Source organism: Pyrgilauda ruficollis, unplaced genomic scaffold (genome assembly GCF_017590135.1).
Source record: "Pyrgilauda ruficollis isolate IOZ18807 unplaced genomic scaffold, ASM1759013v1 scaffold98, whole genome shotgun sequence".
Classification (NCBI taxonomy): Eukaryota; Metazoa; Chordata; class Aves; order Passeriformes; family Passeridae; genus Pyrgilauda; species Pyrgilauda ruficollis.
Window position 1 is genome coordinate 789,815 of NW_024531932.1, and position 140,493 is coordinate 930,307.

The window sequence follows — 140,493 nt, forward strand, 5'->3', positions numbered from 1 at the left end:
CAATGTGGGTGTTTCTTCCCTAAGCAGTAAACAGGCAAAGGAGGGGGGCTCTGCATAGATGGGCGAGTCCCAGGAGGCAGCAGAAAGTGCAGATCTCTAAAAAAAGCTCAAATAGAGAGCGAGATCTGCTCACCTTGCCTGTCAGCACTGGCACCGTGGTGCCCTTGCTCCCTTCTCCCGGTGTGTGGGACACCTGCAGCTCCTCTCCGTGGGACAGTTTGTTGACCGAGGATCAACTGCTTCTCCAAAATCCACCAGGCCCCGTGTGTTTTCTGATCTGCAGTGTCTGGTTTAGCACCAGGGCCATGCCGGCCTCTCCCTTCCCCGCAGGCCTGGGCGCCCACCTGAGTGGACAGCACCCCAGCAGCTCCGGGGAGAGACACATCGGGAAGGGCTCCTCATCACCCCGGCTCGGCTCGGGCAGACCCCGAGGGCTGAGCCCCGTCCAGGGGACAACCGCGCCGTGCCCCCGGCCGCCTTCAGCACCATGGCCAGAGCCCGCGGCGCCGGGGCGGGCCGGGGCTGCTGCGGGCACCGCTCCGCGCACCCACCGGCACCCACCGGCACCCTCCGGCACCCACCGGCACCCTCCGGCACCCTCCGGCACCCACCGGCACCCTGCCCTCCCCAGCGCTGGGGCTGCCCCCTCCAGCCCGCCCCACGGCCCCGGGAGCGGGGCCAGAGTGCAGGAAGGGGACGGGGGGGGAAAGGAAGGAGCTCCCTGTGGTTGCCCCCCCATCGGCGGGACGGGGGCTGGCGATGCGGCGGGACGAGGACCCGGGGCTGCCGTAGCCGGTCAGGTTCCGCCTTCGCCGCTTTCGTTGCGGTGCGGGAAGGGGAGGTTGTTGCGTGGTGGGGGGAGAGTTGTTTGTGCGTGCAGCTTTGTTTCCAGTACCCAAATTTCTTTTGTTCTACAAATTGCCTCAATAGCGTCTCTTTGCCGCGGGCAAACGGGCTCAGCTGAGAACAATTAGCATCACAATGGGCTTTTGGCCTCGCGGGCCGCTTTGTCTGGCGGCGGCCGCCCCGCCGGGGCAGCGCGGAGCGGGGAGGCGGCCTGGCCGTAAATCTACCAGCTACAAATTGAGTCCCGGCAGGAGAGGGCCGGGAAGGGCTGACGGAATTCGTGCGGGTTCTCTTCTCACCCTGGCAGCGGAGGTAGCGTCTTTCCCATCTCCTGCGCTGGTAGCTGGCCTGACGCTCCCCCCGCCTTCTGCCCCCGCTCAGGGCTTCACGTTCCGGCTGCTGCCCCCGGTCCTGCCCGTGCCCCGGCTAAACTCACCCCGGGGGAGGATGGGGTCGGCCTGAGGCGATGCTGCCCCGGGCACCAGCACCGCTCCAGGCGCTGGAGCGCTGTGTCCTTAAAACAGCCCCGCAGCCGGGCTCACCTCACCTGGAGACGGCGGGACGGGAGCGGCCGCAGCTCTGCGGGAAAAGGCACCTGCAGAGAGAGGCCGGTTTTAAATCCGAGCGTGGGCCTCGACGGGCACACGCCGGCGTGCTCACGGGCGCGGGACCCCGCTGCGCCGTTCTCCATCGCCGCTCCGGCCCCGCAAGGGAGCGACCCCGCGCCGGGCGCACCGAGGAAGCCCCCGCGGGGCCGGCGCTGCCCTCCCCGGCGCTGGTGCGCCCGATTTTGAAACTCCCGAAGAGCCCTCGGTGATAAAAACACGGCGTCGCACAGGTCTGGCCGCGACACGCTTTATTTTTCCCTCTTCTTTTTCTTCAGAAAACCCAAAATATAGCTGCGGGTACAGACAGCTGGACCACCGCTGCTGAAAATACTCTTATATACAAAATACATATTTGTTACGAAATATAATCAATAAATACCGATAGCGACAAATTAATATAATTTACCGTTAACGAGTACAAAACCGTGATTTGTTTTTGTCCGCCCGCTCCCGCTGCGCTTTCCAGCCGAGCGGGACGGGACGGGGCGGGGGGAGCGGGGGTCCCGCCGCCCCCCGGCGCGGGGAGCCCCCGCTCCGCCCCGCCGGCTCTCTGAAGGCCACCACGGGGGGACATCGGCCGGGCGGCGGGCTCAGAGGAAGGCGGGGAAGGCGGCGGGGCCGCGGCGCAGGGCGGCGGGCGGCGGGGCCGCAGGGCAGGGCGAGTCCCAGGGCCCGGGGGAGGCGGCGGCGGGGGGTGGCGGCGGCGCGGGGGGCTCGGGCAGGTTCTGCTCGGCCAGGCGGAGGCTCTGTGTGAGCGCCCAAATGTAGTTGTGGGCGAAGCGGAGCGTCTCGATCTTGGTGAGCTTGGCGTCGTCGGGGAAGGTGGGCAGGACGCTGCGGAGAGCGTCCAGGGCGGAGTTGAGGTGGTGCATGCGGTTTCTCTCCCGGTCGTTTGCCTTCATGCGCCGGCTCCTCTTCTGCTTGCTGAGCAAGCCCTCGTTCCGCGCCTTGCCGCGGCCCCGCCGCGTCTTCCCCTTCCTGCGGGCCGCCGTGTCCCGCGGGGCCAGGGCGGTGCGGGCCGGCGAGGCGCCCCGGCTGCCCGCGGAGGCCCCGCCGGCCGCCGAGGGCGGGTCCTCTGCGCCTCCGAAATACGGCTGCCCTTCGTCCGGAGAGCGGTCGCTCTGCGGGGCCATCCTGAGAAGCCAACCCCGCTCCGGCCGGCCCGGGAGAGCCCTGTCCCCCGCCGCTGTGTGTGCTGAGCCCGGGGCCAGAAGAGCGGCTCTGGCTGCGCGCTCCGCGGCGCTCCCCGCGGTCCCTCGGGTGCGGGCAGGAGAGGTTGTGCCGCCGGCACACGACTGCCGTTAAGCCCCTATATATAGGGCCGGCAGACAATGGGGATTTCCCGGCCGGGCGGCGTGTGCGCCCCCCCGCCCGCACCCACCCCTTGGCACGCTTTTATCTTATCAGCCCGACGGGAGCGTGCCGGCTCCGGCACCGCCCGCTGCCCCGGCCACGCCACGCGAGACCTCGCTGGCTTCCACGCTGCGCCGTGCCGGGACCCCCTGCCCCTGCCCACCAGCCCTCCCCGGGACGGGACCCCCGGGCCGAGCCCGTGCGGGGGGCTGCACCACGGCCGGGGCGGCCGCACTCTCCGGGGCTCCGCCGGGCTGCAGTGGGGGTCGGGGCGGGGTGCAGGGGCTCAGCGGTGACAGAGGGCTCCCCAGCACTCGGCTGCGTAACGCGGGGAAACCCCGGCCCCTTGGAGTGGCCGGGGACGCACTGCCGGGCCAGGCGGTGTCTCACCCGGTGCCAGACGTGAGGGTCCAACTGGCACCATTCCCCTCCGCTTCCCTCGGCACAACCACAACCCCTTCCAGCTCCTCCGGCTGGGCACTCCCGGAACATCCCCTCCGATGTTCCAGCCGCCTCCCGTCACCCTTTTCCTCGCCCCTGCAGCGCCGGGAGCATCCCCGCGCCCCCCGCGCACCGACCGGCGGAGCTGTGGGCCCTGCGCCGAGGGCGGCGAGCGTCAGCACCGGAGGGGACCGAACGCCCTTCTCCAGCCCCCACTCGTGTCGTGACTTTGCTCCCACAAGGGAAACAGAGGCTGGATCCCGCGGGGGAAGGGCCCTCCGAAGGCCCGAGGCCGCCCCCGCCTCCGTCGGCCCGGCGCTGGGCGCGGGGGCAGCGGCGCTGCCGCGGGAGCTCGGTGCGCAAAACGTGCCGGACACTTTTGCGCACCGGCTGCGGCGGGCGGCGGGGAGCGGCCCTGGCCGGGGGCATCTTTCCCCGGCGGAGGGCGAGGGACCGGGAGTAGTGGAGCCGGGCTCCCCCTGGACGGCAGGACGCCCCCGGGGGTGAGGGCAGGGCCGCCGGCAGGGCGCAGCCCCGGCGGGGCCGGAGTCCCCCCTCTCCTTCACCAAAGCGGCGCGGCGGATCCCGGTCGGGGATCCCCGTGCCGGGAGCGGCCGGAGCGGCCCCGTCGGGCCGCGGCGGGGCGGGGGGCAGCTCCCCCTGCCCGGCCTGGTCCCCGGCCCCACGGGGTGGCCTTGGGCGGCGCGACGCGCTGCGCTGTGGGGCTGTGCGCGCTGCCTGCCCAGGAGCGCGGCGCGGCGGGCGGACAGCCCCGCTGGGAGGGAGGGGGAGGATGCCGAGGGGGGCCGGCCACCGCGGCGGCTCGGGCGCCCCTTCTCGAGGGGCGGCTCGGAGGGCAGCGGAGGATGAATAGGAAGGGCCCGGCGGGGTTGGGGTTTTTTTTTTTGTGCCTGTGCAATTGGATGACAAAAAAATCTGGCGAGCGAGTTTCCAAGCCTCAGACTGCCCACTTCAAACGTCCTTCAAACAAAAGCTGAAGAGGAAAAGAAAGCCCCACCTGGTACCGCTGTTTGCTAAAATAATAATAAATAGATTTCGTTTAATAAATAATTACAAGAGATTGTAAAGTGGAGTACTTTGGGAAGCATTAATCATGGGGCTGGGGGCAGACATCACCTGCTGGCAAACAAGACAACTTTATTGTTAAATCACCTTCCCACTGCCACTTTCCGATAACTCCCTCCCGTTGCCACAAAGCCCGGCCGGGGATGTTTACTCATAGTTAGCATAACAAGCACCATATTACCACCAACGTGATAAAAACCTGCGGGGGCACCGCTGCGGGCTCCCGCTCACACCTGGCCGGGCCGCCCGGTGCGGAGCTGGCACCCAACGGCCCTTCCAGGAGGGGCCCTGCTGCCGTTTACATTGGCCTGGTTTATGCTGCTTTATAACACGTTTACTGCAATCCCTATCTCCCGGCCCTATTTGTCTTATTTTATTGAAAACATATGGTAACCAGAGCGGCCCCGGCGCATCCCTCGCCTGCCAGGCGTCGGGAACGTTTGGCGAGCCGGGGCTCGGCCGCAGCCTGCCCGCCCGCCCGCCGGGGGCTGTTTGCACGGGAGAGGGGAGGGCAGATAAGGCTGGGCCCCCTCTCGATCCTGGGGGTGACCCCAGGGTCCGTGGGCCACCGGCCGCTCCGCGCCCACCACCCACCCCGGAGCCGCCGGTGCGCGCCGGCGGGGCCGGTGCTGCGGCGGTGGCCGCGGCGGGCGCACGGCAGCGGCACCTGCCCCGGGGGCCTCCCCACCGTCCTTCCCCCGCTCCCTCCGGCCGGGCTGCTCAGGAGGTACCGTGATTTGCGCTGCCATATGTCGGGCGGGTCGGCGGAGCAGCTGCCGCCCCGGCCCTACCTACCCGGCGCATAATACCTGCGAGCCGCAGCCCCGCGTCCCCCTTTGAGAGGGCAGCGCGGCGGGGCCGGGCCCGCGCCGCTGTTTTGTGACTTTATTGTGGCGCCCAACAGATGCACGCCGGCCCCTCCTGCCCCTCGCCCCGGTGCGAGCGCGCTGCTCGGGACACAAGGAGCACAGATGCCAGGCGCAAGGTGCACCAGATGCCCCGCTTTGTGAATTCAAACAATATTTCTCCCTTCCTCCCTCCTTTTCCTACAAGAGTTGGAGATGAAGTGGCGCAAAAATAAATGTATATATATATTAAAAAGACAGTCTGGAGAGGAAAGGCGAGCCCCGGCGAGAGGCGGCCGGAGCGCGTCCCCCGGAGCCGCCTGACGGAGCGCACGGGCGGGCGCGGCCCCGGGGAGGGAGCCGGCCACGGGCAGGGGCCAGGAATGCCCGCCGGGACGGAAAAAGCCGCCTCGGGAACTCGTTCAGTACTTCCTGAGCGCTGACCTGGACACAACAGAGCACGGACTGTCCGTTCAATGGGCAGCTGAGGGGTGGAAGCTCCAGAGCGAGCCGGTGTGACCAGTCCTCAGCAGCTGTTGTCACACATCAAAATGTCCCTTGGGGCCACGAAAATGCTTCAAGGGCTGGGAGAACCTCTGCTATGAGACAGCCTGAGACGGCTGGCAGTGTCCAGCCTGGAGAAGAAAAGGCTCTGGGGAGACCTTAGAGCCCCTTCCAGTGCCTAAAGGGGCTCCAAGAGAACTGGAGAGGGACTTGGGACGACGGCACGGAGTGACAGGACAAGGGGGTACAACGGCTTCAGACTGAAAGAGGGCAGGGATAGATGGGATACTGAAAAGGAATTCTTCACCATGAGGGAGGTGAGAACCTGACACAGGTTGCCCAGAGCAGCTGTGGCTGCCCCATCCCTGGAAGTGTCCAAAGCCAAGCTGGACGGGGCTTGGAGCAACCTGGGCTAGTGGGAAGCATCCCTGCCCGTGGCAGCGGGGAGTGGAGCTAGATGATCTTTAATATTCCTTGCATCCAAATCATTCTATAACTCTCTGATTCTGTGCAAGGATAAATAAGCCCGGGGATAAGGGATGCTGTCACTTCACCAGAAGAGGAGAAGCCCTGCTAGAAAGCCCAAGAGTTTTCAGTGTGCAATCCCACTCCACAATAAACCTCTCTCCATGCTTATATTCCCTCAAAACAGCCAGACAGAAGCTGGCTTCATAAGGCTGCAGGGGTATACAGCTGTTCTGAGACATTCTGGATCAGAATGCAACAGTCTTTAGAAGAGAAAAAACCTGGATTATCTCTGGATAGGAGAGAGGAAAGGAAGAGAAATACCATGGAGAGGAAAGGCAGGAAACAAATGCCAAGTACACGAGGGTCAGTCTGTGATGCCTCCAGGTGGGTCCTGTGAAACCTGTTACCTTAAAGTATTTATTCAACCATCCAAGCATCTACCCAGGCAGAGAAGGATGGTCCTCACTTCTCTGGGAGCCACTCTCCTGTGTCGTTCCCAGCTCTGCCAGGCTTGCTCCCCTCCTCATTTGCCTGTTTCACCTGCCAGAAAAAAAGGGTTTCTCTTCCACCCTGTTGCCAGCCTGAGCAGGCAGGGTGGGTTACACATCTCCTTCACTTAGGTTTTCCAAGTTCTTTAAGCTTTACACCAAGTTCTGGTGAGTTCTGACAGAATCCAGCAGCACTCAGACTTCACCAGCTGGCAGTGGTCAATTTACCAGCCACCAGTTGGGCAACACAGACCTGAGGCTTCAGTACTCATCTGTATCAACCCTCCTTTGGCCACCAGTGAATAATTACAGACCATGGCTACGCTGAGCTCAGACTGCCACCTTTCTGACCAGCCCTTTGTTCCTATAAGGATAAAAAGATGACTTCTGGCATTTTGATGCATTATGGGGTTAGAAGCACAGCAAGCTGGTCATGTGGGCTCTCCCTGAAATTCCTCACTGCCCAGGTGCCCATCAAACAGACAGATGGTCCTTAATGGCCTCCAAAAATGATTAAAGATGTGCTTTCCTCTCTTGGTTTAGAGTCTCCACCGGTCAGACTTTGAACACACCAGAATCCACCACAGCTTTCTTTTAAGAAGAAAAAAGTCACTAAAAAACAGGAGTTTGAAAGGAAATACTGTCCAATATGAAAAAAAGGGCAGAGGTGCCGTGATGGACTCACACACCACCCATCCCTCTACAGAGCTTCATCAAAGCCCTGGTGACATGAGACAGAATGACCTGAAGACATGAGACAGAGCAAGATGGGGAAAGGGGAGGGGAGGGGGGGGGTGTTTAACCCTTTCTTTGCAACTGAATTTGGTGGCAGCTCGCTGCCACCACAGAGAGATGTGCCCAGTGTGGTGCAGGTGTCACTGCTCAAGCCAAACCCCCGCTGTCAGGGGGATGCGACTCAAACCTGTGCTGTGGATATTTCCCCGCCGGCCTCACGCCCTTGCTGGTAAGCGGCTCATGCTCCTCCCATCGCCATTCCCGCTGTGCCACCCACATCCCTGCAGTGCTGCCATGACTGCCCCACAGGGTTTAATGCTCTTGTAGCCCCACACCAACCCCAGCCACACCCACGCTCCCGTGCATGACCCCATCCCCTCGGTCCCTTGCCATCTTCTCCCTTCTTTCAGCCTCGGGAAGCATCATCCCTTGCTAGGTTTCCATCCCCTCGCTCCCTTCCCCACACCTTTACACCTCTCCTCTGGTACATCCTGCGCGGGTGTCCCTGGCAGGCAGGCATGGAACTGCAGCGTTCCCCAGCCATTCCTGCCCATCTGCACTCCCAACCCCTCATGCGGCACTGGGCTCCATCTGCCAAACTCCTAACCTTTGAATCGGAGCCTCCTCCTGTCCTGCACTACCGCAGGGCTGAGTAGGAGAGGATTTTACATCCAGATGGGACCATCTGCTTCCCCAAGCCCAGGTGTATAACGAACCTGGGGAGCCCACAAGCAGCACAGCCCCTCCTGCCAGCCTATGCCAGGATGTCTGTAAAGCTGAGCACACAGCCTGACTCCTGTAGCTCGATTAAAAAATCATGTATTTGCAACTTTTTTTTTTTAAATCCTTGTATTTCCACCCAAACTGCAGCTGTAATCCAGCAGTTTAGCTGCAGCATGACAAGTCACCAGCAGCCTGTGTGTGTGATTTCGGTGAGCCACAATTTAAACTCATTCCAGCAGGCTGCAGTGGGAGGAAGGCAATGATCTCAGGGCAGGTAGCAGCAGGGAAACCTCGGAGCAGTCGCCACCTGCGTGCGGTCAGAGCACTGTCACCATCTGCCCCAGCTGCAGGGAGGGGAGCAGTGCCAGCCCTGCCCGCGCAGCTGGGCTCCAGCTGGGCTGGGGGGGAGGGATGCTCCAGCCCATGGCCTGAAGGGTCTCAGCATTCCCGGGTTTCATCAGCACCCTCATCGTTTTCCTTCACTGGCAGGCAACCAGCCTCCGTCCCCCCCAGCAGGTCCCGGCGTTTTTTGGGGTCTCTGTCTCCAGCAAAGCCCCCGTGCTCAGGGTACATTATCTGACATCCTCCCATCATCTGACATCCCCTCAGTCCGGGGGCTACGCCTCCCTCCCCCAGCTCTTCACCGCAATCCCCACCATTTTCCACCATCATTTAAGTTTCTGAAGTAATTTCTTTTTTCTTTTTTTTTTTGTCCTTTAAAAAAAAAAAAAACAAAAAAAAAAAAAAAAAAAGCAAACCATCTACCATATGTTCTCCCCTGAAAGGGGCAATTGTTAACAGATCATTAAAACACCGTGGCGAGTGCTCTGAGATTCCTTCCCTCAGTCTTACGCTTTATCCCGTCTCTGTCACCCTTTCAATGCGGCTTTGAGGGCTCTGCTTTTCTAACTTCCTTCTCGGGGGGGGGGGGGGGGAAGAAGAGAGAAAGAGCCACTAAAATGACCCTCTTCACAGCTCTCCTCCTTGCTTTTCAATGTCCTTTGCGACACCCAACTATAATTGGGGTGGGGGGCTGGCGTGCCGCTGCTGCTGTCACCGGGCTGGGGGTGGCAGGGCCACATCCTGCCCCGTTCCCAGGGTGCCAGGGCTGGGATAGCAGGATGAGGGGTGACAGGGGTGCTGCAGGCAACCTCTCCTTCCACTGCTGGGCAAGGGGACTACTTGTCTTGGGAGGCTCAAACAGCACATCCCAGCCAGCCTGGTGCTGTCCCTGTTCCGGGGATGGGGCTGGGGAGTGACCCCATGGCACACAAGTGTGCGGACACAGAAAGCATCCCTAGAGATCTCATTCCTAGAGGCCTCATTCCCCAGAGACCTCATCCCTAGAGACCCCATCTGTAGAGACCTCATCCCCTAGAGACCTCATTCCCTAGAAATTTCATTCCCCAAAGACCTCATCCCTAGAGACCTCATCCCCAGAGACCTCAACCCCTAGAGACTTCATCCCCTAGAGACCTCATTCCTAGAGATTTCATTCCCCAGAGACGTCATCCGTAGAGACCCCATCCATAGAGACCTCATCCCCTAGAGATTCCCCAGAGACCTCATCCCCTGAGACCTCGTTCCCTTGGGTGCCTCAGGTGCTTTCAGCAGCACAGATAAATTTTGTATGGAAATAAGCTAGCAGCTGGCTGAGAAGTGAGCTAAGCCCAGAGATGGAGTGTGGATATTTCACCTGCCTTTCCTGGAGAACTAACACTCTTTTAGGAAATACCAAATGATGGGAAGCTGGAGACCACTTCTGCTTGAGCAGCAGCCTTGGGTTGAGGGACACTTCCTGCAGGCTCTGTACTCCTGTGATCAGGAGGGACAAGGCTTTCAGAACTCACCCAGAGGTTCCTTACCTCCATCTTCTCCCCTTCCACCATGGATTCAGCCATTTCTGCAGAGGACCATGTTTCCCAGCTCATCCAGCCAAGCTCCAGGCACAGTTTGCACCTCTGCTCCACCTTTCCCAGCAACCAGGCCCTGAGAATTTGCACTTCCCCATCCCAGCAAAGGATTGTGCTGCATGGGACCTGAGGGAGCACAACACCCCTTCTGGGAAAGAGAGGGAGAGGCAGCTGCCCCAGTCAGCAAAACCCAGTTATGTTTGTAAAAACCACAGAAACTTCCAAGCCCTGCACACAGACTTCTCCAAGAGCCAATATTCCCCAGCAGCTCAGCTTTGCCAGGGCCTGCAAGTAGCTCCAGGGACCTCAGAGGGCTCCATTGCCCCTGGTTCTTGCCCTCCAGCCAGCAGGTTTTCCCCAGCACCCTCCAAACCCTCAGGCTGCTGTGTTTATTTTAACCCAGGAAGGTGCAGCCTCAAGCTAGAGGAGGCAGCACTGCTCTGCTTTGCTCCAGCATCCTGGGAACAGAAGCCAGGAGCTCCTTGTGCTTCCCCAGGCAAAACTCCCCATCCCAGAACGCTGCTGCTGAATCTCCAAGCAGGGCTGAGCACTGTGGTGGGGTTGGGATCAGAAAAGCAGTCCCCAGTGCCCAGGAGGATGAGGTGGCTTTGTCCTGCTGTGCACATCCCAGGCAGGTCCGCTCCCCTCTTCTCCCTTCCAGCACAGCAGCTTTCAGCTCTTCATCGAGGGCAAAACTTCCTACTGAAAAAAAAAAAAAAAGGTACCTCCTGCAAAGGAGGAGGTTGGAATTGCTGGGGACTCCCACTTTCCTGGGGGCATTTTACAGCTGCCTTTGCCGAGGGCTCTGAGCGCTGCTGCAGGGCAGTTTTATCCCTTCGAGCTGCAGGGACACTTCAGGCCAGGAGCTGAACCCAAACCCAAGCAGCTCCTCCATCCCCAGCGCAAACCCAGCTGGAGCTGTGGCAGTTTCAAGCAGCCCCGCAGTTTTGACAAACAAACAGCAGCACTGCTCTCCCAGCACAGAGGAATATGCTGCCCTCTCCCCGTTCCCCAGCAGGCACAGGCATTAAAGGAGGATGCAAACCCAAAGCAGCTTCTGTGCCACTGGTGCTCCTGGTGGAGATGATTTCCCTGGCCCAGCACAGCTCACAGGGTCCCAGCAAGTGGCAGCACCTGCCCTCTGCAGTTCAACACTCACCACGTTATTTCAATTCCTGAACCACACAAGAACCTTTCAATCATCAGCTGGCGCAGAAAAGTCACCAACGCCGGGAAGCCCTCGAGAAGAAAAGAGCTTCAGGAGCACAAATCTACAAGCCAACTTTTAGCTAAATAGTTTTTACATCTTAAATACCAATATTTTTCCCCATCAGGGGGAAATCAGCTCATCCCACCGCCGAGGAATGAAGGTGAAGTTGTCAGCAGCAGCTGTATCCTGAACAGATGACAATCCCTGCAGAGGAAGGGATTCCTCTCGAAGGATTTCCTTGGAAGCTGTGCCTGCACAAAGGAGCTTCTCGAAGCAGAGCAGGGGAAAGGGCCACTGAACAAACCCTGTTGCCGTGTGGATGCAGGGATTTCATTCCCGGCGAGCAGGGATTCAATGCGTGCCCTGCGGTACCCGTGCCACCAGAGGGAGATCTGCTCGGCATTTCCCCTCCGGACCCTGCTAATTAAAGATTTCTATTGATTTATTTATTACTTTTAGATCCCCTGCACGGTGCTCCAGCCGGGCACCCAGCTCACCCAGGTGCTGTGCCACGTCTGTGCCTCTGTGACCTCACGGAACAGAGAGGTAAATCTCTTTTCCTGAACCCTGATGGAAAGCAGGACCACAAGGAGCATGAACTACTGGCAGCTCACAGCTGTCAGAGTGCTTTAAAATTTCACACACAGAATAATCCATAGTTCTGGGATTTTGGGGAGCTGTCTCAGGCTTTCAAGAAGCAGCCAAGGAGCATTTTCTTAAATCATGTTAAGGACGCATCTGTGAGCAGCAGCCACAGCTGGGCTGCTCCTGCCAGGAGGACAGGGATTAAATTAGATCAGCGTTCTTCACCCATCTGAAGACAATTTTCTCATCAGCTCTCTGGAGAAGGCAGCTGAGCAGAGAATTGCTGCATGTCTCTCCTCCAGCCACCTCCCAAAAGGCATCATCCCTCCCTCCAGTCACCATGGCCTGTGAAACCAAGAGTTAATTTCCTCAGATCCTAAGGAATGGGAAGGGTCAGTAGTTTCTGAATCAATAATTTATTAAACAAAATCACACAGGGTTTACTTTGTGACACCATTCAAACACTGTGAATCACACTGGGGATGGCTGAAAATTCAGTACAGCCTACAAATTTTCTTCATAAGGGATAATTGCTCTCTTGTATCCCAAAATACTCTCCCCATTTCATTTAAACCACCTGAAGTTTAACCACACTTGTGCCACCTCCTGGTTTCTGGGCTATCTCATATTTCACACCACCCCCACATTTACCAAAAACAAAATCAATTTATTAAAAAAAAATCAATTTACTTTTGTCATCAAAGGAGAACTACCTTTGTCATTCCCACCTTCCCAGCCCAGTCCCTGCTACAAACCAACTCCAGCCTCAATTTTCCCATCCTTCCCCTGCAGTCAGCTCCATCCTCCCTCTCCTTGCACACAAACCCACTCCTAAAACACACCTTGCTTCTTAACTTACCAGAACGCATTATTCAAGACAGAGACCAGGAGAATTGGGGTGAAAAGGAGCAATTAAACATTGAGCAGTGCAGGGCCCAACGCTAGAGCGTGCTGTGGACCTCCCACTGCCCCTGCTGGACTGGCATCTCTGTCCCTAGAAACCACCAGCAACACCCAAGAACTGGATGAGTCTTTTTTGGCTCCTGGAAACACACAAAGTTTGCTAAGAAATTCTTGGTGAAGGCAGAGAGTTAAGCAGCAGAAAATGTCCAGGACAAGAATTTTTTTTTTTTTTAAAAAACAACAACAAAAAGCAGCAAGGAGAGAATAATATCAGATGTTGTCCTGTTTTTCTTAGTGGAGTGTTTGGAAGAGATTTATATTCAGGATATAAACCTGCTTTATTCTCATCCTGACTTTGGTTTAATTGAGATATTAATGATAATTAGGTTTTTGCCTGCGTTTTGCCTGCAGGCCTGTCTGGGGCTGGAGAGACTGCACAGAAATGCTCAGGAACACCAACAAAAACCCCAGAGCTCGTGGTGGACTAAGAGAAGCAATGGATGTTCAGTGACTCTCCAAAACCACAGCCAGAATCACAGCTCCTGCTACTTCTACCTTTTCATTCAGCATTTGAGGGACAGGCTTAACTTACATAAGACAATAAAAATAATTTAAAACAAAACCCATGTATTTTTGGTTTTTTTTTTAAGAAAAAAACAACTCATTGGTTTTATTTCGACAATAAATTTTAGAAACACCTTGACATACAGAACTCCAAAAAAATATAAAGTCATAAATCACCTAGTTAATTTACGAAAGGGGAAAAATACAGTACATCCAAGACTCAAACATCCTGTAAGTTCATACAAAAGCCACACAGTAATAAACTGCGTTAAAAAATAGATCAAGCATTACCTGACTGATTTGACACTGGCATTTGCCCCGTTATTGAAAGGCACAGAAGACTGAGCATCACATCCATTATTGTCAGTAAATTCACCATGATTAGCATAAAACCCCACTGTTAAACACAGGTTTCATATTCACCGTGTGGATCAGTAAGAAATCTCGCTGGAAGGAGTAAGAAAATACAGCTGGAGAAGCACAAACACTTAAATACCACATCCAGAGACGCAAAGACACTTCCTAGGAATCCAGTTCAGATCTTCTCCAGTTTTTTGGTTGTGTTATCTCCCAGCAATCACCCAGGAGCAATTTATTGTCCCAAGCCCCGCACGGGGCCACTCCGGTGCGTCCTGGCTCGCACCCACCGCCGGCTGCTGGCTGCTCCAGCACCCCCAGAGTCTGCAGCAGCCCCGGAGCAGCCGGGATTGCCTGGCCTGGCAGGTTTTGGGCTCCCGGCTCAGCCCGGGTAGCACATGCAGCAGCCGGCCGCGGAGAAGTCGGGCTCAGCCCCGCGGCGCGCGTCCCCGAAGAGGCTCTGGCCCAGCTTGTGCTCCGAGATGATGTCCTCCACCCGGGTCACGTACAGCAGCGTCAGCAGCACGCCCAGGAACTGCCAAGGCAACAGGCAAGGGCATTCCCAGGCAGGCGGCACAGGCAGCCTGCCCCACCGGAGCTCCGGGAAGTCACAGAGGTCACGGATAGGGGAGGACTCAAAAATAAACCCCAAGCGAAAGGGAATTGCCCCAGCAAACCCTGCACCAGTGATGCTACTAAAGAATGCCACCCCGGCTTACCAGTTACATTAAACCCAAAAAGAAAACCATGATGATGGTCCAGTGGGATTTCACATACTGGCAAATGAGGTGTTTGATTCAAATGCCACCTCAGCATACCAGTTACATTAAATTTGGAAAGAAAACCATGATGATGGTCCAATGGGATTTCACATCCCACCAAACCAGATGTTCCCCCTCACAGTGAACACTCTCTTACCTGGGGCAGCAGTATGCCAAGCAGCACACCAGCCATGATGCTGTAGTTGTCCAAAAACCAAATGAGCACAGCATTGGTGCACCCTCGGACGTAGATAATGTGCTGAATGCTCAAGCGCTGCAAAATAGCACAGGAAGGGTTCAACAGGCAGCTCCACTGCTGTGAGACACACGTGGCAACTCAAAACTCAGGGAGGCAGATGTGGTTTGCCTTCCCACCTCTTTAAACCCACTGAGTTTAACATCAGTAGCTCTTCCGTCTCTTGTTGAGCTGCTCCACACCTCAACAAATTACTCCGTTTTTAAAAAGTTATTCTACACCCGAGTAAGTTATTTCATTGTCTTAAACCTGTTTGTTACAGCTATTTCTCAACATGAAATGCACTCCATTCTCATTTAAGACCACTTGGAAAGCAGAGAAGTCTCTCTTTAGCTTTCATCTCTTCTCCCAAGCTGAAAATACAGCAGTGGAAAAACATAAATTGTGGTCCAAGTGCTTTGCAAAAAGACCCTAGAAAGGACAGGAACAAGAGGATTTCAGATTCAGTCCTGCAAGCTGTGCTGCTCCCTGACCCCAACCCATAATATAAAAGCACTTGAGGCTGCAGAGGGTCCTGAGCAGATGAATGGGGTGAAGTTCAGCATAAGCTGAAGTGCTCGGTGTCAGAGCCTGGCTGCAGCGTTCAGGTGATTAAGCCACAAATCAATGAACCTGAATGGAGACAAGCTGTATTTAAAGATAACCGGTAATCCCAAAAACCAACAACCCAGGCTGGCATTGTGCTCCAAGTGCCTCAAATGAGCCGGGGAGAGGAGCTTTTCCAGACCAGCCCCCCGCCCTGCCTCCTCCCAGCACTCCAAAGCCAGGAGTGGAAAACTCAGGGCAGATCCAATTACCGATTCCCCTTCTTCATCACTCTGCAATTGCTGCCTTGAGCTGGCAGTCTCTCCTCTGGAGTCACTGGGGCTGTTCCCAAAAGGGAAGGCTGAAGGAGGAGGCCCCATCCCACTCCTGGAGGGAGGAGAAGGCAGCCAACACAACCAGGGAAGTCCCACTGCTCCTCCAGCTGTGCTACCACAGGCTTAAAAATAAAACACCCACTCCTGGGATATAAAATACTTAAAAACAGCTAAGGTGGCTTTCATCAATGCCAATTTTACTAAGTGAGAAACTTTGGCTTTTGCGTACTAAAAGCTTTCCCCAACTCAAGTCACTGCTTCAAATTTTGAAAGCAGCTTTTTGTGCGTTAGTTGTGCAATTAGCACGGGGGAGTTGTCAACAAACAAGGAATCGAAGGAAATGAAAAGAAGGGAAGATACAGAAATCAAACAAGATGAGTTTTTTCTCATATAAGGAAATTATTCCAGGAAAAAACAACCATTTTAATTGCCAATTTAACTGCCTGGCAGATTAAAGCACACAGAAAACACTTTTATAACAGAGACAAAAAAGAAGCAGCACCCTCTGCCATGCCAGGGTGGGCATTGGCTACGTTACCTCTTGGTCAATGGTTTTGTATCCACACATAGTGTTGATAATGTCTGTCTGAAAAGAAAACAACAAATTTGGAAACTAAAATCAGGAGATTTGGAAACTAAAATCACAGAAATATTATTTTCACTCTGTGCTCACCCAGCTCATATAAAAGCAATGACAGGGTTATTTCCCAGTCCAACACCAGTTTATCCCAGCAGCCCCAGTGTCAGATTTAGTTAGAGCTCCACATGATTTTAGAGCAATGAGTATTGCCAGTGTGTCACGAGACATTTGAGCCATTCCTATCCAGCAAAAGCAGGGTGGCAACAGCAACCAATGTGAGCTGTGACAGAGCTGTGGGACACAGCTGTTTCCACAGAATGAACAGCTGGATTTCCTTTTAAAGCCTTAATAACTTAACACACCTTATTACTAAAACCAGGGGTTAACATGGCCTTCGTGCCAAGATGATGACAAATTTAAGCTCAGAAATATCTTCAGTTTCAAACAACTTCCAATAATATAAATGCTGTTTACAACACTAAATTCATTACAATATTCATACAATACCATTATATACATGAATATAAAACTCATATATTCATAAGAGAGACTGAGTGCTTGCATTCACCACAGATTACTAACACATTTTCTGTAGCCGTGCAATGCCTTCTGTGGGTTCCAAGGTTCTACCTGGAAAGCCTGGAAAAGCCAACCTGAAAATGCTGACCTGAAAATCATGAAAATGAAAATCATCCAATGTAAAAACCCACTGGCATCAAAGGAGGCAGAAAACAAAGCCAAAGACATGAAGGAAAACGAGAAGTTTTTTTAAGCCCCCCCAAAAGCTGGGCTCTCACCTTGAGCACACAATTGCCTGACAAACAAGGCTCAGCACATTCCTAGAAGAAAAACCTTGGGCCATTCCACAGGGCTGTTGGGAAACTGTGTGGGGTACCCATCTGCCAACCACAGGTAATAAATCCACTTGGAAGTCAACACCAGTATGAGGCACCAGCGTGTTGTGTTGGCTGTGAGTGATTTCATGCTCCCAAAAAGGCTGAAGCCTGACTGCCTGACACGTGGTCACTCCCAAAATATGTGACCACAAGGAGGGCAGTCCCATCCTTTAACCTTAAGCACAGAATTTGCTAACAGGAGGTAGTGGCATAAGCAAATACACACAGGGGAGATAAATGCATTGGGAACAGAGGATTATAGGCATTTGGGGCTAATTTCTATCTGCTGCACTAGTGTAAGTCTTTAATAAATAACTGGACATGAACACAGTTCCTTCAGAGCCCCCCCAGTACGAGCTGGCTGGTGCTGGCTGAGGATCAGAATCCAGGCACCGACATTAGCTGGAGTTTTCCATGACTACAAAGCCAATGAGTAATCACAAACCATATCTGCAGCTTTCCAGGACAGAACCCAGCCTGTATTTGGAAGGATTTGTCAAACACAGTAAGATTGATGCATCTTCTGGCTGTTTTTTCCTGAGGCAGCCGTGCACAGCCCTGGGGCTGGCGCTCCTGTGCCGCACCACGCACGGCTCAGCTCCAGCATCTCCTGCTCAGAGCCACCAGCCCCCACCTCTGCAAGAGCCACACTCCCATCTGGGGCTTCTCCCTGCCCTTCTTTAACTTCCCTGAGCTTAACACTTCATGGGATACAAGCAGCCTAATCCTCCCTTCCCCAGCTGTCAGTGAATAATCTCGCTGTTTTTCCCTGGAGAAGTTTTTATTCCAGTGCTTTCCCTTTCCTGAAGGCAAAATCCTGAGTTGTTCTGCTCCATCCAGCTGCAGGTTCTTACTCTCAAACAGCTAAGCCTCAAAGCATGGCTGTTCAGCTTTGGTTTCTGAGAATAAATCAAAGCTCATCACAGGTTTAAACGGACCTATTCCCACAGGAAAAACGCGTGTGCACACGTAATAAACACCCTCCTGTGACACACATTTCTCAGCATCACCTAGCAGGATTACTGACACACCATTGCATCTATTTTCCTTTTTTTTTTTTTTTTTTTTAATTAAGCAGCCATGCTCAAGGCAGATGTGGGAAGGGCAGCCCCAACCAGGCAGCAGCAGGATATCCATCGTGAGCTCTGCTCTTACACACACCCAAAATCTTCATCTCATGGTCAGACTGGAGACCAAACCCCAGCAAGGCAGGGACTGCCTGTACTGGAGGAGTTGAGGAACAGTTCCTTACCAAATTCAGCATTACATGCATCCCTCAAATGAAGAGCAGTGCATTACAGAATTAATTAAAACACATTTGCATTTAAATCAATGCCTGCTCCCAGTGCTGTCAGCACCAGTGAGGACCAGTTCATCACAGACTCAGAAACTGGTTCAGACTCCAGTCCTTCCAGGATTTTACAGGCAGGTAGTTTTCAAGGATAGGTTGGGGCAGCCCTGTGCCCACAAGCATGCCCTCACCCTGAGGTCACATTTTTGGATTATTCTGGGGGTGACAAGGTCATTCTGTGTGGTTTTTAATTCACACAGCAGCTGCAGCACATCCCTCTGACCCCCCACCCACATAAACCATCATGTCCCAGGCTTCTTGGCAAAGCTGGACCAGCAAACCCTGGGGAAAACACCAGCAAACCTGAATTTTAATCAGCTCTGGTTGGGGCGAGCCACGAGATTAGTGGAGCTCCCAACATCCCTTCTGGGGCTGGGAAGTGGGGCAGTAAAATGGACCACAGCCAACACCCCTAATCCATTATTTCCTCCCTTTCACGATGTAAGGACCCACAGATCCATTGGGGAAGTAAAGGACCCATGTTCCTTCACTTCTTACCCCAGACTTCCCAAATCCAGGTTTCTGAGTGAGCCCAGTGATGCTGAGGTGCCAGGACTTACCTTGTTTCTGATGCAGCAAGTGTAGGGCACCCCACAAGCCAGAGGTCCTGGAGCTGCACAGTTGTGGTACACGTTCTGGGACCAATCTCTATAATCTTCTCCACCACAGCACTTGAACTGGAGAGGAAAAAAAATTAAAATAAAAAAGACACAAAACTCAATGATCTTTAAGTTCTTCTCCAACGTAAATGGTTCTATGACTCCAAAAGGAAAAGGAAATTTGTTCCTTAAACTCTTTGAATAAGTAGAAAACAAAGAAAGAATGAAACAATTTTAAAAGCTCTGAGCTACCAAAAAATTCTGTCATTTTATCAGCACGGCATGTAGGAATGTACATGATAAATACAATTAAAAAGAATTAAAGATAAAGGTAATACTCCTCTGTCACCCATTGAACTGTAAGCCAGGGTGCCAGAGCAAAGTACTCAGTGCCAAGTTCCACCTCCCATCTTTTCTGAGCTGAAAAATTATCTTTCCAGCTCTGGACATCATCACATTGACTCCACCCTGACCTGTAATCTACCTCTGCAGTTGCTTTAAGGGTTACAACCACATTTCCAACTGGATCTAAAAGACAAAAACGTTGCTCTAAGGCATAAATAAATCTCACCAAAACACTGTGGGTGTAATATAGAAGAACTGAAAGCTGGCAAACAAATACTCTAAGTTTACACTGACTTAATATAAATATTCCCTTTATAATTTAAACGAAGGGGAAAGGAGGAGCTCATTTAATCCCTAACGTGTACGTAGCCAGAATTTTGGGCAGTGCATGGAAAATTTAAAGCATTATGAAGTCTAATGACAGAATTTCCTCAGGATGGTCTGCTTCTGACAGACTTTCCATGCTAACTTTGTTTTTCAAAGCAGGCTGCCATCTCCATAACGATGTCCTAGAATATATGGATCACTTCCTAAATCCATTTTTTTAATAACCATTACTTGGCATGGTCACAGACATCACAGGGACCCTGACATCACATTGCTGAACACTTTTTGCTTCTTCTACAGCCTCTGAGCTGTATGGCAGAACTCTTCAATAACCCAATAAACATTTCAACAGATCAGCCTTACGAAAAAAAAAAAAAATTAAAAAAGGCTGTGAGTCAACTCCACATGCCATTAAGTAATGCCCAGCTGGGCTCACCACAGTTTCTGAATTTTAATTACAGGTAGATACTCTTCCAGTGCTATTTCCCTCCAACAACCACCTTGTTAAAGAGCTCTGTGCATGCCCTGCAGCAGCCACACCAGGGCCCAGGCTGTGGCAGCCCAAATGCCACCTCATTTCTCTTTATCCAATGCCTCCTGCTAACAAGATGCTTCTCAACCTCCTGCACCAGCCAGCAGAAGCACTGAGTGCCAGGCCATGGCTGGAATTCAGGCTGAATTCATCTCAGTCCAGCTGTGGGGCCACTACAAACACACAGGTTTGGGGGATCTGACCTCGAGCATTTGAATTGCACCTGCCAAGGCAAAAGCTGCATTTTGGCCCTCTCTTTCTGCAGTGATGGAAGAGGGTTTTAAATGCCAGCTGGAGTGCTGGATGAGCCCTGACCTCAGCAGCAACACCATAAGAGATGACACACAAGATCCCATCCCCCCCAACTTGATTGTCACTCCACTGGAAAAACTCAAAGCTGTTGCTGAGTTAGTCCAAGGGAAAAAAAAACCAAACCAACAAACCTGCTTTTGAACAGAATCCATGATGTTCTTGAAGTCTAAATCATCATAGTAATTCTCAATTCCTCTTCTAATGTTATCATTCAAAAATTTGATTGTCTAGAAAGCAGAAGGAAAAGAAATTGATGGGCTGCACAATGGGCACATGGGCTGGAACAGAATTAGAAGAGCAGGTTAAAGTGACAAGTGTAACTGATGAGCACAAAGGAAAAGCCTTTTATTCCTTTTTTTTTTTTTAAAGAAAAAAACCAAAACACTCATTACAAATTTCAGCACAGCCCTGCAGGGACCAACCATCTGTTCTCCTCCAGGGAAGCAGCCTCTCTGCTGGCTTTGGGCCGGCAAGTTCCAGCAGTGAGACACCTCTCACTGCTGAGACCCTCCCAGCATCTCCCAGAGACGGTCCCATCAGCCCTGGGACATGGATACCCCAGGATCCCTGTCCCTGGGGACCCTCACACCTTCTGGATGACGGAGCAGTGGGGCTGGGTGCTGGATTTTGGCACCGCGGTCTGCACCACGCCCCGAGCAAAACGACCTGACTGCGTCACCACCGTCCAGGAATTTTATTTTCCACGCATTTTCCATTAATTTGATTTTCCAAAGAGTCCATAATTGCCAGATAGAGAGCTTTACTCCACATGGAGTGGAAAAAAAGGTGTGTTTGTATGTTTTACAGTGGTTGTTTTGAGAAATATGGCAGTGTGGCGACAGCAGAAATAAAATGGTGTCTCCTCAGCATGGCATACTAAAATTAAATCAACAAAGTCTTTTTAAAGTTCAGAAGATGAGAGAAAAGGAAAAAAAATAAAAGAGTATTTAGTGTTCAAGATCCAGCACAATCTCAGCACAGCAAACAGCAAAACCAGGGACTAATCACTACCAGAATGTAACAACTTTCCTTTCAATCCAGCTGCTGAAATGGACACAGTTAAAGCCTTGCAGGTCAGAAAACCTGAAATACACCCACTCATCTTCTCAGTATTACAAACTGCAACACCCAAAACTAACCAGAACAGAAAGGATTATCATATCAGTGATGAGAAATAATACAGAACCCTCCTAACTGGTCCAACCTCATTTAGACTCTACAAATTTTAAAAGGAAGTAGAGAAAGAAATGGGGAAAATGCACATCACATGCAAAACAAACAGGCCTGAAAGAGAGGCTACTACACTAAACTTCCATAAATACATTCTTGTTCTCCCCATACCAACCCAAACTTCTCCACTAACCTTGAAAAACAAGGGAAGAAAGCTGTCCCTAAGTGTAGCTGTCCTGCTATAAATCAAAGCATAGGCATCTAGTACTTGCCATAGTGAACACATTTATGTTTTAAAGCATTTCTAACTGAATAAAATAGTCTGCTGCTTTCTGTGCAGAAAAATCAAGGGTTTAATACAGTTATAGGATGCTTGTCAATGATGGAGTCTCCTGCATAAATTTATTCTGTTGCTTATGGATGCGGGCAGGGAAGAGCTGTCCTTTAACTGAGGCAAAACATTTGGGCCATTAAAAAACAACAGCCTCCAAATCCGTCTGGAAACGTCCCAAATCAGCAGTCAGACCCAGATGGCAAAACAGAAGAAAGCATTTTGTCATCCACCAAGAGCTGGAGACTCATTTTGCCTGCATTGCACATTTGTAGCCACCAGATTTCCTCCGAGCTCCTTAACCTGGAATTCACCTCCAGAACAGCAGCAGGGCTGAGCCCTGAAAAGCCTGGACATGTCCCCAGAGCTCTGTCAAGGAGTGCTCAGCTTGAGCAGCTGTCATTTAGCAGAGCTCAATGCTGCCAACACCTGAAGCGAGCAGCTCACCTGGTTCCTGAAGATCAGGGCCACCACTCCGCCCGTCAGCTCGATCAGCAGGCAGACACCAAGGATGTACATGAACTGCAGGGAAACAAGTGCAAGTGAGCCATTAGACACAGCTCCAATTACTCTTTCAATTAGCTCCTTTAAGGCTAGCATTCGATTGCCAATAGACTTGGCTTTCAGCATGGCATTTTAAAGGAAAACATGAAATTACGGAACTGTCAATGTCACGAGAAAGACTTTTTTCCTCACTTCAATTATTCTGGGTTTTGCCCAATTGGCAAGAACATTATTTTTTCTGCTCTGAACGGACTCAAAACCATTAGATGAAATTATCCTGCCGAGACACTCCTTTCCACACCAGCACCCCAGAGAAGCACACTGATGGGCTGCTGCAAACCACACCACACTTCAGGGTTTTATGCTTCCTACAAAGCCAGTACTTACCTGTTAGCTTTCCACAGCAAACCTTAAGACAATCCAAACCACCTTCTTCTACACTGCCAGTGCTAAATCAAAGCAAAATTCCAGGCTTAGTAGCTTTTAATGTGTTGCTTCCCACATTTACTTGCCTGTGTATATACACAAGTGCACTCACACACAACCACGTGTGCACCCACGACTGCCCAGCAAAGCCTGTGCAAAATGTGAAAAACATGAAAAAATCCATTGCACTGTGAGAGAGCTGCTGCATGCCACGACTTGAAATGTTTTTTCCAACCCTTCAGGCAAAAAAAGATGGGTGCTGAGTGAATTTAGGTCTGCTGTGTAACAACGAACTTCATCAGGAGTGAAGTTTTAACATCCCTTGTCTGAAAATAATCCCCTGAAAGCTGCTTTAACTTCTCAGTGTCAGGAATTCACCAGACAGGTATCTTTTCTCCTGCTAAATCTGGAATCAGCCTGGGAAGCTGGCATCAGGGACTTGCTTTGTTCCATACCCAGCTGGGTTTGCTACCAGGATGGGAACAGAAAATGCTCCTGGCATCTGACACACCACCACACTCAGGGAAGAAGCCTGAGGAGGGGCTCTCAGTGAAATTCCAGTATAACTTCAAAATCCGTGGTTATTTCTGGCCTTGCCCTCCACAACAAACCATGAGTTGAGCATTTTGTTAGACTGCACTGATGTGACAAGGCCAGGCTGGGCTGGGTTTTGAGCAGCCTGGTCTGGTGGAAGGTGAGCCTGCTCATGGCAAGGGGGTCAGACTAGGTGGCCTTTAAAAGGTCCCTTCCAGCCCAAACTCTGTGTGATCCTCTGCAGCTGGAAATGAAGTTTGCACACTTTAATTTTAATTAGTCACACATGCAGCTTCCACCTGCAACCACAGGAATTTCCCTAAAATTCACCTTTTCAGAGATGCTGGGGGCAACAGCTTTGTGCCTTTCATGTCACCCTCAGGGCCCTTCTGTCAAAGGCCTGAGCTCCAGGTCTGACTCTGAACACACATTTCTCCATCTCCCCTCTGCACTGCACTGCCCAGGGAGGACAGACAGACCCTGACCACTGAGCCAGGGCTGCTCCCTCTGGGCTGAAACCCAGCATCAAGCAGCACGTCAGCAGCTGAGTTTGCACAAGATACACGCTGGCTGATAATATCTCACATTCCTGCTTACTTTCCATAACACCTGAGCTGCTGGGAAGCTCCTTTTCCCAGCACTGGGCTCAGAGCCTCACTGGTCCTGTCACTGGCCAGACCCAATGCTGCAGCTCCCTGAGGGAGGGAGCCACTAAATTCAGATTTAAGCGAAACTTTTTAAAAAAGTAACCTCATTAAAATATTTTTCAGTGCAGATATGGTTCTGGATGTGAATTCAGAGGACAGTGGAAAGCAAAAGCAACAAGCCTTAGAAACTAGGAATAAAAATTCCAACACTTACTGCTTGCAGAAGGCATAAATTGTCTCTCAGAGAAGCCAGTACACCCACAAAGGATACCAGGAACATCACAATGCCCAAAAGTATTAAAATAATTGCTGGGGCTAGAAAGGCACTTTCTAGAGTTTTGTACTTCTGTCTTTCAATTTCTGCATAAATCCCAACGGCGAGGACAAGGGCTCCGATCACCTGGAAGAGAAACAGATGATTTAACACAAATAACATGTGATTGTTTCTGCCAGTAAACACAGAGATGACAGGCTGTGAGTACACAGGAACCCGTCCCTGCTCACTTCAGGATTCATTGTAAACAATGAAACATCCAAAGCAGAAGTCTGGATAAAACAAAAAATTAAAAAACCCTCAAAGACTAAAGCAGAAAAAGAGCTGAGTTGGAAAAAAAATGAAACTCCTTCACTTCAAAAATATATTTCATCATGTTTTAGCATTCTGGAAGTCAAACTCATCAAAATATACATCACTGGCTGAAATGTAATTTATTACCCATCTGAGATCACACACATTACATACATGAGCAACTGCCATGGCCCTCCTCTGTGTGTCTGTCTGTCCTTCTCTCTGTGTGTATAAACACAAAGAAATATATATGTGCCTCTAACACACCCCAGCTCCTGCAAACAGCCTATCTGTCCCTTCCTATCAACTGCTGCTGTTATTTGGGCTCAGTAAATACAGTCAGATAATTCCTATACCTCCACTCCTGCTGCCAGCAGGAGAAAGGCACCAGATTGAAAACTAAAAGAAAAAAACAAACAACCAAGCTTGAAATTATATCACTTCCTTCAGCAACTACCAGATAAAGCTGACAAGTGAAATAGGAACATATTTTATTTAAAGGTATTTCAATCAAAAGAATTAGTTAAGTCTAAGTCATTTGGAATTAAAACTGTGGTGTGCTGCAAATCACTTTGAATTATGCTGAATTAATTAAAATTAAAAATAGCCCACAATACTTAATTACAAAAATTGCAGCGGAAAAACTTTGCTGCCGACTCCAACAGCCAGACAGATCATCAGGGAAGAGACCAGACACAAATCAATCATTCTGGCAATCTGATACACAACACTCCCCTTTCCTGACCTGACATTTCCACAGGAAACACGAGTCTGCTCTCTGCACACCAGTGCTTCTGAATTACACTTCTTAATTTTTAATTTCACTTCTTAATTTTGGATATGACACAGAATATCCCAGACAAAGGGACACACAATGTGAGTTACGAGTTCATGAGCCAAACAGCTGAAATGCTTTTTTAATTATGGGATATCTTAAAATAAATAGCAACTTACTGGAAGTTCTTGATTTTCTATGGAAATGCATAATGACACCAAAGGACAATATGTAGGGAATGCCACCAGTTTGTCATTTAAAGAGAGAAAATTCTCAGAAGGGTTCACCCACAAAAAGGAAATACACTGAAGCTATTTAAAAAGCAACTTCAAATTTGAGCAAATTGAGAGCAGCCCCAAAAGCAGATTCTCCTGCAAACACTGAAGTGCCATTAACAGCAAGAACTCTTGCCTGGTAGATCCCTTGTTTAGAAAGTAAAAAAAAAAAACCAACCATAAACACTGGATGTAAACCACAGGTATTAAAGTTTTATAGGGATTATCAGAATTTCAGAAGAGTGTTGTTTCAACACTAGAACTTTTTACTGAAATCTTTTTTCTCGTCAAAGTTTTCTTATCAAAGCATTAAATTTCAGGGGGTTTTTGACTAAAAGGTGCCTGTAAGTAAAATACAAGACACTTCCTACTTTAAGAACTTAAGATACATAAATGCATATAGCATCTTCATATACACATATCTTCACCCCTTTCCACTTCCACTCGTGCTCCCACACCCTCCAAGATTTATGCTTTCATTATCTCCTATTTTCTTAAGCATTTAACAAAATTCTTTCCAACCTTTAACACGGTCAAACCAACAACATTTACTCCTGCAAGCAGATGTGCTAACCCAGCAGCCACGGCACAGGGGCTGTTTACATCCTGCATCCCCCACAACAGCTCCCAGCTTGGCAATTCCAGCTGTGCACACAGGAAAAATCAACTGCCCTGACTCACTGAGCATCCACCAGCAAATACCAGGGGATTTCTCTGGGGCTTTTACACAGAAGCTGCTTTCCCAAGAGAAAGGAGAAGAATTTATTTATTAGCAGAAGCTTTAACCCTGTACTTACCGTTCCTTCTCCTAAATAAAGTCAACAACAGCACCTTCTGTTTAAAATGCTGGATTTTGTTTCAGCTGGGCAAGAAAATTACATTCTAGCTCCATTCTCCTCAGGTTACATTACAGCCCCACTCACCTTTTCCAGGGGTGTCTGGAAAGTTACAGTGACAGCTAGTTTTTAAAACAGCCCTGGGTGACAGACCACAAGGCCTGTAGCAAATATCCCCCCCAGCACTCCCAGCAATGCTTTAATTTACTTTCTGCTTTGGAGAAGGCTGGTATTTAGTTCCTGAGGGTTTAAATCCATCCTGGGGACTCAAACCTGGGACTTCATCACTCAGAAGGCACCAGAGGAACTGCAAGAGCCGGGAGGGAAGCGAATGAACTCAGCATCCAGTGGGACAAAGCCCCAGACAGCAGCAGAACACCACGAACCACCCAACATTCAAGAAAGCCAAGCTTTGCTTCCATTTACACTGATTTAAAAAAACCCCAAACCACCAAACTCAGCAAGAAGAAGAGTGCTGAGAAGGGAACTGACATTCACAGCTGATGAGATCTGCTTGGCTAAGCTGCAACAAAAGAAAATCCCGCGGGCGAAGCCCACACGCCTGGCACAGCACCAGCCCTCCCAAAATCCCCTGCCATCCCCCCATCCTTCCTTCCCAAAACAACCTCCTGTCATCCCCCCATCCTTCCTTCCCAAAACAATCCCCTGCCATCCCCCATCCTGCTTTTCCCCCCCTCCCACAGCAAACCGTCTCCCCCGGCCAACAAATGGAAGCTCTCGTTTATAAACCAGGGCAGAGCATTGAAAATCCAGAGCGAGCAACTACAAAGAGTAAATAAAATCCTCAGGCTGCCTGAAAGAGGCTTTGTCCTGCCAGGATGGATTCAGAAGAGCCCTTTCTCTGCCCCCACAGGAATGTTTACATCCCACCAGCCAGGGCCCTCGCTGCCGACAGAAAACGCAGAGCACACAACGAGCGCGATCCTCTGCGAAGGACACGCTGCAAAAACGGGTCTGAAAAATAACACAGCAAATTCGATTCTCCCTTTTCCCAAACTCGCAGCTGCTGAATAGCTGTGGAGGGACACAGGGAGCATCAGGAGTCTAAACCCAAGGGTCGGTTTGTCTGCTAAGACAGACAAAAGATACCCGAGATCCTAAAAAGCCTGAATTACACCCAAACACTTTGCATGTCAGTCTTTGTTCATTAAATCACAGGGTGAATCTGACACTCACTATCAAACCCAGTGGATCTAAGCCTCTTCTCCCACGCAGCAAAGCAAAAGCCTTATGCTCCCAAGTGGTAAAAACCGTGTCAGACAAAAACAGACCAGCCAAACTAGAACCCAAGCAGCGTTTCAAGTGAAAAAGCCAGACAGAAAAATCCCTGCCTGAGCACCTCTGATATCAGCACCACCTGAAGCCAGCATCCTCTCAGTATCCCAGGACCCGAGAAAAGCACCTTTAAAAATCCCAGTGCTTACAAAGAGCACTTGCAAAGGGCCCTAAGGGCTGTTCCAGCCCGGGGGGTGCCCGCTGTGGATTTACCAGAACTCCGTGGTCATAGTCTGGACCCATCACCTGGGATGAGGAAAGCAAGATCCACCCACCTGTAACTCCAGAGCCCGGCAGCCTCACCCTGCGAGGCTCAGGACAGGACATACCCACCGTAACACACCGAGGAGCGACTCCGGAGGGCAAAGGCTCTGCACGCCCGCCTCCCCCGCTGCGTTTCGACCCGCACCTGAACGATCTTCACTCGCCAAACTTCCAACCCCCGCAAGTCCCCATCCGCCGAAACCAGTCTGGCAGTCCCTCGGCGAGGACGGCCCCGGGTGCGACACCCACGGCCGCGGGTGCGCCACCGCCACGCCAGCCGCGGGATCTCCCACCCACGGCAGCGGGACCCGCGCCCCCGCTCACCCAGAAGGTGGTGGAGTAGGTGATGAGGCTGAGCTTGAGGCACAGGTACGAGAGCCGCCCGCAGTAGCGCGCCTGCTCCGGGTCGCCCGCCGCCATCCTCCCGCGGCACCTGCCGCCCGCCGCGCCCTCCGCCCCTTCCCGGCCCCGACGGGCGGGCCCGGCCGCGCTTCCGGCACCGCGAGCGGCTCCGGGAGCGGCGCCGGGAGCGGCACCGACCGCGGAACGCGGGAGCGCCTGCAGAGCCGCGGCGTTCGTCTTCTCCTCTCTCTTTTTTTTCTTTTTTTTTTTTTTTTTTTTTTTTTTTTTTTATCCCCCCGGCACCCACGTCTTGGTTTTTTATTTTATTTGCTCTTGCAGTTGCTCGCTCTGGATTTTCAATGATTAGCCCCGCAGGGGAAATGGAGCTGGCTGCTCCAGCAGGAATCACGCATCCCCAGACGCCTCTGCCATCGCCATTGAAACAGCCGGGACAAAAATACGGCCGTGGGAAGCCGCTGCCTGGGCGCTCAGGGTTTTGGTGGAGCATCCATAAACTGGCAAAGCTGAATCCCTACACCCTTCACCGGCACGAGGAAGCGTTGCCGGGGCATTTCCCTCTGTCTGTGTCACCCTGGGATTGCACATGCGAGGAGGGTCGCGTCCTGCCGGTGGCAGCAGCCCTGGGCGTGTGGCACCGGCCACGCTCTGCCTGCGCCGAGCTGCTCCCGGTCCCGCCGCTGTGACGGAGCGTCCGTGATGGGTCTGACACGGCCATCATGAACTGCGAACGCCATTCGTGCCTCCGAGATGAAATAAGCCTTTTCAAGCCCGCAGTGCTGCACTCCTGTCCCACAAAGGGCTATTTTCCCCCGGGGGAAAAAAGTCTCATTCAAAGCGGCAGACAACTGTCACAGAGTCGGTTGTTTGGTCCTGGCCCGGAGCAGAGACAGATGGCATTGAAAATCAGTGTCTGGTGTCAGGGGAGATGAAGTGGGGTAGCATTTGTCCTTAAGTTACCTAGCAGAGAGACTGGAAAACCTCTGAGCTGCGTATGAGAACTGTGCAAACATTTCAGTCACACACCATTTCTTTAGGTCATACGATGCACCAAAGTCTCGTTTCTAAAGGCTAAAAAATATCCCTGGATAATTCTGTTATTAAAAGTACTATTGCTATCGCCTGCAGTGCTACTACTTTCTGCTTCTGGAAAACAATCCAGCCCAGGACGCTCCCGGCAACAGAACAGCTCTTCACCTCTAATGTTTCTGACAGAAATACAATGTCCCTAGAGCATTCATCCTCTAAAATATCAACAGCTTCAATTTTCAGAGAGATTTGCAAATATCCCTGACACTTAGCAATGGCATGCAGGCTGGAAATCCCATCACATGTAGTTGCTGGGAATTAGTGTCAGTCACGTAGTCTTCGTGTCTCAGGGGTGTCATTCACATCCAAGCATGTTCTTGTCCCTTAGGCATCTTCCTTGTTGAACTATTTAACTAAATTAATTGTTCTGGTTTGACTTTCTTACTACCTTACCTTGTCCTTTGTGCTGATTCCTGCACGTAAAATTTCGGGGCACATCCTGCTGGAAGCTGAGTAAAGGAGTGTCTGTTTTCCTGTTGTTTTCCCTCAGAACTGAGTCAATGTATCAAAACAGGTTCCTGTTTTGAAACCGCGCGACAATAATTGAAACTGCACGACAATAACTGGGCAATCCCTTTCTTTTCCTGAATCCCAGACTTTGTCTATACAAATGGCAAGATTTCTGGACACAAAAGTTATGAGTTGATGAGCCAAACATTGTAGTTTGGCAGCAAATGGTGGTTAAAGTAAGATGTTGTGAAGTGCCTAAGGGTCACAAAGGATTGTGCTCTCTCCCCCTGAGCCCAGTGCAGCTTTCCAGCAAAGAGCCTGGCAGATTGTTCATTACAGCATCTGCTCCTGGCACCATCCAACAGCACAACTAGCAGTGGTTTTGTTCTTATTAAGGATCAGTAACTTCCACATTTCCTTACTCATCGCCAGGGGTTGTCCTAAAGACACCAAGAGCCGTGGACTGCAGAGCATTTGCCCCAGGGCTTTAGGAGCCCTGCAAAAAGAAGTGAACTACAGCTAGCCCTGCACCAAACCATGTCAGAAAGACCCAAAGCTTTCCAGTGCTACCAGAGGCAGTTTTGCTGCTTCCTTCCAGCCCAGGTCTGGCTGAGGAAGCTGCAGGCCAGCTGCACTTTGCCCCACCCAGGGGGATGCTCGTGGTCCTCATGCCCTGCTCTCAGAGCTGCTCCCTAGACAAAGGTTCTTCCTCCAAAAGCAGAGTCCAACTTGCAACACAATTAAAGCCTCTACTGCCTGTATTACTTTGTATTATGTTTCCAAAGCACAAAACATCCCTCAATCGTCCTTCCTGACCTTGCAGACCCACATCTTTTGTTTGCATCTCACCCTTTGCTCAGACCTGAGATTGGTGATTCAGCACAGTAACGTTTGGCCTTGACAATCCTGCCCATAATAAAAACAACAGTGAAACCAGCCAAACCCAAACCCCCTGCTCTCAGGTAGTCCCTTTCTCTGGTGTAACTCCAAAACCACTGGTGAGGCAGGTTTTACCCACCGTCTCAGGCAAATGTGACTTCCCTGAGGAACCTGGAGCCAGCCTGTGTCAAAAATTGCTCCAGTTTTCAAGTCAAAAGGCTGATAGCACACACTAAATCGCTGGCCAGGCTCCAGGATGATAACCTTGTCAATGCACAACCAGAAAGGAATAAAAGGAGTGGGTGTGGATACAGGAAGGCAAATCCCTCCTGACTCGTACGATGAAATGTTGACCAAAGGGTGGCTGCTCTTCGATTATCACCTGAGCAACAGATCAGGGACTGGGGCAGATGGTTCACAAGGAGGTTCCTAAGAAACCTGAGCACCCTGAATGTCTTCCAAGTCAGCCGAGAGAGGTTACAGCTTCCCCACTGAAGGGTCAATTAAGTGCAGCCCTTTTTCTAAGCACATGCTCCCATTCTACTTTCTGCAAGCGATAAAGCACTTTAGGGCACTCCCAGTGAAATGTGTGGAGGGTTTTGCTCCTATTCTCCTTCAAATTTGCAGGGATTTCAGACAGCACATTAAAAATTTTTTTGAAGAACACTATTAGCTGTTGAATTGGTATTGCAAGTCACGAACAGCCCTCCTGAACTGTGTACAAAAAGTGGAAGGTCCCTAAGCTATTTAATGAGGTGTAAGACTTTGAAGAAGCACCTGGAAGAGCTTTGAATGCACTCTGGAAGATGTGTACAAGTGCACCTTTTCAGTTTGTGGGTAGGGAAGTGAGAGGGATTACCTGCAGGGAAGAGGAGGGGACTTTACATGCAGGGCTACAGGTGTTGATTTCTTTAGAAGCAACACCTGGGCAATATTGCAACAGAGAAAACCTGCTTGAAAGAGTTGCTTAGGTGATGGGTTAACTCAAGGCTGCCTCCAGAAATTAATGAAGCAAGGAAAGATTCCAGGCTGAGCTGGTGCAAAGGATCCTGAGCTGATAAACACTGCCCTGTTACAGGAGAGCCTGGCACCAGCTGCAGGAGCTGGAAAACTGCTGCCATGCCAGCACTACAGGCACTGTGAATCCTGAAGGCAGCTTTTCATACCTGAAACCCCTTCAGCTCCCAGCTGAGCAGGCATGAGTGAGTGCCAAGCACTCTTGGATGTCTCAGCCTCTGAGTGTCACTCCTGCTTTGCTTTAAGCTGACGGCGAGCAGGAGCGCTGTGCTCCGAGCAGCGTCAGGGCTTCCTCTTTCCTACAAGAACCCAAAATTTCTGCGTGCATGAGGTCACCAGGTTCCCACAGCACACCCTGGGAAAGGGGATGCAGCCATCCAAAAGGAAGGATCTTACTGAATTGCATCAAATACAGTTTCTCTCTTGCTGTGAGAGCTCACGGGAAGTCAGGCAGGGTCCTGGAAACTTGAGGATTGCAGGACTGGTAAACCTGGAGAAGTAACTACCCTTGCATGTCAGCCTGTAAAATCCTGACAGGGCAGCGTGGCCATTGCAGAGGTTATTCAAAACTGAGTGCAGCAAGGGGGAAGCTCCACGTACCACTTTGCCACATTTCATTTGATGTCAAATTGTTGTTTAGTTCTCCCCTGCAAGAGACTCCACCTCCTTTCAAAGTCCCCTTAAAACCTGCTGAGATTTTATCCCAGTGCAGCTCCTACCTCGTGCTTAATAGCTGCACAGGGAAAGAACAGCAAACGTCCCCAGTCCCACTGCAGGGGATTCAGACACCTGGTGCTTTAGAAAACTGCTGCCCTGACCAAGAATTTCTACTTGGATTGAAGTGTTTTTTGGCTTCCGTTTATGTTCTCTTGTCCCTAAAAGTAATCTAAAGGAAGATTGCTTGCTGCATCACTTGCTGCTGGCCTGGAAAACATCTTCCTTTCCCTTTTTTTTCTTCCTTTTTTAGAGGAAAAAGAAACTTGAAGAAGAGAGTTGTTCTTCAGGTTTTTTTTTTCTCTTCAAGCATAGGTTAAAATGCCAGGGAAGAAGGAGGAGGCCCTTGGCATCGCTCATCTCCTGCTGGAACTGCATTGCATCACTTGGAAAACAGGAGGAGAGGACATGAGGCAGCTCATCCCGACGTCCTTTTAACAGCACTTGGTTAAATGCGTGAAAATTCATACACCAGCATCCACTGCAAGGAAATGAGCAGATGCCAGAAGATTTTCTTCTACACTTGCAAGAAGTGAAAAGCCATGGGCGTGTTTTCCGTTTTTAACGCCAGCGGCGTTTCGCAGGCTGGCTCCCTGCAGGACGGCGGCAACTGGACAGCTGCAACCCAGTTCAGCCAGCCGGGCTGGAGGATTGCTCTGTGGGCCATCACCTACTCCTTCATCGTTGTCACATCCATCCTTGGCAATGCCACCATCATCTGGATTATTCTGGCTCACAGGAGGATGAGGACCGCGACCAATTACTTCATCGTGAACTTGGCCCTTTCGGACCTGCTGATGTCCGCTTTCAACACCATCTTCAATTTTATCTATGCCAGCCACAATGTCTGGTACTTTGGTGAGGAATTCTGCAGGTTTCAGAACTGGTTCCCCATCACTGCAGTGTTTGTGAGCATTTACTCCATGACAGCCGTGGCTGCAGAGAGGTAAGAGGTGAATGGAGAAGGTGAAGTCCAAAAAGATCCCCTGTAAGTCATGAAAAAAATCATTGCAATGGTTTGGCCCCCGCTCTGTCATGTGCCTTATCAGCAAAGTGTAAGGAGTGCCAGACTGTGGGGTTTGATGCTAATTATGGTGTGGTTTAATCCCTGGTCTGAATCACACCCAAATCTGTAATGAGTGGAAGTGGCTGGTATTTTTGTTGTTCCCACATTATTGATCATAAATTGTTTCCCAATCATCCTGAAAACTCTCATGTGGCTTTGTTGGGTTTTTTTTAAACCATGAGACGGATATATCCGGAAAAAGGAGAATATGCTGCAGGCTGCTGAAACTATCAGCAGCCCTAATCCTGCTGTGAGTCCAGCAAACCACCAGAAATAATGGGAATTAGATTAGGAATGGCAGAGTCTGCTCCTCTGGTTCATTAGAACTTGCTTATTCCGAGAGGGAGGGAAGTAATTACAGTGATTCCGTTTGACTTCTGGGGCAACTTGGTATTTTCATAAAATTCACTTCCAACTGCCAAGTCACTTTTACTTAAGCTTTAATTTCTGGAGTCTGACTGTGTTTACAGCTCATTGTTAAATAGCATGAAGCTGTTTTTCCTTTTCACTAGAAAGCGGCGAAAAGCCTGTGGGAGTATCCTCCCTTAAAGGCAATGCTGTGTGCAAGAAGCAGAGGAGGTTATTTTCCTTTCCTTTCCTTTCCTTTCCTTTCCTTTCCTTTCCTTTCCTTTCCTTTCCTTTCCTTTCCTTTCCTTTCCTTTCCTTTCCTTTCCTTCCCTTCCCTTCCCTTCCCTTCCCTTCCCTTCCCTTCCCTTCCCTTCCCTTCCCTTTCCCTTTCCCTTTCCCTTTCCCTTTCCCTTTCCTCCTTCCATCCTTCCTTCCCCTCTCCCTGCTGCAGCCTCAGGGTGAAGACTTCCCTGGGGCAGCCTGACCCGGCACCCAAAAACACCAGCACTCCTAAATCAAAGGAGTGAAATACCGGCACTCCTTTATCAAAGGAGTGAAACACCAGCACTCCTTTATCAAAGCCCTGCTGCTGACTTTGCAGTTTCCTTCAGTTCCCTGTATCCACAGGGGCTCTTGCAGCTCCCTCCCTCCGGAGCCATCCAAAGCGCCGTGCTGCCTGAGCCACGGGGGTCGCAGCTGGGATCAGCCCGGCACACCCAGCCTCAGGAAGCGATCACACACCAATCTCACCGCATGAACAGGCTGGGAGAGAGAAAAGGGCTTTTCTCACGTGGGATGCCGGCTGAAACCTGTGCAGGAGCTGGGGACAGGGCTGAGGGATGTGTTTGTCAGTCTGCAGTTGTCCAGATGAAAGCAAATCCCTATTTAGAATCAATGGCAGCGCAGTTTAGACTCAAATATTCTTTTGCTGCTCCTGGCTGTAAATCAAGGGTTGTTGTTAGCTGCTATTTTATACATTTGTCTGACAAAGAATGCTTTTTAAAAGCCGTTTCAGCCTGTTGTCATGTCTTCTTACTCATGCTCCTTAGGGATTTTTGGTGAAAGCACCTATATAGCCAAAATCTCTTTAGTTACATGGCACAGATCAGAAAGAGGACTTGGCACCTCGCTGCAAACCATATTTAGCTATTCTTTAGTTAGCCTTAAAATAGATCCTGACTGTCTCCTGGAAACTCGACGCTTCCATTTATTGTTAAGAGAACTTGTGTCCACTCCAGCTGCAGTGTTTAACTTCTATAAAAACATCATCTGAAGTGGTTTATTTTAAGCAAGGAGGCTGAGAAGTGATAGCTCTAAGTCACTTTTTTCTGGCATGGAAAAGCCCTGGTGATACTGCTCACTGTTGGGTCTAGGATCACTCCATCTCCCCATTCCCAGAGCAGCTGTTCCCACTGCAGCCCTGGAGGCAGAAATGAGCCTGATCGATCAGCTCGAGTTTCACACTCTGCTTAGCAAAGTCTCCTATGGCCTGCTTGGAAAGTGCACTAGAGGGTCCAAAATTCAGCTTGTTTTGTCTACACGCCTGAGGAGCAGAGGAAGATTGTAGTCCCAGCATCCTGGGATGTCACAGGGGCATTGAGAGAGGGCACAAGGAGCACGAGAGCACGGGGATAAAGGCTAAGCTGCCACACAGCAAGAGGGGCCAGGAGATCTCAGCAGGTTTGATAAATCTCCCAGCTTGCAGGAGCTCACCTAAAATCACAGCTTGCCTCAGGGGAAAGCCTGCACCCAGCCCTGTAACACCTTTGGTGTCTGCAGCACGGGCTGCAGTGACAGCACGGTGGCTGGCATCATTTATTCCCAGGACTTGCCATTCACTGAGGGCCACAGATCACCATTTCAGGCACTTCTGTGGGCAAACACTCTGGAGAATACCCACCAGGGGATTCCTCCCTGAGCAGACTCGAGCACTGTGTAACACTGCCTATGGCAAGCTAAAGAAAAGTGAGGTGACATGAAAATGTTAGAGCTAAATACGGCCCTGCTGCTGTGCAGCCCTGGATTGCTCCCTGTGCTGCCTGTCCTGCAGCAGCAGCTGGGCACAGCTCCCTACCAACAGCCTGGCTAAGAGACAGCACAATTTGTCAGATTTGTCCTATGAAAACCAGGAGGCAATGGGCATTTTCCACTCTATTTTGCCTTTGTTGCGACCATGACAAAGCACAGGGACAGCATGACAAGAAATGCATAATTGATTGTGTACTCGTTACAACACCGTGCATTTCCACACAGGGAACTTAAAACCAGAGGGCTCATGAGTGATCCAATAGTCAGATGTGCCTGAGGGCTCTGAGCAGGCGTGGATGAAAGGGTCAGCCCTTCCCTCCTCTGCAAGCACAAGAGGCAGCCACAGACAGAGGGAGACAGCAGGAGTTTTCCACAGCTAAAAATCAGTGGGGAAAAAATCAGGGTAAAGGATACTCAAGAGCCCAGTCTGCTCTTGTGCTAATATGAAGCATCAGAGATGGACATAATTAGGAAGAAAAAGCATACTTGGCTGGGCTTTTTTTGGTAAGGCACTTGCAAAAATAACTTCAATAAAAGAGGGAGAATACTTTTCACAAGGGCCTGGAGTGACAGGACGGGGCAATGGCTTCACACTGATGCAGTGAAGGGTTAGATGGGATATTGGGAAGAAATTCTTCCTCTGGCACAGGGTGCCTAGAGGAGTTGTGGCTGCCCCATCCCTGGAAGTATTCAAGGCCAAGTTGGACAGGGCTTGGAGCAACCTGGGATAGTGGAAGGTGTCCTGCCCATGGCTGGGGATTGGAACTTGGTAATCTTTAAGGTGCCTTCCAACCCCAAACCATTCTGGGATTCTATGAAAAATCCCATAAGGGGAATGCTTGCAAAGCCTGTATGCAGAGGATATAAAAGACTGCTTCCTCCTCACACCAGCAACATCCATCCACGTGGGTTTAATATATTCTGCCCTAAGACTTGCAATCATTCTCTCCAGAAAGGATTTAGTTCCTTATTATTTACAGCCTGGAACCTGTCAAAATGTCTGTATTAATAAAGCCCGCTCACTCCTGGTGAGTTTTTACACTTGCTGTGTCTGTTGTACAGACTGCCAATCTCACTGTAAAAGCTCTACACCTGTTTCTTGCAGGTACGTGGCCATCATTCACCCCTTCAAGCCCAGGCTGTCTGCTGGAAGCACCAGGGTCATCATTGGGATCATCTGGCTGGTGGCATTCGGGCTTGCCTTCCCGCAGTGCTTCTACGCCGAGATCACCGTGGACAACGGCACCATGAAATGCATCGTGGTCTGGCCTGATGATGTTGGATCCAAGCACCAGCTGGCGTAAGAGACGTGATAAAACTCCTAATTCAGGCTAAAGTTAGCCAGGAAAATAACTTCCAAACTGCTGGCTGTGGAGAGTGCTGGGAGAGAGAGCAGGAGAGTGTGGGGCTGGGGCAGCCCATCCAAACTCAATTTGAGCCAGATGTGGAAAAAGCTGCCAGGTGATCGTGGTTCAGGGCAATCCTGAACCTGCCCTCCACCCCTGCTTTGAAAGCTGGTTATAACGTCCAGAAACCCTACATACAGCACTTGGGGAATTTAAGGGAAACCAGTTCAAAAAGTCTCTAAACAATCAGTAAATCCTGGTTTCAAAGGCTCTGGATTTTCTTCCTCCATCGGGCAGGAGGAAACTGGGTATCTTTAATGCTGAGAAGCCACGTAATTAGTTAAAAATTATGCTGCCCTCTGTGGGAGTAAAAGGAAAATAAAACCAGAGAGCAGCATGTTTCAAACATCCTAGGGTTTTATAGACATATTTATCTGGGCACACATCTGCGCTCCTGAAGGTTCCTGAGCCTCACAGTGATTTCCTCCTGCTTGAAAGCAAGATTGTTCAAACAGATTAAGCAGGCCATACCCTGCATTCAGGGGATCTGCTGGGATTACTCATCATGCAAAGCACACCATGAACCTTTGAGAAATTTATCAAACAAAACATATTTATATAAAAGTAGCAATGGAAGAAATGAGGAAAAGGAACAGATCAATTAACAAAGTGCAATTTTTCAAACCAAAACCCACTGTGAAGGCTCCATGCACGTGAGACATTTTCCCTGCTCAGTCTTCATCTCTGGCAGGCAGCTGGATGCCTCCTCAACTCAGCTATTACCAAACTAACTGATTTTCACACTAATATGTGCCAAGTTCCACGACCTTTGTGTCATTTTGGGCAAGCTGCAGCATGTGCAGACAGTGGTTGCCAGTTGTTCCCAGTTTGAGCAGGCTCAAACTTCTCATGCTGGGTGATGCTCCTCCTCCTGGAGGCTCCTTTTTGGTACCCTCTGGTACTTTTTGGGGAGCAGTGTGCCAGGCTCCTGTGGATAGAGGAGGAGGGAGAATAGATAACCACTAATACATGAGTCACTGGTGACTATTCCATCCAGATGAAGAGCATGAGGTTTATCTTTCCCACATCCATGGCATGGAAAGGATTCAGATGAGTTCCCCAGCATGCTGACAAAGCCCCTGTGGGCTGGAAAGGCTGGTCCTGAACGTGGCAAGTAGCAGGGCAGGTCCTTTCTGGGATCTTCAGCTGAAGAGCAGCAGCTCTTGACCACAATCCATCACTCACCAGCTCTCCCTCCCTGAACAGCCTCAGCTCTGCAGGTTTTGCTATCTCTCTTAGAAAGGAAGTGGGAAACATTGCTCCCCAGAAACCTTACTGAGTGATGGGTTTGTTGGGACAGATGCCTGCAGCACAGACCATGGAGAAAAAGCCTTGTGCAGCCATTCATATACTAGTCCAAATAACAAGGAAAAGAAATACTAAGGAACCCAAAGAAAAACAACAAAAAAATGGAGAGCTGGGTTCCTGTGTTGACTGTGTGTCCTCTGAATGCACTTTGTTAATGGATTTGTGTGTCCTCTGTGAGACTGCAACCCTCTGCTAAAAGATCAATGATGTTCCTCTGTCTTGAAGGAGCAGGGAATCCAGCCCAAGGACCCCTTATCACACCAGCAGAGAGATGAGATTTTGCTGCTTACAGAAGTCCCTGTAACATTAAAAGCCATGTGTAGCCATTCACATACTAGTCCAAATAACAAGGAAAAGAAATACTAAGAAACCCAAAGAAAAACAACAAAAAAAATTGAGAGCTGGGTTCCTGTGTTGACTGTGTGTCCTCTGAATCCTTTGCAGTTGAATAAACCCATCTTTCAAGATTTCTAGACTTCAGAACATAGGAAAATCCTTTTCTGCAGGAAAGATGTGTGTAATTATGACAGAAGGAAGTAAAAAAATAAAAATCACAATAATATTAAAAACCCCAAACAATGCACTACTGACTGCCAGTGCCTGAAAAATACTGGCTATAAAGGATATAGAAGTTTAACCAGAGTAAAGAACCTTAACCACAGAGGATTTTTCTTCTGGTGACAGGTTAACTTTGCAGCAAAGTAGCAAAGCTACAAGACTAAAAGTTTCTTTTTACATATGCTCAAACTCAGGCTCCCATCCTCCCTTGGATGGGAACCCTAAAAGGGCTTTGCTGCACTCCACACACAGCATTAGACCTACAAAAGAGGAACTGCTCTGAGCACAGTAGGAAAAAGTGGAAGACAGACAGGGACAAACATGCCACATCTCGCAAATATAATATTTTTCTTTATGCAGCCACCAGTCTGGTATTTGCAGCCACCCCAAGGAACAAACACCACTCCAGGCCCCAGCACCCATTCAACAGCAAAGCACTCATGTGAGGAGTAACCCTAGAGCCTTGTCAGACTGAGAAAGACCATTTGCACCCCCCAGCATTTTGGGGTCACTGCCAGCAGTGTGTGCCGGAGCCCTCCTGCCTAATCCTACTTTTCACTCTGTTTATGTTCATTTGACAGCTGCTGCAAGGGACTGAGCAGGTTGTTCCCTTCCCATAAATGGTGATTGCTTAAACTAATCAGCCCCCAGCACGAGGGAACCAGCAGAAGTTTGTGGGGTGACATGGAAAGCTAGAAAGGGCTGAGGTTAAAATGCAGCTAAGGGAATGGATGCCAGTGCTTTCAGCTGGAGCTGTGACTGAGTGGCCTGTTGGTGGTACATTAACTGTGTGTGCTCACACAAATAAAAACAGCCAGCTACACAAATACAGGCAACATCCCTTCCTCACTGGCTGCATCTTTGTGCACCCTGTTAGCAGCCAGATGCCTTTCACAGTCCCTGATCTGGCTTCTTTCCACTGTTGCCACTGCTGCATTCATCACGTTACTCTATAGTTTCTGGACTATTCCTTTCCCATACCTGTGATTTAAGGACTTGTACTTTTACCACCCTCTCTCTCTCTCCTCCTGGCAGCAGGGGAATAGCAAAGCTCAGTGCACGTGGCCCTGGACTGCAACCCTCTGCTGAAAGAGCAGTGGTGTTACTCTGTCTTGAAAGAGCAGGGAATCCAGCCCAAGGATCCCCCATCACACCACAAGAGAGATGAGATTTTGCTGTTTACAGAAGTCCCTGTAACAAAAATTATAGGCAAAGTTTCTTCGTGGTTTCACTAATAGGAGCCAGCATACATATCCAAAAGACAGTTTGTGAAAGAGCTCTCCAAGAGCCATACTGACTGTGAAAAACTGCCTCTTCTTCTCTTTCAGGTACCACATTGCCGTGATTGTGTTGATTTATTTGCTGCCTTTAATGGTGATGTTTGTTGCATACAGCATTATAGGAGTTACTCTGTGGAGCAGCACGGCTCCAGACAACCACCTGAACAGAGTCCACTACCAACACCAAGTTAATGCCAAAAAAAAGGTCAGAAGTGAAACTTAAGTATCATCACCCCCAGCACACCAGCCCTGCTGGCTTCAGTTCCAAAATGGAGCTGGTGTTCCATACAAAATCTTGTGGGATTGGGCTTGAAAGGTTAACAAAATATTTCGTGTCTGGGGTAAAGGGCATCAGCCTGCAAGTTTGAAAAAAATGGTGATTGCGTGCACCAGCCAGCCTTCAAGGAAGAAAGGCTCACAGCAGCAGGCTGGCTGCCAGCAGCCCTTAGAGACTGAAGAGAATCCACACAGAATAAACCAGGCTGAAACTCTGGACAGGGTGGAGCAGTCTCAGTGTAAGAGCAGCAATCTCCTTTCCCTGCACAGCTCCCTGCTGCAGCTACAAGCAGCTCCTCTGCAGAGTCCACTCAGTGCTCTGGGAAAGGTTTGCTTTAACCCCCGCCCTGTTCCCATCACCAGGGCACTCCCTCCCTGTCCCAGTTTCCATGGCCAGGGCACTCCCTCTCTGTTCCCAGTTCACCAGGGTTGGTTTCTTTGCCACTGCAGTGCAGGTCTACATTCCATACTCTGCACTTTGGGAGGGCAAACCAGGCTCAAAGTGACACCAGCACTTCCCACTGCCCCAACAAGCCCAATTGCCCAGAGCCCAGGAATAACCCCTTGGTTTTGGTTTCCTAGTTTGTGAAGACGATGGTGGTAGTGGTGATCATTTTTGCTGTCTGCTGGCTGCCCTATCACATATACTTCATCCTGGGGAGCTTCAAGGAAGACATCTACCAGCAGAAGTACATCCAGCAGGTGTACCTCGCAGTCTTCCTCCTCGCCATGAGCTCAACAATGTACAACCCCATCATCTACTGCTGCCTGAACCAGAGGTGAGGTAGTGTGAGCACGTGTGCAAAGAGAAAACTAAAATCTCAGCCTGAAAAAAGCACAAATCTCTGGAGGTGAGAACAGCTATGATTTTCAACTGCAGCCCTTAGGTCAACGAGACAACTTAACTTACCCTGTGCTGATAATGGGACGCACTCTGAGCTCTTAACCCGGCCCGTGGCATCTTCTGTCTCTGAATAAAGCACGGGCAGCAGGCACAGGAGCAGCACAGCCACACTTGCACCCATTTCCACATGCAGAGCATCCTGTTCCCAAGGGAGGGATCCGTAATCCCTGCACTGCTGAGCTAATGCTGGGCTGGCTCAGCCACCTGCCCTTCCCAGGCCCCCCCAGCACAATCCTGGGCTCACCCCCAGGGGTGGGAAGCGGGAGCAGCCCCCGGGTGCCCGTGAAGGTGCCATGGGGACGTGTCACAGCGAGGGAGCAGCCGGGGGAGCGCATCCCCAGCGTGCCAAGAGATGTCCCTCTTGCTCTGTGCGATGCAGAGCGCAGGGAGCTAGCTGCTCCGGCTGCCCGCGGATCTATCCGTGCCAAAATCCCGCACCCTTCACCCCCCCAGCCCTCTTCAGGCTCGCTGCGAGCTTCAAAGGTGACAAATGGTTACCAGCACGCGTCCTGGGCAGTTTCACTGGGACTGCAGCAGCCCAGAGCGATGCTGCGAGGCTTGCATTTCAAACACCATCCTGCTGGGAGCTGGCAAAAGAAGTCCATTCACCCAAACTGTATTTAACATGAAGTACACAAGCATGTCCTCCCCCTCCCCTCTCAGAAAGCAGACAGCTTCCTCATTTAGTTATTCATAGTTTTTTGGGTTTTTTAAAGCTCGCACTGAGTAAACTCATGTATTTTCCTCAGATTTTCTGTCTCACAAATGCAGTCACCAGCATGGCCAGCACACCAAACTCCCTGCCATTTCACCGATCATGTATGTTTACTTAAAATACTTAAATCAGGAAATCTGATCAGGAACTCCTAGTGCACCTCCCTCCATGGTTTCATGCATTTAGCTTTTCACCTCATTCCTTTGATTTCAGTAGGAATATTTATTTCCATAGTCATTCACAGGTAGAACCAAGTCATGAGTTTGTTCATTCTCTGCACAATTAGGAAGATCATTTCACCATTTCATTGCTTTTCTCACTTTCACAGGTTTCGCTCTGGATTCAAGCTAGCCTTCCGGTGGTGTCCCTGCATAAAAGCAACAGAAAAAGACAAACTTAAACTTATGTCCCCATCCCTCTACCAGACAACCCACAGGAAGTCAAGAACAACAAGTTTCAACACAGAAACTCAGCTGAATGAGAAAGAGAAGACATCATTTACCCTCACCCAATTAACACTTTGATTGCCTGCTCCTGGTTCTGGCTCCATGCCCATACACCATGCCAAGGCAGCAGATCTGAAGAAGCCTGAAAAGCAGGTCTTTTTCTCTGGAGCAACTGTTTCCTACAGGACTTCCTTAGATGCCATCAGCATTGAAGGCAGTGTGTTGATGACACTTATATCCATGTAGGTCCAAGCTACAGATACGAGTTTAGCCCTCCCTTACATCAACAACTGCAATACAGAACAGACATCAGGCCCAGGAGGTCAAGAAATCAGCAAAGCAGATCTGAGGCAGTGCCAGTCAGGAGAATATAAATGATTCCCTTCTACATTGTGATCTCCTGATTTCTGTTCCATCAAGACATTTGAATTCAGGAAAGAGGCAATGGAGCAGAAAGGCTGGGGCTCAGCTGGGATGATCCCCAGGGCTGTGTGGGCAGCCCAGTCCCAGGGCTCAGCAGCCCCAAGGCACTGTGGACCAAAGCCTGCTTACAATAAAGGCAAATACTAACACATCCTGACTGAAAAATCCAGCCTGCCCTCAAAATTTTCTGCATTCTGGGATTTTTATGCCTGCAATTTCACCAGCAGAAACAGTTCCTTTAGATGTTGTCATTGCACGGATTTCTATAACCTTGTCCCAAAATATGATGTTGGTTTCCTATTAAACCATGCTCAAGTGATTTCCCCTTCACATTAACTGTGGTGCCTAATTTGGAGAGCAAGGCTCTCAGAAGAGTCAGTAGCCAGGGATGGCCACTGGCTTGGTCAGGGCTCATGGATCCAATCAGAATCCACCTTCTTTACTTCCTTTTAGTCCTAACAGCAGTGGTCCATCGCTGTCTTTTCCCAGATAGTCCCTTCACCTTCCCTTTCCAGACTTACCCCATACTTATCCTCACTGCTCTTCCCAGATATGAAAATAAAAGCTAGAATATGTCATCTTCCCAGCCTGAGGCATTATGTACAGGCACACAACCCAGGAGAAGCTGAAATACAAACATTATGCAAAAGTAATACAGCATTTAATAATGGTGTGATAAGTAGCACCTCACAATCACCTTCACCTCTCGTGACAGGTTTGCAAATAGTATCACAGAGCCATACCTTATCAATTAAAAAGCTCCTGTGATGTTGACAAGATCCAGTTATTTGAAATATTCTCCTTTGCTCTGTGAAAGCCAAACTACAAAGTGCTGCCAGGTTTAAATTCTGCAGTAAATCCAGAGAAAAAGTTCATGGCTTGAACTGAAAGAGTACTCAGGGATACGATTTTGCCAAGCCTGTTCCAATACAGGAACGAGATATATGTTCTTCACTTCTCCACCTCCCTGGCTCTGTGGAGAACAATTATGTTACGCAACAAACTTGTCCCACTATTGGCACAACAGACCCCAGGCCCCTCTGCAAAAGTTCACGACTTTAACTCATTCCAGCAGACAATTTCTAGTCCAGATGTCACCTGGCCAGCCCTCTCCCCAGGCCAGCCTGCTGGGCATTTACAGACAGCCACCACCAAGTCACTCTGCCAAAGGGATGGAAAACCCTTTGGGAGGGATGCTCTGCCAGGCACACATCGCTGGGACCTGGCAGAGACTCCTGCTCTGAGGAAGTGAAGGACACCTACTCACAGAGCTCAGTATTTGATATACATGAGCTGTACTCCCCCTGCCCAGCTGCTGAGTCTAAGGCCTTTAAACTCTGCAGCTTTCTGATGCAGAGCTTTTTAGATTAAACAGGCCTATCTTGAGCATCCCACCTTCCCCCTCCCTCTTCCATCACACCTGAACATCCAGCCAGAGTCTATTCCAGATGCCCCAGAGTGCTGCCAGTGCAGTCCCTGACTGGCACTGATGTTTTCTGACAGCTCAAGGCATCTCTTTCTCTTGCTGGGAGCAGAAAACAGAGGATGATTTCTTCACGTTGCAAAAGGAATTCTCTGTGCCCTGGTGGACTCAAGGTGCAGATCCTGAGGTTTTATCCCATAGAAACAGCAACAGTTAAGGAAGCAGAGATGCCCCAAGCCCTTGTTACACAGCAGGCTATGTTATTCCTGTGATACATGAGGCAACAGGAACACCATGCCCCATGGTAAGTACATGCAATTCTCCATTAATAAATATAGACAGGATTAAATACCACACAGCAGTAAAGACATCCAGGTCAGCAATAAATCCCTCTCCTGCATGTTCACTTGTGCTCTAAGTAGCAAAGCAGTCCCAGCAGTCAGTAAAGAAAAACACTTGAAGAATCTCATTTTTATGGCAAAGGAATGAACAAAAAGCACAGAACGGGGTTCAAAAGTTCAGAAACACTTTATTTTGCCTTCTGCTATTTTCTTAAGAAAACAAAACAAAACAAGGTCTGCTTGTTTTAAAACCCATTCAAAAGGCTTCTGAGAGAACCCCAGAGGAGTAAGGAGCAGATGACATTACAACAGTGGTATGCAAATGGTCTTTTCCCCAGGAAATATAAGATTTTTGTGTTCATATTGCAGTAGTTACAGCTCAACAGTTAAGAGGACTGTGATTTTATTCACCAAGCCTAAAAGCTTTAAGAAAGACACCTCAGTCATTGCTTGGGTAACATTGGAGACATTTCTTCAGACAGTTATAGCTTGTGATTCACTTGGAACAGTTTCCTAGGGGTAAGAAGTAGTCTGGAAATGGAAATCCCACCATGTCTCCCTTTGGAAAAGAACTGCCGTGTCTTACCAAGTACATCAACTATGGTCCACGGTAGGAAAAGTTAGAAACACAAACTCAGTCCCTATTTGTTATGAGCTGGATCCAATAAACAAAACGACCTATGCCAGCATCTCCAAAATCCACAGTCACCCTGAGACCAAGTTTAACTTCCACTTCTCCTTCACCCTCTATCCTGCACCGAGCCTGGCCCTCAGGTGCCGAAGAGCTCCAAACCCAGGTCCCCAGGCACGGTTCACACCACCCCTACAGCACTGCTGACGGCAGGCACAAGATTTGCAAACCTTCAAGCAATTCAAATGCAACGCGTCCCCCTGTGCCCAAAAAAGTTTCTCACCTTCTTCTGTCTCCTGTTTGGGGTCATAGCTGCACATCAAGGCTGTCAGAGACTATTCAAGCTGTAACATAAAACGTGTTATTGGAGAAGCACAGCTTTAGTGTATGCAAAAGGGGCTTCCATCTACCACAGCTCCAACACAGGCTGTGCCAGCCAGTGCTGCAGGAGCACCTGACACCGGGGCTGAGCCGACATTAACCCTACGCACACGGACACGCCATGTCCATCACCAACCTAATGAAACCACACCGCCCTTGGTGCGGCACCCCGAGGTCCTCCTGCACCACAGATCCCCCTGCACAAGACAGGGCAGGAGGGGCACCTAGACAAGCCACACGGCCCCGAAGATTTGGGCGCTGTCAGCGCTGTGCCTCTGCTGAACTACGTTAGGAAACACGAGGCACGGGGACCTGTGTGAATCTGACCCCGAATGCCCGGGAATAAAAACACACACACAAAACGCAGGCACCACTGGGATTAGGTTGCAGCTCTCCCTACACAATAGCTCTTCCCAAAGCACTAAGCCACCAGCCAACAGCACCTCTTCCAGAAAGAACCACTAAACACCAGTTAACGCACATCAAAAAAGTTTAATATTTTCACAAGTATCACGTAACACTAGTACCGGAGCTACTAGTGTGCAAACTAAAAAGACCCTCTACCTTTGCAAAACCAGTTAGGCATGCAATTCTTCAGGTAGACACACACTTAAAGCTGCAATGACTGTGACTTACAGGTTACTTTACAACATTCACTCACAGTGCACCATAATGCATATTGAAATGTTATCGATAGGTAGGGCAATCCAAATCTTAGGGAGTGGAACGAGAGCAGAGAAGAGCAGCCTGCAAATTTCCATCTACTTTCTGCAGGAAAAGGCAGCAGGGAAAACCATGCGGACATCTGAAATTCATTTTTGGTAGAAGAGTGGGAATTAAGGACTACTGTGTGGTCTCCCTCTTTGCAGAAAGTGGCGTGACTTACAAATATAACTGGACACGTGCCTTCCTAACTGCTTCTCAATTTAAGTGATGCAACTGGTATGCAAATATAATAATGGCATTGACTGGACAGAGGACAGGGTACACCACATGTAAATGATCTGCTGTTGCCTTCGTCCTTGGAATAAGCTGCACCCAATTTTGGCTTTTTGGGTTGTTTACGCACATGGGTCCTCAAAGGCAAGATCAAAACACAACCTTCCTCTTCCTTTCTGCGCACTAACTCTGGCTGGGTGTCTGTGTTCTGAGTGGCTGCTGGACAGCATTAAAGATTAAAGCTCTGTGTGGAAGCAAATACCCATTTAAGGCGAGAGACGGAAGTAGGCGCATCCGGGGCACGCGGCTGAGCTGCAGGTTTGGTGGAAGGGCAGCTGCAGTGCCCTGACCTAGACTAACGAGAAGAGACAGGAAGTATTTTCTATAAGAACCCTTCGACAGAAGAACACAGCACAGCCATGTAGGGAGCACAGATCTACCGATTTGGCAGGTCTGGAGATTTGGATTACCCCAGTCACCAACCGCTCTTTAGGGTTTTCTCGCCGAAACGTGACGGATTTCTCTCAGTAACACAACACTATTCACAGAAGCAATGGGGAATACCAGTGGAACCAGATCTGTGGGACAAGGGTGTCTACGTTCACCATGACAGGAGGCATCAAGGAAGCGAGTAAGTCGCGGTGTCACGTCCCACTACAGAGTTACGTGCGTGCACAGTGCTGACACACCAAAATGTTTTCACAACTGCTTGAGACGAAACAACAGCAGGTAGATAATGCAGGAGGGAACTGTTGCTTCCCCTTCACTTAAAAGCATCAACACCCAGGTCTGGTGGTCAGCGTGCTGGCAGTGTGCTTAACAGGGATGCTGCAAAGAACACGTTTGGTACGATGCAACGGGAGCTCTCAACGCACATCACTTGGGGGCAATTTCGTTTCAGACAACAACTGATTTTTGACAACTGCAGAAATTATAGACTGGGTTTTTTTCCATGACCTACAGCTGGGGAAGGTACCAACGAGGTGAGTAAGAAACATGCAGATTGGGGTCCAGAAACAGGAGATATTATTAAGAGCACACATTCTATCTTGTATCCTATTTTTTTATGTCATTAGTTGTAATTCTTTTTTTCCCCCAACAAAGCAGTGAGTTCTGAGTTTTTTACCAGTTCTGACTACGCAGTCACTGCTTTATGAGAAACACAAGACAGAATTGAGGCCAGGATTGTGGAGTTCAGTTCTGCTCAGCCTCACGAAGCCTGCATCCCACCGCTGTGATGAGCGCTGCCCCTTTCCCACTGCCGTCCTCTGACAGCAGGAAGGTCACGTCGCAGTTGGGTGCCAGATCTTTGACTGTTTGGTGCATGATCCTCGAGAAGCTGTGAAAGCAAACAAGGGCAGTGTGTAAGGAAGGTCCTGCAGCAACTGTGGAGCACTGCCACAGGCATTTGCACTGTGTTGCCTTTCATCAGGCTAAGAGGTAAAATGTTGGAAACCGGGGTGGATTTGAAGCCTGGGAGCAGTAGGAGTTACAGGAAAAAAGCACTTGCATCCTATCCCAGCCCTGCCTGTCTGTGTGAGGTTAACTGAGATCACTAATCCACAGCAAAGGGAAAAGAACAGACCACATAAGTCCTCTCCTTCCCACCCATCTCCCTCCATGCACACTAGAGGTGGGCACTAGTTCTCTTCTCCTCCTTTCCCCAGCTCTTTTAGACTCCTGCCCTCACCTGCATTGTTCTGCAGCAACTCCTCTCCACTGGACACTGAACAGAAACATGCTCCAAAGAGGCACCAGACATTTCAGCACTGCTCTGTCATTGCCTGTCCAGAGCCAAGAGATCCTTCCCTTGCTATACAGCTTCCAACTCACTAAGCAAGCTGTGTCCCCTTCAGTTTGTCACCACCCCAAGAATCTTTCACAAGTCATTCCTGATCCTCTCATTGCCCTTCAGAAAGCCCTGAGCCCCCTAATAAAGACATTTTTTCCCCTAGCTCTTATCCCAGCAAGTGAGAGAGTCCAGCTGGGAGCATCAGGAGGAAGGACGTACACACAAGGCACAAACAAAAGCTGAGAAGGCAAACACTCACTGCGGGTGGAGTTTGTAGAGAGTTCCATCCACACCAACCGTTATCTCCAGGCGCTCTAACCCTCTGTTCTCCCTAATTTTATCTACAATGGCAGCCATTCCAGCACCACAGAGCTGGGCTGCTCGCCTCGACACCGCCCCGCAGACTGTCTTGACAATGATGCTGTCGTCGCAGGTGCTGTTGAGCCCCAGCTGCTGGAGGATGGTTCGCACCTGCAGCAAGGCTAACCTGTCACTGTGGGAGGAGAACACCGTGTTACAGGTTACCCTCAGTCAAGCCATAAACCCCACTGCACTGATGGTGCACCCACCCCAGGCAGCAGCCTCTCCTGACAGCACCAGTGACCCCAGGGAATGCAAATTCAGTCACCCCTGCACTGTGCTGCAGTGCAGGAGAGGGGTGCAAGCAGCAACAGAGGCTCCAAGTCCAGCTCTGCACTGCCTCCCTTTCTCTTTTCTTACCATGGGGCATTCCAGGAAAATATTTTTAACCATGACCTTGGGGTTTTTCCCCTGCCGTGAAGCCTCAGAGATTGTTTTAAAATACAGAGTCCGAGCAATAAAAGCACAAAAGCACCCAGTAAGCAGTGCTCACTCAGCTAGTGCTCATTCAATTGCACAACTGCAGCTAAACACACACAAGAGGCCCAGGAAAATGGCTTGATTTCCAAACAAGGAAATAAAATGATAGAGTGAGGGAATCCTTGACAGCCTTTCCCAGGGTTTAGAAGTGAGCATTGCTAGAAATTCAGTTGATATTGTAAAGAATCCTCCTGCACACACACAGGCTGAAACCCAAATTCTCTCCAGAGAAGCAACGCTCCCCAGCTGTCCCTCCCATCCAGCAGTGTCACCAGATGAACACTACTACACTATGTCACTCTAAGCAGCCTCCCCTGCAGTGCTCTTACCTCTCAATCTGAGAAAGGAACTTGGTTTCAAAGATATGTCTGGTCTTCAGTGTCTCTGAAATCTGGCCTCGGAACAGGAAACCCCGTTTGGTGAAGTCGATCAAAATATTACGGACTATTTCCCCCAGGTACATCCCACTGATCATTTTCTCATACCTGCAAGGAAAGACAGTTCAGAGGGAGCCTGCCCACGTTTGCAAAGGCAGCATCATTATCAGCCAGGTGTCCTGTGCACAGAGGGCTGCAGGTACCAGGGCCAAGCACCACTCCTTATCCTGTGCTAGACAGAGGTCTGCAGGTGGAATATACTTCCTCTCTCTAGCTTGAGGCAAGACTGCAAGTGGGAAACTTGGGTCCTGTGTGCAGAGTTGGGGGCTGAGAGAGGATCAAGACAGCTTTGTTCCTCCCTGGGGTTTTAGGATAACTGGTTTCCTACTGGAAATCAGGTGCTTGAATTAACTGAAGAGCATAAACCAACCCTGGACCACCAGACTGCCCACTTGCAGGTCAGTGGTCCTGTGAACAGGCTGGACATGGTTTTTCCCATCTTTTATCTTGCACAGGGCTGGTTTTGAAGTACAGGACTCCCTTAAAAACACTGCATTTGCAGTGACTGTACCTTGTGGTTTCCCTGCAATTTTGCTGCATGGAGCCACTGAGCTTTCTCTTTGGAGGTCTCAGCTGTGTTTTGCTCTCCCTCCCGTCCAGCATCATTCTGGTTTGAATGAAGCATTTTGGGGCATGTAAGTTGTGTCCTTAACAACAAGAACTGAGCAGTTCCATTTTCTGAGAAGGGCATTTAGTGGTGCATCCTTTATTTCACCTCCTGAAGCTCCACAGCAGGGTTTGTGCCCTGGACTGAGCAGAGCCCATCACGCCATCCTGCTGGAAGCAGGCCACGCAGTCCATTTAATACCATGAGCTCTCTCAAGCTTGTACCCAGCCAGTGTCCTCCCTCCTGAGTGCCTATCTCTGGAATAAATTATTCCCCTGGCAGTCTCCACTACTGCCTTTGGCTGCTTACTCCATGCCAACTCTGCTGCTGCATCAGGCTCGCTCCACGTCTGCCCCTCTGGGTCTGTTTGAGCCTCAGCTTCTAAAGAGCTTCCCATGGGACTTGCCAGCTTGTCTGTATTCCTCAGGTTTTTGTGGGAAGATTTACTCTATAGTCACAAAATCTTTTTAAAAGCTCCTGGCATCAAAGCACTGCTGCAAAGAAATGATGAAAGATTGTAGTCCTAGCAAGCAAGAGTCTCAGCCCAGTTTTATCAGTGCTGGGTACTGGGTACACCTCCTTGTCAACTTCTTCTTGAAGGGGACAGGGAAGCACTTGCCCAAACAAATCGTGAGCCCCAAAAAGGGGACCAAACTCCAGAAGCAAGAAAGGCAGGCCCTCTAACATGACCTATCCCATCCAGAAAATTGTCTGAAATAAGAGCTGGCTGCAACTGCTTGAGAGCTCCTGACTGCTTTACAAGTGAGCAGCTCCAAGCTTTAACCAGGCCAGCTGGTGTAAGTTCAGGACTTCCACAGGCCCAGCCCTCTACAAAGAGAGTTCAGCTAAAAGAGATTAACCTGAGACCCAGAGTAAATGAATGACTAGCCATCTTATCCCCCTCTGTACAGCATAGGATGAGAAAAAGGGTCTCTTCAGAATTTCAAGACTTGTGAAGTCCTCACCAAAAGCCCTGCTGTAGAGTCCCATGGCAGCAAATAAGTCACAAAAAAGCAGCGTCCAGGAAAAGCACAGAAAGGGGAGATCCCACAGGATAGCAGGACTGCAGTAATTTTCCACTGTCGTCCTCTCCCTTCTCAACTGGGACAAACCCAGTTCTGTCTAAAAAGCACTTAGGGCAGCGTGGCTCACATGCACAGCACCCTGTTTGTGCTGCAGTACCTCTGCTTGCCAGCATTCAGGGAGAAGTCATCGACTGCTTTGTCATATATTGTCCTGATGTCGTCCAGGCACCCGTTGTCCCCAAAGGCTCCCCACTCCGTGTTCACACACATCCTCCCCTGCTCACCATCCACCATCTCTATGTTCCTCATCTCCTCCATGTAACAGGCATTGCTGCCCGTTCCTGAAAGAAACAAACACTGAGGTTACTCTTTGGATGGAACAAAACAAGGCTAAAGCCAGCACCACAGCCCTGACAAACATTCTGGGGGATCTTGAACGTGTTTTTTTTTCTGAAAGAAGTAGTTGAATCATCATTTGAAACATGACAAAAAAACCCCCAAACCTTGACTCTTCAACATTCCTAAACTGAAGGGGAACATGACTCCTGTGGTGCATTGCTCAGGGTGGCTCAGAGAGGAAGCTCACCCAGGCCAGCTGGGCTGAGGGTCCCACACTGCAGGGAGGAAGAGCAGGGCAGCCCTTTAAGCACACAAAACCTCACATGTTTCTGAGCCCAAAACTTCAGGTAGCAGATAGCTGGATTTTGCAGTTGGGAACCACCTTCCACAAAGCCCACGAACCCACAGAATTCAGGGGAAAATATGTTGAACTGAAAACCTCAGCAAATTCTGAGGCAGCAGGGGTTTTACCAGCTGATTGCTTAGGGGGGTTTTCTGATTTTAATTGCTTATTTTCTCCAGCAGGAGGGTTACTTCCATGTTGAGATGAGGTCATATCTGATATTTCTTCAAAGAGGATCCTAAGGAGTGTGGCAAAGTGCTCCATGTACACAGAGGTCTTTAGGGAGGAAAGCTTTATTAGCAAAGAGAGGCAGCTTTAGCTGCCACCAGGATAAAAGTTCTCTTGAAGTTACTTAAACTGTCATTTAATCCTGCATTCCATATTATATACCAGTTGCTACAGCATGTCTGTTTTCCTTTACCATGTTTTTAGGGAATTACATCAATACAGTCTGAGCTAAAATAGATCCTCCCACAGTACTCCCCTGCTGCAGGAGAGCTGAGCCCCAGCACAGGGTTTGGCAGAGGCAATGTCTGGGTTTGCAGGTTGATAGCCAGGTTTGCAGGAGCAAACCAGACCAAACCCAACTGCAGATTGCCACCAGTGCCAGTCTCCCTCAGGTGCTGCCAGCCAGGCAGGGCAGAGGGAGCTGTCAGAGCCCTGGGGCTTTCATTCCCATTATCCCAGGGGTGCCCAGGCCACCTCTGATGCCCTGCTCTGCACACAGACACGCTGGCTGCGCAGCAGATCTGGCAGGGCTGCAGTGGACAGTCCCCAGGAGGTGTCTCAGCACCCCAAGGACACGCTGTCCTTCCTGCAGGGAACTCTGGTTCCTGAAAACAGCCACGACGGAGCTGCGCAGGCACGGCTTCCTACCCACACGGCACTCTGCTGACTCATCCTGGACGCCTTCCAGCTGTCTGGAGGAGAAACTGGTGGCTTTTTTTCTTTCCTCCAACCCATCTCGCAACTGACAGCATTCCTAAAGCTTGCAGGTGCCTTGTCCCCTTCCCTCCCATGGAAAACTCATTCCTCTGGAGAGCTCTGGGAATTCACACTGCCCCATGATTCAGGATGCTCAGGGTGGCATTTGCAAAGGCAGCAGCAGTCGCCTGTGGAATGACTTCAGCTGTGTCACTGCTGGGAAGGGAGCTGTGTGTCTGTGCTCAGTCTGCCACAGCTCTCCAGCACATGCCATCTGGGAATTGTGGCTGCACTTTGCAGCTTTATTCTGAGAGACCAGTCGCTTGAGGAAAGCTGTGGGCCACCAGAACATGCCAGCAGGGACACTGACAGGCTAAACTAACAGGAGTGGCTGGGGCTCCCTGAGGCCACATCTGCTCTCCTCCCCAGCAGCACCATGAATTACCAGATAAAACAGGCAGGGTTTATTGTGCATCACAGCCTCTGCTTATCTCAACTGATTGTGGACAGAACTAAGCTGGCTGTTGAATTTTGCTCTCTTTTACTCCTAGATATCCTAGCTTTATTTTGAGTTAACCACAGGGATGCCTCTATGAGAACACAGACAGATGGGTGCATGTGCTGTTTAATAAAAAGCAGCTCTAACACGTACCCACAATGAGCCCAATTTCACAGTTTGGATCTTCATAAGCACAAGTCATCATTGTGCCTACTGTGTCATTCACCACAGCCACCACATCCAAGTCAAATTCCTTTGGGAGAGAGAAAACAGCAGTGAAAAAATAGCAGAGAGTCCCTCCCACCAAAGGGGATGATGTAGAAACACACTGGAAACAAACAACTGAAATCACCAGCCTGATTTCACACATGCAAAAACAGGAACCTAATCTACCAGCAGACAGCTAAGGTATGTGCTCTACCTATGACAGACTGTCTTCAGAATGAAGTTTATCCCTGGCTTAAGTATGTTTAAGCACATACCTTTTACATAGGCACATGGTATAAACATTCAGTACCACAACAATTGTGTAGCAATTCCAGTAACAAAGGTTTTAAGACTTCCTTTTCCTTGGCTGATAAAATCTGTGCAAAATTAACACCCTTCTCAGGCTACTTTTTTCCCTTCCTAGAAAGTTTTGGCTAAACTGGTTGAGGCTTTTTCAAGATGAAGAAGAGAAGGAGAAAACTGTCCTTTGGGGTGAACTGAGGTGCATTGCCACAGTCACCATTTTGAAAACAGCTTTCTCCATGCATATGGAAATTGTCTGAGAGTTTGAAAGACGCCTTGAAGGTTCTGGCAAATGTGGAAAGTCAGAAGCCTCTGGGGAAAAACAATTTTCTGTGAAAGACAGGTGGCACAGCCTCTGTCTACAAGGCACACAGATCCTGTGAGAGGGAGCCAGCCTGACCCACAAAGTCTGTCAAGTCTGGAGAGGAGTAGAATGAGGAAAAAAAGAAAGAAAAATCACCTCTCTTCTTTTAATTCCTTCTCTAAGTAAATATACCACATCTTCTCCCTCACAGTCTGTAGCTTTGAAGCCTTTTGTCCAATTGAGAAGGATACCCTATAAGACAAGAAAAGAGGTTATCAAGTTGCTAGGACTCAGATGCTATTCTGTACACTTAACATCTCAAATACTCAAACGCCTCTGTAAAACATCACTTTAGTGTGATGTTTTACAGAAGTGTTTCTGTGAAAAGGAACATCTCCTCAGTATGTCAAATTTGCACCTAAAACAACTAATTGTGATTGGGCTCTAAATTTCCAGAGCAATGCAACAAACTTAAAAAAAAAAAAGAAAAAGGTGACAGGGACAATAAACTCAAAAACCCCAAAGAAGTGTTATAGAAAATATGCCTTTCTTAAAAGAAACCCCAACTAAGTACACAGGAAACTATTAACAGCTGCAGAGGTTGGTGTAAGTATGTGGCAGTGAAGAAGTTAAACACGTAAGTGCAAAGAACACAAGCCCATTTGTCAGGGATGTGCTGCAGGCCACACTGTCACCCTTAGGGTGACACAGCCCACAGACTCTGGTGCAACCACTCCATCCAGTGAGACAAGATCATCTGGGAATAGGGACTGGCAGCATGGATGGACTTTTGCTTACTGCTTGCAGAACCAGGGAGGTGTCACAGACCAGCAGGTTTACACAGTTGGAAAAAAACAATGCCTTATAAAAGGGATATGACCACCATGGAAAATTTAAATGCTCTTATCTGTCACAGCCACGGGCAGCACTTGCATTACTACCCTTAAAGGAACTATTTATAGGAGCAGCTGTATTGGTCAGGGTCAGCACACAAACCTTCCCCTCGTGTGACCTTCCTGTAAGTGTCACGTGGATGACATGAAGGCAGAGAAACCAGGTCTGGCATAAGCACAGAAGCAGATTGAAAAGATACTAAGGAACTTACAGCATCCAGACTGGTCTGCTTGCAAGGGAAGGAAAAGGTGAAGCCAAGAGGAAGACGTGCTCCTTTTATCCCCATATAATCCAGGAAGTCAGAAATGCAGGTAACGATGTGATCAAACAGCTTTGAAGAGAAAAGTCATAATACTTGAAAGTTGTACAAGTTATGTGCTCTTAAAGAGTTATTTTAAAAGCAGCAATGCAGCCAAAGAGAAACACAAATACCTCTTCTCCTGTTCCCTGCATCACCTCTATGGGAATGGCATAGATCTTGTTGTGCATCTCCACTGTTCTCCTTTTACCGCTGCGGATTTTCACCAGCAAAACTCTAAAGTTTGTCCCTCCGAGGTCAAGTGCCAGAAAGTCTCCATTCTCTGTAAAAGAGCATGTGTGTATATTTGAAGAACCGTAAGTGAAATCTGAATAAATGCTTCTCTCAAAGTATTTTGATAGAAAATCTCCTAAAAACTCAGTTGGGAAGATCTTCATCAAAGGAGGACTTCAGATGCTGCTCTGATTACTTTGTTTTCCTTTAAATCAACAAGGGAAAAAGGATCCACACAACTGTTCCCTGAGAGAGAGCTGAAATTTGGCCAGCCACCCTGAAACACAAAGTACCCAATTAACGTGAGCAGGCTTCCTATGGTTTGGGTTTATGATCCCACCTGTGGTTTTCCCCCCCTCAAGCTGTGACTTTGCTTGCACCCTGAGGCAAGGACACAGGATCAGGCTGCCAGCAACCAGCACAGGCCAGTAGGGCCAGTGCTGAGACCTCTTCCTGTGCACAGCTCAGGTTCCTCTCTGGTTGCACCAGATCTGCTCAGCCTCACCAAACCCCACACTGGGAGCCCGTTTTGGGCACCCTGTAACCAAGCCAGCATTGCCACTGCAGCGAGGGCACGCTCTACCTGTCCCATCCGGCGTGCTGCGGACAAAGGTGGGCAGCATCTTCACTTTGGCAGTCTCGTGAGTCTTCTTCTTCAGCCCCGCTTCCATCTCCGCCCTCATCCTCTTCTTCACCTGCAGCAGCTGTTCGTGGGTGAGCTTGAACTCGGCCAGGGTCTCATCGATGAGGCGGTGCTGCTCGGACAGCCGGTACGCCACGGCCGTCACCATGGCCGCCCCCTTGCCGCTGCCGCTCTCCGACAGCAGGAACCGCACCTCCGAGTCGGGCACCAGGCGCCGCGTGGTCTTGTGCAAGCGCCGGGCGTACCTGCGGGGACACAAGGCTGCAAGCCCGGCCTCTGCACTGCCCAGTCCCAAAATCTGTGCTGCATCCTCCCCAGAATCTGCGCTGCATCCCCCCCGAAATCTGCGCTGCCCTTCCCACCAAAATCTGCACTGCTGCCCCACCAGAATCTGCACTGCCCAGTCCCAAAATCTGCACTGCATCCCCACCAGAACCTGCACTGCATCCCCCCCCCAAAATCTGCACTGCCCAGTCCCAAAATGTACACTGCCCTTCCCCCCAAAATCGGCACTGCATCCCCCCCAGAATATGTACTGCCCTTCCCACCAAAATCTGCACTGCATACCCAAAATTTGCACTACATCCCCCCCAAAATCTGCACTGCATGCCCCCCAAAATCTGCACTGCCAACACCAACCCAAGGCAAGAGGAGTGGGCAAACTCACCATGCTCAAACTAACTACAGACTTTCAAGTAGGAAAACTGCCAAGGAAGTGCAGTTCTTCCCCACTTCTCTTTCCTCCTGAATTTCTAATTTCTTCCTCCCTCCTTCCTCCCGAAATTCTAAGCAAAGCCAGCAAAAAGCAGGGGAGAGCATCAGTCTCATCCCCTGAACCCGATCCTGGATGGGAGAAACTCTCTGGCTGCAATGTTGCTCTGATTCCCTCTCCTGGGGTTCTCTCCTGAACTCACTGGTTTAGATGGTGTGGGAAACAGGTAAGAAACCAAAATTGTCCACATTCATTATCTTAACAATCCCCAGACCTTGCCCAATCTGGAAAAGCTAGTCAGAACAGCACTCTCGGAAACGTTTTTGCTCTATGGTTTTCTTTAACAGGAAAATATCTTTTTCAACAAATAATGAGAAACTGAAAATGAAACATTAAGCCTACTTCTCCTTTCAGAAGTTTCCCCATAAACATAATTTTCTGATTTCTACATAAATCTATACAGCTGTTTCACTAAAAATGTAACTTTCAAGATGGAGAAAACAGGACAAAGCCAGTTTTTTTAAAGGCCACAGAAATCTAAGCACTATTTCCCCCCCACCCCCGTTTCCAAGTGTATATTCAGAAAAGACTGGCAAAAATAGTTAGGAATTGGCATTGAACTGGAAATGGAGGTGAACGGGAATTAATGCAGGTCTCCTCACAGCCCAATCAATGTGCACAAAATAGAATTTTATACAAAAACTCTCCTCCCAAGAGGTCTCTTGGTGATATCTTAAGCGATCTACTCAGACCACTGTAGTTTTCCCCGATACTGCAGTATCCAGTTACTCAAGAGTTTTGCTTCTTTTCTTCTCTTAAAAGGCATCTCTCCTTTCCCCCAAGCTCCCCAGCCCACAGGGGGTTCGGGGGATTGGGTTCACCATCTCCCAGCCTGCCTGGGTGACGTCCTGGAATGACACTTCGCAAACCAGAGCCCGTGGCAGCTGACGTGCCAGTGGCAGGAGCAGGGCACTCACTGGGGGTGCATCTTGTAGAGGGAGCCGTCCACGCCCACGGTGGTGCGGAGGCGGCCCACGCCCTTGTTGTCGCGCAGCTGGTTGAGGATGGCGCCCAGGGTGGAGGCCACCAGGTTGGCCGAGCGGAAGGACACGATGGTGCAGACGTGCTGCACGGCGATGCAGTCCTCGTGGGACGGCTCCACCCCCAGCCGGGTCAGGATTTCTTTGGCTTTGTTCAAACCTTCTTTGCTCCTGCAAAGCAAAGGGAACTCCTCAGCGGGCGTGTGCTGGACTTCAGGACTGAGGCACATCCAAACATGGGTGTCCCTGCCTGCCTGGGGTTTGAGAAGGTTAGAAAGAACATTTCTTGGAGAGCTGGACTAGAAAGCTCCATGAGGCTTGAAATAAAACGCTCTTGTGAAAAATGTGTATTTTATGATTGGATTTTCGCAAATATTAAAATGAATGTTACATGGGTTATGTTAAAAAGTTATGCTGTATTAATTTTCTTAAGTAGTGTGTTAAATATAGTTTTAGGTTATAATGTTAAAATAGAAACTATGCTGTGTAGGATACTTTTTTTAAAGAGAAGACTCCCACCAAGATAGCAGCCACAGGACACCTAAATCTTTCAGAGAAAGAGAATTTATTGCCACATTATCAGAAGAAACTAACTTCCTCCCACTCACATTAAGTGGAAGAAGTTGATGACGACCAGACAGAATCCTTTGTTTGAATGGAATTAATGCATCATGTATGAGGTGTATGAATATGCAACAGGCTGGCGTTTTAAGGGTTAATCCTCTGTTAACGTGTGTCCTTTTTCAGGCTTATTTTGCCCAGAAAGAGGTACCTGGACCGTCCATAACTCATTGTTTGTTATTGTCTCGTATTGCCCTAATCTCAATTGTTCAGATTTTCATTAATTTTATTGCTATTTTTATAACCATTTTATTACTATTGAACTTTTAAAATCTTAAAAACACTCTGAACATTCATTCACAGATGGAAAAGTTTCCATTAAAGCATGTTTCTACTAAAGCATGTTTCCTGGTGCAAACATGCCACCTACAAACAATGCAATTCCAGGTACCACAGCAGCCACACCACGGGGAGGACCTGGAGGAACTAAAATGTGTTTTCATTACAGTGATCCTTTAAACTGGTGCAAATGGTTTGTCTCCAGCATGAAGCACCAGCCCCACAATTCAGCAGAGGCCTGAGCACACACCTCATCCCACACTCATTCCCTCACATGTCTTGATAAATTAAGCCCAGTGTGAAAAACAAAACCCTGAGCAAAGGTTGCCTAAGCAATTTCATCCTAACAGGTCTCTTCTCAGGCTTTTACAACCCTACTGAATCTCCACCTCTTGAATTTTTTTTTTTCCTCATTAGCATCCAGCCTGAGAGCAAATCTTCTAGCAAAACTTCTCCTTGTCCAGCTCAGCCATTTCCCAGACAAAAATACAATGGGTATATTTCTTGTCATTCCTAACTGCACTCCATACATCTTTTTAAGTACTCTTGCATCTTGCTAGCACCAGCTACAAATTTGAAGCTGCACAGGCATGTGCCCCCTGCTTCTAACTAAAGTGTCTCTTCAGGAAGCAAGGTGGGATTTCAGGGCAAATTTTTCCTCTTAGTAACTGAATTTATCAAAAACTGAATTTTTCTCACTGCTGTTCAACGTCACCTTGGTCCACAACACAGACCTCTGCAGTTAAAACAAATGAACACACACATTTAATGAAAAGCTGTTCAGATAACAAGGTCTGCAGGGGCAGGAGCAAACTGTGGCAGGAGGAACAGGCATTCTAGAAGTTACTGGCTGTTCCCCTGGAGTTGTATTTGCCATTTCAAAAAGAAAATCCAGCCCAATGACTATGGTACAAACTATCCCAGTGATGTGAATTTTAAAAACATGGGGGAAGAGCCTGTGAGTACTGACCAAAGGGGTGATGACACTCTAAGAAACCAGCTGGCACATAGCTCAGAGGTCACCGTGCAGCACACGGCCCTGCCTACGAGACTGAATGCTCTGCCTTGTCGCACTTGTTTTCCTTCTGCCCAGCAATCCCAGGGATACACCAAGGAGCAACACAAGCATTTGCTAGGAGGCACTAAGCCAACTCACTCCCATGTTTAGCTACAGGGTAGCAACTCTGTGAGCAGCCAGAGAGGTACCACAGCTCGTACCCTGAAAGCTGCGTGCACTGGCAGACTTTAGAGTTCCTCCCAACACAGAAGAAGGGAGAAATCTTGGGGAGGAGGGCACAGACTGTCTGCTGGGGGTCCCCACATGCCAGCTCTATGCAGGCAGTAGAGAATGGCAGACACTCCCAATGCAGCAGACTTCCCCACAAAGCAAAAAGAGCAGGAAAATTAACATCCAGAGTCACTCTGAAGCCCAAGGAGTGAAAAGGGATAAATTACTCACTTTTCAATGGCAGAAACATGCTTTGTCTCAAACTTCCCTTTGGTGAGAAGCTCAGGGGTGATTCTCCCCTCAAAGAGCAGCCCCTCCTTGGCCATCTTCACCAGGATGAGCCTCACCAGCTCCCCCATGTACAGCCCACTGACCATCTTCTCAAACCTGCAGGAGAGGACAGCAGTCACCCACAAATCCATGGGCAACACTGGGAAGCAGAGCCCAGCTGTGCCACCATAAGGCCTGGCCCAGCCAGAGGCAAAGCTTTATTGAACTGCAGAATTGCTAACACAAGAGGGAAATGGGGCAGAGGACAGGAAACAAACATCCACAAATCACTCACAGCTGCTTCCCAGGATTGAGGGATCCGCGGTCAATCTCTCGATCGAACTCGGTCCTGATGTCCTCCAGCGAGCCGTCGTCTCCGAAGGCCCCCCACTCCGTGTTGATGCACATCCTGCCCTCGTCGCCCTCCACCAGGCTGATGTGCCTCATCTCCTCCATGTAGCAGGCGTTGGTGCCCGTGCCTGGGGGGAAAGGAGAGCGGGAGGCGCTGAGCAGGCCGGGCAGGCAGAGGCAGAGCAGCCCCGCGCCCGCCGCAGGGAGCATTACCGATGATCAGGCCGACTTCGCAGCGCTGGTCGTCAAAGCCACAGGTCATCATGGTCCCCACGGTGTCGTTCACCACAGCCATGATATCTGCATCGTAGTCCTGGGGAGCAACAGGGCATTACTTGGGAGGGGCCTTTTGGAAGGAGTTTTGAACGAGTTACAGATGGGACCTCTGAGTTGTTTTTGATGATGTGGTTTATTTTTTTATCTTCTACATAGGTAGGAAGGGTGAGTTCAGCTCACAGCTTTACAGCATGGCTCAGAAGGTCACAAGACTCCTAGTTGCAAGACCTTTTAAGGATTTATTTACTAATAAAACACTGCCAACAAGGATATTTATGGTTTTGACCCAACCCTTAAATATTTCATCTTATGGACTCATGCTACAGTGTAAGCTTTCTTAGTCAATCACATTATAACACACAAACCTACAGTACTGCATTCTAAACTTCTTGTTTACCCTTGTAACTACTTTTATTTTTATATCTTAAAGTCTAAAACTCTAAACTTTCCTCCACTTATCATGTTTCTGCTTCAAACTATAAATCCACGTTCTTGCTTCTAGCACCTTAGTTTGGGAGCCTTTTCCAAGGTCTCAGATGAAACCCTGTGTTTAATTCTAAACTTTGGCTGACAGGCCCAACGTTCTGAGAATTCCCTACATTTCAAATTCCAACAGTTTGGGCCACAGGGTTCCTCTGGAAAACACTGCTCATGTTCCTCACCCATTTGCTTTCAGCAAAGAGTTTCACAAGGAACAGGAGACAAATAATCTGTCTGAATAACACAGCTCATCTTTTAAAATATTCCCTGTTCTGTCTGCCAGTTCCCCATCCCACGTACCCAAGAAGGCAGTGAGAGCAGACTAATGCAAGCAATAAACAGCACTAGGATCACTCTAGAGAGCACAGGCCTGCTCTCACATGAGCACACAAGCAGGAAAGAAAAGGCCCATACACGAGGGAGAAGGAACTTTGCACTGAAACATCATGGAATGGTTTGAAGCAGTTGTTTGAGGCAATCAATCTAGAAAATATTTCTTTTAGGTTTACTTAAACCATCAATGTGTTTTACTTCACGTGAAGATTTTAATACAAAAACAATGTAATTAAATAAACTACATGCAGCCATTCCTTTCCAGGTCCTTCAGTGTGTGAGATTCTGCAAAGTCTAATGATAGTAACTGACTCCAGTAATGTTGTTTGGTGAGGGCAAAATTCAGGTTTGCTTGAGCCCACGACTGCCCAAAGAAAGCAAATACTTCACAGTTTCCAGTGAATTTTTGGATGCTGAGTAATCAACATATGACCTGGCTGCAAGCATTATGCAAACCCGAATTCATTCCCTCTCACGCTCAGTGCCTTTTTATTTGTTTAAATCAGCAACCTGGTCACCTTCACTCTCTATAAAGTCAACGCTGAGAAACTGCAGGGAGCAAGAGCTCTCTGAGCCTGAAATCCCCTTCTCTGCTCAGCTCCTCTCCTGCTCCCACGCACAGCAGGTGCACAACTCAGCTGAGTCCAGTCTACAAGAAACAAGTTTCTCAGGAATGGGACGTGTTGGTATCACTGAAAAGCCACAGCACTGCCACACAGCACTTTGAAGTTTTTGAAGAGTGATAAAATCACTGAAGGTTGCCAGCAAAAAGCCACGACACAGCAACTCAGTGCTGTGAGGAAAATCTGTGCTGTGAGGAAAATCACAGCTTCCACATGGCAACTCTGACGCCGCCTCATTTTTCCAGCAAACCCACGCATTTTCATGCAAGGAAGCAGAGCTCCACCACCATTCAGACCACCTGCTCAAGTGAGTGACATGAAGAGTGGTCTCTGACAAAGCCGAGATACAGCTAAAAGAGAAAAAGAAGTGCAATTTACCCCACGTTTCTTGATGGCCTTGTTGAGCAGCCTCACGACATCTGCTCCCTCCACTCCGCTCGCTTTGAAGCGCTTTGTCCAGGTTATCAGAAAACCCTGATAAAACAAGATAGCAACATTCAACATAAGACACACACTGATTTGTTTTTTTCCTCAAAAAAATATTTCATACCTCAAATGAATCTTCAGGTCCCTTTTCTCACATGACCTCTAACAACCCAACCTGAGACAATTGGTGGTCTTGGAGCCTAATTACAGTGAGCTGAAAGATGGAAAATTCTTTTCCCCTCCCTTGATAGAAAACGGTGTGTTTGCATTTTGTATTTTCAGCCTACTCTTCTCCCTGCTACTCCTCGACAGTTTTTCTTGGAAAACCATTTAATCCTTTTGGGCCATGGCAATAGACTGCTTTCAGAAAAAGCTGACTGTACAGGACTGACTACAGAGCAGGGATATGATGTTGGCATGTCCAGGATTCAGCTGCAGTGGGGATCAGGCTGCTGCACATTTACTGCCTGGAGTCCCATCTGTCTGGTCTTGTTTAACTGTGGCATCGTGTTTATGGGTTGAAGCAAATGAAAATACTGGAGATGTAACAATGCATGTCCCTACTTTACAGCACAGATCAAAAAGGAAATCCTGGTATTGAATTCCTCGTCTGCAAACCATCATGAAGAGCCTGCAAATCCCCCAAGGTAATGACTACACCGATTTTCTGCTATTTGCATAATGCCTGGCTGAATCAGAGCATTCAGTGTACAGGTAAATAATAATAAAAGAAAGAAAAGAGTATTGACAGTAGTCAACTGACAGAAAGACAACTCAAACCAACTCAGCTTTCCATACCCACCACAATATTCACATCTGTCACAACAGGAGTCCAAGAAGCTAAAAACCAGAAAAGCTGAAGCCTGTAGGCACAAGCAGCCATTGCCCAGGTGTATGTTTGCCCATATCTCAGCTCAAAAATCAAATTTTCCCTCCAAACTCAGACAGCTACAGGGAACAGAGGGTCAGGGCAGCTCTTTCCAAACCAGGAGATACTCTCCTACCCCTCAGTTTGTGTAAGTTTTGCCAATGTGAGCACCATTTAGAAACCCAGCAAAGCCCCGTGCTGCTGTGCAGGGAAACTGTGGGCAAAGCCCTCACTGCTGGCACAGCTTTCATGGGCAAAAAGGGCACCTTGTTTCACAAAACTTTTATAAGAAACTGGTCAAACCACACTGGCAAAGAGCAGCTCCTCTGAGCGCGACTGGCCACTGTGCTGGAAGGAATTTTTCCTTCACCAGCAAAGCCTTGGCAGCAGAAAGGAGCCCTTGGAATGCAGCAGGGTTGAGTGGGGCACAACCATGCGGTGCCCATCTTATCACCCTTGGAGCAAAGAGGGACCACTTTGCCTCCTTCTGCTCACCAAGCACAAGAAAACAGCACCCAGGCAAGCGCAGCCTCACAGAAGCAGCAATCCAAGAACAAAGCTGGCCCACAGAACCCAGAAAAAACATATTTTTCAAACAATCAACACACATCAACAAAACTGCCAATAATTTTTTTGTTGTCGGCTTTTCTCTTCAAGAGACACCCTCCCTTGCCTCGTTACCATCCCATTCCACTCTGCCACTGCTCAGGTGTCCCCATGGCACCCCACGTGCTGCCTGCCCCTGCCCCACACAAGCACGACTCCATCCCAGCTGGCTGGAGCCAACCAGCCCACAAACCAGCAGCTTTCATCATGCAGCTGAGCAAACCTTCCCAAGGGCAACCCAACTTCACAACCACACACCCAGCACAGCTCTGCTGTGGTCAGGAGCCCAAGCCTCACCATGCTCCAGATGGGAGAGCTGCTCCAAGATCAACTCATCTCTACTGATCTGATGCAGGTAAAGGCAGCTCTCTGCTCTGAACTGCTTTCAGACCCTGAGTTAGTCAGCACCCTTGGGTTCAGCTCTCAGCACTGCCCAAGAAGTATGAAATGTAAAGAAAATCATGCCTCACCTGGCCCTCCCCAGCACCAGCATCTGAGGGGCTGCTGCACCAGGCTAACCTAGAGACCTGCAAGCTGGAAAAGCAGGTCATGCTTTAACAGGGCAACCTCTGAGTGTTTTGTGTAGATTTAACTTTCCTGCACTCGTTTGCTACACCGTTGCCATGGCAATGCTGTACTGGGAGGCTGCTGAGTCATTTGTGGTACAAGGAGCAAAAGGAGGAAAACACCAGAGCATCCTTGTCCCGGGAATCTCAGCAGTCAGTGCACAGGGTGGTTATCCCCATCCCTTGCACAGCAGGCTGGCTCCAGGTGACCTGTCTGAGTGGCTCCGGTGCCCGGGATCAGGATCACACCCGGATCCAGATCCCCGTGCACTCGTGAGGGGCAGCAAAACCCAGAACACCCTGCTGGGCTGGGTCACACCAGCCACACCCTGGGGAGAGGGGAAAAAGGCTGCACAGGAGGCAGGGAAAACCACTGCCATGTTTAGAGGGTAAGCCATAACACTGAGGAGCTCAGCACAAAACATCAGCTGTCTCCTCCTCTTCGTTACCCAGCTCTTTCAGGCAGAAACATAAACACAAACACAGTCTAACAGTGAAATATAATACTCATTTATCCCCAAAATGAGACCTGTCTAGGATACTGCTTTAATAACATGGCAGCTCTTCTGTGTATTAAGAAAATTGTGAAATCTTCTTACCTCATCTAGCTTGGATTGTCGACAGGGGAAGGAAAATGTAAACCCGACTGGCAGTTTCTTGTCTTTGATTTGTTGTTTCTCCATAAAGTCTCCCAAGCATTCAGCAACATGATCAAAAAGCTGTAAGAAAAACATAAAAACACCATGATTAGAGATACAGCTTCAGGGACAAAATGTTTCAAACTCCATATGAAAACTGCTCTGAGTGAGAGGAAAGGGGAAAATAGCTCTCCAGATTTTAAAAGATGTATAAATGGCATAGCTATGAAAATACTCTCAAGCAGAGTATATTAATACCTTAATAAATAATACATTATGAATTCACTTTTTATACACCTTATTCTGCAGGCATCTTTTACACCCATATAAAAACACTTCCTGAAACAAGAGGCTCATGGCTTTCGAGCCTGCTGTAACCCTTCCACTTAACATTTGATGAGAACAAAAATGCCTTTTCAACCTTTCTGTAACAGGAAGGAGCCAGTCCAAAGAACATTTGGGATTCAGTCCCACAGGAGGTTGAGCACTTTTACAGTGATGAAGAGAAGACAACATCTGCTTCTCTCAAGCTGCTGAGACCAGAGAACCCAGCACTTTGCAGGAGCCACCCAAAAGAACATCATCTCAAATCTAGTCCTAAAGCACACAAAAAACAAACAAAAAGGAAACCCAAGAGATTCATCTAAATATTCTCCACGTTCTGAGAAACAACCCAAAATGGGGATATTTTCTGCATTTTTTGAAAGGTTGAACTATGCAGGCAGCCTTCACCAGGCTTGTGGCTACCAACTCTCACCCAGATGCCTCGATGGCACCTGTGACCATGGCACTCTGTGTCCCTGTCAGCCAGGCCAGGAACCAGGGAGGCACGAAGCACACTGAGCCACTTGGAAAGCCCCTCAGGTAGACTGCAACGCTCAAAGTTGAAATCAACCCTGAGCAACTGAAGCAACAAAAGCACAGGTTTGTATTTACCAGCAGCAGAAAGCCAGACATGCCTTCAACTGACCCATACCACAGATGGATGGCAAGCTATTAGCAAGTCACTGCCTGCCTGCCCCAGGATATAACTGTGCCTCACATTTTAACTCCCTGAAAAACAAAAACCCAAAGAAAACTGAACAAATCCTATCTACAGCATTGGTGGGATGAGAGGAGGTAATCTGCCAAGAAGACTGGGGATAACTGGGAGGGAGTACACAAAGACATCTGTTGGTTCCAATTAGCCCACACAGCTTTATTAAGAACAATTGAGAGTCTTGGAGAGACAGGAATGTACTACAGACAGACTGCAGCAATTACAAAGGATGAATAGGAATATTTTGTCCTTCAAAGCAGGTCAAGAAGCAGTGTGCGTAATGTTACAATTAAACTGAACACCTTAAACTCATGCCTTAAATGAGGTCAGATTTGATTAAGGAAAAGTACAGTGGTTTCCCAGGGAGAATGCTGCCATTCATTGCCCTGGGCAAATCAAAGACATTTTTCTGAGCCCACGCAGAGAAACAACATGGGAATGCAATGCACTCTGCTGCGCTTCTGGAAGACAATTTTCAGCTGTCCAGATGAGGGACAGAGGAATTATGAAAATAACTACAGTTACGTAATAGAATACGGCAACTTCTCCAGGAGGAACACAGAAACAGCAGGAGTGTGTGTTTTGATTATGCTTCCCATCTGAAAGTATCTTGCTGAATACTCAATCCTACTAAACTTTCAGCTGCTTCCAGGATTACAAACAGAAACCAGGGGCCAACCTCAAACCCCTCGGGAGTTCAGAGAGCAGGAAGCAGAAATGTTGACTGTGTATGTTGTTACAAAAATCCCTCTCATGCAACAAACTACGAATGCATAGAGAAAAGACGGGATCTGCTTTGTAAGTCTAAATGCAAAAAATTCCTGGACATTCCCAACAGACTCCAGAAAGTCCATGCACCTGCTGTGTTTGCCCACGCAGGCCTGGCAGGACGTGCTGAAGCCCACCTGTGTGAGTCAGCAGCACAGTGGGAGGGCAGGCAAATGCAGTTAACTATTAGCCACAATGTGGACACTACAGGAGCTGAGTCTAGTCAGTGATGCAGGATCTGGCAGTGCTAGTGCTGTTCATAAACCACAGAGGGATGGCATGGCTCAAAAGCAGAAAAAAGACAGGCATTTATTAGTATTGCTACCACTGACGCTCGTAAATTTTTCCTAAGGAGACTCAAGGCAGCGTCTGTGTGTGCCTGTGCCCATATTAACATCCAAACCTTACCAGTGCCAAATGACTCTGACTGGATAGTAGAGGCAATATTACAAAGGTCCAGTAAAATTTCATTAAAGTAGGGAAGATGCACTGAGGAAAAATCAAAATCTTCTTTTACCCACTGATTTGCAGTAGGGAACAGTGTGAGCCAAATATTTTATCATATGTCAAAAAGATGGACAGAGAGAATGCCACAGCCAAGAGGAAAGGACCAGTCTGATTTATAGACCTGAGGCAATACAGCCTGAGACCCTGAACAGATCAGGCTTAATTCCCCTGACCAAGAAGCTGCCTGCTCAAGCTGGGCTCCAAGAGGTCTTCACAATGATGCATTTGGCCAGCAGACTTGGACAAGCAACTGGAGATCCAAGCTCAAGCCCAAGCCTCTCAATGGGGATGATTTAAGGAGCAAGGAAACCACAGTTTCTGATCCAAAGAACAGCCACAAATCCATGTTACCTCCGGTGGTGGCAGAACACAAAAAGCAACACCAAAATCAAGTCTCAGGCACATTCCCATTCACTGAGCTGGCACAGGAGACAGGATTCTTACAAATTTTAGACCTGCTATTACACTACTAAAGTCAATCAGAGTTTTGCCCTTGATTTTGATAGGGAACTGTCTCTGACTGGTAAAACTGTGAGCCCATGCCTGACAGATGGACAAAAATAGAAGTTTGAATGCTGTGAAGTAGAAAATATCAAAACGAACCGTGTTAGTGAGATGTGAAGCCATAAATCACAATCTTTCAATAAGCTGATTATGCACTAAGCTTTAGGAGTGTAACTCAGCAAAGTTAACGACAAAGCTTGCTGGAAATCATTAGTAGCCTACCCCACACAGGCAGCTCAGTCCAAGTATTCCACAAATCTGGCTCGGACATTTCAGAAAACCTCAAGCGCAGGCATCAGTTCATAAGCACCAAATCATCAGCTGCCTGTCTGCCTCCTGGGCATCCCCCATGCTTCCCTCTGAAGGCACACAGCAAGCACTGGGTATCATCATGGAACAACTTCAAACCCGGGTGCTATTCTGATAATGCTTCCAAGTTCTGCTCTTATTTTCCTGGTACTTCCATACCGTGCCCATGGGGTCAGCAGAAGCCTTGCTCGCCTTTCATTCAGCCTAAAAGCCATGACAAAGCCTATCAGCCAGAGCTCCACACAGCCAAATGGCCTTTGGGTATTGAAAAATTAAAACACAGATACGACAAAGACATGGAAAGAAAGCAGACCTGATGTCTCCCTTCCCAGCTTCTCCTTACCACCCTTATCATGTCTCCATCTAGAATCCCCTAAAGCCAGCCTGCCTTGCCTCCCCAGGACAGACACTGGGGTGTGCAGACAGCCCTGCTGCCTGTCAGCCTCCAGCTCCTGACACCCATCCATGGATAAGCAACTCCTGCTGCCAACCTGCCTCCGAGCAGCCCACCCAACTTCCCTGCCTCTGCCAGCCACAGGCAGCTCAGCTCAGCTCAGCTGCCCTCCAAAACCACCCTGTGGGAAAGCCACTGCAAGACCTTTTGGCCCAAAAACAAAGCCATAAGGTTAGGAAAAGTCCTTACAAGAAGGTTATTTTACTGCTGTAGTTCAGATATTACAGCAATGCTTTTATCAGTTCTACTGACAAGACATGAGTGCCATCTTACACTCTTCATGGGAATGAAAACCACTTATTACATACAGACAATAAAGGCATTAAGGTGACTACAGAGAAAATATTAAAGGTAGAAATGCTGCTCCCATATTTCTTCTTTTTCACCTATTTTGCTTATTCTTGTGAAAGAAACTTTAAGCTTCCTGTGGGTCTCACACTCCTGAGCAGCACCTCATTCTAATAAAAAGTGTAGAAACCTTGTTGTTTCCAACAATGAAAATTACTTGTTTTGCCTAAGGCTGACACGGAGACAAATCTGCCAGTGTAATCCACTTCCTGATCATAAAAAAAAAACCAAACAAAACAAAACAAAAAACTTTCAAAGAACTCAATTTGAAATCTAAGTGTACGCATACAAATATTTTCTACACTTGGAACAGGGAAGACTAAAAAAGAAAACCAAAAAAAACCCTTTAAATTACTCAGCAAAACTTAAGTGAAGCTGTGCCAAAACATTCTATCAGCTTCCCGTAATTTTTTCAATGTACTTGTACTTTCCATGAATGCTGAGTTGCTCAGACTGCCAGCACAGAGATGTGGCTGTCATGGTGATTTCTACCCCTCATCTAACACTACAATTGCAGGGCTGGTCATGTTCATTGCTTACAAAGACTAAGTTGTTTTCCTGCTCTCCATTTGTACTAACGGAAAGTAAGTTCACTATAAAAGCCAGAATTTTTCTTTCTAAGCCATCTTTTCCCTCTCTTATCCAGAAGTCTCCCACGTGATGACAGCAGGTTTGCAGCACCCATGCATGCTCTGCTACACTGCTTATTCATTTTCAGTGTTGACACTGAGGTGCAGTCTGCATGCTGGAGGTACAACTGTTACGATGCTAAGCTCGTTCTTGTGGGGGTTTTCTAAAATCTAAGCAGCTAACCTTCAGAGAGATGTGCCAAGGAAGAGGTGCTTACCCGTGTTCCACTCCCATGCATGATGTCCTCTGGGGTATTGTAAATTTCACTCTCCATCTGCACCGTCTGCTTTTTCTCATGCGATACCTTTACCCGAAGAATTCGGAAGTAAGAGCCACCAAGATCCAGTGCAATGAAATCTCCTTTCTCTATGTGGAAAACAAGACACAAGTGATTAAAAAGCGTATGCAACACAAATCTGGGAAACATCAAGCTTGGTAAAGTGCAACACTGAAGCAAATGTCCAGTCCCTACAGTGCCAGCTGCAGGGCATCCACATGAACCTGATTCCATCCACCTGATTCCCTAAAATTTAACAGCAAACTGGTGCAATGGCAATGCCAACCACCATGGATATACAGGCAACTGTAATGAAGGTTTACCCACAAAGAATTCAAAACAGCGGACAGTCTGTATCCAGATCTCATGATGAAGATGGCAGAGCAAAGATCTCAGGAAAAAGCCAAAAGAGATGTTGAAAACAGCGACAGTAAAATGAGGGGATGCCAGACCACTGACAAGCAGCCTTTTGCTGTAAATAAACCTGTGTCATTTTGGCAAATAACAGTGAATGGTGGCTGCTCTAACATTAACAAATTACACACAGATGTAATGCAAGTAGGAACCACCCCCCATCTCCTGTCCAGAAAGGCTGAGATTCACTGCAAACTGCAGACAGATAAGAGAAGTCAGAGAAACAACAGCCTAAAAAACAGCCCTGTACTGCTGCAGGAGTTACTCAGAAGTTGTGATGCCTTGCACAGAGCTCCTAATATCTGCCCAGGAGGAAAGAGTTGGGGTACCTCCATCTCCCCCTGTGCTGGAGAGAGCTGAAGCCAATCCAGTACCCTCCAACCTCCACGGACTCCAGGCACATGGCCTGGCTATCTGAGGAATGACTACTTTGGCACCCCTGGAGAGCAAGGCAAACACATTTGCCTGACCTGCTGGTGCTATCTCATGGCCTACCAAAGAGGGAGCAAAGACAGTGATTGTCAAAGTCTGCAAAAAGATAATATTTAGGGAAGCAGTGTGCACAACTTTCTCACACAGGAGTGCGTGCCCAGGCTGCAGATAATCACCAGGGCTCTTGGCAAGGATTTGTGTTTGTGCATGGCACCCCTGGCTCACCGAGGCTGCTCAGAGGGCAGCAGAGCAAAGGCAGTGGTGTTTCCTCATCCTGCTTTCTCATCAACTGTGACTTTCAGAAGGCCATTCCTAACATTGCCATTTTTCCACTTCTACCTAAATTCAAAGTGGAAAAAGCTCCAGCAGCTGGGAAGATTGTTGTGACATGTTACCTCAAACACACTTGGCTCCCAGAGCCTTCAGAGCCCAGGCTGTCACGAAAATTCCAGGTATGCAATTTATCCACGAGGATTTCCAGAGCCATACTTGCCTCTGAGATTACTCTGTCCAATCCCATATCAAAACTCCTAAAATCTGACCTAGTGAGCTGTTCCTCTTCATCACCCCATGCACCTCTGGGAGCCTCATCCCAGGCAGCAAAGGTGATGAACTGCACAAGGTGTCCCTCAGGACAGGATCTTTAACAGAAACAGACCAAGAGAGGCAAAAACACACTGCAAATGTCCCTTTGGTTTTCCAAGGTTGCAGTGTAATGCAGAAACAAAACACTGTCATGTGAGAAACCACAAAGAGTAATAAACTCCATAAAGAAAAACAGCAAAATTACAGTGGGAGCCCACAACTTCTAATACACCTCCTAATTTTACTGCACTGCAATGCAACTTGTCCTTCTTGCTGCTCAAGACATGGGCAAGCTGAGCTTGCCAAAACACAGATCTTGCAGTGCTTCCCTAGCTGTTTCTGAGCAGTGTGGCTTTAAACACTGCTTTGCACCAACACAAATGTCATTTAAAACAGGAGCATACACAAACTGGAGATGCAGTTCCCTTTATTTGGCTCAGCATAAAAAAATCACAACCCACTTCACTGCAGCAAGTTTGGAAGTCAAACACTGACCACAAGTTTCTCATTAAGCCAAATACCCAAATAAGCTTTATCTTATGGGTATGATCTGTTGAGTGTAAGCCATTACCTCCAAGAGCTAATGGGAAAATCAACACTGGACCAGATGGCCCTTTTTCAAGGCTAAGTGCATACCTCAAACAAACACTACACTTCAGAAATACCTTCCTTGTAAATAAATTAACAGGTTAGGGTGCTTGATTTCCAGCACCATCAAGCTCATTGCAAGGTAAAACATTATTAAGAATCATTCTTTACCCTTTAAAAGATCTCAGAACTAGAGTGCAAAGATTTCTGCGTGCAACTAGAGTTTTCTTTTAGTGTACTTATGGAATTAAACCCAAGTAGCAGCATTTAATCTGTGCTTTGTAACACCAAGGTGCAATCGAACCTGCTGCGAATTTATTTGGACTTTGAAAGCATTTTGAATTAGCTTGAGGTACCATTCTGGGCACTGGGGACAGAAAAACCTCATGGCTTTTGTAAATTAAACAACTCTGAATGAAGGGGAAAAAAAACTGTTAACATCAACACCTCCAGAGTGTCTAGAATTATTGTCTCACAAACTCCTTGTTGAAAAAGAACACAAGCACAGATCTGAAAGTAAACAACAGTATTTTTCTGAATAGTCAGCTCCCATAATAATAATTGGACTCAGAGGAAAGAGCTTACAAGGCAGTAATTAGAGACAGGCCAGAGAAAAGGGCAGGCTTTCAGCCTCTGGCTTTTACGGAGAGACAGCTGAAGGCAGAAATTGCCATCTTTGGGCACATCAGCACAGCCACATCCGTGAGGGCCCCCAGAACCTTTGGGAGGAAGAGGGGAGGGGCTGTGCACCTGTCCTGGCTGCATCCGTGCCATGGCTGTGCCAGATGTGACAGGCAGACACGGCGAGTCAGAGAAAGAAATGCCACAACACCCCCTCACAGCAAACATTGCTCATACCTGGGCTTAGAACATGCCCTTTCAGGGGGAGAATGGAATAGCCCTGCCTGCTTTTCTAACACCTGTCCAAAGGGGCTCTAGCCACCTACATACACAGATCACCACTGGATTCTATAGAACTTGTCCTGGGCAAAGCACTGCCTTGCTCTAATCCATGCAGCAAAGCAATGCCAGCAGTGTGCCCAGCCTGGAGAGGCTGGCAGGAGCCAGGCAGGCTCAGGAGCAGGAACTGAGCACCCTGGACACAATACACAAAGTTCTTTTTTAGGTAGGTGTGTAATGCATGATCTGAAATTAATGCCTTGACACACAGACACGCCTACACACAACCAGGGCTGCTCACTGCTCTGGCTCCTCCTCGGTCCCAGCAGTGCTCAGCAAACTCTCACACTTCTCCTGGCCATGTGCAGATCCCCTTCTCCTGGGCCATCTCTAAGTCTTCCCAGATTGCACGATGGAACAATTTTCAAAATTATTTGACTCACTGCAAGTGGCTCAGGTTTGATACCGTGCAGTGCCTGACAAGGCAGGCGGGGAACCGGGGACAAGTCACTACTCAAATGAACTCAAAACAAGTATCAGTGAAAAAACAGGGATTTTGGAGCCAGTAGAAATGCTGGGATTCCACACAACAGCCCTCAAGTCACCTCATGTGCAAACCCTTAGTGCAACCTCTGCCTGTGACCCAGCTGTGTGTGGCAGCTTCTGCCTTTCTCAATAGGCTGCAAATTTCAACACAACATTTCAACATAACAGCCAGCAATGCTAAAATAAGGGAAACAGAGGATTCAAATACATTCTCCCTTTGTTTTCCTCAGACAGCAAATCACATCTCAACTAAGAGCTTGAGATGGCAGAAAGCAACAGCAAAGCAATCAAAGAATTCCACCTGCCAGAGAGCAGCACCAATTTACAAAAAGCACCTGGCCTCATGTTCTTTCACCAATAAATTCTCGATTTTAACTCAAAAAAAAATCCTCAAAATAGGTAATAACTCTGTTATACAGTTCTTGCAATTTCTGCACACAGGTAGGCACCAAACTTGTTAGTTTGTGGTAGGCACCACACTAGTTAAGCAGCTCATGCTACATGAGAGGGAAACCCAGTGTTATTACTAAATAATAAATACTATTATACAATGTTTATAAATACATTTAGATACTCTATATATGGTATTTTTTACAAACACATACTAATTTTTAAGTAATAGAGGCAATCTTGGTCTCAATTACCAACATAACACCTTTTTGGTGTCTGATAGCAGTTTGTGCCACTTTTATCTGGTACAGTGGGCATGGAAAAAATGAGCCCTGCATCCAGATGGAAAAAGCTTAGCACACCAGAGCAGCAGCTTGGAGCCACGTGCTACATCCTCCTCGAGTTCTGTGAGTTTTCCAGCAAGGCAGTCTGGAAGAGGAAGCTACAAAATGCAAAATGAATGCCAGGAAACTCAAATTCAGCCTGTAATGGTTCATAGTTCCACTGGGGAAAAAGTAAGAAGAGGAGATGTTAAGGGAAACAGCACATCACCAAAAGCCGCTGTGTGTAGGACACTAGGTCACATAAGTGTGAACTGCATGAATCAAAAATCATTCTATGTGAAGTATTGATTGTTGGCAGACAGGTCTCAGAGTAAATGTACTGAGTGACAGTGAACTGACTGCTAGGAAGGGCCCTTCCACTGGCATCAAAATGACAAAGGAATCACAAAACCTCCCAGCATCTGTGGGAACAGACCTGCACACAGAGGGAAGGCTGCCTTTGAAATCCTATCTGGGCTTGCCAGGAAGCAAATCCCTCTTGTTCTCAGTAGGACACTGTGCATTTCCAACAGGTTTCCATGAAGCACACCATGCTTACTATGGAAAACAAACCCTCAGCTGCTTACCTGAACCATCAGGAATGGACCTCACAAAGGTGGGAAGCATCTTCACTGCCGCTGTTGGGTTGAAATCCCTGGAGAGGCCATTCTTCATCTCCCTCCTGAAGCGAGCCATGACGTCCAACAGCGTTTCATCAGAGAGCCGCATGGCGTAGAGGTACTTGTCAATCTGGGGGGACACACAGCACCCAGCGTGAAGGGCTGCCCTCTCTTTAACTGCAAGGATAGTGTGCAGCCCCAGCACGGCCCCAGGGCTCTGGCCAAGCTGACCACACAGTCACACGCTTCATGCCTCATCTTCTGACTCAAAATCATGGAGAAGATACAAGCCTCCTGAGGTGAGCTCCATCCTACTGTCTTCCCATGGCACAACGCAGCCCCACATCACTTGGCCTCCTCACTTCCAAACAAAACCATCTGCCCACAGCCCCAGACCACCACCTCCAGCCCTTGCCCTACTTCTCAGCTCTCCTGACTGTCCATGAGCTAAACAGCTGGAGCTAAAAACCCTCTTTTAGCACCTTGTCCCAGATGGGGAGATGTGGGTGTCAGGGGTGCTTTGTGTTTAAAGCCTTACATTGGGAAGAACTTGCCACAGTAGTTTTGGGGCTACATCACAGGCTGAGAAATTATTTTAGTGTAGCAGACCACTTTTGTTATCCCACTCCAAAGCTATAATAACCAGAGGGTGTGGAAAGACAGAACTTGACTGTGAGCAGATGGTACCTTCCTTCTCAAGACAAAACATCAAATTAAAAGTTGTTGACTTCTCCCTTGCGGCTTCCAATGACAGGAGCTTGCTTTACCTCCTTGGAAAAAGGAGGCAGTTCTAGTTTTCCAACAATATTGCTTTCCATAATATTACAACCATCTTCACTGTCAGGAAGACTGAGAGATGCTTTGATGCCTGAAAAATACAACATGGCCTTGAGGGGTTCTTGCCAAACACACCTCCCACCCTTTTTACCTCAGTTGCCAGTCTATTCTTGCCTTGTTTCTTTACCTGCCTTGGAAATTTGGTTCCGCAAATGGCTCAGATCGAAGCCACACCTTTGGGATCACTTTTGCTTGCAGCTTAGCAAGACAAAAAATAAAGCCCTGCCCATGTTTTCTGTCCTCAGCAAAACTGGAAAAGCCACCTCACTATAAACCCCAGGCCAGCTCTGTGCCAAGGCTCCCCCTGTCTCTTTGGCTGCTCTGGAAGCCCTGAGATCAGCTCATCTCCAAGCTGGCATTTGTGTCTTACAAGACCGAGGCCACAAAAAACCACTTTATGTAAACCATACGCACACAAGCGCTCCATATACCAGGGACTTTGAGACGGGAAGTGATGAATAATGCCCTTCACAAAGGAAATGCAATCAAAATCTCATTAAACCCTAAACTGACCATAAAACAAGCACCAATCTAATTGCTCATACAGAAAGCACTCCTGCCCACCCTACTCAAGGTCTCCCCAAAGGCAGCGTCTCCTGGAGCCAGACACTCTCCTGCCATGACCCAGCACTTATTTACACAGACAGGCAGAAGGCATGGAGAGTGCTGCTGGGCACAGCATCCAGCCTGATCCCCAACCACAGGGCTGGGGGCCGGGCAAGCCTGGACCACAGGGGACACAGCCAGAGGCTGCACAAGCTGTGAACTTTTCAACGTCGTTGCTTGCAGAGGAACAATACCATGATTGATAACACCACGATGAAATGAGACCATGCATTTTCCCCACGAACCGGTGACGTGACGGTGCAGGCGTACAGCTGAAGGGCAGAAGAGCTGAGCTCAGGTTCTCTGAAACAGAGGCCAAATGCAAGACCCCAGGGCAGCATCCGCACATCCCTGCTGTCTCCTGCGCCGCCCTGATGGGCCGCCAGCCCTTCACAGCACCAACCACAGCCAGTCACTGGCATCACTTCACTCCAAGAATAAAATCCTGGATGGGATGTGCCCTCTCTGCAGCCCCAAATGCCGTGGGGATGGATGCAGAGTCTGGCTAAGCAAGAAGGTCTCTCCTTCATGGCAAACCCTGCCGTGGTTTTTTTTTAGCAGAGTGTGTAAAGCCATGATGTCAGAGCATGAGGATACTCCCTTTAAAAGGAGGGGGGGAACCAACCTCTTTTTCAGGCTGAGCTCTCAGCAGCCCACGCTGCCGCTCAGAGGGCCGATTCCCCAGATCTCCCAGTGAAAGCTACAGTAAACACCACTCACAGTCAGACCTCGCCGTGCAACTAACACACCCCTCTACAAAGCCCCACTGCTGCATCCTCCTCCCGAAAGCAGGGCGGAAGGATTCCCGCTCACCGAAAGCGCTGTTGTGAGCGCAGGTTGTGGCGTTTGCACAGTCAGGACTGACGAGCCCATTCTCCCCACCTCTGCCCCTGTGCTGCCCTCAGCAGCGAGGGAAAACGGGAGGGAGGGCTCTTGCTGCTGCCGCGAAAGACCAATGAGCGCTGCCAGCGCCCTTACATAATTGGGCTGGACGCTCCTGCACGCAGGGAGCATCGCTCTGCGCGGCACCCAGGCCATCCATCTCCACCGCCGAGATTCCCGGGGCGGGGACACCGAGCCTCTGCTTGAAAAAAGTCACTCCTACGTGTTACAGCTTCCAAAACCAGGAAAAACTAAAAAAAGAAAATAGGGGGAAAAAAGGCAGGGTTTTTTTTTTTTCTCCCTGGCGGGAAGAGGGTTAGTCATTCCAGCAGTGTGGCAAGCAAGGGAGTAAGTGCAGCACTCCAAGGGAAAACTCCCAGCAAATAGCCATAAATAACTTGAGGCGGGGGGGCTGGAGGCTGGATTATGGGATGGAGGTTTAATAACTCCCTGCTCTGCCGGCAATAAAAGCCGATCACAAAGCAAATCTCAGCCGTGTGCACGGGGAAGCTGTGGAAAGGCTGCCCAGGACAGACAGGAGCAGACCCACTGAGGCTCCCACAGGAGACAGATGCCAGCTCTTCCCAGGCGTGGCAGAGGGCAGGAACAATTTCAGACAGACAAGGAGCAGAAAACACTCCTTTATTTAGCTGCCATCTCAGAGTCACCCCCAAGGAAGGGCATCTTCCCAGACTGCCACTATGGGAGTCCTCCAAGAGCGCAGTCACTTTTTTTCCTCTTTCTCTCAAAAGAGACCAAAACAAACCAGAGACAGAATCTGTGAGCAATTTTTTAAAAATAGGATTTCATCGTCTGAACCGCATTCAGGTAATTTTTCCTGGTCACGTAGGAAAGACGCAGTTTGTACTTGGGGGAAAAGAAGTTTCTGAAAATCCAGCAGTTGTGAATAATTATAAATGAAACAGGCAGCACTAAAGGCTTAAACCTAAGGGCCATTCCTTAAACACATGCCTCATTCCTGGACACTGACAGCAGTCAGTGGTATCCAAGAAGAGAGCACTCCCACAATTTCAGAAATCATTAGCACCTATTTTACTGACACAGACTTCATGCCAAAACCCTTCACCATGAAAACATTTTTCTGCAGAGCTAATCATACTCCTTTCAGCACGAGGAAGATTCATCAGGAGCCAAAGCAGGTTAAAACAAGTAGTTTAGACGTTTTGAAATTGTTTGTGCTTACTTATGATTTATCAGATCGGTTCCTAAAAAGCCTTTATAGGGGCAGGTCACCAATACAGGGCTCTTCTGGATACTAGTTGTTACATTTTATACTCCATTCCATCACATTTTTTTCAAGGTTAAACATCTACGTGTCCCTCCTGGATGGCAAGACCTTTTTCTTCACTCAGGTAAGACAACAAAAACATATTGTTCCCCTGACAGGCAGAAACCAGGCAACACCTAGAGGCTCCCTTTGCCGGGGCCAGCTACGGCAGGTACAAACCTGTTGGGAACAAAAGGCAGTTTTACAAAGCTCTCCCGCACACGGGCCAGTGGCACAGCGTGCCAGGCACGCTCCATGATTCCCTTACCCCTCAGGATGGGAGCCAGCCCTTCGGAGAAAGCGGGGCCACAGCTGAGTTTGGGCCAAGTCCCACGTCTGAGCGAGGATGCTGAGCTCTTGCTGCTCTCCCCAGAATGTCACAAACACTCAGGCAACAGATGTCTGCAAAAACATCTGGATAATTTAAGCTGCTTGGACCACATGTGTATTCACACAGCACAGGGCATCACGCACTGCCAGCTTGCTGCTGCACACTCAGGTGGCATGGAAGTGCCATTACGAGTGGTTTCACTGGAAAATGCTCCCTTGCAGGGGCCACAGGGTTCAGGCCATGAACAACCCCCTCCTTCAACTCTACACCTCCACCCTGCCAGGACTCACCTTGAAAAACATTCCAAAAATGACCAATTTTTTGAAAAAACACACTGAAACTTAAGGGGGTACGCACAAACCCAGCAGAACCAGTACAGAAGCACTAGCTCTTAGATGCAGCTTATCCTTTTCAGGGCCTGAAACCGCCAGCCCCATCCATGCCCCTCCACAGGCTTCCCACCATAGAAAGGCAGCTGCAGAGCATTACAGGGATGGGAATTCAAAAAAAAAAAAAAAAAAAAAAAAAGAAAATAAAGTCACAAGAGAAGAACATTCAGCTTTGACTTGTCAGTACTTTTAACCCATTCACAGCCCTCCTGTGACCCACAGCAGCATTCTGAAGGTGACCTGCCAGCTGTGCCAACACACGCTGAGCCGATGGCGAGGCAGAGGAACAGCCACGGCATCCAGGAGCCCCACGGGGCAGCACGGAGAGCAGGGACAACGCCTTGGTTGGCAGCCCTGAGCCACAGGCACGTACCGCAGAAAGTGCTGCTCTCCCGGAAGCGGGCAGGAGAGGGAGGGACCTGAAATGAAGCCGAGCAGGCACGTATCCCTAGGAGCAGCGCACTGATGGAGCACAACCTCGTGAGCAGCACGCCGAGAGGGAGCAAGAGCACTTTTACCCCACGGAGAAGCAGGGAATGGAGTCCACCAGCTCCCAGCAGCCGTGGGGCAGCAGAGCCTCCGGCTGCCACAGACATCCTCCCTACAGGACAGCCACAACTGAGGAGGCTCAATATCCGTTCCAAAAGGACACAAACAGGAAAAGATGTCTTACATCCTCTAAAAACAGTAGCCTGCTTTTCTGACTTTTCAAATGGGTTTTATTTTTTTCTTCGCTTTTCCAGACAAAACCAGCTTGATCCATAAGAATGCTTTACAGCTCCCTGGCCAAATGGTTTCCCATACTGTCAGACAATAGCAGCCCCATGGTGCCAAACCAGCCTGCAATAAATAACCCCCAGAACACCGCAGAGTTTCTCTGTGCCTTCCCCACAGCCTTTCTGCCGCCCCTCGGCCACCACACACACTCGTGCTTATCTTGGCCTTCTAAATATAACACACACAGCGAGGCAGAGAAGAAGGCCCCAGCCAGGCATGCACGCATGGCACCAGCACTCACAAATCCCGCAGGAAAAGGAGCACAGTGGGCCCGGGCACCAGGAGAGGCACGCATGTGGGGCCAGGAGGTGCAGGACGCTGCAGGCTGAGCAGAAAAGCAAAAGACCCAAAGCACGGAAGGAGACGTGGAAACCATGGGAAGCTGTGTCAGGAGCGGGCACGGCTGAGCCCGTCTCAAGTGCGGCAGGGTGGGTCACCCACACACTGGAGCAGGGCACAGCCAGAAGCCCAAAGGGATGAGGTGCTGTCCTCCTGCTGGGGAGATGCTCAAGCCCCAAGAACACTACAAATCAATACTACTAATGCTGTCATTGAGGCTTTCCCGAAATATTTTAGGGATGCCTACAGCCACACGCCCAGGTGGGTCACACGGCGACGCCTGGGGAGGTGGCAGAGGGGAAGCCTCGCTTTCCTGACGTCAGCCCGACTCACCGACATTTGCAATTATTTTCCCAGTGCGTGTCCCCACATCCTAGCCCCAGGCTCCCCGCTCCCTACAGCTCTGCAATATGCTCAGCCAGGACCTAACTGCCATGTTCTTATTTATCCTGTGCTCCGCACCCTTCTCCTTGTGGCAGTGCTCGATCCCAGGGTTGTGCCAACCACACAGCAGCAACCACCTAATGCCGGAGGAAAAGAAGCCTATAGAAATGCTTCTTTTTAAGCACAACCGACAACCGTTTCCTGTAAATTCTGATCCTGCAGCGGCACATAATTCAAAAACTGCCTGCTCCTCGCCTGCTGGAGCGGGGATGCTCCCAGGCATCCTCGGAAAGAAGGGGAAATCCCCTTTCCGGGGATGCTGTTGCCGATGAAAACCAGGAAAAGCCATCACCCCCACCCCTCACTGCCAAAGCCCCCAGGTCCTGCCGGACCGGCCGCTGTGCATCCATCACCCACACCCCACTCCCATCTCCACCGGCGATGCTCTGGAAGGTTTAAACCCGGGGTTATCCCTCCTTCCTCCCGCAGCTGGGTGGCTCTGGGGACAAAGCAACGAAACCATCGTGCGGGGGGGGAAAAATTAAAATATTTTTAAAAACAATTTTTAAAAATTAAAAACCAAGAGGTGTGGGCGGGGGGCGGCCCTCGGCGGGGGGATGTTCCTCTGACCTTTTTGACCTGGTCCTCCTTCAGCTCCGTGAAGTAGTAGGCCAGGAGCTGGGCGGCGATCATCCTGCCGGCTGCAGCGGCGGCTCCGCGCACGCAGCGATGCGGGGCCCGGGGATGGCCGCGCCGAGCCCAGCCGAGCCGAGCGCCGCCCCTTCCTCCTCCTCCTCCTCCTCCGCCCGGCCCCGGCACGGCCCGGCCCCGCCCGGAGCGGCTCGGCGCTGTGCCGGGCCTGGAGCAGGACGGCGAGGAGGAGGAGGTGGTGGAGGGCAGCGTCCCGCTTTACCTAGAGGGGCTCCACAGCCGCCATGGAGACGGGCTGCTGAGGGCTTCCTTGAGGGAAAAAAGAAAAAGGAAACAAAAAGCCCTTCTTGGTGGCCAGGGCCAGTGGCATCCTGGCCTGTGCCAGATCCCTGTGTGTGAGGAACCAGAACCAGGAGCAGGAGCAGGGCAGTGATTCTCTCCCGTGCTCAGCACTGGTGGGGCTGCTGTGTCCAGTTCTGGGCCCCTGGATTCGGGAAGGTGCTGGAGCACGTCCAGAGAAAGGCAGCGGAGCTGGGGAAGGGTCTGGAGTGTAAATCTGACGAGGAGTGGGTGGGGAAGCTGGGGTGTGGAGCCTGGAGAAGGGGAGGCTCCGGGGTGCCTTCTCTCTGACTCTCTGCGGCCCCCTGACAGGAGGCTGCGGCCGCGTGGGGATCAGGCCACAGGAGGGAGGACATAGCTTGAAGCTGTGCCAGGAGCGGTTTAGGTTGGGCATTAGGAGGAATTTCTTTACAAAAAGAGTGATTAGGCATTGGAATGGGCTGCCCAGGGAGATGGTGGAGTCACCTTCCCTGGAGAGGTCTAAGGAGGGGTTGGAAGCGACACTCCATGCCGTGGCCTAGGTGCTCTGAGGCACAGGGTGTGATCCTTACAGCGATCCTGTGCAGGCCCAGCAGTCAGGCTCTGATCCTTGCAGGTCCCTTCCAGCTCAGGATATCCTATGATTCCATGAAAATACGCTGGTGCAGAGGGCTCCTCCTCCCCACTATTTTGCCATGTTGGAGCACATTCCCCTGCACCCCAAGGAGACATCCACCACCATGAGGGCTCTGAGGGCCACATGCACATAAGCGAAGTGACACAGGGGCCCTCCAAAAAAAAAGCTAAAGGCCAAACGCAGATGTCAAATGCCACGTCAGCAGCCCATGGGGCTCTTGCCTGCACCCTGTCCGTGCATAGGGACAGGAACACACACCCGTGCAAAGGAGGAGGTGTGATTTGCATGCAGATTGTCTACCACACTACAAGTGATTAAAAATCTGCCTCTTGAATTTCCTGCTTCCTTTTTAGTGCTGCTTTAATTAAATGGCTTCACTGGCCAAAATCAAGAGCTACTTTGGCAGACACATCCTCCTTCAGACTGCCCTAGTCACTGCAGGCAGGGTGGGCAGGGTTTCCGTCTCTGGCTCCAAGCTCAGAGAGATTTTCATCACACATTTCGCTGCTCTGCACGTGTTACTCCTGATCGTTTGTTTGCCAGGCTAAGGAGCAAACTGTGCTCCCCAGCTCAGCCAGGCTGCCCCTCTGCGGGCACAGGGCACAGCTGGAGCCCAGGGTGGCACAGGGACTCGGTGGGGCTCAGCTGAATCACCCCAGTGTCCAGCAGCGTCACCCAATCCCTTGCACACACTGACCAAGCTCTCCCGCAGATGTCATTCCCTGCTCAGTCACGCTCCTCTGCTGCTGGTCAGAAACTATCTTTAATTCCCAGCCAGGCTTGCTCCTGTTTTCAATCCATCTGTCATCTGCTAAGCCCTGTCTTTCATCTGAAATCACTCTCCTCACTCTCCGGTGTTGGCTTTCTATAAATACTCTGGAAGTAACCCTACACATTCACAGCTTTTGCTTCACTAGGTGAGAGAGACTTCGCTCTTTTTGGGCTGAATGCTGCCTGATACTGCTCAATTCCCACAGGTTTTGTCAGTGGAGCTGCCTCTACTTGTGGTTTACAAGTGCTACTATCTATCTCCTCCTGCTCAGGCGCCCCAAACACCACCCCACATGCGCAATACTCCCCTCAGTTACCTTGCTGCAGGAATGCTTGCTCATTTAAAACACCTGGACACAAACTTGAGTTGTTTTCAACTAATCTTTGAGCAAATAAAAGGAATTCAAAGTGTCCCCTCTGGCTCTCAAGGAATTTGAATCAGACAGCTAAAACACTCACAGCGATCTTCTCTTTAACATGACACCTGTTGCAAGAATATGCAAGAGGAGGATGTTTGTTTTCTTTTTCTGCCCAAATTGTGACTTGGAAGTGAATTCAGAATGTCACTAAAGTGGCCTTTGGGTCCCTGATCATTGGTATTGTAACGTATTTCCAAACTCAGAAACAACAGTCTCAGGTTTCCTTTAAGCTGCAGGAAGCAAAAAGTTCAAAACATCACTAGACAAACCCTCTTGGTTCTGTGCAACGAAAATAAAACCTGCACACATCACAATCGCCCAAATACATTGAAGAATTATGTCTACACTGGTGCAGGAGGGGGTTCATGTGACAAAGTCAAAAGCAATTAAGAAATGGTTAAACAAGTATTGCAAATAATTGGGTTTGTCTTCAGTTGTTGAGCATGGCATTCAGGAAGAATGCACTTGACAGAGTAAAAGCCACTGGAGAAAATGTAACAGTCCATCCAAGGCAAGAGAGCTGCAATATTTAAATGTGTGGTATTTTTAAACTGCTCCGTGCAAGGGTAGGAGCACATGACCAGCTTTGATGCAGTAACCAGCGCTGGGATGAATGAGCTTCCCCCCTGGCAGGGAGCTGGAAGGGCAGCCAGATATCCCTATGGACACCCCAACCTTGGCAAGCCCTCCCTGCACTGCCAGGCCAGCAGTGAGGCCCAGGGGCTGTTTTTTGGGGGCCTGGGAGGAGCTGTGCACAGGCTGCCAGGGAGAGGCAACCAGCTCTTCACTTCTGAGAGTCTCCTACTGCCACAGCACCCAGCCCTGGGCTTTCCCTTCTGCTTTACTGGAAGGGATCAATTCAGCAGCCAATTAATTACCAGCATCTCACGCACTCTGCCAGGCACCCAGCAGGCTATTTTGAAAACCACTGTCCTTTAAGACAAATTACTGGAGGTTGAACATGACACCTGATGACTTGCAGCTATTTTGATTGAGCTCTAATCTTATTGGCCCCATTTAACACTGCCCAAAGTGTTTCAGCTGACCGAAGTAATTCTGTGAATCAGCTCTCCTGGATGTGGATAAGATTTTTTTCCCCCCCACTTTGCCAATTTCTTCATTAAATGTTCACTGCTCTATACAAGTCTGCATTCTGATTGAACTATACAATGAGGGGATTTTTTGTTTAAATCTTGTCACATAGTTTTGATGTACACAGCTGATAGGTGCTTCCTACTTTTGTAGGGGAAAAAAAAAGTTCTAGTTGTGTTTGCTGTGGGTTTTTTTAGGTATCTGAAAAATGCTCGATTCCCTTTTCTTCCACATTGCATTTTCTTTTCATAATCCTCAAAGTAAAGTGAAAGAAAACAGCATCTCTAACAAACACTAAGTTCCCAGTTCTTGAGAGCAGTTCTGACTGAGCAGGGAAAGCTCCCATTCCAGAGTAGGAAACCAAGTACTTGCACAGAAGAAATCACCATTCCTTTGTGCTGAACTTAATGCAGAAACTACTAAGAAAACCTAAAAGCAGGAGATAAATGAGTTTGATGAGCAATTCAGTCGAACAAGTTTAACCACATTATATGCAATTTCACCTTGCCAGGGGGCACAGCAAGCAGGCACTACCACACAGCCAGCCAGGATGCTTTCTCTCAAATTTTCCCTATGGAAAACCCAGATTAGCTAGGAATGCCTTGAGGGGAGCTCATTCCATGCATGGGAAAGGCCACTCCACGTGCAGACAGACCACTGTGCACTTTTAAAAAGTGGGTTTTATGCTCCTGGTACAGCGTTCCAGGAGTGTGTTTCCAAAAGATGTTTAAGGCAGGAAGACTAACAAGGGGTTTGGCCCATTCTTCTGGAGATGCTCCAGGGGAAGGGTGAGCTACTTTTTAATGAAGGAAATGGAAAGATAGAAACTTCCACAGATACTGAAGGGTTTTATTTGCAGCCTTGGAAGAAGTTTGGGTTGATGCAAAAATAAAAGTGCACAAACATTAAGCAGAAAAATTATAAACTTATGTTTCTATAGTTATAAGTAAGGATATGCCTTAAATAAGTGAAAAATTGTATTGAGTAAGATAGTGAAGGGTTTTACAGTGTAGTAATGTAATTGTATAGAGTAAGCTAAGAGTTTAGAAGTTATAATAGAACATGTGTGGGTATGTGTAATAGTAGCCCATTGGATAAAAGTATATGTAGTGCAGCAGAATTAAGTAAAGGGGATAGGTTAGAAAAACAAAATAAACTTTTTAGCAACTTTCCATTGAATTGGAATGTTATATATTGTCTTGTAACGAAGAAACTTGTGACTACTCTGAGCTGTGGCTGATTGCCTGCTCCTCTAAAATCTCACAGCCTCTGAAGCTGATGTTTATCTGAGCAATAAATCCTTCTTAGCCCAATAGTAGTCCCATCCCTTCTGTAAGGCATCAGTAATACTCCCGTGCCTTTGGAAAGGTTTTAGCACTGCTCACCACACCGAGCACTTGAGGGCTGAAGACACTGCACAAGCCTGTGGGTTTTAAGGCTTAAATCCCTCCAAAGACAAAGCAGTATTTCTGTAAGGTGTGAACGAAGCATTTAAGGATCACAAGCAGCCACATCTGGCCATGATGAGAGGACAGTGGAGAAGGGAGCATATCCAGCAAAGGAGGGGTGTTATCTACTGATTCACAGAGGAACAGACACTCCTGGGGCAGATGGAGCACTCTGTGCCTCAACTCCCCATACCTGAGCATCAGTCAGCTGTGTTGGCTTTTATTTCTTTAAACCAGTTGCTGTTCTTCAGCATCAGAGGGGTGCAAAGAACGACCTCCACCAAACCAAGAAAACCAGAAAGCAGATAAACACAAGCCCCAAACTCATGGCTTACAATTAAACCCCATTATTTGGAAGGTATGGATGATGGTTCTTTCTCAGCTTCGTAGTGATTGCAAGGTTCATTAAGCTGGAGACAAACCAAATTACTCCAAATTTAGTTAACTGCTGCTTCCAAAAGCTATGGGCTGCCTGAGCAGTCCTGCAAAGGACTTCCCACATCTGCACATATGTGGGGAAAAGAGGAAACTGCTCCCTAGAGACTCACCACCACAAAACTTAACCTCTATCTCCTGTGTTGCACAGCAGAGCTGCTCTGCTGCTTTCCAGCCCACTGAGGTTTTCCAGCTCAGGTCCAGCCTGCTGACATCCCTTGGCATGCAAGTCCACTCACTTTGCTCTTCCCTTACACACCAAAGGTGAAACACAAGTGCAATCCAACCAAACTGATCCCTTCTTTCCCTTCCTGTCCTAGATACTCACCACTGCATCTTCTTTCTCTCCAGTGTCAGAAATACAACTGATTTTACGTCTCTGTAAAGGAAAACAATAACAATTCCAGTTTTCTGACTCAGCTTGGGCCCTGCACCAGTTAACATTTTTTTTCCATTGAGGTGAGAACTGCTGCATCAAGGAAGCATTTTTTATAGTGCATTGGTAGTAAGTCATTATTGCAGCTCATATACCTATAAATCGGACCATACACACACATATTTATATGCAAACAGAAATATATCAACAAACTCAATTTGCAAGGCAATGCAAGAAGTGTTGGTGTTAGGGAGACAAACCCAATGTCAATGAACTGCCTTTCCTGACCAGAAGGTGAAACATTTGTTTAATTTCATAAAAAAACATCTCTTGACTCCAGCAAACTGAAATGAGCACAAGTGCAGATTTCTTGTACCTACTGAATGTCCAGTGCTTGTGAACAATGCTAAAAAAAATGATGCTGAAAAAAGGGCAAAATATAGAGTGCAAACTGGTTTAAAATTTCAAAAGAGGCAAATTTAAAGTATTTTCAGTTGTTTGATTCAAATGTTATTTTCAGAAGAAGCAGTTCAATACCACTTAAAGGATGGCTGCATAACCAGCAACTCAAGCGATAAGGCAATGATTTAAACAAAGGAAAATATAACCTAATTTACTGTACCAAATTGAGACAGTTTTCCTAAACCTGCTTTCAGCTCCTGACAGATCATTGAGGTCATTTGTCAAAGTTTAGCTCTAACACACGCACTGTGTGGGAGGACTTTCCAACACAAAGGCAGTCCTTCAGGCCTGCAAGAAGCAGTGTACCTCAGCAGAGAGCTGGGCTCTGTCACCGTCCCAGGCACGTCTGAATGGCAGGGTCCAAACCTTAAACTGTTGTTAAAGGGCACTGCTGTAAAACGCCCTTTAACAGCAGTGCCCCTTTGCCATGTGAGCAGTGAATCCACAACCAAGAGCTCATCCTTTCAGCAAAGGGAACACAACCTGTCCCCCTTTTTGGCTTTCCACCAACACCAGGCAAGGTGACACCTCTCAACCCAGCCTGAGAGGCCAGTTTTCACAAAGGAGACACATTTCTCCTTCATCCAGCATTCGATGCTAGCAAAAATCAGTTTGTATCACAAGTCCCCAACCCGCAGAGGTGCCAGCCATAATTGCCAAGGCCTCGGGTTTGTGCTCCTTTTCCAGCAAGCCCCAGTGTAAGGTACAGTAAATCCTCAACAGTCAGACCCTCCAAGGCCAGTCAATATTCTCAGCACATGGGGCTCCCCCCAGCAGCTCAAGGCCCTCCACCCTTGATCCCAGCAGGGGAGTGAAGCAGGTACTCACTTGGCACAGTGGGGAGCAGCAGGAGCCAGGGACATCCACAGCATTGGGCTCCTTCCGTGTGGCCATAGCAGGAGCACCACTTGTTATGTCACATGGCCATCACAGGGCACTGCCAGCAAAAAAAGAGGCAGAATTGTAGGTTTTCACAGCTCCCTGCACAGCCTCAGGATGTCTCTGAAAGCCACACACCCTACAGACTGCTCTGCTCTCCAGCAGCCCCTCCAGCAGCTGGGATACAGCAGACGCACACTCTAAAATCAGCTAAAATCACCCCAAGAGAGGAAACTGGGGACATATGGGCTGTGGGCCACAGGTGTGACCCAGAAGAATGGTGGGAACAGGGAACAGGTCAGCCCTCACATAGCCCCAAGGTACAAGTGGTGCCCTGAAATTCCTGCACACACAGGGGAGGAGGGCTTAGCAAGCAAATGTGCAACAAAACACCTGAGTCCTGTTAACAGTTTGATATTCTAATTAAAAGAACCCACAAAGCCTTGGAAAAATCAAAATATTCACATTAAAAAACAGTACAGGAAGACAGTCACAGATGCTGGGCTTGCAGCTAAGCATCACCCAGGGGCAACCACAGACTTTGAGCTGCTTTGTGATAATCTTGTGATACTTTTCCTTTTTTTTTTTGTTAAAGTCCAGAGCTGTCTTGGCTGGAGGCAGATGCAAACAGCACCGCTGAGCAAAATTTTGTCTTCTTCAACTTTACAGGCTGCTGTCATGAAACATTTTAGAGTAGAATCAGAAACCCAGTGGGATCAGCCCCAGCCAGGTCCTTGGGCATCTCCATGGTGTGGGGAGGGTTGTCCTCTCTCCCCAGCCCAGCATTTCTTCCCTCAAGCCACTCTGGCTCTCTCAGTTTTTTTAGGGTGGCTCTCTGTGAGGAAAAGTGGGAACTGCCCAAGCTGGACTCTTCTGCTGCTGGAGTTCCATGGGAAGACTGTGGTGCCACAGGTATCCATCCTGGGGCACCCTGGTTCACACCAATAACACTTCTACACTGAGGAGGTGTTTCATTAGTTTTGTCTTTGTTTCTCACCATCCAAATCCATCTTAATCAGTATTCCCCAAGTGGAATCACTGTTTTCCATGGTGAAGACTGGTGACCCATTTCCCATCCTTATAACCACAAATGAGCTTCTTCCTCTTATTTTGTGCCAGATAGCCACACCAGGTCAAATACAAATCCAGAAGGGATTCTTGACCCCCATCTTCATTTTCAGATTTTCAGACACAAAAAGAAATGTAGAGGTGGAATAAACAGTTTTTAATAAACAAAAACTCATGTATGTGTCAGAAAGCAAGTTCTTGTTTTAACTGAAGAGGTTTCTCCATCGCCCTGACCAATTCCTGGTGGGAAACCTGAGGCTGGCTTCATAGCTACAAAAGATGGGTGATGGATATTTTTCTAATATAAAAAATAAGCTTTTCTTGCCATCTCAATGCTTTAAATGGGGAACCCAGCTCTACTGACTTCTTGGTCAGCAGCTGTGCCCCCAGGTTTCAGCTGCAGTCCCAGTACTCCCTGCAGCAAGAGATAACTCCACCCTGCTTGTCTCTCCCTTCCTTTCCTGAAGAACATACCATTCCTAGGAAAGCAGAAGCTTCCTCACAAGAGCCCCTGTATCTTAGGCCACTGCAGCTCATCCCTGCTGCCTCCTTTGACAGATGCAGAGTCCACCAGTTCTGCCTGGGACCTGACCCAGCACTGACAGACCCATGGGCATCCCTGTCTGCCACCAGGATATTTCTGCTCTGACATTTGACATCGATACAAACAAATGTTTTAATCACAAGTTTTATCTATAACCTTGTCTTGGACAGATGACAGCAACAACAGCCTGTGGCTACCAGTCAACATTCAGACCCACAAAACACCCTCAGCTGTTTAACCACCTGCCCTCTGTGTCAGGTGCTGCACATTCAGTGGGTTTCAGGTGTGGCACAGGTGAGGAGCTCTCATGCTGACAGGAGCAGCCTGGCCAGCCCCTTCCCTCCCCTCCCCTCCCCTCCCAGCAGTGTCATTGCAGGTGGCTCAACAGATGCTCCCCTGGCTGGTGGGATGAGCACCCCAAGTGCCCCCGCTTGCACTTGCAGCACTGCATATTCAGAACAGCAGGTTTGGCTTGGGCTCTTAAACTTTGACCGGAGCTGGGACAAAAAATCCAAATGACTTCCAACTGCACAAGAGGAATTTGCGTTAAAAAAACCCCAAATTTTTCACATACCCTTGGCTTTATCTGGAGAGCAGTCTGGAAAGTAAGACACAACCACCAGCACAAACAGGATCCTAAATATATTTGAAAAGCAAAAGAGCCTCTCTGCAGTCAGTGGCGATGGTGCTTCATTTGGATCTGCTTTCCAAACACTTCCACAGCACCCCCTTCCAATCACAACATGCCACTTTGAAATGCCAGTACCACTTAGCTCCTGAGCCTATTAGACCATGAAGCAATAAACCCTGAGAAACAAAAATAACCCAGATACCTACTTTAGCAGCCAGTTGAGTAGACAGGTGCTATCCCGAGGGTTCCATGGCAAAAGCATCCTCAGAAATGCCATACCTTGACCTTTGCACAACAGGTGGCATGAAGCTGCTCTCCAAAAGCCGTGGTGTCTTCCCAAAAGGTGCTAATATTAACTACAGCCCTTTGTTTCCTTGCACTCAAGGTTTCTCCCCATCAGCTTTCTGGCATTTGCCAGCGTGGTGCGCGCTTTACTGGGCAGATATTGAGCTGCAAATTCCTTCATCCTTCTCTATCGACAGCATTCTGCAGCTAAAGCTCTAGCCGGCCAGCAGATGAAAATGCCACTTACTGCTTATTCCTGCTGCAGTTTGTTGAATTAAAACCCCTTTGTTTGCAAGCTGTAAACAAATTCTTCTTAATCTTTCAATAAAAAATGTCAATTATGCTCTCTAACAATGTAACTTCATTGTGATGAAAGAAGGCATTGCTATTGCTCTAATCGTGATAACATATCAGCTGCTTTTAGAGTCAATTCCTTTTTGTGCAAAATTTAATGACCATGCAATTATTCAAATTTCAGACTAACAGACTGAGCTTTAGACCTACAGCTCTGAAAACCCTTTTTAGACCTTGCTCTGAAAACACACACTTGAAAGCAACAGGAACGGCTCTGGAGCAGAATTCCTGAGTTCGGAACACAAAACACCTTTACAATTCCTTCAGCACAGCCAGCCTTGGGCCCAGTTAAACACAGCTGCTTCATTGGGGAGCCAGGGGAAGGAGGCCAAATTCTCAGCACGTTATCACAGGCACTTCCCAGGCCCTTGGCTTTCATTTGGCTTCACTGGCAACTCTGTTCATGTCCAGCTTCCTCGACTCTCTCTGGTCTCAGTGCATTTCCTGCAGAATCGCTGGCCACAGCAGATGTGCCCTTCAGGCATTTCAACTTTTTTTTTTTTTTTTTTTTTTTCCCCTCATGCCAGTATTTATCCCATTTGTTTCCAGAATCAGCTGCTGCTCCCAAATCAGCGTCCGTAACTTTCCGCTTTGAAGTGTTTGCCTGCTGGGAAAGCACCTTCCTTGTTTGCCCGCTCAGACCCTCCATGCCTTTCCACCATCCATTTTCTCCTCCTGCTGAGAGCTCCCCTCTAGGCCCAAGTTGTCCACCCCCAGCAGGTCTGCTCCATTAACCACTTCCATCCCAATCCTTTATTTGTGCTTCCCTGCAGCCAGAGGTGGTGCTGCCCCAGGACCTCAGCTTGCCCCACAGGTGAGCACTGGGAGGTGTTACATTCACATTTTCTGAAAAATCCCTTTGTTCAGGATTTTTCTCCTGGGAAGCTGTGAAGCCTCAGAAAAAAATTTCTCTTGTGTTTCGCTCTTTTGAAATATATTTAAAGATTGTTTATCCAACAGGTGATTGTTTCATTGGTTTCATGTGAATTGTTTTGACTCATTGGCCAATCTGTGCCAAGTGGTGTCGGGACTCTGAAAAGAGTCACGAGTTTTATTATTATCTTTTTAGTCTTCTGTAAGTATCCTTTCTGTATTCTTTAGTGTAGTTTAGTTAATATTCTTTAATATAATATAGTATAATAAAATAATAAATTAGCCTTCTAAGAACATAAAATCAGATTCATCATTTCTTCCAATGTTGCGGCACCCCGCAAATACAGTAGGGGGGAATGCCTGGGCTAAGCTCAGTCTCCTCCACAGCTCCCTGCTCTCCAACTCTTGTGGCAGCACAGAGCAGCCTTTTTTTAGCTCCCAGGAGGGGACAAGCCTGACACGATGAGGACAGTCCTCTCCAAGGGCCTGGCAGGCAGCAGTCCCAGTCCCACACTGAACAGATGGCCCAGCATCCCTGGCCAAGCCAGCCCGCTGGGAACGGGGCTTCCCAGGTGCACGGAAAGCTGAACATCCAAGCAGCAAATTGGGAAGAACAGAAACTGGCCTCATAAAAGCAAACTGAAGCAATAACACCCGTGGGTTTGAGAACAGAACCCTGTTCTGAAATGCCTGAGGCTGGGAGCTACATCTCACCTCCAAGTCCAAATAAAATGGATCAACCCCACGGCCTCCCCCCATTAACAATAAACACATGAACCACTTGGCTCATTAATGCCCTTGAATTTCCTTGTAATTAACAGCTCTTAACGTTTCACACCTTGCACTGCCCTCATCCCTTTGCTCCACTATTAAGACTTACTTTAAACTTTTTCTGATATGCAGTAACAAATTTATGGGGAAGCTTTAACTGTTGATGTGCCATACTTTTCACACATCTCTCCCTCTTCTCCAAACAGCCTTTCTCCTTTCCAGCAAAAGAAGAAAATAAAATATAGTGGCAGTGAAACAGACTCAGTCTCCCCCCATCTCTTTTGGTTTTTGTTGTTTGGGTTTTTTAAATAATGCTTTGATTTGGTTTTTGTCTGGTTTTAACTTATACTTTTCTAGATAAAAGTAAGAATTTGGGTTGTTTTAGGTTTGGGATTTTTAGGTCAGGAAAGATCAAGACTGAAAGGACCTTCTTCCACTCCTCCCAGCAAGCTCCTGCTTGCCAAGATCCCCCAACATTTGGTTCTTCAGCTCCTGCACAGGAATCCTCCCACCTGGAGCCTTTGTCCAGGTGTTTGTGCCTTGTGTTTTCCTGTAGCCAATTCCTTGTGCCAGTGGGAAGGGCTTTCTGGAGGAGCCCAAATCTGTTCTCTCTCCACAGAACTCAGCTCTTCCTGACTCTAGAGGTGCCTGGGCTGTGCCTCCAGACACAGATGCAGATGAAGTGTAACGCTGAGCAGGGATGGGGCTGGCATCTGGAGGGTGTGAAAAAAGCACACAACAAGATCAAAATTATTTTGGCATTCCCCTCTGAGATAGACATGACCCATCACGTTTACAGCACCTTCAGTGTGCACCTGCAAGGTGATAGTATCAGTGAGAGAAAGGAAAAGATTAATTAAAATGTTGGCAGTTTTATGTCTTGCTTGCCACATCTGCTTTACAGAGTGGATTCAGTGCTGACAAGATATCTGCCTTATTTCCCTTCCTCCTCTCATCTCAACAGGCCACCTGTGTGCAGGAACAGGTCCCTTCCATTATTGTTTTATATCTATATATGTATTTATCCCTTGACGAGCTACTGACTTTACAAGTCTGAGAGATGCTCTGGATGAGCCTGCAATGACAGCTCAAGGCAGTGGTGGTCCTTTCCAGAGAAACTGGAAGCTTACCTAGAGCAGGACAACATTCTCCAGGTATGCTGCTCTCCCTCCACCTAATTCCTGTGGTGACCTCAAACCCAAGCCAATTAATTTCACCAAGCACAAAGAAACAAATCAAGGAAGATGGAAGGAACAATACTTTCATTTTGGTATCACCTACATGTCAGCCTCAAACTCCTTTACACTAATCTGCTAATCCTATATAATATTGACTTCTCAAGAAGGGAGATCATGCTAATCAGGATTTCTGAAGGATTTCCACATGATCCTATATTTACTTTTGAACTTTGTCAGTGACAAAGGGAATATGTCACCACTGAGCTGCTACTGCATTTTCTCTTATGAGTTATGAGTCAAGTCACTGTCCAAACCTAAAGCCAGTAAAATGTGTCTATCTGGAAAAACAACACATTTAGGATTATTTTTTCCCCATGGATGAAAAGGTAACTGCAATCATCTACTGGGAATTTCTGAAACACACAAACCTTATTTCCTTCTCTCAGTAATACTTCTGTCATCATACCTGTCATTATACCACATCATACCTGTGATTTAAAGATCTTTCAACTTTCCAAATTACATGTGTCACCTAGATGTGAAAAAAGATGTTCATTTCTTCAAGAAGCATCAAAACAACATTGATAAATTCAAGCACTAAATGTATTAACTGGGGGGAAGGCAGGTGGCAATGAAGCATCACAAAGCTATCCAGGAAGCAGCAGAAAAGTAAAAGTAGAAAAACAAAAATCTAAGATGTGAAACTGAACGATCCCATTTTATTTTATGTTGACTAACCATGTAATGTGATAAACTGCAGCACACCCCGTTCAGCGCAGGATATGCTCTGTTACATTTAATAGAAGGCCTCTAGTTTTATTGTGAGCCAGGCTTTAAACTGAATCATGCCACATGATGGTCCAGATGGCAGGGAAGTGTTGTGCTGCAGCAGTTTCATGTCTGTACAAGGGAGATTGCAAGTTTGCTCCAGCTGCTGAGCCTCCACGTGTTGACATAACCAGGAACACACTGCTGCATCCTTACCCAGATGGAGAACGTTCTTGGGTGGAGAAAGCCAAAGCATTGTGTGGTTATGGGATGTCTGCGACACCACAAGTTGTCCTAGGTTGGAAGATGTGGCTGGGAGTGTGTGTTCTATCCCTGTCTGTCAGAGGTGGGGCAGTCATCTTCTGTTCTTTGGGCAGTTTTCTTTATCTCTCCCACAGCCAAAAGTGAAGGTTGTATCCCTGCTAAAATCCCAGAGTGGCCAATCCTGCCCTTCTCCAGGGCTGCCCAGCCAAGATTTGCTCGTTGCCACCCTCCCAGCTCAGCTGCCATCTCCCAGCCCAGATGTGCATGAGGCCAGATGTGTGTGGGAGCTGCCTGGCCCCAGAGCTGCCTGCAGCAAAGGCAGGAGCACCAAGGCTGCTGAACACTTTGTGAGCAGGTTCGGGTCCACGTGGTTGGATTCCACAACACCCACAGACTCACTGGGAAAAAAAAACCTGCACATGAAAAAAAAAATATTATTGTGTGGGCCTAATCTGCTGCAGGAAAAGGAATAACTGCAGCTGAGGTGTAAACTGACTTGGTGTGAGTATTTCATTTCCCAAAAAGACTAAAAAGAACAATCAAAGCAAGACAGGATTTCTTTCTAAATGTGAGAGGTTTACCTTGTTTTGTTATTGATTTGCATTCCAATTGTCCAGAACAGGCTTTAGAATAAAAAGTACAAAATGTGTTCTGCATCATACTCACATGGCCATCCTGGGGCAAGTTGCATCACTCGTTCAGATGTACAGGGACATACCTCAGTCACAAGTGCCCTTTTGCAGATTAGCTGAATCCACTCCCCAAAAAGGCCCAGAACCACACAGATAGAACAAGATTTCAGGTGCCAAAGCACCTCTTTCTCCCTTTGGGGCCTAAAACAGTCTAGAAGAGCTATTCTAGGCCTCACATAGACCCAACATCTGATTTTTTTTTTTTATTTCTACACCCAGCCCCTCCAAATTTAACCTGTTTGTCACCAGCAACAAACTTCCATTCCAGATAACTGCCCTTACTACACAGGAAGCTTTGGTTTCTGCAGCTCTGTGGATTCTGGAATATAAAGAAAAAGTAAAATACTAAGTTTCTTGACAACAAAGGAAAAACATTAAATGTAATAGGAGTTCACATCTTGTCTCTTTCCAACTGCTTGGTACAGTGAGCTCAGCACCACGAGGAATTCCTTTAGAAGTGAAAATTATTTGCAAGTATCTTCTACCCATCCAGTAACTCCAACACAGACATAGAGCTATTGACAGATTTTGGTTTTTTTTTTTTTAACTACAAAACAGAAAAAGTCTGTAGCTTCCAATTTTGAATGTGGGATTGCTAAATTTAAACCCAGCAGCAGCCTTGTTAGAGATCATTACATAAAGCCACCTGCTTATCCTCCTGCACCACAGCTACTTTTGACCTAACTAGGCTCAAAGCACATTTCTTGGCCCCACTTTCTGCTGTCAGCCCACAAGGAAGCAAATACCCACAAAGAGAGGATTAAAGGGGATACAGGAATACTTGAGAAGAGAGAACAGGCAGGACAGAGATTTGCTGCTTCTCTGTACCATATTATTGTTTTGGTTTGTTCTGGGTAAACCAGGTCAGGGACATTTGGTCACACAAGGCCATGAGCTCTATCCACAAACCCCCTTCACAACCACTGAAGTGCTGCTGGGTACACATACAGATTTAGATTTAAAGGAAGGTTTAGGTTTAAAGATTTGGGTTTTAAGAAAGCTCCCACTTGCCTGCATGTTCTTTCCACAACTCAGAAGATGCACTGGACAGAGAAGCAAAGGCTCACAACAACACAGATTTATTTACCAACAGGCAGAGCAGCGTGCAACAGAAAATGAAAACCAAGGATAAACTTCCTTTGCACAAAATGGAAACAATTCTCTCAGAACATGGAAGAAGATAACAGAGGGAAAACAAAGACGAGACTTTCAGAAATATAGGTGATTTTTTTTCATTTTGGTGGCCTGTTTGATACCTTCTGTGTAGCCCTGACACAGACACTGCAGACTCTGTAGCTCCTTCTACATTGCCTCTTTCCTTCAGTAACCAAAGAATCAGTCACAGCCAGAATCCATGCAGCATTGGTTTAGCTTTATGTGACTCAGATGCACTGATGTATTTTGACACAAACTGATATTCTGTGGAATCACATATTTTTTTCCTTTACATTCATCTATTAAACATGCCTCCTGTCCCCAGGGAAGTCTTGCATTACACTTGCAACCAGTGCAGCAGCGGAGGGAGCATCACTGATCACAGTCCATTAATTTATTTCACCTGCAAATTTATTGTAAAACCTGTGAAGCATTGAACAAATGTGTCCATTAGATAAGATGCAACATCAGAATCTCAATATTCTTTGAGCTAGGGCAAGAAAAAACTAAGCACACGAATCCTAAGAAACTGGTGATAAACTCAGTTGTGGTGCAGTAGCTTAACAAAGATGTTGTAAAAAGACACATTTGGGTTGATTTGGTTTGGTTTGATTTTTGTTTTCACTCTCCATGTGCATTGGAGATGCATTGCAGGAAGTACAGAACTGAGTAGGCTGTGGCATGCCAAGACATAATGCCAGAGGGAGCAGAAACACCTAACCCAAGTTACCAAAAATCCACAGTCCTGGTTGGTCAAAACCAGCTGCTCCCCCAAAAAAGCTACCTGTGTGCTGGTGTTGGCAAAGCTGTTTGTAATCAGCACTCAGCAAAGCCCTGCTGCACGTGCCTGGCAGGGCTGAAATGACTTGACCTCTCATTTCTACTTCTGTCCAACATTATGCAATCTTTTTGCAACTGCAGTAATGAGGGCAGCTCCCTTCCCACTTCCATCTTCAGAAAGCATGAAAGTCACATCACACTGAGGGGCCAGCTCCTTCACTGTTTCCTGCAGGATCCTAGAAAAACTGAAAGGGAAGGGAGAGAAGAACAGAACATTTTAGCAGCTGCTTTCTGATCTGAGATCTTTGTATTCACCTATAAGCAATGAACCTCACCCCTTGCTTTCTTTTTCTCCTGTTCATTCCTATTTGCTTTTTCTCCTATTCATGAAAGATACAAACTTTTGTACACAATCAGATTTTAATTTTTATTTCTCCATTTGGCTTTTGTTCAGCCTGATGCCACACACTGCCCACATCTTCAGAGATCATGAAGGAGGTTCTCTTCTCCCAACTCAAAAGCTAATGCATCTGTTTCTAGGCCTTGCTCACAGAATACTGACCTACCTCCAAAATCTCAAGACAGCTTTCCATCTGGGAGACTCAGATATTGTAGAAATTTACCAAAACACTGGAAAATAAGCATTAGGCTCACTCAATATCCCAGAGAAAAGAGCCTCCCAGTGGTAACTGGAGCTGACTTTACAATTTTTGATCCTGTGGCTAGGAAAGGGAAATAACAAAATGCAGGGAAATGTGTTAGATCCTTACCCCCGCTCAGGTTTCTAACCACCTCAGCAGAAAGCTGGTACATGCATGTTTTCACAGTGAAAAGAGGCAAGCAGCAAAGGAAAGTGGTGCTGAGGTACTCACTGCGGGTGGAGCTTGTACAGAGTCCCATCCACTCCAACAGTGATCTGCAAGCGCTCCACTCCTCGGTTCTCCCTCTTCTTCTCCACAAGAGCAGCCAGCCCTGCCCCACAGAGCCGGGCAGCTCTCCTGGACACAGCTGCACACACCTCCTTGACGACCATGCTGTCCTCACAGGTGCTGTCCAGGCCCAGCTGCCGCAGGATGCGCCGCACCTGCAGCAGCGCCAGCCGGTCACTGCGCGGGAGCACAGCAGCAGTTAGGGACAGCTCCAGAGCTCACAGCTGTGGTCCAGGGGAAAAGGGACCACTTCAGCTCAAACACTCTCCCGTTGCTACATTTCACAGAGAAAAGCAAGGTACAATTCTTCCCAAGAATATTTCTGGGTTTCACGTTCTCTGAACATCAGAGAAAGGGAAAACAATTTTTATCATTTGCTGTGCCCGTGTTGTGCCAAAGTAGAATGCAATATGGAGATTGTTTCCTCAAAGTGAAGATGTTTTGTTTCCTTGGCTTATCAGGGCCAAGAGAGTGTGTGTGTGTGTGTCCCGACTGTCTGGACAGTCACAGGAGAGTCATGAGATGCAGTTGTGTGCAGATTCAGCTTAGATGTAAGCAATACAGTATAATAAAGCCATCAATTAGCCTTCTAATAAGATAGAGTCAGATGCATCATTCTCTCATCTCTAACGTTCTAAGACACCTTTAATTCGATACTCTCCAGTTCTTTTAAGGCTGGTTTCTCTCTGAATTCAGATAGAAAAGCTGCTCCTGCCATGCCCTTTGCCACGTAAGGCTGCATATCCAGAAGGCACAAACAGCAGTTCTTCTTACCCCCAAAGCCATGAGGGAGCAGAGCCAGATCAGCCACATGACTGTTAATTTCCTGAGACCCTTCTTTCAAGGCTGTCCACAGCAAAAAGAGTTTCAAGTAGCCTACAGACCATTGCAATCATGCAGAGATATGTAGGCATGCACATATTTGTGTATCACAGACTTCTTGCTTTCTTAAATAAGTGCTATTTTAAGTCCCACAAGAAACACTTAGCTTGATGGCTAAGGCATCTGAGATAACCCAGTTGTGTGGATAGGAAGTGATAATTCATATAATTACAACTATATTTAATTTAATTAAATTAATAATTAATAATTCTGTAACTTCCCCAGTTTCTTATTTTTAACTTTTATTCTGGAGGTGGGGGATGCACAAAGAAAAAAACTGTAAACTGTAACTGACTTAATTTACTTCTTGAAGGAAAGGGCTCCACACACTTGCAAAAGACTTTAAGGATTTAAATCACATAAATCGAACAACTTTACCTCTCAATCTGAGACAGGAATTTTGTTTCAAATATGCCTCTTTTCCTGAGTGATTCCGAAATGTGTCCTCTGAAGAGCAGCCCTTGTTTGGTTAAGTCAATCAAAATTTGCCTTACTATTTCACCTAGGTACATTCCACTGGTCATTTTTTCATACCTGTTGGGTCAAAAGAGGAATAAAAATGCTCATTTAAAGAGATGGCTCTGTTTAGCATGAGTGGTGTGTACATGCCCCGTGAACTCAAAAAAAAGCAGTCCAAGCCTGCAGAGCAATAGCCATGAAACTCCATTTTTCAGTCATCAGAAATCTGTTACAGTGACTTCAAGTGCAATCATTAATTACAATATATTCACCTATGCCAAACGGTAACAGAAGTAGGAAAACATCCTTGCAATATTAAACAGAATATAGTGTTAAAGCCAGAGTCCACACTGAAGTGAAATTCCTTCCTGTCCCCAAATGCATTCACCAGTGAGTCACATCTAATCAATACTGTCTTTACCCAACAAGTCTGAGTTGTATTTTGCCTTTGAAAAATCACCCTAAGAGGAGGAACAAAGCATGACCTAGACTTTGCAGGGAAATCTTAACAGCTGCACTGTTTGGTAAAGCTTTAAGATGGAAACAGTGCTGTGGTAACAATGTATGTCTTTTTCTCTTTTTTTTTGTTTTTTTGGTTTGATTTGTTTTTTTGATTTTTTTTTTTTTTTTTATATCTAGGTTACTTACCAAGCAACAAAAGAAATGCAATATTAAAATTTCCTTTCTGATTATTCATTCATTAAGCACATTTTAAAAAGCAGCCAGTGTCTCTCGAAGACTGACTTCATCAGGCTCTTGGCATCAGGACCACCACGTTTACCTCTGTTTCCCTGGGTTTAGTGAGCCTTCATCTACTTCTCTGTCATATTTTGTCCTGATGTGGTCAATGCAGCCATTGTCACCAAATGCTCCCCATTCTGTATTAATGCACATTTTTCCTTCATTCCCTTCCACTATTTCTATGTTTTTCATGTCCTCCATGTAGCAAACATTGGTGCCTGTTCCTAGAAGGAAAGAAATGACAAAACTTCAGCTGCAAAAGTGAAGCAGCACCAGAAACTTACGGAAGATGATTGCAGTGCTCATCTTAAAGTTCTTTGCCACATCTCAAATTTCAAGGCCATTCTATGATTCTATGCTTAGACATATTTCTGGATCAAAACTTAGAGGAACCTGTTGGGGGAATCATCTAAAAAGCCCAGCAAGAATTCATTCGGATTTTTAAAAACATGCTTGTTCCATGGTCTGTGACCTACAGTAACTACACAGTAACTATGAATGTACTTGTCAAAACAAAAATTCATGCTCTGCCTGTATTCTTTTACCCTGCACACACTTGTTAGGCACCATCAGAGATTTGATCACAAGTCCAACAGGTTCAGGAACTTACCTACTACAGATGTTGATAAGTTTCCTGCTGAACACCACACAAATCTGCCAAGAACCCCAAGCAACTGATAACACCATACATCAAATTCCAATAAAAGGTGCTGCTCTACAGATGCCAAAGCCCAGCCCTACACAGGTGCTGCCCTCCCACAGTGGGCACCACTGTACCTGCAATGAGGCCAATCTCACAGTTTGGATCCTCATAGCCACAAGTCATCATGGTCCCAACAGTGTCATTCACCACTGCTACAATGTCCAAGTCAAACTCCTGAAACACAAGTCACGATCAGCAGTGGAATGCCAGACTGAGGGTGCATTAAATACACCAAAATGAGCAGAAAAAAAGACAGCTCACGTTTCTTCTCCTTATGGCCTCTCTTAGCATATCAACAACATCTTCCCCCTCACAGTCTGTTGCCTTGAATCCTTTTGTCCATCCCACAAGTGTTCCCTGAAACAGAAGAGAAAGAAAGTCATGAGTGAAGGCAAAGAGCAGACTGTACATTGCAAGCATCAGCTTTTTATTGCCTCCCACCCCAAGGCTTTTTTTCCCCAAATAACATATTTCCCTGGACAGGTTACTGTGGGTGTCTAGTGCAGGCTGTGCTCGTGTATCTTTGTTACTCAACTGCTGATGGCAGTGGCTCCAAGTTTACTCAGCTTTTTGTCAAGGCACTGCACTCAGTGCCTTCTAAATCTCATTAGGAAAATGCTTTTGTCAAAAATCATCAAACATTAATGAATATCTACCGTTAATTTTTGGGTCGTTTCCTACAGGACATTTGGTATGATCCCACAACTCCAGGCAACACTAATCTGTTTCTTTTCAGACAACAACCTGGCCTGACAGAAGTTGATTTCCAGGTTACATGAAGTAATTAGCTTTACTCTTCCTAAGTGGCTCTGGACTGACTGTCCAAATTATAAAAAAAAAAAAAAAAAGGACGACAACTGGGAGAAAAAGCTGATATTAAGAAACACCCTCAAGTTCTAGCAACAGTAGAAGACCAAACACACAGAGCAACATGTTATGGAACACAAATGTGTCTCAGATTGCCATCAATACTGTGGAATTTGCTTCCTAATCATTTGTCAAGACCTAAATGCTAAGCTGTGGGTTTAGAAGGCATATGAATTCATGTTTCCACAAAAGGCCAAGTCCTATTGCTATACTCTCAACAGTGAGCTGAAAATTGAGACTGAGCAGACTAACTTCCAGGTTCAGAAGCTATTGTGAACCCCACCAGGACATAAAAACATTCAATAAAATAGCAGTCTCTCATTTCCCCAATATCTTACATATTTGACTAGAACTAAGCAGCACAACATCCCCTGCCCCTCTTGGAAATCCATAAAAATAATATTTTCTTACATAAGATCTGAAAAGATAAAAGATATTGTATCTGTCAAAAAGCCAACTCTTCCAAGCTGAGCAAGTAAGTTCAGGTCTGTCCACTGACACTCAACAAAAAGAAGCTATGTGCTGCAGGAGTTACACAGTCAGAGCTGAGCAGCACAGCTTGGAAAACAACCTGAGCAAGCATGAGAGCCATTTGTTGTCTCTGGACATTGGAGTTAAGGCAGCGTAAGGAGGTTCCTGGGTTATTAAAAACATGCACTTCATTTTGCTGTTATGAGGGCTTAATCTTTATAGAACAAAAACAAGTTCATGTCCACCACTTACCAGAGACAAGAAGTGAAAGTTCTGCCTCCCATAGGCAGGTGGATAACACAGGATGATAACTTTCTTATGAAACACAACTGATTTGCAAAGTAAAGTAATACATTCTCCAGACCAAGAAGCCAGCCTTGCCCAAAATGATGTCATTTACCAAGCAGATGCAGAGCTGACCGTTCTGTGCTGCAGCTCTTACCTTGTCAATGCTGGCTTGCCTGCAGGGGAAGGAGAAGGTGAAGCCCAGAGGAAGCCGAGCACCTTTAATCCCCATGTACTCCAGAAAGTCTGCTATGCACTGGACAATATGGTCAAAGAGCTGGAAGGAAAGAAGCAGCATATAAATATCACAAGTAATCCCATATAATGGGCCTTGGCTGGATCAGTTAAACATTCATTTAAGATTACCTCTTCTCCTGTGCCTTGCATGATCTCCAAAGGAATGCCAAAGATTTTGTTATACATTTGCACTGATCTTCTTCTCCCACTTTTGATTTTGACCAGCAGAACCCTGAAATTTGTGCCACCAAGGTCAAGGGCAAGGAACTTTCCTTTCTCTGAAGGAGAAGAAAGGTATTTCATTTTGGTACTTCTCCTAGCACGTTTGCCAGCCAGGACGACATACCAATGCTAGCACTCTGTTCCCTATGGCATTTATCCCATCAAGTCTGCTAGCATGGAGCTGAAGATAACAGATAACACGGCAGGAAGCACCAGTTTGACAACATAAATTCCCCTGGCATGTGCCAGATTAATTACCCTCCTCCCTCCCCCCCAAAAACAGACAAGCAACTTTGCTGAGCCGCCTCCAGGCGCTCAGGAGCTGACCTCACCTGTTCCGTCTGGCGTCCCGCACACGTACGTGGGCAGCATCTTCACCGTGGCCTGGCCTTGCGCCTCTCTCTTCAGCCCGTACTCCAGCTCAGCCCTCATCTTGTCCCTCACCTCCCGGAGGGTGCCGGGGGGCAGCAGGAAGGGCGCGAGCGTGGCGTCGAGGCGCCGGCGCTGGGCTGCCAGCCTGCGCGCCACCGCCGTGACCATGGCGGCGCCGCGGCCGCTGCCGCTCTCCGACAGCAGGAACCGCACGTCGCACGTGGGCACCAGCCTCCTCACCACCTCGTGCAGGCGTTTGGCGTACCTGGCAGGGACACAGAGGTGCTTATTTAGGCTCTCGCAGACCTTTGGGGCATGGTTTACTTCATCTCCGTCTGCAATCGGGCCTCCAAACAGTTTGGGAGAATGGTTGGAGGAGGTTTCCGGTTTGGGAAAGCACAGGTTGAAAAACAGGGAAGTAGTGGAGGGAGAAAGAAAGAAAGAAAAGAAAAAACCCACAGTGAACTGCGAGTGTCCTAGGGGCCCAGGAGTCACCTGAGAAATCAACTGCATTTCCTCCAACACCATGATTCCAGGTGTCATGTTTTTCACAGGATGACAGAATGACCAGGTTGGAAGAGACCTTAAAGATCATCCAGTCCAACCCAGCCCTAACACCTCAACTAAACCCTGGCACCCAGTGCCACATCCAGGCTTTGTTTAAACACATCCAGGGATGGTGACTCCACCACATCCCCAGGCAGGCCATTCCAGTACTTTATCACCCTTTCTGTAAAATACTTTTTCCTGATATCCAACCTATATTTCCCTGGGCACAGCTTGAGTCTGTGTCCTCTGGTTCTGTCAGTGCTGCCTGGAGAAAGAGACCAATGCCACCTGACTACATCCACCTTTCAGGAGTTGTAGAGAGTGATAAGATCACCTCTGAGTCTCCTTTTTTCCAGCCTGAACACCCCCAGCTCCCACCCCACTCCAAATTCTAAAGCTCCTGGGACAGCTTTGCAATACCTAAGCCAGTTCAACCTCTCCCCAAAGCTGAAGCAAAACCGGCAGCTCTCTGAAAATCCATGCACACGTGCAGATGGAGGCTCTTAGCAATTATCAAATCCTCTTTAGCTGCTCACTTGGGGTGGGTTTTGTAGAGTCCCCCATCAATCCCGACGGTGGTTCGCATCCTCAGCAGCTTTTTGTTCTCCCTGAGCCGGGTCAGGATGGCTGCCAAGGCGGCGGCACACAGGTTGGCTGAGCGGAAGGAAACGATGGTGCAGACATGCTGAACAGCAACACAGTCCTCCTCAGAGGGAAACAGGTTCAGCTCTGTAAGGATCTCCTTTGTGTTGCTCAGGCCATCCTTGTATCTATCCCCAAAACAAAAGAATGCATCACCAGATGCAAAAACTTACAAATCAATACCTTGGCTCAAAAAGAAATGAGAGGAGACCACGACACAGCCTATCAGACAGCGTCACAATTGGCTCCCATAAAGCAGTAATGTGTTTCCCACAGCATTCCCAGAAGTACCCAGGGGAGAGAATTCAAATGCTGAACTTTCTGGGGTTCAGCATTTTGTGAGACCAATCAGCTGGTCAAGAAGAGAACAGGATAAAACAGTCCAAAGAAGAAGATCACAAGAACAGATATACAGCTTTACTCAATACAGCAAAGAAAATAATTCCTGGAGTGACAGTGAGGACCAGGATCCCTCTTCAAAACACCAGAATCCCAGTTGTCCATTAGCTGATTTATAATCTGTACTACATCTCCACAGCCCCAGTATTCCCACATCAGAGAGGCTGAAAACTGCAGCAGTCATCCCACACACTCAGGCGTCCAGAGAGGTTATTTAAACAGCCTGCATCTGGGATGTTCACCAACACACTTGCTACGTGGTACTTTGCTAAAACTATCTTACACCAACTCCTACTTACAGAAAGATCAACTTTTCTCCTAGGCAAAAGCAAAATCAAGCTGGACAGTTCAGGATTGTTCCCAGCACTTACAGATCTAACCTACATTTTCATTATCACTGCTGTTCTAGTGAAAGACTAACTTTGAGAGTGGCTACTCTCAATGAGTGTATTACAAGTTCTTACTTTTCCATTGCAGACACGTGTTTCATTTCAATCTTGCCCTTAGTAAGCAGAGCAGTTGACACTTTCCCGTTGAAGAGCAGACCTTCCTTTGTCATTTTTAGGAGAATGAGTCTCACAAGTTCCCCCAAATACAGGCTGCTGATCATCTTCTCAAACCTGGAATGGAGCACAGGAAGGATTCCAGGTGTTCACCAGCTCCTCTCTTTAGCCCTCCACAGCATCATACCAGAGCAACCACCTGGTTTTAACAACACATGAGCAGCTGTAGCAGCAATCCCTTGGCCTGCAGCAGGGAGCTGTGAAAGGTACTCACCTGTGGAAGCCCAGGGCACCGGGAATATTTCTCTGTGTGCTCTGGGGTGCCCTGACCCCCACGGGAGCACCGACTTTGATCTTCATTCATGGAGAAAGTTTCCTAGACTTCAAGATAGACTAGAATCCACAGAAGTGTGAAATAGATTCTAGAGAGTAGTGTAGGTGTATCACTTGGTGAGAAATTTAGGTTTTGGGATTTTTAGTGTGTTGTGGATGGAAGCAAGATGGAGGGCACAGGGTGCTGTCCTGGGTTTCTTCTTCATGCTTCTTCTTCCTTCTTCTTCATGGGTTTGGGTGGCATTGTGTAATTGGGCTCTTTGGAATCAGTTATTGGGTTAAAAGGGAAAATAATCTAGGTGTCAGTTCTAAATTGGATAGTTTAGTCTTAAAAGACCTTGTACCAAGAGATTGTGGCCATTTTGTGCCTTCTAATGAAAAGCTGCCGAGCTCACAGTAGTGAGACTGCTTTACTGGTAAGAAATAATAAACACTTGAGTCTGGACACGAACTACTGTCCCAAGTGCCTTCACTCCAGACCCAGAGAAACCAACAACTGGGACCCCACACTCACCCTCTCCAGAAGGGAAAGAGCTGGATTACATGAACCACCATCAAGTCTTCTCAGGTTCACTTAAGACAATTCCTGTTCCAAGGGGGCAAGCACTGGAGAAGCACTCTGAGAACCCAGACTGCAGGTCAGCCAGGGAATCACTTACAATTGTTTTCCAGGGTTGAGAGATCCCAGGTCCAGCTCCCGATCGAAGTCGGTGCGGAGGTCATCCAGAGCGCCGTCGTCTCCGAAGGCCCCCCACTCCGTGTTGATGCACATCCTGCCCTCGTCGCCCTCCACCAGGCTGATGTGCCTCATCTCCTCCATGTAGCAGGCGTTGGTGCCAGTTCCTGTGGGCATTGGATAAACCACTGCTTGTTCCATGTGTGCTCTTTGTTTAAGCCCACATGTTGGGGAATAAGTCGGTATATTGCCTTTGGAAGAAAATACAAACACATAACCCTCTGGCACAGGATGCTAATATAGGCCACTTGCACGTGTGAAATCATCATTTCACAGTGAATGAAAAAGACCTGAAATTACTCTAAGGTTTGACTTGTTTAAAAACATTTTTTTCTCTTTCAAATGTACTTCTGTGTGCCTAATAAAAGGCATCATAGTGCATGAAATGGAGAAACTGTGGAAATCATAGCTGGTGCTAACTACCAGACGTGAAGGGAATTCAGCTTCCTCTGGACAGACACAGTAATTTTCTATACAGTCAGCAGAAAAGTTTAGTATGCTGGTCACAACTGAGCCCAGACAAAATGGGGACTGTGGTATTTGATGGCAATGTGATCAGCATAAAAACAGCTGCTTTACAGAAGGCAGCCAGGCTTGAAAATCCAACCACTGTTTTTTCCATTTTCTTTCTGCTCTTTCCTGTATTGTGAAACTCCCTCCTACTTCAGATTTGTAGTAATTCAACAAATGAGAGGGAAAAAACCCTTCATGGAGAACAGAAAAAAATTACCAATTATGAGTCCAACTTCACAGCGCTGGTCATCATATCCACAAGTCATCATGGTTCCCACTGTGTCATTGACCAGTGCCAAAACATCAACATCTATGTCCTAAGAGCATAAAAATGGGTGATTAACAGGGAGAAAAGCTCAGAAAGCCTCCTCTGTGATAAAGCACCAGCACGCAGACACGCCCTGGGCTGCACCTAGAAGGGCTCATTCAGGAGCTTCCTGCTTCCCTTTACAATGCTCTTCCCACAGTTCTGTAAGGTTACAAAGATCTCTGAATTCTCAAGGGTTTTGCCAGCCTCTTTGCTTGAAGGATTTGTTTTTCCCCAATCCCACCTCGTTTGCCAGAAAAGTGACACATTATTGGTGTGAATGTTGTGATACTGTGCTTATGGGCTGTGTGAAAGGACAACATCCTAGCACCTGAGCAGAGCCCACCAAGTGGGACAGAAAACACACAGAAATGCAGCTACAGCTGTGCAGCAATACCACACTCAAGTAGAGTTATTCCATTGAGGCTGTGCAGTTTCCTCTTTGCTATGAAGTCACCAAGATAGCAAAGATGCTTTGCATTTCTTAGCTGGTGTTATCAAGAGCACCAAATATGAAAAGCAAGGCTTTCCAAAATATTAAAACATAGTGTTATTCAAAGGCTGTATGCTAGTTCAAGGGCAGATTTAATAATGTCTTACTGCTGGCCTTAAAAATTGCCATCAGTGGCTCCATCCTACAGACTGAGGGGGACAGGCAAGCCCTGGTGGAGTCAGGTGTGCCAATTTGAGATGGCAGCTTCCCCCTCATCCCTCATCCCACAGGCCAGGCTGTGAAACACACTGTGTGAAATCATTGAGTGCTTTATGTATCACCCTGCAGTTTCACAAGAGGTTCCCTTGGGCTGAGACAGTGGGGCCATACTGGTGAGCTGACACAGCCTGGGCTGCCAGCCTGCACTGATAACCCTTGTGTTACCAGGGCAGTCTGAATTACAGCTGTGAGGGAGGTTCAGATCCACCAGATGTGCAGGCATGCTGAGCACTTGCTACTGCCCATCCCTGAAGGATGTCTGACAGCTCTCAAAAGAACCCACACACCAAGAGATGATTTCCCAGGAGGACATTCTCTGGCTCAGCTCCTGCAGGTCCAAGACTTGCCTGGTGTTTCTGCAGTGCCCTGCGCAGACAGCTGACCACGTCTGTGTCCTGCACTCCTCTGACCCTGAAGTGTTTTGTCCACGCAAGGAGAACCCCCTGAAAAGTAACAGTGCAGTGACCCAAAAGCACACAAACCACAAAGCCAGTCAAGACTGAAGTGTGTGAAGAAGTCCATTATTAAAACTCAGCCAAAATAAGTCAGAGTAGAACACCTTACCTTGGGGTGCCTGTCAGTACCAACACAACCAAAAAGGTACAGTCATAAAGTCCCAAATCTGTAAATGTGTCTCCCTGTGTTTCATTTAAAGCACATCTGGCTTTCCTATGCTGATCACAGTCTAATAGCATTAAGCAAAAAGCATTTGCAGGACTGGAGCCCAAAGCACAGACCCCTAGAAATAAGAGAGGCTAGAATGAGAGAACACAAAATAATTGCAACCAGCCCTTCATGTCTCAAGCAGCTCAGCTACAGGTACTTCCTATTCAGAATCAACTGGAAAAAAAACCCCCAAACTGAGAGTGATTTAAAAAAGAAAAATGCTTCAAGACACAGAAGTGCACATCTCTTTCCAGCAGTGTTAATACAGGGGCACATGGTTGCTGTGGAATTGTGTACTGACTGAGAAATAGAATGGCTTTTGCTTAAAGATGACGCTGTCTTGAGATGAGAAAGGAATCATTGAAGGATAGTCAAGTCTAGTTAAATACTGAAAGGCATCCATGGCTTCTTCAGAGAGCTATGTAGGCATGACCCCACTAAAAGCCACAGGGTAGCACCTGCATTCAACAGCTTCTCCAGATTCTGCAAGGAGCTCGGCTTGACAAGAGTGCTCTTATTCATCTTACCTCATCCAGTTTGGTCTGTTTGCATGGAAAAGAAAACGTAAAGCCAAGAGGCAACTTCTTCTGCTTCAGGTTTTTGGTCTCCATGAAGTCTGACAGACATTCAGCAACGTAATCAAAGAGCTGCACAAACAAGAGAGGAGAGCTGGGCAGTGTCCTGCAGGCGGGTGCTGCAGCAGCAGCAGCACAGCAGCAGTGCCCTACCTCGGCTCTGTTCCCCTGGGTGACCTCCTTGGGTGTGGGGTAGAACTTGCTCTCCAGCTGGCTGCTCTGCTTCCCATCATCAAACACCTTCACCTGGTGGGCACGGAACTGGGAGCCACCCAGGTCCACAGCAAGGAAGTCGCCCTTCTCTGCAACAGGAGGGGGCAACCATCACTGGGGATGGCCACAAAGTGTGGCTCAGGTGCTGCTGCAGCCCTGCTTACTGAGAATCTGAGACTTTCTGTGCTGACGAGCACTGACCCCCAAAAGAACACTACATTTAACCTGAGGCTGTAGGGAAGACTTCCAAAATTAAATAATAGCACCGAAATCACAGATGTATAGTTTGGATAGAAGTGTGTAATAGCACATAGTAGAAAACTTAGAGTTTAAAGTTTTAAAATATAGTAAGATATACAAAACAAGACAGAATATATATAAAACAAGAGAGAAGTTTTAAAACGGAAGTTAGTCCTTCTTCACAAGTTTAAGTAGTATTATGTAATTAGATTAAAAATTCCACATTGAGGGCCACAGATGGTTATTAAGTTAAAAGTAAAAATAATTTTAGTGTCATTTCTTAATTAGACAGTTTCTCCTTAAAAAGCCTTGTAAAGAGAGAGATAGGTCTTTCTTTTTTAGTTTATTAGAGTGAAGTGCTGTAGAACTCACAGTTTATAAAACTGTAACCTAAATAAGAACTAATAAACATCTGAATCTGAACAAGAAATACCATCTCACACATTTAATCCTGACCCTGACAAAAAAAGCAAAGGCTCAACAAGGTGCCATGCTGATGGCCACAGCCCAGGGCCCTCCCTCACCACAGCCAGAGCCTCTCCTGCCCTGTCATGGCAGATCCTTATCCTATGGGCCTGGGAGCATCACTGAGAGCTGGAAACCTTCAGCAAGGCTATCAGGTCTCTCCTTTCAGCCTGCTGTGCAACAGCTAATTCAATTTTTATTTGTCAGTTTGGCTTTGTTCAGCCTGCTCCTTCCACAGCAGCATACTTGCAAGCTGCAGAAGGATGAGCTTTTCAGCAAGAAAGGCCCACAGCAACTGCAAACCAACCAGAGCACGCAGGGGCTGCAAAACCATCGCCTGAAACGCGGCACAAGCAGAATGTGAGATCATTGCCTGTGTCCAGTAGAGGATGCAGGATTTGCAGACATATGTTAAGACTCAGCTCTGGTGCAGAAGTCAAATTCCAAGTGGGGCAAAGCTAATTTGCCACCCAAAGTCAACCAACACAATCCTTTTCAAATGTCTTTTGGTATTTCTGTGAAAGTACCATTTTGTTTCACAGACTTGCTCAGACACACCCATCTCCAGCAGCAAAGCTCAGATGGAAGGACAGTTTGGCCTCACTGCTACAATAAAATTTGTTTATCCCTCACCCAGGAAAATGCCCTTCCCAAAAGGAAAACACAGTGGTATGTGCCTAGCCTTGCACGATCTTTGTTCCACAGTCCAAACATGATTAAATCTGGTCCTGAAGGGAGAGGAAGCAGGAAATTCTACCTGTAATACCATGGTCAGCTATCAAAGGTGAGGAGGCAGATTGGGTTATTCAGTAAACTGTGACATTAGTCAGACTGTTAATCCCTAAACTATGAAGAACTGAAGATGCTCTGTATGAGTCATTTCAGTCAGCAACACTGAGGGTACCAAAAAAATCTCAAGGTTAATAATAATAATAATAATAATAATAAATAAGTTAATAATAATAAATAATGAGGGAATAACCATATATGTTTGAGCTGTTTAAACCTGCTGGAAGTTTTAACCAGTCTGGAAGCAAAATAACCAACAAGGATTTTTCTAGAGGGCAAAACCAGAAAAATCAATGTGATACTTAGAGTAGGCAGTGTGTCAATAAGATATAGCCCAGCTTGATGCTGCAGCATGTCCTTGGCACACAGGAAAGGCCACACAGGCCAGGAGAGCAACATCCAACCTTGGGCTTGGGGACATGAGCTCTTGCAACACTGATGACACTACATGCAATTTTCCAGGTGTCCTGGCCTCAGGGGCTCCCTGCTGTTCCAGAACAGCATCAGAGACCTGTGAGACTTCAGGACCAGTGACTGACACCAAGACTGCAAGGGTTAAAAAAGCACTTCTTTCTCTCTGACAAAGCTAGCAGCAAAGGAAGAGTGCCCCTTCCATCCAGTCAGCTTGTGTATGATTTCTCTCAGACATGTCTCATTTCAAGGAACTTGCCTTCAAAAACCTTCTTTATGCCATTAAAGCTGTTATTCCTCATTTAACTGCAGGGAAGTTACCATCAGCAGGAATAAAGTCACACGGAAAGGTACAAAGCTAACATTTCAGTTTTCTGCACAGCTAGTTTATACCGAGTCCTGATCTAGGTGACACACAGAATCCTGCACAAATTAACTTGGTTAAACCTGGGAAAAAATGTCATTTTCTGTAGGCTGCACTGCCAGGAGCCAGCTGAGGAGTTTTATTTTGGATGTGCATACATCTCCAAAGAAGATGAGCTTTTAGTTTCTATCTCATGTCACATTGTCCCAGAGGACACTGCTGCACTTTCTCTGTCCAAGTCTCAGCTGAAGAAGCAGAGCAGTTTCCTGGTAGAAGCAGATTTTCCCAATGGAGAAGGCAAGGAAGTGCAGAAGGGATCACTTTTTGGGGAATTAGCAAAAGCAGTGCAAAATTTGGGGATCACAGCTCTGAGGATGCCGTGCTGCTGTCACTTGGCAGTTTGAGGGGTTTCAGGGCAGCATCCTGCCCTCCCTGTAGCTCAAGGGCTGTCACACATCCCACAGCAGACTGCACTGCAGGCTCTGAGCTGTAGAGGCTGCCCTTGCCATGTCCAGCCACAGCTCCTGCAGCAAGGCCTGCACTGGGAACAGATGGGAGAAGCTGCTCCCGAGCACTTACTGGGTCCTTTCCTCAAACAAGCAGCTCTAGGTCAAAATCCACCTGGTGCAAGGGAAAAACCACTCCGCCAGCACTGCCCCGGGCTCAGTGTACACACGAGCTTTCTCAGGGAGTAAGCAGAGCCCCTGGCTGCCCTGTGCCTCTGCTGTGCTCTCCTGGGCTGCTGGCAGCAGCTCCATCAGGGACTCACCTGAGCCATCGGGCAGCGAGCGCACAAACGAGGGCAGCATCTTCACTGCTGCTGTGGGGTTCGTGTCCCTGCCCAGCCCCTTCACCATCTCGGCCTGGAAGCGAGCTGCCACGTCCAGCAGGACATCGTCAGAGAGGCGCAGCTGGTACAGGTACCTGTCCACCTGCAAGGAGGGAAGGTGGCACTCAGAGGCATGCAGGCTCCTTGGGATGGTGGTTAGCTTCATTTTTGACCTCAGCACCGATGTTCTCATGACTGTCAGTGTAAGCAAGCTCCGGGTCATCATCAGGACATTCTCTCTTCTAAAAAAAACTTTGTTTTGGAAATGTTTAATGCAGCCTTGGTGAATTACTGCCCAAAGGCTGGCCATCTTCTCTGATGGCTCAGTAACTTGACAATCTATGTAAGCCCATGAGATTTGCGTGAGACCCTGACAAGCTGTTTTCACACCATCCTCTCCTGCTAGAGATGTAATGAACTAGAACTGCAATGTATGTCAATCTGGGGAGAGTCTGACCTCTCTGAGGCAGGTCCAGAAAATGCCATCAGTACCCAAGCGTGTCAGCCACAACCCAAAAACATCTATTCAGCTACTGCTTCACTCCACAGACAATTAACTTTGTTGGCATGCCAGGCTGGAACTCAAAGCCTTTTTCTCACTCCAGCTCTGCTCTCCATTCTCTTGTGATTCTAGGATTACATCTAAAACACATTTTTGGGTGCAATCGATACCCTTTGTTAAAGGTCTGTAACTCACAGAATACATCAAAATAGAAGCCAGTTGAATATAAAAGAATTCAAAAGTATCTATGAAGCAGCTCATTCAGATAAACTGGCAGAGGAGCTAATCAGTGTTTATGAACTGCTTTATCAGGGCAAAGTGAAAGGTTTTTTCCTAAAGGACCACATGCTGCTGGGACTGACACATACCTGCAGGGCTATAGGCAGTGTGGCCTAGAAACTACACAGATGGATACAAGAAAGGATTAACACAGGGAAAAAGATAGTCTGTCAGCATCCAGAAGCTTTTCCACTGGGGAGCCAGACTTTGGTGCTGTATGAACACGATGCAGGCATAATAACTGTGTGCTCCAAATAGCTGGGTGTCCACTGAAGGGTCATTGGTGTTTGCATCCCACTCCCCAGCACAGGGGACTCGGGGCCAGAGGAGAGAGGTGGGACAGCTGCCAGTGCTTTGCTACTACAGACACTCAGCTCTTCCACCATGGGCTATGCTGTTGTGGTGCTCTATCTGTCCAGAGCATTTCATCAGTCCCATTCACACAGGGAGGTCTGGAGGGTCTGAAGGACACAAACCAAGTCCCACCAGCAATACAACAGGATTTAAAGGGCTGCATTGTTTAAGCAAAGGGCAATTGCAGGCTGTAGATAAGCTGATCTCTGCCACAGTTTGGACTGGCCATCTATTTTAATGAGGTACAAACTAATTACCTCTTCACAGTCCCATTTTAAACTGATGGTCAGCAATGACCCACCTGAAAGAGTCAGGATCCTAAAAGTCACTCCAGCACTTACACACACACACACAGAGAGGAGAAAGTGTTAAACTACAGCATACAATTGTCCCAGGGCAACAGCTTCCTTTGGATACAGCTGTGCCTTGAAAAGGTCATGATTCAGATTTGTCTTTGTAGCCCTTGTTTGTGCAAGTACTTGATTTCCTCCAAAGGTTTTTGGAGGCCCCACCACTGTGTAGGATCCATCATCTTAGCCTCTGCACCTGTACTGATTATTTGGAGAAAATACAGTGACTGGAGATATGCAGCACTCATGCACTCTGACACAGACCCAAACAGCCTTGTGACAGAAAGCCCTGCGGGGAAAAAACTCTCGAGAGTAATAAAAATTACCATGTCTGTTTGCAGAGAACACACACTAGCTCCCTGCTGCCCACAGACACTGCATTTCCCACCCTGTTTACCTGCAGCCACAGGAGCAGACAGTCCTCTCCCAGGAACTAGATAAGGCAGAGCCCAGGAAATCCTGCTGGCTCTCCAGTCTCATTTACAACCTGAGCAAGGCCCTGCTCTCATAATCATTTACTTGTAAACACAGGAATGGCCAGGCTGTGCTAAACCAAACTGGCTGTCCCCCTCCCGTAGCACAGGAACAGTGCCTTGTCTCATTTTTGGAAACAGCACTGTTTTCATGGCAGGCAGGCTCTTGGTTTTGCCACCACAGATTAAATAAGCCTGGGGAGGGAGAGGTGGGAAGACATTCCTTCTTTCTGATAAGGGAGGAATCAGCTCTGTTGTGTACAGCCTACCCTAGGCTAGCTACAAGAGAAGTCTGAGGAGCTTGTGGTTTCTTGCCTTCAGGAAGGGCTAGTCTGCACCTTGCAGAAAGACTTTGATTTTTTTAATGGGTTTGCCAGAATTCCTCTGCTCCCTCGTCTCTACTGTCCTCACTCAACTGCAAGCTCAATGTTTCTCTGCAGAGCCCAGTACACCCAAGCACTGCTCCACAAGGTCTTTCTCTTTCTTAGTAAAAATAATGAAGAAATAGTACTGTCTAGATAAGAGATCAGCTCCTCACAGAGGGGAGGGGCAGCGAGGCCTTTTTCTGATCACATTAAATCCTAGGGATAAAAGGGCTATGACTGAGTCAGGGACATCTGATTGTTGAGCTACCAGCACCTCTCTCAGAATGCCTCTCTCCAAAACAGATTTAATGGAAGAAGTCCTCCTTGGAACAAGCCACTGCATGTTTTGGGCACAGACAGGAGAACCTGGAGTTGCTCACTTTGCTGATGAGCTCAGTGATGGAAGTGGATCCATGCACCAGGACCTTGGATCTCCCACCATGCATCCACAGACAGCCCCACTTCCCACCTTTCTAGCCCCTGGCTGGAAAACCAGAGGATGGAGCCTGGCAGAAATGGCCACCTGACAGCACTCAATGAAGACACCAGGAATACAGAGGACCTGCAGGGGACATGTCCACAAACCAGAGGACCTCTGACCCATGATGCTTACAGGTCTCACACGGTCTTATGATGGACACAAGCCCAAAAACCCATTTCAGCATGGCCATGAAAGTAGATTAGGGAAGAGCAACCACTAGGCAGCTCACTCCCAGTACTGAGTACTCCCAGTACTCCCAGATCTGAGCCATCTCGAGCTTTTCCAACTGTAATTAAAGGTCACACCTATAAACATCAGTGATTAGCCAGTTCTGGATAACCAGAGAGGAGGCACATGAACCCCAACACCAGTTGGAAATCTCTCCTGAATCTCAGCAGACCCAGACCAAAGACCACAGGGGTTTTCCCTATCCCTGCTACGTGACTGACTCCTGATTCCTGCTCAGCTTGAGGAATCCCATCATTCACAATACACTTGCAAGGCAGCTCTGCAAGAGTCATCCTTTCTGTCCTCTGGGCTCTTCCACACCATGCCAGATAAAGCTTAAGCACTTTCCCTTACTGCACAGAATTCGCTCTATTACTGGGAGACCACTTATAGCTGTGCAGAGAAAACCACTAACCAGACCTATTTTCACACTTGCCAGGTGGTTTAAGGTCTAAGTACCTCCTACCCCATTTGGCTGAATGGTTTTAGTGGATAATGCCATTATATGGTCTGCATTACACACTGCAGACCCCTCTGTATCGGGGTAACACAGTTCTTAAAATAGCAACCAGCTAACGCTGCAACTTACCTTTTTTATTTGATCCTCTTTTAGCTTTGTGAAATGGAAAGCTAGCAAGTGGACAGCAAACATTTTCTTGAAGCAGATGGATGAGTCAGTAGTGACAGAGCTGCTGTGAATAACTCCAAAGCGACAGACCTTTATTCACAAAACTGGAGCTAGAGAAACTTCAGCAGAGGCATATTCCCCCGTGTGGAGTAGCAGAGTTCCTGGGAAATTGAGTCCAGAAATAAATCCATCCAGTGTGATCGGGTCAGTGATTAAACTTCTGCCTCTTTGTATCACACCCCCCCCCCCCCACATCAACCCAAAGTCCCTCCCTCCCCAGCTACACACTTCATTGTGCCAGAGCAGGCACCTGGAGAGCTGCCAAGCTGAAGGGGAGAAAAATCGATTTTGTTACTGCCCCACTTGGGAATTGTTACCACTTCTCAAAGCAGTTGCTACGCAGCCTGCCCCGCTTCATTCCAGGGGCTGACAGGCTCCCACCACTGCGGCGTGCTGCCGGGAATCTGCGAAGTTGAACGGCTTTAGGAGACTTCTTCCCTCTGCTCAGCACTCCCACTCGTGAGACAAGCTCTTCTGCATGAATTAACTTCACTCTAGCTCTGCACAGTGCACCCTTAACTGCAGCTTTGTACCAATTAAGCTTCAGCTGTGTAAAGAGCAGAGACACACAGACCCCTGCCCCCAGCTGGAATGCCTCTTGTGCAATTCCCAGCAGAGAGGTTGTGGACTGATTCTTCTCCCTTCTCCCAAAGCTCCAGACCAGTGAAGATCCTCAGTCCTGCAAAACCAGGGGAGAGGACACATTTACCTGGCAGGCAGCAGTGTGGGCAGCAGACAGCCCCACCAAAGGATGCCTTTTACTGGCAGCACAGAGCACCTACAGCAAGAGAGCTTCCTTACAGCAGCAGATTTTGACACAGCCTTTAACCTTCACTCTCAAATTCATTCTGAATACACAAGTGTTTCCAGGATTTTGTCACTGTATCAAGTGATATGGACTGTGGAAACGTCATCCCAAGAAAACTCAGTGTAATGCTGACACAAAGGAGAGGAAGAAAAAAAAAAAAAAGGCATTCTCATGGGGTAATTAGAGGCTCACTCTCAAACTACACCTACACACCATGTGTCTCCCCCCAGTTAATGTTCAGCTGAACTGAGCACAGTTACTGCAGACAATTGTCACCCTAAATTCTGCAGAACAAGGTAAAAATTAAAAATTATTTTGCTAGATTAGAAAAACACCAGGGGGAGAAGAGGAAAGGGGGAGGGGAGCGCCAAGGAACAGTGAGGAAACACAAAGAACCACTGAGTGGTAGGAATTGTCTAGAGATCCAGAGAAGGGCAGAGGCAGCCAGTCAGTGGAAAGGATGTCTGCTACATCAGTTCATAGCCTAGAGTGGACCCAACCATCTCATGCTATTGTAAAAAGAAAAAAAGTACAACTGATCATGGTGGGCTGTATCTACAGGAGGATAATCCAGAGGCACACAAACCAACACTCAGCTCCGTACTCAGCACCAGCCTTGGCAAGAGGACTCTGCCCAGGGCTGTCAGCTATGGCACATCAAGGAGGCAGGGATCAGGAGGAGTTAGCTCTGCTGAACATCAGGAGCAGTCACAGGTCACATTTTTTCAGCTTCTGATCACGAGGAAAGATTGAAAGAACTGAGGGAGGGGAACTCCCTCTGCAGAGACAAATCACACAGAACCTCTGCTACGAAAGGTTTTTCTCCTCCTGCCTCGCATCAGGGATGAGCTCTGGACACTGGTAGATCCTGCCAGCTCTATTTATTTTCCATTACTCTAGAACAAGAGAAAAGCAGACAGAGTGGCTGAGCAGTCCATAAATAGGGCTTGTTCTAAAATTAGGCCTTTGATCTTTGAGAGAAAGAGAAAAGAAAGAAGAAAATAAGCCACACTACCAGCCAGAAAGCACGGTTCACTTCTCCTCTATTCATCTTTTAATAACTGCTGGCTCGTTAAGTCAGACACTGACTCCCAAAGGGACTGTCTCTCTCCTCATTGTTTACCCATGCCATCCGAGTCACAACCCCTCTGGCCAGCAAAATTGAAAACATCACCTTTCAAGCTCCATTCCCCTTTGATCCAGAGCTCATTGTGTCTGTAATACAGTAGATTTATTTTCCATTCTCTCTTTTCTTTCTTTCTCTGACGGACACCACTGGAAAAGGGTCTCAAAGATCTGAATGTTCCTAAACTGGCAGCAGGCTCTGTGAAATACCTGACATGTCAGAATCAGTGTGTAACCTGTTCACTCACCCTTGGTGCATCCCAGCTTCCGGCAGCCTGCTGTGCAAGAGAACACAAGACATGATCTCATTCCCACACAGACAGCAGCTCAATGTACCAAGGGCCCAACCCCCAAAAGTGTTACAGCATTTTGTACTTATCCTGGCCAGGACAGGGGAACCAGCCCAGGCCCAAGTGAACAGATCAGCTCCAACTGCATGCAGCTTGGAAGCTTGAGGTGATGTTGCTTTTCCCTTTTGTTAGACCTGCACCAATAAAAGCTATTCACATACCTTCCCTCCCTGCTTTGCAAGGGCCAACAAGACTTTAAAATTGTACCACCTCACTCTGTACTTTCTTCTCCTGCAGTTCTGCCTCCAAACCCCATGGAGAATCCTGAAGAGGAGACTCCTGAAGAGTCAGGTATTCATCTGCCTCCCACAGCCTGCAGAGAAAAGGAGCTCATAGCTACAATGGGGAAAGTCACAAAAAAGTCTTGAGTACATCAGCTAAACATGCTCTTGTTACCTTATAAAGAGGTACTGTATCAATAAGCATTTTATTGTGAGATAAACTCATCTGTCTTTGGTGAGGTATCACAGGCAGTAGCAATGCTGGCTGCTAAATTTGGTACCCAGGTTAACAAGGAGACAGTGGACAAGGCTACTAGAGAGTCATCAGGGGAAATCCTTCTTTGTTACAGTTTTTGATTCCAAGACCAACCCCTAGAACACATTCCCTCTTCCCTGCAGTAGCGGCAGGTTCATCGCCCATTATATTCCCATAAGTTCATCAAAGCTCAGGAGAGAAAGGGGTCCCCATGTTCATTCTTCCTGCATACGACACTCCTAGTGCAAGATCCGGACACAAAGTAAGGCAGAACACCTGAGGGGACTGACAGGAAAAATCAGAATAGAGATGGAAACAGCACAGACAGAACAGAGCATACTGTAAGGATTTTACCAAGCACTGCTGTTACAATCAGCACCCTACATTTGAAGGACAGCAAATAAACAATTAACGAATAAACTTCCAAATATCTCTGATTTTGATGCCTGAAATTACTCTGGAAATCTGAACACCTGAAATAGGTTTGCAAACATGATTCCCAGATCAAGAGAACAGTGTTGTTGTTGCTTAAAGCTTCAGCAAAGCCCCACAAGGCAGGTTAAAAATTGGTAGCTGGGGTAACTACACCACAGCAGTCCAGATTGTACCACATGGGACCAATCTGGCAGCCATTCTAATGGGAGTCAATGACAGCCACACCATTAGCTCAGAAGAAAAGAAAACTTTCATAAAGTCAGCCTGGAAACGCCTGAATAAACTTCAGAGCTTCTAAAACAGTTACTATGGAGTCACTATGGAAACAAGCAGTGAGTTAAGCAAAGTGCTAATCTCAGCAAAATACAAAAAAGAATGCTTATAGTCATTTAGCTTCTTTATTGCAATGCTTGGTGCTGAAACACAAGGCTGGCTTACACCCTGAAGTCCCAGACACTCTTTCCTTGCTCACTAGCACTCAGTTTACTGTATGATTAAAGGACAATTTCAGCCAAACAGAAGCAAAGCACAGTATCAGTGTAGGTCTCCCACAAGCCAACATCACACACATTGGGCAGAGAAAGTGAGAGTTGTCCATAGTGGACAACCAAGGTGGTTTCAAACAGTGCTTTGCACATCCACCCTGGGTAAGTGCAGTGCCAGGGATAAGTAGGACAACACACGTGGGCAAAACGTGCCTCAGGCTTGAGGAACTACTGCTTCTCTTCCAGTGAGAGCCAAGGAGCAAGGAGGCAACTGATACCACTCCATCACACAAGCTGTGTGATAGCAGCAAATACAACACATTTGTAAGGGTTAATGCAAGCTTGCACTCTGTGCAAGTGGTGCTGCTGTTCAGCAGGATTCTGGGAAAGCAAAGCTGAACTACTCCTCTGCAGAGCAAAAAATCCACAACACTCACGTGGCCACTGCCACACACATAGAGCTGCTTGGTTTTTCTTGGAGAAGGAAAAAAAGATGTGGCATTGCAGGGAAAGGACCTAAAACTTTCTCTTCCCACCAGTACTGTATTGAAAGCAGAAGGAGATCATGTGGGCTAGACACATTTACGCACTGCTTGCTTTTTAGTAAACAATGGGGAGAAAGAGTACATGAACTACACTGAAAACAGCTGTAAAAACATTTTTCAAACTGCTGCAGATTTCTTTCTGAACAGCAGCATAAAGGACTGATACCAGGAAAAAGAAAAGGGAATTCCAAGCAAACTTTCAGCCTGCAGAGAAACACATTTGATCACTTCAGAAAGTCAGGTATTTGACAATGAAACTCAGCCTGGATCTTAAAGGATCTGTCAATGTCAACACTGACACAAGCAGGACCTGTGCACTTGTACACAGCCAACCTCAGATATACGGCCAGTGTAGCATTATTCTCCTCAGGCAGCCCAGCAACAGGAACAAGTGCTGAAAGCCATTTCTGTAAATACCCAGCAGTTTCAGCATCTGATTCTTTCTACTCTCCAGTATCCATAGTGGGAGCTCAAAAGCACACCTTAAAGCTGCTCACACAAAAACCAAATCACACAGCATCACAACTAGCCCACAATTACAGAACTGAAATTCACTCCAAAATTCTTGTGGCCAGAATTCCATCACTCCCGACATATTACCACAATTGCTTTTAACCTCCTTACACATTTTCACAGGACACAATGGTTAGAGGCACAATGGTTAGACACATGACTCCTATCACCATCCTAAGCCAATTTTGTTCCAGGCTGTTCATCACTTGTTTGTGGTCTGTTAAACTCTGCCCTCTGGGAAGGGGTGGAATGAGTAGCTAATTCATTACTAGTGAAATTTCTGACATTTATTGATGATGAGAGGATATCTTGCAAGAAGACACCAAGTTCAAATTTTCACATAGCAGTAGATCACACACTGATGCTGAACACCATGACTGAAAGAGTGTACAGCTAAGTGGTTAAAACAAACTTATGGCCTCTGAGCTTTTAAGAGTCCAGTTCTCTGAGTGCTTCACATTACTGGTCACAGGAGAAGGAAAAGCATCAAGGAGCTGCAGCAGTGTAAACATGAAATGCCAAAGAAGTTATTAAAATAGTATTTTATTTTATGAATAAAAACTGAACAGAATTAGGGCACGATTCTATTTTCTCTTTTTTCTCGTTTCCTTTGAACTATGCTGATCATCTCTTTTTGAACCAAAGCCATATCTACCATTCCTGTGCTGATCCTGCCACTCACTCTCCAGCTGTCTCAGCATTTCCTGTGTCAGAAGTCCCTCCCGCAGCAGTCTGTTGGCAAGAGATCCACGTCCATAGCTTTTCAGATCCTCCTGCCTGCCACTGAGCCGAGAGGGCCTCAAGCTCTTCGCTCTTCTCAGCCCTGCAGCCTCCACTGCGATGGACAGCGCCTCTGCGGAGGCTGCACCGTGACGGTCTGACACCACCCTGGCGTCCCTCTGAGTCCTTGAGAGAGGAAAGTCTTCTGACACAACCTCAGCTGTGCCAGGAGCAGCTGCAGACTGGGAAGCTCGGATCAGCTTTGTGATGTTGCAGACACCAATTTGTATAATGTCGTCAAGTTTCTTCTGGATATCCCTTACGAGGACAGCGTCGGGGAACATATCCATGAAGCGGTAACTGAAGAGAGGCAAAAGAACACACCATTAAACCTTCTCACTGGGACAAAAATGGGATATGTATTAAGTAAAAAGAATATTCATTACATGTTACATGGGAATACATATTTTAGTTTGCATTTCAGCTGCTTCAGTCCTTGTTTCTACCCTTCTCCTTCTGTCAGTCACAAACTGCTGTCTGCAGAACTCACTCCCTCAACACAGCATTTGTCGAGATCCTCTAAAAGGCCAAAAGAGCCCATCCTGCACCACCTATATATGGGCTTGAAGACATTGCACTTCTAGGACTGCAAGTCATAAATAATAGGAAAAAATAAACAGTCTTCAAGCACAAAGACAGTACCTTAACCACAGATAGAGGTCAAAAACATCATGCACAGCTTCAAGGTGTACAAGTTCCTTGATGTTTTTTGGAGCAGCTAAGGGCCACTTGGTGTGCCGGCAGAGCCAGTCGAACGTCAGAGGCTCATTTCTACTGAACTGTCGTGCAAACTGAAAAACAAACAGATTCAGTCAAGTCCTCAGTCAGGAAACAACAAATCCCCAAAGAGTTAAATTCCCCAGAGTCTGTATACATAGAATACTCCATAAAACACCTGCTTTGTTTTACACAACCCAAATGCCACACATTCTTTTACTTAATTACTCAACACAGGAGTCACCTCTCCTTTCCAGGGCCTCATTAACACAATTTGTCCACGGGCCATGCACAGAGTTAAGCAACAAAAGCACAGAGCTATCCAGAAAAGCCATCACTGAAGGCATTTGATTGCATCTAGCAAAGCAGATGGACTTTGTGTCTTTTTTAATCCTCCTCCTCCTATTTGGTTAATTATCTTGTTTCAGGGTTGCCACATTTTAGAATATTAAATGTATTCCCTGGTTTAGGAAATGCACTACCCACAAACCAAACAGATTAATCTGCACTAGAAATCCACTCCTCTGAAACCCAGACACCTCAGCTCTTCAACTAACAGAAAAACAAGTCAAGTAAGATTTAAATCTAAAATTTTCAAGAGTACTCATGACTTGGAATAAGTGCTTCCTATCTGGCTGATACTAAAGTGGGTTTTCTTGGCCAAGGAATGGGGCTTAAATTGACATAAGCTTTCACAACAGCCTACCTCCCTCTAACACTCCATTATGCCCCTCTGCACCTTCACTACTTGGAATCCAAAAGCTCAGCATTTTCCTAAGGAAGAACTTTTTTCAACTCTTTAATCAGTCACTCATTTTTTAAAGATTATTAGCCATTTTTGAAAAGCTGGGTTCTAATATTTGTGACTTGAGGGCACCACATCATTTTTTATACTATTTCATTTTAAAAGTTTAATGCAGTCTTTAAAAAGGGAACAATGGCAATACTGTCTAATAAAGTAACAGTCCCAAGTGACATTATTACCAAACCTGCAAAACTGAAAAATCAGCTGACTACAAATTCCTCAAAATAATCACTTCAGGGGCACAGCAAAAACCAATTCATCCAGGCCTGAAAAGTAAAGTGACATAATTCTGAGAGCAACTTACAGCTCTGTGTTTTCTGAGGTTTAAATTCTGTGTAACTGTACTATAGCACCAGCAATCACCCTTAATCCCACATTCTCTTCTTCTGTTAGCAAGCTAACAGCTCGAAGGAGCAGTAACTTGGTTTTTAATAACTGCTTTTAGGAATATGGTAGTGCAAAGCTTAACAGTGCACAAGTGACATGGGAACACAGCTCTCATCCCTCCCAGTTCAGAGCTGACAGACAAGTACAAGCAGTAGGATTTTCAGAGGCAAACAGCAGAGAAGCTATCCCAACTTTAACTTACATCATGAGAACCAGTTTTCAGAGGTTAAAAGCTTTGGTCAATAAAAATAGTGAAGAATTCAACACATGTCCAGCTATTTTATATCTCTTATGCTACCTGTGAGCACTTTAAGCATGCTCTCAAACGATCTGATAGCAAAGCCCACAACAAATACAGCAGCTAGCTACAGTCCCAGTGCACCAAAACCCTCTTGGTCCAATATAAACAGCACGTTTTTTGAGGGAAAAAAATAGCTGACCTTCAACAAAGTGGTACACACAAAAGGCTCTTTTCTGTTCAAGGGTGCAGTGCAGAAGACGTATCGTGATCGCAGATTGAGTGGAATGTGCTGAATCATATCTGCCAGAAATTTAAAGTCATCAATATTGCAGACAAAGTACATCCCATCCACTTGTGAGAGGCTCACAAAAATATCCTGTGAAAATAAAACCAAATGTAAGAATGTTATTACAGGAGAGGGTTGTTCAACTTAGTCTTACCAAACTAAAAAATTATTTAGAGTGTGAAAGACTAGTTATACTGAAAGAACAATTAAAAACCACCAAATTTGACAACAGTAATAAAAACCTGGGCAGGGCAGCTCCCCTGCTCTTTTAGCAGAATTTACATTAAATTCTCCAACACAGGATCAGAGGAGAAGACACAACACACTACACTTCATTTAAACACTTTCAATCAGTCTCCTACATCACAAAGTTCTGGAAGGGTACATTTTAGTTAAAAAGAACACCATCAGAGGAACCAGTTACCACTATGTTTAGAAATTTCTCCAGGTTTGTCACTTAGCATGACCCAAAAAGGTAATTTTACAGCATACAATTCAATAATTGAGGTATTTTAGCTAAATGTCAGGATCAGATCTATTTTAGGAAGAAAGAAAACACAAGCTAAATACAGTATTCCAATAGAGGAGTTCAAAGAAAACATGAGACATACTCAAGGTCTGGAGAAATGGAAGATGCAGTGCACCCTGCAGGGGGAATTTTATGGGCCCTCAAAATAATTTCTCTAATGCAAATCTTTGAAAGATTTTTTAAAAAACATCTTTAAAGAAACTATGAGCTTTTTAATTAAATATGTGACTGAATATTTAAGAGACCAAAAACAACACAAGGCTTTTATCTTAATACTACTATGCTAGCCCAAAAATTGCTAATTAAAAAATTTTAAAGATGTGTTGTTACCCTACCAGGCTAAGTCTTCCAGGAGGTCTCCAGGTATAACCTTTTATTTCAAGATTAGAAATATACATTTTGCTATGTAACAGCAGATCAGCAGGAACAAAAATGCACATTTAAAACCATGAAAGCTGCCAAGAATTTCTCAGTTTACTAAAAGCTGCGATAATGTTTTTTCAATACAGTATTGGAATCTTAATTTCTACTTCATAATGTTTTTGTACATCCGAAAGAACTAGTATCTATCCAAAGAGGAGATCAAATCAATCCCAATCAGTTTTCTAGAAGCTACATACTGTTTTACCATAGAAGCCATAGAAACAAGAAGAACAATCAGGCAGCTTTCAGATATGTGGAAATCTGACATGACCAGTTTTCCAGGGATTTTTAAATCATTTATCTAAATTTAGATCTCTAATATCTTCAGCCTCAGACCTAAATGCCTACATTTAAAATTCAGAAAAGCTGGAATGAAAAAGCTGCTGCACAGTTTTAAACACACATAAAAACGACTGACACGTTTCAAAGCTTTCAAGTTTAGCACAGAAAATTTAAACATCCTAAACCTATCTGCAGTCACTTGTGTGGTAGAGAGAAGAATCCAATTGACAAAAAAAATAACACAAGGCTGTCTGTCAGGTCTCCCAAGAGCAGGTTTGTACAAAGCAATGACAGTGATACTCCATTTTTAAAGCAAAAGCTAATATTTTGATCATTCTTACAATTAAGTTGGATAGAGTGGCATCAGGAAGATGATAAGCGAACATTTCTATCTGCTCAGGAGTAGGATGTAGGCCAGCTGCCTAAATGGAAAATAAAGAAAAAAACTTTTATTAATTCTCAATATGGTTTTAAAGTTAATGCACCAGAAACAACATATTGGAAGACAAAAGGCAAGAAACCAAAGCACCCTGCAGACTCCAGTTTATTTAGCACACTTAGCAGAAATTTAAGAACTTTTGTGCTTGAGCTTTTCATTCTTAAAAGAGCAGATCCAAGATAAAAGCAGCATAGCTGGGACATATATCCAAAGTCACTCTGGCACAAGACAACTCATTTTTATGGGTTGCAAACAGAAGAAAAAGTAATATGGGATCAGAATATCATAAGCCAGCCCCAGAGCCCATGTGTATAAAGTGGGTGTGAGGATCTCACCTGGACAGGGGGCACAGCCTCGCTCAGGATCTCCTTCAGCTGCGCGAGGTCATCGCGGTGCATGGTGGTGACCTCTCCCTGTTTGAAGGAGGAGCCGAAGCGCCCGGCCCTGCCCGCGATCTGCAGGGCCTGCGAGGTGCTGATGGAGTCTATTTCCTTCTCTCCCTTCTCATTGACAGTTGGCTTTACTATGGAGTTAAAAATTATTCTTCTTATGCACCTGAAATATTTAACCAAAAACAAAGAGGAATCCTTTTTCCAAAGTACTTCCAATATGAAGAATTAAAGTTGTGCTTTGATATAAGCCTTTTTCTCCTCTATAAATTAGGGTATCACAGATCCTACTTATGGACACAGCATATTCTGAAGGACAGGAGAAGGCTACTGGCTAGTGGCAGGAGAATAACCATCCCTGCTCACACCAATCTTGTCCTAATCACCTCCCAATCCATTCACCAGCACCTGCCTCAGTAGCTTGTAGTGATGTGACTGCACGCCCTTCACCAATGAAATACATCTGGCACTGAGCTGAACTTGCTCTGTTTCAGAAATGCAAGAGAACAGTAACTCTGACAAGCCAGCCCATTTGACCCCAGTTCATCCAGCAGGCCCTGTCATCCACAGCAAACTATCACACTGAATTAGGCCCAGGAGCAATTTGGTTCTTGGAACCAGTTTTAAAAATAAAGCTTAGCTCAGTTAACCAAATTGATCACTACTTCAAAATTGAAATGTATGTACTGTGTTATGTAGACACAGGAGATATTTAGATGAGTTAATCAGACTGAGGAGACAAAAAGCAAGGAAATTAATGTGGCCATCACACCCAAAGGAAAATAAAAGTACCATAACCTGCTGCAAGTACTTACAAATTGAGTCCCATTCCAATTGCATCTGTAGCAACTAAAATTTTGCATGGATCATCAGGATCATTGAATTTCTTTGCCTGTTCAAGCTTTGTTCCTAAAACAGAATGACAGAACGCTTCACATAGCAAACTTCATACAAAACAAAGACAACACATCACTAAGTCCAATGTCATTATAACAGGCTGAGGAAAAAAAAAAAAAAAGGTATTTGATTGGTATTTGGTCACAGATGGGGGGAGGAGACCGGAGGGATTTGAATCATTCCCAGAGCTGTGGATAGACCTCATTTAATTATGTCTATCTGAAGATCAAAATTAAGTACATACTAAAGGTCTAATCCCAAGATTAAAACACCAGTCAATGAAAGCTGATTACTTTCTCTAGCTATATAGAGGAGTAAAACTAGGAAACTAGCACTGCTTTATTTTAAAATAAAGAAAGCAGTACAAGGGTTTTTTTCCTGAGAAAAGCACAAGAACACTCCCTCAATAAAAGCACGATGCTGTACCTGGTGGCAGACTGCCGTATATGACGGCACATTCCAATCCTCTGGCTTCAATCTGCCGGCTGACAGAGTAAATGTCATTCTTACTGAAACAGACAATGCAGTCCCCAGCACGGAGGTTATCCAAGGACTCCAAGGCATAATCCAGCACAGTCAGAGGAGTCAGTCTCTCATAGTTTCGGACCTACAATTCAAGTTGTCAAAAAGGGTATCTTTTTAAACTCAAATTCCATCATATCTAGAGACTAACCAGTCTCTAGATGCATCCTGTAAAATCAGCAAACTCAAGAGCACCGTGCCCCCCTGGAAGAGCAGAGCTGTTACAGTCCATAAACAGCTGTACCAGCTGCAGCATCCCCCAAAGGGAACTCATCAAACCACTTATCTTCTTTCAGAAAAACAGTACCACTATTTAAAAAGGGAAGGAAAGAACTTTGCAACATCTTTGCTTTACAGAAATTGAGAAACATTTTAACAAGACTTCCAGCAGGACAACTTTGAGCAGTGATACCCCCAAAAAGGACCCTACATTTTTTCCTGTTTTACAGCAAAGAGAACCTGAAGTTCTGTTCATAGCTTCTCAGAATTACTTACTTCAACTTCCTCCCCCGTGGTGTACATGAGCTCCGTCACCAAGTCTATAGCAGCAGGTTCTCCACAAACATGGATTTCTTCTGCACAGAGCCCTGAACAAAGTCCAGTGAAATAAAAACCAAAATGTTACTTGCTTATATACAACAGTAGCTTTAGCTGGCTCTTAAGGTATCAAAAAAATCATATATTGGTTGCTAAACACAATGAAGACTGTATTTCACCTCCTTCAATGACCCAAACCTGCACCTAAAGCCTCTCCCACAATACACTACTTCCCTAGAGCTGCTCTTGATCTCTTACCAGCAGGTGACATTGACAATTCATTCTTGTAATAATCAGAGCAGCCAATACCTCACTGCACCCTCTCGGCCAAAACAAGAGGTACCCTCAGCCACTGAACAAATGGAGCAAAGCTTTCAATATGTTTTAATTAACTACTCATGTTTTACTAACTCCCAAACCATAGCAGAACTGAGGAGTTTTGTTTTCTGCATGAATTCACCTCTAATTCAGTCAGAACACAAAAGGGAAAAACAGGAAGTAAAGGAAGTGTGACAAATCTGCTGAACTTAGAATCAAAAGCAATGAAAGGAAGGGTCAAGAGGGAATCAGATTCCAAACTTCTGTTCCAAATATGAGGAAAACTGTTTCAAAAATACCTCTAGAAAAATTCTAAAATTATCAAAATAAGAATTCTTGTAAGAACATAACAGATTGATGCAGCTCTATAAATGAGCCATTTAAAATTAACACTATAAAATATTTAAAATTACCATTATTTAGCACAATCTCTACAAAGGTAGTCTCTTGAAAACAGGTGCTGTTTTAATTGAACAGAAAAGCATACTTCTTGGAAATAGTCAATGTAGTAAAGACTCCCTATTATCCAAGGAAGGACAAATAAAAGAGGCATCTGAACAACATTTTAAAAACCCATTTGTTAAGCAAAACACAACAGGTAGTTCCTGTCATGCAGACAAATCCTTTGAGGCAGAGTATCTCTCTAACTTGTTGTGAGAAGACATGAAAAACAAATACTTTTATTTTGCATCACCAATGACTCTACCGACTGCTAAGCTTGAATTTCGTGTGCCATTAAGCTAATTCATTGCCAACACAGCCAAGCTTACCTAGAAGGGCTCTTGTCCAAGCCCAGCCTCTGGCAGGATCTCTGATCATCTGAATTTCATCAATCACAGCAACTTCATCTTAAAACAAAAAAAGAAAAATATGATGCACCAAGGAAGAGCATCTAGAACAGTAGTACAAGACATGAAGGAACTGAAGGAATTCACAAGGTTCCTAAAAAAGGTTGCTCAAACAAAGCTAATCCTCTACCACCAAAAAGCTACTCTGGGATGATCCAGGTTTCTTGAACTGCTCTATCATAGTTCAGGAATTGTTGAAGTAAGAGTGAAAAAGAAGAGCTCAGCTACTTTTGAGCCCAAGGAACAACACACACACACAAGGATACCACAGATAGGACAGAAACAAGTCCGTGTACTTACAAGGTGTATTAGTGCTGCACATTTCAATGGTACAAGCAACATGAGGAGCCTGTCTGGAGTCTTCATTGGCAAACACACGCTCTTCTCCTGTCACCAGGTCACAGGGCACATTCTAAAGGCATTCAGAAATCTCAGGGTAAGTTTACTGAACATGAAAGAATCTCCTTTCCAAAGAAGACAAAGACAGTTTCTTACAGTAGTTTCTAGAACAGTGTAAAAGAAGCTATCCAGAAAACAACTACTCAGCCTTGAGAGACTCGTGCCTTGTATTTAAGTCCTATCAGAGTGGAAATTTAAGGAAGTGGTATCTGCAATTAGATACTTTTCCCTACTCCTGCAGGAGGTTACATCTTCCCCTGAGCATTTCAGAGCTGTCACATCTGCCACCAAAGAACTGTTAGAAGAGTACAAGGGGCTCATAAAGCAAGGCCCAGCAGTGAAGGAGCCTTGCAAGCCCCAGCCTGCTCCAGCTCCTTTGGCAATTGCCCTGCCTTATAGTCACACAGCAAGAGCTCATGAGGACCAGCTGTGAGAGACAGCTGAGGCCACCACCCTGCCAGCCCTAGCCTCCTTGGTGCTGGTGGCTGCTCCATCCATACCTACAGCCACCTGCAGAGCCCTGCTGGAAGCCCTGTTCAGGCCCCAATGGCCTAAATATGATCCAGAAGCCAGCCACTGAAAAGTTCTCACACACACTAACACATGGGAGAAAAGTTCAGTCATCCCTAGCAAGGAACATCACTGCATGGTACCCACAGTCACTCTGTGAATACATGTGCTACATTACAGCTATCTCCTAGGACTAAACAATCTTTCTGATGTGTTGCTTGGACAGACTGATACTAGGAATTACAAATTCTACATCAAAAAAAGAGAAATCACAACATCACTACTGTACACACACACTGTGCTGCGTTAACATATGATATGTGGTTGTAGTGCTCCAGAAATGGTCTGGTTCTCTGCAGCTGGAAACACACTGGTGAGGAGCCTCCAAAAATATCCCAAAAGCAATATAAAACACTAATGAGAATTTCCTCTAGGGACCGGATATACAGCACTGCTCTTCAACACATCTCAATCTGCAGAATTTTTCAAGGATGGTGAAGTGAAATATATTTATACACTGAAGCAGAAGTTTGAGGGGAGTTAAGCAAGGGTAATTTTTTGTGTACAAGCTATAATAAGGTCATGGGAAAAAGAAGGCATGGTCCCTATGCTTAAAAACCTAACAGCAGAACCTGGCTAACCCAGGGAGCAACAAATCCCAAAAGAACAGAGGCAGGTTACAGGGATGATTGCACAGCACAGGCTCTGGGAACAGCACTGTTCCACTTGGGGAAATGATGTTCCATTCTGCAGCTAAAGCAGAAATGCACAACTGATTTCACATGAGCTGACACCACTGCAAAGCAAAGGCACAGGGCTCCAGGGACCACCTGGGGCCACTACAGGACTTTACAGACATGCATTCATGAGACTGTTCCAGTACTAAGGATGTTGGTAAGTAATATGACATACTGACAGCATCATTACTCTTTTGGAAGATCTCATGAGCCAGAAGTTTTAGTGGACCACAGTATATTCCAGATTTGGCTGACAAAAATCTCTGGATAGCATGGTAAGTTTTTCCACTGTTTGTAGGACCAGCATGGAATATTATCTTTCTCTGAATAGCCCTGGCATCTGGATACCTAAAGAAAAGAAAAAAAAAAAAAAAAGCAGAGCTGTTGAACATTTACCCGAATACTGATTCAGGAGAAACTGGAAATTAGCTTAAGCATTTATTCGTTAATAATTTTAATGTGTGTTGAAAGCAGAAATATCAAGTTCTTAGAGACAGTATGAAGAGGTTACTGTGTCTTACACATTGATCTTCTAAGTCACACAATGCTTTCAAAGATTCAGAGTGAAATTCACATATTACATTCAAAATAATTCTCATTATTCCTGCAATTCTCTCTCCTTCAGCTTATCAATATTTTAATGTTTTGATGTGCTACCTCCCAAACACATTATCAGAAAACATCTTCCTGGAAAAGCCACACCAACTCAGTGACTTCCATAGCTGATATAATCTTATTTTCTTTTTAATTCAGGAGACGTATCTTGTAAAAAATACAAGAGTTCCTGACACAAATTATTGTAAAAACAGAGAAAAGCACTGAATATGTAGCATAATTACACTGAAGCCCACAGACTATGGAATTCTATGGCACTAAGCAAAGCAAACAGTGCAGCCACTTGAGCACACTGACCAGTTGGGAGGCAGCCTCAGGTCGCTGATCTTACGCAGATCATCCATGCAGTCCAGCATTGGGAAGATTTGCTTTGCATGCCTCAGGAAAAATGGAAACAGATCATCCACGTGACCTAGAAGAAAAATTCCTTTTCAGAAAGTTTCTGTGCTTGTCTGAGTGTCTACCTTCATTATAAACTTAGAAAAAATATTTTCTACTACTTCCACCCCGCACTCATGTAATCCTTTCAACTTCTAGCTCTCTACAAAGTTCAATAATTACCCCAGTGGCAGAAAGGGAAACTAACACAAGTACATGGACTCATTTAGCAATGGAATACAAACACAATAATATGAAAAAGTGCATCTCATTTCAGTATATTCACTCTGCTCAGCCTACTCACCTACAGAACTTCTAAGTACAAATGAGAAACTGTGGAAAAGCTGGATGAAAAACAGCTTTTCTGTCCTAAGATTTCAACCCCTTCTTCCTAAATCCGTATGTTGCGAGAGGAGGAGGAAGAGGAGCAGAGGAGAGGGAGAAGGAGGAGGGAGGAGGGAGGAGGGAGAAGGGAGAAGGGAGAAGGGGAGGATCTTTTAAAGTGCTTTTATGAATAAACAGAAAAACAGATTTGCAGCTTCTCCAAGCTACTGAGACTTAGAATGCTGGTTCCAAACTCTAAAATCAACTCAGAAGAGAAGTCCAGGTTTTTGCACAGTAGACATGTGGGCCTTAAAGGTCTCATTTCAGGTCACACTCCTACTGTCCAGCTCTCTTAGAATTTCAAAGAAATGTCTTGATCTAAAAAACTGTTATTATCAAACATACACACACAAAAAGAAAAAGCAGTAGTATGGGGTTTATTGGAGTGTTTTTGTTTTGTTGGGGGTGATGTTTGATTTTGGGGGAGGTTGAATCGAGCATTATTATTCAATTAATAAAAATTATTGTGGAAAATTTTTTAAAAGTGTAGTATATTTAATTACCATCTTTGGACAAGCAAAACTCAAATTAAAAAATCTCAGTATTTCTGTACATGAGTTATAAGGCATAATGCTCATCTATAACCAGATAAGGAGTGGAAAAGAGAAAACCCTGTGAAATATTTTATGCACAAGGAATATAATGAAACAATTTCCTAAGATGGCCAACATTTAAAATCTACACATTTACATTTTAAGACAAAACTAACAGTCCGGGCAACCTTTAAAATCCCATCATTAAACACACACTGTGCAGCTCAAACCCTGGAGAAAGCTGATTCTGCTGCTCCCAGCTGGCATCACCTCTCAGTTCAGTGCTGTTGATCACAACACAGGATGCTCTAAGCAGGCAAAGACACCTCTGTGAGTGCCACAGGGACACAGCGCTGTCACAAAGCTGCCCCCAGCTGGGACAGAGCTCTCCAAGTGCCCCCTAGTGACCACTGGATTTTAAAGAGGAATAAACAACAGCACTGGTTTCAGCCCTGAACAGATGCTGCACAACCACAGCCTGCTTCTTGCTAACACCTCCACATCTTTCACGTCCACTTCAGAAGATTTAAGAGCAGAAGATTCCCTAGGATGGGCACAAATGTTTCTGACAGGGAACCAGGGATTTTTAATCTCTCTGACAGCAGTGAACTAATTCTCAATCATATTGAATAATAATTCTCAGTAGGGCATCCACATGTATATAGGTAAGTATACAGGGAAAAACCAAGTAAAAATGCACATTTTATTTTACAAGCATTCCAGATACTTGCCTGCACCACAGCATATATCATTGAGAATAATATGCAAATCAGCACTCACAGAACTGGATTCCATTATATACTTCCTAAAGCTTATGAATGCCTGGTGAAAGAGGCGAGCTGGGGAGAAAAAAAAGAACAAAATTAATGTGGCCAGAGTCAGAAAATTCCATTTGTAAACACCCATTAAAACACTGAAGCAGTTCATTAAAAACCTGTAACTTAATATAAGCTATTAAAAACATAAAGGTTATTTGAACTAAGTGGCAGAGACAATGCAAAGGAGCAGTGTTGTGATAAAAAGATCACATCTAATACCATATTTGAAGTAAGACAGATTTCACATTAAAGTAATATAAACTTAAAGCATTTTCTTACCATCTAGTCCATTTTCAGCTCCTAGTCTTTGAATTTCTTTTCTTTTGTAGAACTTATTTAAGTTTTTTAGGACTTCACCTGTAGAAAAAGAATAACTTTTTTTTTAGCTTCCTCAAAATTTAATCACATTCTCCTGGCCCAAAAATCCTGGTTTATAGTCTCCTTACTCTGGAGAGAGGGAATCTTCCCATGCTGAACAGACACAAATGAACCCCCCCAAGATCAAACAAAATAATGAGTGAGACTGGGGCTATTGTGGAGGACAACCTTCAACTGCAGCAGAGTTAAGAACTGCCACGAGGATGGTGCCAGCCATCCCCCTGGTACTTGATAGGAAACCATAAAGATGGGAAAGTGCAGCTAACAAGTTATGGAACAAGCTAATTAATGTTTTGGGGTGGGTTTTTGTTTATCAGCACCTATCAGGAGGTTTTAATATGAAAAGCAAAGCTACTTGAGCTACTTGGTGACAGCTTTTAATCAACATCCTGAGGCTTCCAAAACAGACTCCTCAGAAAGATCAGGTAATCCAGAGACAGTATTCTTTCTTTTCTCAGGTTAAATGAATGGAAGGAAGAAAAAAAAGAAAAACCCCAGAGTTTCTTCATATGTGGCACAAATTACTCAACTTTCTTTGAATAAAATCATATAACTTTTTTAATAAACTCTTTTCCTCCCCTAAAGGCAATTTTGCAACAAAATTGTATTTACTCAAGTACATGCTAATTTTAGTTCATTAAATGTTAATTAAATGACAGTGGAAAAAAAAGTGTCCCCTTTCCATCTACAGATCAGAAATTCACAAAAAAATCTAGCAAATTTCATGAACACCTGGTATTCATGAGCTTATGTTATCCTTACAACTCAGGTCAGTGAACCCTGCATTACAAAATGCTAGGAGTGACAAATGTAGCACACCCGGTGCCAGCACAAGTCACGGGACACAACACTGTCAAACTCTGCTCTCTGCCACTCACTCTGTAACTGTCTGACATGACATGGGAAAGCTTCCCAGGAAATCAGCCTTCAATGACTGAAGATTGACTCTCTAAAAAGCTGTAACAGAGACAGTCCACTCAGCACAAAGAAAATCACCAGCTGACAAGAATACGGCAAATTTAAAAGCACATCCCATAGCACTACAGGAGGGTTTTAATGGATTAACTCATGTTCTGAAATGTTCCCAAAGGCAACAAAGAAGCAAGGGCACCATCAGGATTACATTTCCTAGGAAGGCATCCACACTCACGTTCAAGGGCCCTGAAATCAAAGACGGACTGGAAAACAGCGCAGTACAAGCTAGCACAGGGCTCAGTGCTCTTCAGAGCTTCCCACAGAAGCTCTAGCAACTAACACATCATCAGCCACGCAGCTAAACTCACAGCCCATTGGCCTTCCTACAAGACTAAAAGGTCAATGCCAAAACACGTTTCTATCCAAGGCCCGTGACATTGGGACCGTGCTGCCCAAGGTCAGGATCCTTCCTGAGCACAAACACTTCTCTTAACAATAAGGTAAATCCAAACAAAACAAAGCTGGCATTGCAGCCCGTGTGTGCTTATCCAAATGCACAAACACACTCAGAGCATCTGCGTCCTGTCTCAATCACCACCCTTTTTACCATTCACTCCTGCTTTGAAATTTCCCTTTGTTTACCACTGTCTCGTTCTAGAGCTGTGTTTTAGCCCTTACTCCTCAATTACTTTGACTTTTCAGAGCATTTCTAAGGTTCTCTGTAAAACGACAGCCCAACTGCAGTAAAGTTCAGAAATCATTCAGTTAGTCTCCAATGTATCAGATTCATTTAGATGTTTCAATCCTGCTTGCAGGGGGACTTTAGAGTTATTTCCCTGTATCTCTGATGCCAACAATCCACTGCAGTCAGGCTGTATGTTACCACTGGGGCAGCTGAAGTGCTTTATTTTGCAACTCCTCCCCAACTATTAGACTCCCATTGTCCAGTCCAAGCAACGTGTGGACTTTCCTCACTAAGAGGAAATAAATGTTTCCATCTACCAAGCCCTGACATTCAATGACAACTGATACAGAAGATACACACACTGAAACTGAAAGCATCCATCAGCACTCACAAGGTACACTTCCTATGAAGTTCTGGGAAACAGAAGCAGTGAATTAATTCCAGGTCTGTCATGAAGTTTTTACAAAACTGGCTTTATAAAGTAAGCTTCTAAAAAGACCTTTACTCTTCATAACGGTGTTTGACTAGTGTGAAAATAATCACTCTCACTTGAGCAAGTAACAAGCTAACAAGATGATTCACACTGCAAGTATGCTCACTAACAAAGTTTCTTCACAAGCTGCAATGAGAAAGCTCATAAATACAAATCTTTATTGATTCTAGTCAGTACTTAGCAGCAGAATCTGACAAACTATCTTCATTTAAAACATAAAAAACCCAGATGCGTAACACTGTGTTTGGTCAGAACCTGAAGGGGGAAGCAGAGGAAGACTATTTCATTTTTTAAAATGGCTACAAGAAGGTCTTGTCCAGCCTTCTCTAACATTATTGGGTTTCAAAATACCAATACTTTTAAAATACATTATTGGTTTTTCAAAACATTGTTGATAGCAGCAAGGAGAGCCAGATGAGCACCCCACAGGTCACCTGGCTGCTATTCCTTGCCAGTCTCACAGGGGAAGAACATCAGGCTGTCTGAAGTAGTTCATTTTCACCTGTGCAAGCACACACCATTTTAGCCAATCTGTTCTCTCTCAACAACTTAGCAAAGACCAAACAGAATCTGTACTTATCTTCCCAGAGCATTTTAGTTGTAGTTTTGAAGAAATCCAACCTAACAGGTAATGTACAAGTAAGAAGCCATCATTCATCTTTATTAGCACCTGAGGAATGCACTATTCATGTAAAAGACAAGTTTGACAACGCAGATTTTTGCATTACAGCTGTTCAGGATTCTTCATCCTGACTGAGATTTTTTAGCTTTCAAGGCCAGATATTCTTCTCTCCACAGTTCTGAACTATTAAGATAATTTGCCCATGCTCCTATACTATGGAGTTAAGATAAATAATATTTCATCACAACACTTAGTTATGAGAAGATATGAAAGACTTCCATTTGCACCCCTAATGCTTTCAGATCAGCAAACATCAAAAGAATCAAGATCTTGTCTCTTATTTACCAACTCTTAAAAGATCATGGAGTCATAAGATCACAGAAGTGTCTGGGTTGGAAGGGACCTTAAAGATGATCTCACTCCAGTCCCCAGCCATGGGCAGGGACACTTCCACTATCCCAGGCTGCTCCAAATCCAATTCAACCTGGCCTTGGACACTTCCAGGGATGGGACAGCCACAGCTTCTCTGGGCACCCTATGCCAGGGCCTCACCTCCCTCACTGGGAAGAATTTTTTCCTAACACCCAATCTAAACCTACCCTCTGTCTATTTGAAGCCACTCCCCCTTGTCCTGTCACTTCACCCACTTTTGATCTAGGCACACTCACACACAGGCAATCTCTTCGGTCTGTACCATCAATATTTGAGGAAGCTATGTCTTTAAAGTCCAGATGCAGCTATGGCTCTGGAATGCACAGTTTGGCTGCGGGCACGCCCCAAGCCAAGCCCCTTTACCCTGACCGCACCAAACCCGAGAATGGAGGGAGCGGCCAGCAGTTTCCTCCACTCAGGGCAAGCCTACTGGCCCTGGGCAATCACAGAGTACCCTGAGCTGGAAGGCACCCCCACGGATCACCCTGCACAGCACAGCTCCAGGAATCCCACCACATGCAGGTGTCATCTCACCCAACAGCCTTTATCCCACTTGACCTTCACGGGCACAATCAGCTACAGGTCAGACAAGCTGCAGGGAAGGACCCTCTGCTCTTAAGGGAGAGGGTGTTTCTGAGCCCAGGAAAGGACCCGAGAGCAGCAGGGGCCAGTTCCCTCAGCCGGGTCACAGAATCAACCAAGGCGGAAAGATCACTTCGATCATCGAGTCCAGCCTATGAGCAAACACCACCTTGTGTGCCACAGGCAGCCTGTCCTTAAACACCTCCAGAGACGGTGACTCCACCACCTCGCCGGGCAGCCCCTTCCAATGTTTATTCACTTTTCCTGTGAAGAAACTCCCCCCAATGTCCAACCTAAACCTCCCCTCGCACAGCTTGAGGCCGTTTCCTCTAGTCCCGCTGCTGGTCCCTAGGAGCAGAACCCGAGTCCCTGGCTGCAGCCTCCTGGCAGGGAGCAGTAGAAGGCGAGGAATTGCTTGAGCCTCCTCTCCTGGCCGAGCCCCAGCAGCTCCCGCAGCCCGTCAGATCTCTGCTCAGCCCTTCCCAGCGCCGTTCTCCGCCCTAGCTCGAGCTCCAATGTCCCAACGTCCTTCCTGAGCTGAGCTGAGCGGCCCAGAGCGCTCCAGGCGCGGCCTCAGCAGCCTGCAGCGCTGGCGGGCAGAGGGCGGGCGAGGCCTCACGGCCGGTGCCGCCGGACCCCGCCCCGTCCCCTCGCGGCGCCGCCCGCACTCACCTTTGTCGAGGGGCCGCGTAAGCTCGGCGCCCACGTCTTCTTCGGCCGCGCCGCCGAGGCCGGGCTTCAGCGGCACGGGCACGAAGAGCGAGGTGTCCGGGGCGCGGGAGGCGCCGCCGTCCCCGGAGGAGGCCGACGATGAGGACGACGCCGAGGAGGCGGCGGGGCGCGCGCGGGGAGCGGAGCCGCCGCCATGCCGGAGCGCGAGCCCCGCGCGCGCCGGGAATGCGCCGCGCCGCGCCCGCCGTTCCCCCCCCCCCAGGCGGGAGCCCTGAGGGAGCGCAGCGCCCCTCACACACAGACCAGGCGGGTTTAGTGAGAATACAGCTGGTTTAATAATTCAAATAGCAACTCGGGATGCCTTCCCCCCGCTCGTTATACATGGCTGCACAATCTGAGGCTGGTTAAGTACAATCAAGTTTTTCAAAATCATCGTTCCCAGGTTTACGACATGCAAGTGACCATGAAAATATTTGGTTGGTTTTTTTTTTTTTTAAACTTTATTCTTTTAAGTTTCTGAACAGGCACTTACATGAGGGAGTTGGATTTGCTCTCAGCCGAAGATATCCGCGTTAGGAGTATCCTAGCACAAAGTACACAGTCTCTGCTTTATCAAAGTGCCGCAGTAATAAAACAGTTCTTACAGAAATGTAATTGGATTATTTACTTACTCATAAAGTAAGGTTAC

At 47.2% G+C, this 140,493-nt stretch overlaps 6 protein-coding genes and 1 long non-coding RNA gene across 12 annotated transcripts; 1 reads left to right on the top strand and 6 right to left on the bottom strand.

Annotated features, from left to right (window-relative positions):
* Positions 1-2,044: 2,044 nt before the first annotated feature.
* On the bottom strand, positions 2,045-2,587 carry NEUROG3 (neurogenin 3). The gene has a single exon (XM_041490063.1). The coding sequence runs from the start codon at positions 2,585-2,587 to the stop codon at positions 2,045-2,047; it is 543 nt and encodes a 180-aa protein (XP_041345997.1).
* Positions 2,588-12,205: 9,618 nt separating this feature from the next.
* TSPAN15 (tetraspanin 15) lies at positions 12,206-28,618 on the bottom strand. 2 transcript variants are annotated; one of them, XM_041490092.1, is made up of 8 exons: positions 28,399-28,618; positions 24,275-24,460; positions 22,397-22,471; positions 20,580-20,675; positions 18,894-19,010; positions 16,045-16,092; positions 14,548-14,664; positions 12,206-14,164 (listed from the first exon to the last, which is right to left on the bottom strand). In XM_041490092.1, exons 1-8 carry the CDS (start codon positions 28,492-28,494, stop codon positions 14,012-14,014), a joined length of 888 nt encoding a protein of 295 aa, XP_041346026.1. In that variant the 5' UTR covers positions 28,495-28,618; the 3' UTR covers positions 12,206-14,011. The 2 variants fall into 2 exon arrangements, with proteins under 2 accessions (XP_041346026.1, XP_041346027.1); XM_041490093.1 differs by lacking the exon at positions 28,399-28,618 and adding an exon at positions 24,803-26,988.
* Positions 28,619-33,110: 4,492 nt separating this feature from the next.
* TACR2 (tachykinin receptor 2) lies at positions 33,111-43,203 on the top strand. The gene is made up of 5 exons (XM_041490047.1): positions 33,111-33,529; positions 37,131-37,325; positions 40,626-40,782; positions 41,436-41,632; positions 42,801-43,203. Exons 1-5 carry the CDS (start codon positions 33,126-33,128, stop codon positions 42,994-42,996), a joined length of 1,149 nt encoding a protein of 382 aa, XP_041345981.1. The 5' UTR covers positions 33,111-33,125; the 3' UTR covers positions 42,997-43,203.
* On the bottom strand, positions 42,675-45,002 carry LOC121365669. Of its 2 annotated transcripts, XR_005957051.1 has the most exons (4): positions 44,762-45,002; positions 44,085-44,314; positions 43,863-43,966; positions 42,675-42,839 (listed from the first exon to the last, which is right to left on the bottom strand). It is a non-coding gene; the product is annotated as an uncharacterized LOC121365669 (long non-coding RNA). The 2 variants fall into 2 exon arrangements; XR_005957052.1 differs by lacking the exon at positions 44,085-44,314.
* A 271-nt stretch (positions 45,003-45,273) lies between these two features.
* On the bottom strand, positions 45,274-82,327 carry LOC121365667 (hexokinase-1). Its single transcript, XM_041490046.1, has 18 exons — positions 82,160-82,327; positions 75,664-75,826; positions 70,839-70,987; positions 66,024-66,143; positions 63,337-63,432; positions 61,460-61,559; positions 61,191-61,374; positions 60,857-61,012; positions 58,435-58,668; positions 56,686-56,990; positions 56,003-56,151; positions 55,782-55,901; positions 54,833-54,928; positions 54,016-54,115; positions 51,915-52,098; positions 50,018-50,173; positions 49,108-49,341; positions 45,274-48,395 (listed from the first exon to the last, which is right to left on the bottom strand). The coding sequence occupies exons 1-18, from the start codon at positions 82,220-82,222 to the stop codon at positions 48,251-48,253; spliced, it is 2,754 nt and encodes a 917-aa protein (XP_041345980.1). The 5' UTR covers positions 82,223-82,327; the 3' UTR covers positions 45,274-48,250.
* A 15,358-nt stretch (positions 82,328-97,685) lies between these two features.
* Positions 97,686-118,172, bottom strand: LOC121365705 (hexokinase HKDC1-like). 4 transcript variants are annotated; one of them, XM_041490111.1, is made up of 19 exons: positions 117,832-118,172; positions 117,416-117,615; positions 113,735-113,897; positions 110,637-110,785; positions 110,436-110,555; positions 109,590-109,685; positions 108,441-108,540; positions 107,634-107,817; positions 106,603-106,758; positions 105,634-105,867; positions 104,509-104,813; positions 104,084-104,232; positions 103,875-103,994; positions 102,356-102,451; positions 102,169-102,268; positions 101,432-101,615; positions 100,570-100,725; positions 99,253-99,486; positions 97,686-98,625 (listed from the first exon to the last, which is right to left on the bottom strand). In XM_041490111.1, the coding sequence occupies exons 2-19, from the start codon at positions 117,476-117,478 to the stop codon at positions 98,481-98,483; spliced, it is 2,754 nt and encodes a 917-aa protein (XP_041346045.1). In that variant the 5' UTR covers positions 117,479-117,615; positions 117,832-118,172; the 3' UTR covers positions 97,686-98,480. The 4 variants fall into 4 exon arrangements, with proteins under 4 accessions (XP_041346045.1, XP_041346042.1, XP_041346043.1 ...); XM_041490108.1 differs by lacking the exons at positions 107,634-107,817; positions 108,441-108,540; positions 109,590-109,685; ... (3 more) ...; positions 117,416-117,615; positions 117,832-118,172 and adding an exon at positions 106,916-107,068; XM_041490109.1 differs by lacking the exons at positions 105,634-105,867; positions 107,634-107,817; positions 108,441-108,540; ... (4 more) ...; positions 117,416-117,615; positions 117,832-118,172 and having other exon boundaries at positions 106,603-106,607.
* A 4,607-nt stretch (positions 118,173-122,779) lies between these two features.
* SUPV3L1 (Suv3 like RNA helicase) lies at positions 122,780-140,044 on the bottom strand. The gene is made up of 15 exons (XM_041490071.1): positions 139,806-140,044; positions 135,306-135,383; positions 134,940-135,047; positions 133,211-133,325; positions 132,478-132,646; positions 130,953-131,064; positions 130,575-130,652; positions 129,445-129,536; positions 128,854-129,034; positions 128,346-128,439; positions 127,477-127,696; positions 127,044-127,124; positions 125,382-125,558; positions 123,675-123,823; positions 122,780-123,332 (listed from the first exon to the last, which is right to left on the bottom strand). Exons 3-15 carry the CDS (start codon positions 135,001-135,003, stop codon positions 122,837-122,839), a joined length of 2,028 nt encoding a protein of 675 aa, XP_041346005.1. The 5' UTR covers positions 135,004-135,047; positions 135,306-135,383; positions 139,806-140,044; the 3' UTR covers positions 122,780-122,836.
* Positions 140,045-140,493: the final 449 nt, after the last annotated feature.

What these genes read in the sequence shown, in the direction of transcription:
- NEUROG3 (XM_041490063.1), bottom strand. Translation starts at nt 2,587, where the DNA reads ATGGCCCCGCAGAGCGACCGCTCTCCGGACGAAGGGCAGCCGTATTTC.
- TSPAN15 (XM_041490092.1), bottom strand. Translation starts at nt 28,494, where the DNA reads ATGGCGGCGGGCGACCCGGAGCAGGCGCGCTACTGCGGGCGGCTCTCG. An exon ending in TGGATTCTGTTCAAAAGCAG is followed by an intron (nt 19,011 to 20,579) that starts GTTTGTTGGTTT and finishes TTTCCTCTCCAG; the next exon opens with TTCAAGTGCTGTGGTGGAGA. An exon ending in CTTGCTGCATCAGAAACAAG is followed by an intron (nt 16,093 to 18,893) that starts GTAAGTCCTGGC and finishes TTTTCTTTTCAG; the next exon opens with ACAGACATTATCAACACTAT.
- TACR2 (XM_041490047.1), top strand. Translation starts at nt 33,126, where the DNA reads ATGGGCGTGTTTTCCGTTTTTAACGCCAGCGGCGTTTCGCAGGCTGGC. An exon ending in AAGTTAATGCCAAAAAAAAG is followed by an intron (nt 40,783 to 41,435) that starts GTCAGAAGTGAA and finishes TTGGTTTCCTAG; the next exon opens with TTTGTGAAGACGATGGTGGT. An exon ending in TACTGCTGCCTGAACCAGAG is followed by an intron (nt 41,633 to 42,800) that starts GTGAGGTAGTGT and finishes TCACTTTCACAG; the next exon opens with GTTTCGCTCTGGATTCAAGC.
- LOC121365667 (XM_041490046.1), bottom strand. Translation starts at nt 82,222, where the DNA reads ATGATCGCCGCCCAGCTCCTGGCCTACTACTTCACGGAGCTGAAGGAG. An exon ending in AAGGAATTAAAAGAAGAGAG is followed by an intron (nt 54,116 to 54,832) that starts GTGATTTTTCTT and finishes TCTCTCCCAAAG; the next exon opens with GAATTTGACTTGGATGTGGT. An exon ending in CTCTACAAACTCCACCCGCA is followed by an intron (nt 48,396 to 49,107) that starts GTGAGTGTTTGC and finishes TTGCTTTCACAG; the next exon opens with CTTCTCGAGGATCATGCACC.
- LOC121365705 (XM_041490111.1), bottom strand. Translation starts at nt 117,478, where the DNA reads ATGTTTGCTGTCCACTTGCTAGCTTTCCATTTCACAAAGCTAAAAGAG. An exon ending in AGGCCATAAGGAGAAGAAAC is followed by an intron (nt 102,269 to 102,355) that starts GTGAGCTGTCTT and finishes CTTGTGTTTCAG; the next exon opens with GAGTTTGACTTGGACATTGT. An exon ending in CTGTACAAGCTCCACCCGCA is followed by an intron (nt 98,626 to 99,252) that starts GTGAGTACCTCA and finishes CTTCCCTTTCAG; the next exon opens with TTTTTCTAGGATCCTGCAGG.
- SUPV3L1 (XM_041490071.1), bottom strand. Translation starts at nt 135,003, where the DNA reads ATGGAATCCAGTTCTGTGAGTGCTGATTTGCATATTATTCTCAATGAT. An exon ending in TGATATATGCTGTGGTGCAG is followed by an intron (nt 133,326 to 134,939) that starts GCAAGTATCTGG and finishes TTTTTCTTCTAG; the next exon opens with GTCACGTGGATGATCTGTTT. An exon ending in CCACGGGGGAGGAAGTTGAA is followed by an intron (nt 129,035 to 129,444) that starts GTAAGTAATTCT and finishes CTTGAATTGTAG; the next exon opens with GTCCGAAACTATGAGAGACT.